The following is a 117,901-nucleotide window of genomic DNA, read 5'->3' as shown; positions in this document are numbered from 1 at the left end:
AAAGTGAAATATTCCAGATCACTCCAGGTAGCGTGGCCACGGAGAGCAGGGAATAGGTCGCAGGGCGCTGTGCTCTCCTGCTCCACCATCCTGGAGGAAAATATCCTGGCAAAGAATCCCCAGTGTACACTTTCCTTATTGCCCTTAAGAAGGTGTTCCCCTGGCCGCTGCGCTGATTACCAGGATGAAGGTGTTGCAGTGGGACCCAGTTGTGGAGGCGTGTTACTTTCTGAAGTGGTCTATGTGGCAGGGGGGAAGTGTGCACCAGTGGATGCTGGAAGAGTTCACACAGTGTGCCTGAGCGACGGCGCGATGGTGAGAGAACCAGCACCGCCGCAGCATCTGTGCCTGAGATGGAGAGAGGTGGCCAGCAAGGAGATATGGTGCAGGAGTATGGAGTCCTAAGTACTGGACAACTGTTGTTATTCACCGCCACCATAACTACATGTAAAAAAATTGTTAACCTTACTACCCTCCCCCCCCTCCCAACACCTCCACCCTCCCTGCACGTCTCTCATCCCATCTGACATCCCTCTCATCATCCATCCCTCCCTCAGCCCTATTCCCCGCAGAAATTTCTTTACACATTTAATTTTTTATGGGGACAATAAATATAATGACCACGAGCTGGAGGTCCTCTCCTGCTTCTGAAAACAATCCATAATTACCCCCCGTGAACGATCCACTTTAGCAATAAATTCCTCAAGAAGGCAAAAGACTAGAGATAGTGGGGCAGATTTATTAAGCTTGGAGAAGAGATAAACTGGAGATAAAGCGGAGAAAAGGTAAAAGGAGATAAAGCATCAGCCAATCAACTCCCAACTGTCTTTTTCAAACACAGCTGATTGGCTGGTGCTTTATCTCCTTTTACCTTTTCTCCACTTTATCTCTTCTCCAAGCTTAATAAATCTGCCCCAGTGTCACAATTGAAACATCTATTTTCTTATAGCCAAAATTAGACCATACCAGTAAACAAACAAAAAACACACAAAAAAATAGGTGACGATATTAAAACATCCAGTGTTACTCTCCCATTAAGTTATCTTTGAGATCCACAGCTCCCTGTCCTTTTTCCCTTAGCTAAGAGTTCATAGTGCATCTTGCAATCCAGCCATGTTGCGGCCTCTTTTGGCATAATAAATAACTTCATGCTGCCCTCGTGTATGACAAAGAGTTTAGCTGGAATTGCATAGTTTTTTGATGGAAAGTACAGTTACGGAAATTCAGGATTTAGGGGGAGGACTAGTTACGCAAAAAACAGAAATAGTAGAGAGCTTTAGATGGCATTATCGCCAGCTGTATAAATCCCAACAAGCGCATACCACTGATAAGATCCTCAGATTCTCTCAGAAATAAAACAGCCAAGGTTATCAATGAACACCAGGAATATGTTAGATGCCCCACTGACCCTTCAGGAAATAGAAGAGGTGAAACTGGCAGTGCCTGGGAGTAAGGCACCAGGGCTGAACAGTATCCCTTAGGAAATGTATAAAGTAAATTTGTGTTCTTTACCTCCTTCAGCATGGCCAAGCTTCTGGTATCACCTTGTTTGTTGATATATGCAACCACGGTCATGTAGTCTGAACAAACCTTCAGATGACTTCCTGTAATGTCCTCCTGAAAATGGTCCATTGCTAGCCAAACTGCCCTCATTTCTCTCACATTTGAGGAGAGATTCCTTTCCTGAGGGGACCGATACCCTATGGCAGTTCTTTTGTGACAAATGAGCCCCCCAGCTGCTCATACATGCATCTGTTTTAAGAACTTGAAAGTGTGACACCATCAATGGAGAACTTCTTATAGCAAGCTGACTGTCCCCCTACCCACAGGGACCAGAATTTTTATCCAGTGGCTCAACTGTGTTCCTCACTTGGCATACTTGAGGATATCCCACTGATGTTCCCTCATTCTCCTTCTTGCCCAAGAGATGACTCCAATGGTCAAAACCATCATACCCAATAATTTAAGAGCCACCATCAGTTGAAGTTTCTCCTTTTAATGTAGAAAGGAGGAACTTATTCTTGTATTCTGTGACACCTTTCTTCTGATAGAGTGATACTGAATGGTACTATATTTATTACAATACCCAGAAATTGAATATTTTGGGATGGAACTCTTTTTTTTTTTTTTTTTAAACAATATTTTTCTTTATTGAAGCATGACATACAATAAATTTGCAATATAGATACATTTCTATTGTGTAGGTCAGTCTGCACTCGTCATTAGTTAGAACACCAAAAATAAATAAACAAATTGTTACAGACATTTTGCAGCAGTATCTTTTGTTACAGACAATTACCACAATGTATGAGTATAAAAGTAAATAAAGAGTTACTGGATCTGCGCCTATATCCATCCTAATCCCAACTAGGGATGCACATCATTTACAGCAAGTGATATTAGGGGTCCTGAATACACATTCGTGTTTCATACCACAGGGTATTCCTGAAACACTTCCATATCTGCTCTTTCATATAATCTGACAAAGTCTCTATGTAGCTTTCCCACGTTTTGAAGAATTTCTCCGTAAAATTATAAAACAGCTTATCCAAAAACATTGACAATGGAGGGACTGTCGGTTGTATCCATAGTTGGAGGATGCATTTTTTTTTGCAGCCGCAGATACTATTATCAGTAGTTTTTTGACTCCCAATGCTATTCGAGTACGTTCCGGCATTATACCGAATATTGCCCATTCATGCGTCAGGGGTAAACAGTTTACCAGATGCTGACTGACAAATCTCCAAACCTGAAGCCAGAATCTCCTTATTATTGGACAGTCCCATAAGCAGTGGAATAGTTCTGCTCTCTGGGAGCCACATCTAGGACATGAATGATTCGCTAGCAGCCCCATAAGGTACTGTATCTACGGTGTGGTGATAGGTATGTTTTATGGAGTATATTTAAGAATAATTCTGTATAGGATGTTACTGATATTAGCTTAACCGATATGTCAAATATTCTTAATATTTTGTTGAGGGAACTCTTTTTTTTTAAAATGTATTAACCATCCATGGTCCCTGAGGAATTGAAGCACAAACTCTGCTGATATTTCTTGACTGACTAGCAATAAGGAGGTTGTCTAAGAATGCCCATATTGCAATGCATCACTTTCTGAGGCATGTGATTACAATCACTAAGATTTTCGTAGAAACCCTTTGAGATGAGGTCAGACCAAAGGGTAGGCAATTGATAGTGCATTCCATTCATGCAAAAGCTTGACATTTTCTGTCCATTTGCTTTATAGGGATATGAAAATAGGCATCCAGCAAGTCTATTGAGACCAGAAAATCTCTCTCTCAGACCCATGAGGATAGATTTTGGAAGTTTCCATCGGAAACTCTCTCTCTTATGCTCTTGTTCAAGCTTCTCGGTCCAGAATGGTCCTAAACCCTTCTAAAACTTTTGGCACAATGAATAGACAAAAATAAAACCTCTTTTCCTCTGATTTTGGAACTCGTTCTACTGCCGCAGAGCTAATTAAGTCGCTCAGACTCTTTAGTAGTGTCGATATTTTCATATATAGATTTGACAGGCTTAATTCCACAAAGTGGTCTATACTTGGCATGCTGAGAAAATTAAAATTATTTCGAAAAGGAAAATCATTTAGAAGACCCACTTGTCCTGAACATTTTTTTATCCATAGTTCCCCAAAACCTTGAGATTCTTCCAACGACTTGAGTCCCTGTCAAAGACTTAAGAAGATCATTGTGTTTGACTTCCCCTTAGATTAGATTGCCGAAAGGAAGATCTGTAAGTATTAGGGAAAAAACCTTTCCTTGTAGGGGTGACCAGCTCTATATGACCTAGCTTGCTTGAAATGTTGCCTGAAGGAATTCTCCATGTATCTAATATATCTACCATGTCTATCTTGTGGGATTCTCACTGATTTCCTCCTGGCATCCTATGGATTAAGGAATGTAATTTACTTCAAAAATGAAGTAACATGGACAGTCTCCCTTTACAATGAGAAACTGCTGCCCATGACCTGAGCAATAAGGCTATTCTAACCAGTAGAGGTTTAAGACTTGGATGAATAATCCAAAATCTCCAACGAAGTCTCACACATGTAATCAATAGCAGTTTGAAAAACTGACAGATTTTTGCTCATAGTCTCTGTAGGAACCTGCTCTTGCACATCATTTTGCAGCGAAGAACACCATAACCTAAGATCTCTAGCCACAAGGCCATCGCAACTTCTAATTTAAAGTTACTAAATTAGAGATATGCAGCTTTTTGATTTAACAGATTTTTATTGAGTTTTCAATAATAAAGACAATGTAGTGTGAGAGCTACATGGTAAGTACGGTATGTAAGACAAATAGGTACGGTATGTATAACAATGTAAACAACTGGGAGATGCTCTCATGTCCTTTCTGCGTTAAGACATCAAGGAACAACGGAAAAAGCATATATCATAAATATATAAGAAATTAACTATCACCGTGATATACAATCATAAAATAAAGAGATACCATTAAGGCACATATTAACGATATAGAGATTCATATCCACTAACAACGACATGTAATAACAATATGCACATCTATATTGGTAAAGAATAAAAAACAATGATAGAATGACGGGTGGGTGAGAAAAGACACGATTTACATTAGGAATGAGGGTCGGGGTAAAAAAAAGGGGGTGATATGGGGGTCATGTTAAGTCGGAGAAGAGACTAGATTTATCCAGTATTGTTCGAGACCATACAATGGAATTTCTCTAGAGCATGTCATCTTTGGTGAACATGTTAGGGCTGACAAATAGATGGAAATAACGTGAAAAAGTATACAGCAGTCAAACGCGTGATGAAGATCCTCGGAAATCAGTGTGTTACAAAAGAGAGAGGGCTGCTTCTTTTTGTGTTTGTCAAAGTGGAAATGTATGGTTGCCACTTTCGTAGGAATGCAGAGGATGATGGTAAATTATTAAGAAGCATAGAGCGTTTATCGAAAAGCAGCATCTGGAATAGTTTAGGGTCAATAATGGGATATATTGCGGGCATCCATTTATCAAAATTAAGACATACACAGGCCATAGGATCAGGCAAGAAGGAAGTGGAAAGCATCTTATTGATAAAATTCAATAGTTTTCGCCAACATTTTAGAATCATTGAGCAAGCCCAAAAACAATGGAAAAACCTAGTGTTACTCATGCCAAATACCTGTTGCATCAGGAGACATATGTTTACTTTGTGCTGGGGCTATGTAGAGTCTATGAATAATCTTGAAATGAACTTCCTGTAAATACGAGGACTGTAGTAACTTTAGTGAGGTCGGGTACTTTAGAGTGAGTTATGTCAGTTATGTCTGTTGACCAGGATTGAGTCAGTGACTTATATGTGGAGACAGGAGTAGGTGTTATGAGGTTGTATAGGTGCTTCATCTTAAAACTATGGTAATCTAAAAGTAGGAAAAGTGATGAAAGTGGATCATCGTTATGCATGGTGAGGAGAGGGTATCTGGGGGTTACAAAATGGCGGACTTGTAAGTACATGTAAAAGTGCGAATTGGGGATATTATAGGTATCTTTTAAATGGGAAAAGGAGAGAATAGTGCCCCCAGGATCAAATAATTTTGAGGCTAAATCTAGGCCTTTACGCTTCCAGATGTTGGAGGAGGGCAACCAAAAGAAATTAGGGACAGCGCTGATCCAAGTGATATTTCTATATTTTAATTTTAAAAATTGGTACAGTTTATTTAATATACATTAATCACCAGCCGGTAATATACAAATGAAAAAACAACTATAAAAATTCTCAGAAAGTAAAATAAAATAAAGTTGGAGGGGGGGTTAATATGACTGTCCTTTTAAGGATAATGGATGTGTTGATTAACCTAGCAAGGGTTAGTAAGCAGAAAGTTCTGTAATGGCTTATATAAGCAGGTTAGTCCAATTAGCAGCAGGTGGCTCTCACAGCCCCTAGCTGTAAGTAGATATTAGCATGCATAATCCAGTATATGGTTAGTCAACTTTACAGTCAATATTAATGCTTTAAAAGTTTGGTAACTTGCCAGGCTCCAGGTAGAGCTTTTTTGTTGTGGATCTTACACGGGTCTCAGACTGCAGATTCCTTGCAAGTGCATTGCAGCCAGGAAGACTCGTCCACGCTCCCGGGGTAGTGGCAGTCAAACAAAGGCTTGTTTGTGGCTGTATGTATGTGCCGGCACTTGTGGGTCTCCTTTACGCGTTTCCCCGCCTTTGAATTCAGCGGCTTCCTCAGAAGGACACATCCTTCTGAGGAAGCCGCTGAATTCAAAGGCGGGGAAATGCGTAAAGGTTGCATGTAAAGATCCAGTAAGGAAGATACAATGGAAATGCTTGAGGTAGTTTATTGTGTACCTTGAGATGATGTACAGATATACCTTGGGAGAGGACACAGAGGTGATGACGCAGAAGAGGAGGAGTAACATGACACAAAGTACAGATTCTTACCTGTTAATATGCTTTCCTCTACTCCACCATGGCAGCCAACTAATGGGTTAAGTCCTGTAGGGTAGTTCTCTGGAAAGGAAAAAAAAAAAAAAAAGAAGAACACTGGCCCCTATATAAGCTCCTTCTACATAGGCTTTAGTGTCTTGGTTATATAGCTTCATAATACACCGTAATCACACCACACGACAAGCATTACATGGTAGGGAGGGGATAATGCTGCCATGGTGGAGTAGAGGAAAGCATATTAACAGGTAAGAATCTGTACTTTCCTCTACCTCCCCATGGCAGCCAACTAAATGGGTAATGCCCAAGCAGTTTACTCCTCTGGGTGGGAAGTCTATACTGAAAAAGGATACAAAAGGTTACTTCACCTTATTTCTCCAAATAATATGTAATTTCATTATATATATATATATATATATATATATATATATATATATATATATATATATATATATATATTTCTTTAAACAACTGCACTCAGAACTTTCCTGCCAAATTTAGCACTGGCAGATGCAGCCACGTCCACCCTATGTTTGGTGAACGTGTGAACTGAGGACCAGCAAGCTGCTTTCCATAGTTCTTCCACAGAAGCCGCCTCTTTCTCCCCAAGAGGCTGGCATAGCTCTAGTTGAATGGGCTTTTAAGCCCATAGGGGGTTGCTGATCTCTAATCCTGTAACCTTCTAGGATACATGTTTTAATCCATCGGGATAGTGTAGCTTTACTGGCCCCTTGTCCTTTATTCTTCCCCTCAGTCAAAACAAATAGCCTCTCCTATGTGCTTTTGTTCTGTCCAAATACACTTTAATTGCCCTCACTACATCCAACTTGTGTAATCACTCCTCTTTGGAATTACCTGGGTTTGAACAAAAAGATGGAAGAACAATTTTTTGGTTGATATGAAAGGCCGAGATCACCTTTGGAAGGAACTGAGGGTTAGTTCTTATAACTACTTTCTCTTCAAAAACAGCTGTGTTGCCCATAGAGCTTGTAATTCAGACACTTGTCTGGCCAACATAATTGCTACCAGAAACACAACCTTGACAGTCAACCATTTGACCGATACCTCCTGCAGTGGCTCAAACAGAGCTACGACCAATGTATTAAGTACCAAGTTAAGGTCCCAAGGTGCTAATGGACTATGGAAGGATGGTCTAATTAATTTTGATGCTTGCACAAACCTCTGGAAGTACTTCTCTTCTGCTAATTTCCAATCCAACATAGCTGACAGGGCTGAGATCTGCACCTTAATGGAGCTTACTGATAAATTCCTATCCAGCCGATTGCAGAAACTCCAGTACTGTGGGCAGTTTCTTAGCTTGCTTCCCATTTGACTTACAGAAAGTAACGTACCTCCTCCAAATCCGATACGTTTTTGACGTCGACCCTTTCCTAGCTTATAGGAGGGTCCTTACTACTTTATTAGAAAACCTTTTTTTCTCTAACATTTGGGTTTCAGTAGCCACGCCGTCAACTTCCAGCTGGACGGTTGGGCTCGCCACAGCTTGTTCTGACCGATCAGGTTGACTTGGTCTGGTAATCTCCAGGGCTAGTCTACTGCCATCTCTATTAGCTTGGGAAACCATGCCCTCCTTGGCCAGTACAGAAGTACCGTGATCACTGTTGCCACTCTTTTTGGATTTTGGCTAACAACCTGGCTATAAAAATCGGAAAAGGCGGGAATACGTAAACCAAGTCCGCTTTCCACTCTGCGGTTAACGTGTCCAACTGCTCCGCCTGTGGTTTCCAATGTCTTGCAAAGAATCCCACTCTTCTGGCAATACCAGATGTCTGCTGAGACTGTCGGCTTGCAGGTTCTTTCTGCCTGCCACAAACACCGCGGCTAAGCTGGTCACTCGACTTTCCGCCCAGGTGAGTACTTGTGACCTGTAATCAGTTCCCGGCTTCTCGTCCGCCTTGCCTGTTTATATAGGCCATGACCGTCTGGTTGTCAGTCCTCACGACCACGTCTCTTCCTACCAGGTAGCTCTGAAGGTGACGGCAAGCCATTTGAACCGCTCTCATCTCTGAGGTTTGAGTGCTTCCGACTCATTTCTTGAAACCAGACCCCTTGAGCCATGCGGTCTCCGCACACTGCCACCCAGCCTACTTGGCTGGCATTGGTAGTTACCACTACTTGTTTGGATACCACGAACATTCTTCCCTGCTTCAGCCTTTCTTTGTGAGACCACCAAGTTAGGTCCAGTCATGCTCTTTTTGATAGCAGAATAACTTGACCTTTGTTCTTTCCATCGCCGTCCCACTGCGTCAGAAAACAATTTTGCAGAGCCTGCATGTGAATATCGGCCCCAGGGTATGGTATCCAAAGCCGCTGAGATTAGGCAGAGAACCCTCATAGTCTCCTGAGGATGCCACTCTTGTCTTGAAGGCTGACTACATCCTTCACTAATCTTTCTCTCCTTTCTCTTCCCGCAGTTTTTCTTTCGATTAGCCACCCATGCTTTTCTAGATATTGCATGACTTCTACTGTGCACTCTTCTGCCTCTAATCTTGTCTGCCATAACAATGTTGTCCAGATAAGGCCACACTGAGATGCCCTGCAGTCTTAGATTGGCGATAAGTATCACCAGTACCTTTGTAAAAGTTCTCGGCGAGGTAGCCAGGCCGAAAGTCAGGGTGACAAACGGATATGTGCCTCCTCCAAACCGATATCTGAGGAACCAGTAGAATATAATCAAGCGCAGGGCACTAGTATTGGTCACAGCTGCCGTTTATGAGGGATACTCGGCCCTCAAAATGACAAAAAAACGTATACACAAAGGTAAACGGCGCTAATGGACCACACTATTAGTATCAGAAAGTATAAATTTATTTTAGAATAAAATAAATATAAATAAATTTATACTTTCTGATACTAATAGTGTGGTCCATTAGCGCCGTCTACCTTTGTGTATACAATATCTGAGGAACTTGTGATGTCCTGGAAATATGGGCACATGCAAATAAGCATCCTGCAAATCTGAAGCCTCCGGACGCTTTCCTGACCACAAAGAATCTTGAGGCCAACTCTGTGGCTCTTGTTCTTTCGGCACCTTCACTACTACTTTCTGGTTGATCATATTGTCCAGACTGGTGAATAAAGACGATTTTTCTACTGGATCTTGAGGAATGGGGGGACTCAGTTTTCCAATATCCTGGGTATTTTACAAACTCTATCTTGTATCCAGACATCACTATTTCCAATACCCATCTGTTGTCGACAGATTGAGACCAAACCTGCCCGTATTCTAGCAGTCTGCCCCAAATGTCCTTCTGGCATCTTTGGTTGGTCTGTCTGGAGGGGTATCTTCCCGCTTTACCCCTTTGGCCACCTGCCCAGGATCTTCTGAAGTTTCTACCCTGCCTGTAAATTCTTGCCTCTTTAAAGTCGGCCGACTGATATTTGAAGGATCTGCCATAAGTGGCTTTCTTCCCTTTGTCTTGTGGAAGCCAGACCGATTTCCCCCTGGAAATCTTTTTGATGATGTCATCAAGTTTTGTTCCAAACAAATACTGTCCTTAAAATGGTAATGATAAAAGCTTTTGTTTAGACTGCATGTCAGCTGCCTAAGGCTTCAGCCACAGAGCTCTTCTAGCTACTGCTGTAGTTGCGCTTGTTCTGGCTGCGAGTTTTACTGCATCCAGTGACGCGTCGCAGAGAAATTATACTGCGATCTGAATATTCTGTATTATTTTTATAAGTTCTGCTCTCTTGATACCATCCAAAAGGTGTCCGATTCTAAATCCTGGCACCAGGATCTCAACACTGCCTTAGCCGAAGATGCTTTGATCGCTGCTCCTGACATAACATGCTGTTTCCTGAGGCTAACCTCAATCTTTCTTTCCATTGCGTCTTTAAAAATATTAGCGTCCTCCAATGGCAGTGTCGTTTTTCTGGAGATCCTTGCGATCACGGCATCTACTTTTGGAGCTTCCTCCCAATTTTTTTACCTGTTCCCCCTCAAAGGGATACATTTTTGAAACTCAAATGGGAAGGCCACTTTCTTGTCCGGGTGGCGCCACTCCTCCTCTACCAACTCCTTCAGAGTTTTAGAGAGGGGAAACGTTTTTGCTCTCTTCTTTTTATCACGGAAGAGTAAATCTTGTAGTTTCTACTCATCTTGAGTCTCCTCTATTTTCAAGGATTTATGTATAAACGCCAGCAGATTTTCTAACAGTACCGGATTAAAATCTGTTTCTGCTTTGTCCTGACTTAACTCTCCTTCCTCCAAGTCGTCTTTCTTAAAAGCTGGGCCCTCTCCAGAATCATCTGATCCACCTGAAAGATCTGCCCTGCTCCTTTTAGCAGACATTTTCTGCATGTCTTCCTTTGTGACGAATGTATCTGCTTACGCAGCTTTTTGCATGCCTACAAGCTCTGTCATTTTTGGCATTGTCCCCTGTTGAGTCACTTTACATGCTTCACAAGTAGATCCTGTACATTTATCAGACAAGACTATCACATAAACTGCATTTCGCCGGATGGTGCTTCTTATGTTTGGCTTTAGCATCTGCTTTCCCTTTGCTGGAATCAGACCTAAAAGCATACACAGCTATCACGCTATATTCTCTCTTTTTTTTTTTTTTAAATATCCATAAGTTTCCGGCTTACCCTGATTTCCTCTGCTGCCTTTTTTTCTCCTCCATTATGCGCTCTGCTTAACAGCTTTGAAGCAAAAAGCAATCATGTCTGCAGTCTTACCAGGTCTGCTGGGGTTTTCTTTAAGAGCCTAATCTGCAACAGTGCCCGGTGTAGCTCTCCACTGGAGCAATGTGCCGCCCAGTCCCGCTGACGTCAGACGCCGGCATCCCCGCTGAGCTGGCTTTTCAACCCTTCCGCTTGGGGCGCGCCCTGCTGACGCGAGCACTTGTCACTGCGCCAAGCCCCCAGCTGCGGCACGTCCTCTGACATCAGACGCCGGCCGGAAATCAGTGCCGCACTCTGCGCCCGGTATTTCCTCTTTCAACTTGCTCCACACTTCTGCCCGGCATGGTAAATGCCCAGAGCTTCCTGAACCATTTCTCTGCCTGTCCCAGTGGCAGAAGCAGACCTTCCAGCAGCCTCAGGTACCCCTTACTGCCCTCGACAGCAGGGACCATATCCATAGACCATTTGCCTCTACCCCAAATGCTCTAGGCAGCAGAGATGGCAGAGATTCACTACCCTGAAAAGGAAAAAAAAAAGACACTGAAGCCTATGTAGGAGCAGCTTATATAGGGACCAGTGTTCTTTTTTGTTTCCTTTCCAGAGAACTACCCTACAGGACTTAACCCATTAGTTGGCTGCCATGGGGAGGTAGAGGAAATATGGTAATTACATCCATAGATATCTCACAGAGGTTAATATAACAGTGGCCAGTAGATGGCAGCAAAGGATAACAAATACAGAAGAACAATAAATCAATCAATCAACATCCATACAAAATGGTGGATTCAACTTGAGAACCCTAACTAGGGCAGCACACTCTGAAAAATACCTCCTTTGAAACCAGTGATATTTTCATCCATTCCATAAGTTGTGCCAACTGAGACAAATGTACCAGGAGCTGCACTACAATCCTTAACAGTCCACACACATAGACTCTTCCACAGTTCCAGAAAACGCGTTATCCAAGCTGAACACATTTTAGAAATATTCTTCTTACATGTCCTCTTCTTAGAGCCAGAAGATACACTAGAAGAATAGAAACTCACTAGAGGACCTAACAATTAATAAAAATAAATAAAACCAGTTCTCTGTGAGGACTTACCACGGTGCGGAAATCACCAGTATTTGGGGCAAGGAATCTTCCATGTCTGTACATCCAAAAGCTGCTTAGGCAGCATTGTGGAATTTTATGCAGGACGCCAGCACCCCACTCCTGGCACCAGTGTGCAGGTCAGGAAGCTCAGACGCTGAAGCTGGAAAGGTGGAAGTGCTCATTGGAACGCATTTCTGCTGAACGGAACACACAAGTGGTTCCAACGCCTGGTATCATCCACACGTGCCTGTACACCAGCGCACACACTCACCACCAGGCATACTGAATGTGGCACCCAATGGGACTCCACAGTTATTAGAAGGAATAGATGGTGGCGTGGATAAAGACATTTTTTTTCACCGTCCTTGCTGCTGCCACCACTGCAACATGGCTTTCCCTTCTGCTCCTCGGGAGGTTTCTGTCCTCCCTGAGCTCGACTTAGGGCACCTGCAAATTTGGACACATTGGTCACGTGGCCCAAACCACATTTAGTACAGAGGAACTAGCTGCAGCCATGTAGGTGTGTGTGTGACCCCCTTATTATAGTCACTTACCTTAGTCTGGCAGCTTCAGTTTCTTCGGGATGGGAATACAGTACTCGGACACTGCAGAGAGAAGCTTTCCACCCCGTGGGTTTGGCCACAAAAAAGCACATACATTTGTATTTTTAATTTGATACAGGGGTTCCAGCAGTGTACATTTCTACTAATTTGGTCAATTGAATATGCTCATGCGTGACATATTAAAATGAGAAAATAGAATATTAATAGAAGTATGACATCCCTGATATTCACTGTTGTCAAGACAGCAGCTAAGAGGTTTGGAGGATCATTTCAAAATAAAAAATGCACTGTAATATGACAACTATAAAACAGTTACTAGCACAGGCTTTTTATATGCAGACAAGTACAGGATATATTGATCCAACTCTAGTGTAGTCTAAAATGGAAAAATGCAGCATTTTTCCCTAAACATTTATACCATCATTTCCACCAGTGTTTCACTTTCTGTGCAGAATGTGAAAATGAGATTTCCACTGCCATCCATCATCTCACATATACAGCATCGGTTGGCAATCACTGCAATAACATTTATAGTAGCAGGATTTTTATACGGCACGTAGCCTATATACCACATTATATAATACATTAGTATTATGCAAACCAAATTTTTTTAAGTTTTGCACTACTTGCTGTGTGGGCTGGTCACCATTCATGTGGTCCTGTATATCAGCTGGGTGGGCAGATCATGCAAACATTGGATCAGTTAATGGTCTAGTTTTTGTAGCTACATGCTACACATTTGGTATTGCCCATATCAGACCACTTATACAAGTTTTGGCTTAGTGAGGGCCATCAATGGACTGTACATTGATAGCTGACATCTATGATAATCATATATGGGACATAAACCATCTATGGTGAACCACTGATAGACTAAGGGGGGGGGGGGGGGGGGGGGGAAGTATTCAACCTAGGATTCCAAATGTCAGAACGTCCCGACAGTCGGAATCCCGGGCCATTTTCGGTTCTTCTGACAATAACTGGACAGCTGAAAAACCAATGTTACGGCAGTCAAGTGTCAGAAACTCCAGAGATAACAGAAAACAGGTCCGTTTTTTAAAAGATTGTCTGTGGATTCGACATTCAGCAGCCGTTTCTCGCCACAACAGGGAGGTGGATCTGTAGCAGGCTAGTCCTGTCCAGGATTGAAACTTGAGAAGTTGTATCTATCCTCAAAGAACGTTATGTGCAAGTTGATATTGCCCCAGCCAATCAACTACAATATGTAAATTGACAGTTGGTAGCTGATTGGCTGAAGCATTTTCATCTTGCACATAACGTTCTTTATGCGGATAGATAACACTTCTCCAAGCTTCATACATTTCCCTTGAATACCTTAAGTGCCTGTTTCTACTGTCAGAAATATTGGCAGATTTAATATCCCCCTATGTCACTAGATGGTTACTACAGGCAGGCAATGACCAAATGGGCTACCTCCATGCCCCTGGATTAGATAAGTAAATCAAATACCTCTCTAATATTTTGAGTTTTCTTTTGTTTTTCTAAAAAAAAAAAGTACATAAAACACAACTGAGCAAATTTTTTTTATTTTATACATTTATAGTTTACTGATCAGTTTTTTCTTTTTATTTAATCAGACAAGATTTGAAACAAGAAAGGGGAGCAGGGAGAAGGATCTGGCATTTAAAAAGTTTTTATATATTTCTATTAAGAGTGGTCGAACGCCTCACCTACAAGAACATATCTTGCAATTAAGGGGTTAAAACAATCTATCTCCCTGCCCCCCTTTGGGGAAAACTCCCCAATATATATATATATATATATATTTATATATACACAAGCAATTATAACATCTTCCATTATCAATCATAAAAATATTGTAGGAGCCTACCCTATAGAACTAGGGAGATGTCCATATTAATTATAGCTTTGTGTTAAAAATATAGGGCGGATAGCCTATGTTTCTTATTTGTAAATGATTTACACATTACACGTTCAATATTCAACCTCCTTTTGTGTTGTAAGATGTTCACCTTAATCTAAAAGGAGTTAAGACATAGAGAGGAGAAAAAAAAAAAAGGAAAACATGGGATGCAAAATTAATGGACAACTATATGTAAGATCTACAATTAATATTAACTTACTTTTCACATATTTTGATGTTGCAGTAGATGTAGCTTAGGCTGACAATAGTGGGTGTAGTTTATAAAGTTTGAGGTAAAGAGTAGAGGGGGGGAAATAAAGGCTTCACAGATTATTGATGATCGATATGAGTAAGGTACGTGGAAACAGAGTGCGCTGGCTGGCTGAAACATGCACTAAATGGCTGGTCTCTTACTAGAACATGCTCCACTCATGCCAGTGGTTAAGTTTCTGAAACTCACATCATCAGCTTGGTGTTGAAACAGCTTCATTTGATTCAATTTCTAATGTTCCATTATAGTCTTATCCAGTTAGCATCATGCACAGCCACAAAGGGAAGGTAAACAAGGCCAGATTTAGCCACCACACACACACACGGAAGTGCATAAACCTCAACCAATAATAATAAAAAAAAAAAGCTAAAACAAAAAAACAACACAAACAGACAATGTACAGAAACAGTGTTTAGGACCTGAGATTTAAAGCTTACATCCTTTGTTCTAAATCACCAGCCATTTAAATATGTTCCTGTAACACACAGAAAGCATGCGCTTGTTCATATGATATAATAATAATAAAAAAAAAAATTCTTATCATTACTCTTCTATTCCTCACAGAGTGGGGTAAAAGACAATAGATGCACAACTGTTCTCTGTAATAAATTAATGAAAGTGAAACTACCCATTGGTCTAATACCCAGCTTTTTGGATAAAATCAGATAAATATGGAGTACTGGTGTCATACTGTACAAGCCATAAGGAAAAATAGGCAGCCACCGAACAATACCATACTTCTCCCCCATTTACATGTGGACCAGGGCGGCTCTTGACAAATTTTATGGGTAGAGCAGGCAATTTACTAAGTGATATAATTACTTGGGACACTTTCCTGCAGTGCATAATCAATATGGCTATAATGATCAATGGGCTGTATGTTTTCTGTGCTGCTACAATGTGAAGAGCCTGGTAAGGTCATATCCTCTCTAAAGGACACAGGGAATGGAGTGGCATCCCCGGAAGACGGAAACCACCTCAGCTACATCTACATACAGGTACAGCAGCTATCTCTTCTGGTAGTACATAACTTATGATATATTCAGGGGAGTGTGTCTGTGCATGATCTTTATACTGTAAAGGAAACAAAAACAGAGGGAATTGTTGTGAGAACAATCTGCAGTCATACAGAGTGAAATCTTGATCCATTACAGATGATAAAACAATGATGGAAATGGAGGAGGCCAGGAGGGGGATCAGCAGTGTTCACACTTTTATTGTGCCAGTAGGACATGTGAAGGAGTCTTACTCCTGACCAAATCCCTCTGTCTCTTCTATTGCAAACAGCAGTTTTTCCTTAAGTTGCTCAAAACTTTTGTAAGGCGGGAGGTCCAGGCGGTTAAAGCTGAAAATAAAGAGGACAGTTATGCTATGTTGTTTTTCTGGAGATAAAACTGCAGAGGATCAACATGAAATTGCACTATATTTAAACCAGGATCAGTAGTGGATATATAATGTCCACTTTATTTATGGCAAATGAACAACTACATTTTAGTGCATAATGTGCTCATCTCTATTTGTACCATTACCTCTCAAAAAAACAAGCAACCCAATCACAGGATTAGGATTCCAGGTAAACCTTGGGACAGCTGTATAAAAGCACCTACATGTGTTATCAATATAATCATGGATATAGGTGTGCTTGAACGAACACGAAGGAGGAAATTTCATAGAATGAGCGTTTTAACAAGTGAAACTCTGCAAAACCAGTTTGATTTTGAAGTGTATATGATTGGTGCTTTAAAAAAACTGGGGATTTCTTACCAAAACTCTCACTTTCTGAATCTCTCATCCTATTAAATTTCACCCTAATTATTTGTTGCTATTGCTGTCACAGGATCCTCATGCTTTCAGTCAGTGAGGAAAATGTGGCCATTAATGCTGCTTTCAGACCGCAAAACTGGCTTTGACCCTGTATTTGAAAACGTTTCCAAAAACGGGTCTGCCAGGTAAAACCCCCTTCACACCGCATCTCTTAAACGGTATATTACCGTTTAAGTGCGTTTTTTTTTACACTGGCAGACCCGTTTTTGGAAACGTTCCAAATATAGGGTCAAAGCCAGTCTTCAGGGCCCCCCCCTCCATTTTAACCGTTTTACAAAATCGGCTTTTGTAAAACGGTAAAGTGGTCCTGCACCTTTCAGACCGCACAGACTACCGTTTTAAAACTGTTAAAAATCGGCACAATACCGGTTTTTAAGTGCGGTCTGAAAGGGGCATTAGTGAGAGATGAACACTGTAGACTTTCAGTCTTTGTCCTTTTCTAGTAATCCTCATTCCATCTTTCCAGAACACTCATGTGTGTCTTGTTTATGTGTTATAATGCTTGATAAAATAAGTTTGTTCTGTGGCTCTTTTTACCTTTGGGTGAGTATAAAACCACTGAGCTGGTCTAGATCCCAGAGTATATACACAATACAGCAGAGGCAAATTGATGGCAAACTAATCCCTACATTTTTTTTAGATTGAACAGATAGGTACAAACTTTGAAACGGACTATATGCATTTCTCCTGCATTAGGCACAATCATGCAAAGAAATGTTTATAATAGGCATTTACCATGTGTGACTTCTGGGCAACCAGTTTTCTTTTCCAACCTTTTCAATGCAAAATTTTTGAGGACCATTGCTCCCTATAAAATAAAGAAACATACTCTATTCAGTAATGAAGACACAGACAGATAAATTCAGAGGTTTTACTACAAGGTTTTTGCTAGATACAGGTCGAGTATCCCGTATCCGAATATCCGTTATCCGAATTATTCCAAAATACGGACATTCCAGAAAGTGAAAAAAAAATTTTTTTTTGCTAAAAACTCACTGGGGACATATGTAACAGCATCACTGGGGACATGATATGTAACTGGCACTATATATGTGCAAGACAATGATTGCTTGGCATTCAAATTCAGTGCTGAGATAGTACACACATTTTGTTTCACGTTTTGAAACCTTGTTTTTTGAACAATTAAAATATGTTTGTGTGTATTTTATGTGGTAATAAATTATATTTGTGTGTATATTATGTGTTTATACAGCATAAATGCAAGATACTTCAAAATACATCATTGAAATATTAAAATATTCCGAAATACGGAATAATCCGTTATCCAAAATTCTCCTGGTCCCGAGCATTTTGGATACGGGATACTCAACCTGTATAGGATTCCTCAGCCAGTAACTTTGAATCACTTGCTGTCTGACATATCTAGAGACATGTTTTCTCTAACTACAACCTATACATACTCTTATTATTGTATTGAAACCAGAATTTCTGGTCAAATTTTGCACATCTTGTTTTTCGTGGTTGGCCTAACATTTCTGCATATGAGCAAAGTTCAGGTTTTGCTTTGCTATGCCACAGAACACCCTTGTACACTATTTGCCAATTAGAATTCAGTGGATATAAACTGTAAATAAAATTAGGATGGGAACCTTCAGTGTATACTTCTGTATAGTCTGCAAAAGCGTCATTAATGAAACATGTGCAATGGAGTGAATACTCACAGAACAACTATGGTTACATACCCATTAAGTCAGCAAAGCCTCCAACTGGTAATCGGCAAGTCCCAGTAACAAACTGAAGTAGTCTCATGCGCTTCTCATTGTCAATATCTTTAACAAACTATCAGAAGAAAAGAATAGTAGTCGTGTTAAACTAAAATGCAAATCTAAGGAAAACGTCCATCTTAAAATATCAAAACAAATATGTACTGACAACCTTTGGTGCACACCATGGGCCTGATTCATGTGTTTGGAGGTGCTATTGATGCAGCTTACATAGGAAAAGCAGCAATAGCACTAATATGCCTCCTGCATACATTACCGATCCGAGCTGAGTCCTAGGACACAACATCGGATCAACTGTGACCCTATTGGCTGGCTGCTTGACCCATGAGGTTGCTCAAGTCAGCTAGGCAGGACTAAGCAATAGGCCAAGACATCTCCATTCTCTGACAGAGATACTGGCCCTATATCTCCCCAGCAACATGCCTTTGTTTTGAGAAAAGGAAGCAGTACCTTCCCCCCTCTGCTTGTCAATCGCTTATAGTCTGACACTGTATTATGTATGCCATTGCATACCCCTACCATACAGACCATTAGTACTTTGCTGCAAGCGATATATTGTCACATTATATAAACACACACATTACGCCAAAGCTTTGATTAATAAAATGAAGTTTTATAGAAAATAGTTTAATAGAAAATCTAGGAGCAAAAAAGGTTAAGAATGCATAAAGTAAATGTAGTTATATGCTGAGCATGTCATACAACCATTACATTTTTAACAATGTTAAAATACTGTGATTTTCATCAAATGCAGTGAACACATTCTAAATTATACAGCACAGATGTAGATCCTCCCCTCAGAAGTCTGGTTTATTTAGCAAAAGGAGCAGAAAACCTCACAGTAGTGTATACAGTGATTAACAAGCTAGAAGACCTGCAATATCTGCCACACACAATATAATGTGATTTAAAATGATATGAGCTATAGCATCAACAATCAATTTAATTAATAAATAAATAAGTTTTCCCACCTGCCAAAACCAAACAATCTGCTTGCTATTCCTTGTATAGTGTCGGTAGATTGTATTTCGCTGCCAGTCGTTAAGATCAATTTCCTGCATACCGCACAGGAGAACCTGGTCAGAGGTGTGAGGAAAAAAAAAATATATAAAATAATTGCACCATTAAGCCATAAAATCAAATCTGTTACACCTTCCTTATCATGCCTTACTTCTAGTTCTTTTGCATCAAAATATTGCAGGTACTGCTGGGGTAAAATTTCATTGAATCCCTCAAAAAATGCCTGTGTTTGTTCCTCTACTCCTCGAGAGAGTCTCCACTCTGCTACCAACCTGCAGGAAACACAAGAAAAACAGAAGACTAAATACAAACCAGGAACGTATGTGTTTCCTCCTGCAAACCAGTTCCGTTACAATACTGTTAAGCGCTGGACAAACAGTGGCTAGATAGATATTATGGAAATACATGCTGGGACCGAAAATCCCAACTGGATACGCAAAAGCGGTCTATGCGTGGACTGAACATTAGATTTCCGTAAGTCCAGTTCTCACATATTTGCAAAAGACAGAAAATCCTAAAATACGAGCTGTTGGGTATGCATGAGGATTGGATGTAAGTAGATTAAGAAACGTCAAAATTGTTTCATAAGTAATCACATTTTTGTAACATTTGCACAAATGTTCTTAAAATTACATTTACCTGATGTATTCTTCCTTATTTTCTTCAGTCACCTGGATGTTGCTCCCATTTGTTTTCAGATCATGGCTTTTGACCTCACCAAGAAGTTCCTTGTCCACTGAAAAATACATCTCCAGCCCACACTCCTCTATGTTATTCTCCCTATGGTAAAAACACAGCAATGAGGAAACTGCCAGGCTCTCCAATAACTGCACAACGAAAGTCACTAAATGCAAACGTGATTACATCATTACTTCAGCTCCAAGATATGCCAAGACAACCCTTAGCATTACCATAGTTCAGTCTCCTCTGTCCACTGTTTAAATGGCCCACCCCACTGCTCCATCCCAACCCATCTCTAAATACTCCTTTTATGCCACTAAAGTCTAGCTGTGAGAAGAACAGTTGGCGGTTTGAGGAGCAGCACATTCCCCAGCCCCCACTGTGCATGCATATAGATAGGACAGACTCTCCAGTCACATATCTATATAATAATTGCAGGTGGTCTGTAAAATCACTATTCAAATTCCCCAATAAATCCTACTTTATGGTAGTCGAGGGAGGCCTAGGAGACCAGGACCAGCCTCCATGAATGGGATAAGCATAGGATGATAGGCCTAGGGAGGCCATTTTTTTATATTTTGGTTACTGTGACAGTTAAATTTGAGGGTATTCACATCCAAATTAGAGAAAATGTTTGTGAATTCACCACCACGTTTTTCTATGGACCAAAAGTTATTTCGTGGACAGGTGTAGGCTATTCCTAAAGTATTTCTTCAGCAACTAAGCTAACAAATGGTTTGGAGATTATTCCAAGTGCTTTTGCATTTGGAAGCTGTTGCTTAGCACAAACATATGGGAACTCTAGGAGTGTCCAAATCAACAGTTTGGTACATTAAAATAAGGGATAACAGGAGTATGAAAGAATAAAGTCACACTGACAGGAACACACATTCAGTACAAGCATACACTAAGTGACAGTATTCCAGGAAAAACCCTGACACGTAAGGGAGCGTAAGCACCCAGCATCCACCATGGTTTCAGAAAAAAGGATTTTACAGACAAGACCAAAAATCACCTTTATTTCCTTTCAGCCCATGGTGAATGCTGGGACTATGCAACATCCCAAAGCAGCCACCCTTGCTGCACTTAAGACCGAAGGCAGTATTTGCTGAGGCAAAGTGTTGAAACCTATAGAATTTATTGACGGTATGCGCAGAGAAACACGTATCAGCTCTGCAAAGGTGCTCCGCAGAGACCCCCACGCATGTAGAGTACACAACCGAAAATATTTTTTTGACAGATTGCATGATAGGTTATGGCCGAAGAAGGTTTTCGTGCTGCCAGCATCGTCTGACCAGTCCTGGAAGAAAAACCTCTGAACCTTAAGATCAACCTTTCAACTGCCACCCTGTGAAATTGAGCTTGACTAGACTGACATGGCCCTTGCAACAGCAGGTCCAGTCAGAGAGGGATATGCCAGGGAGGAACGATGGACATTCTGTGAATGTCCATCTGGGCCCATATGAAACTAGAATTACGGTCACCCATTCCTGTTTAACCCCTTCAGTGACAGGTTTTTATTACCATATCACCCCTCCCAGGGCGGGTTTTTAAATGATGAGTTGATCATGAAAACTCATCTTACAAAAATGTATTTAAGAATACAGTAAGTAGTTTTCAGAATATTTTGCAAGGAAGGCAGAGTATATAAGCAAAATTATATAAACAAATTCTAATACTTGAATCTGTAGGTGATTTTAGCCTTTCAGAATAATCTTCCATAAAAGTAAAAATTGCCTCAGCATACAATTAATTTGCTTCTTCTGCCATTCTGCAATGAGCTCATTAAATATTCACTGTGCTGAATTTAGGACCCAGCTTATTGGCTGGGTCCTAAATACCGTTTCAGACCCGATTTTGATGCCAAAATACCGGGCCAGAAACGGGTAGGACCCTCCATTTTAACCGTTTTACAAAAACGGCTTTTGTAAAATGTAAAACTGGTCCTGCACCTTTCAGACCGCACAGATTACAGTTTTAAAACGGTAAAAAAAAAAATTCAGCAAAATACCGGTTTTTAAGTGCGGTCTGAAAGGGGCATAAAGGAGAGCAAATACAGATGTTCACCACAAGGTACAAACCATTCATAAGCCTCAAATATAGAAAAACCAGCTTTGAATTTGTCAAACAGTATGTATAAAAGCCAGCTTATATGTGGAACAGTATTCTTTGCACAGATTCAGCAAACTGAACCAGAATAATGGGGGGAAAAAAAAGGATGGAAATGGCTTATGGCTCAAAGCATACCACATCTCCTATAAAACACACTGTAGACTGCGTGAAGGTATGGGCATGCATGTTTTCCAATGGCATGGAGTCACTAGTGTTTATTGGTTTATTGTGGATTATTATAATTATTATAATTTTATTTTTAAAGGCGCCACAAGTGTTTTGCAGCGCCGTACAAAAGGAACAGTACAGAGAGACAAAACTGGATGTTACATGTGCAGTATTTGAATATATGGTCTGCTCAGATACAGCTGAGAATTGGACAGTGCTTCACAGTGTAGGCAGACAACATCCTAAAAACATACTGTGAAAGCAGTTTAGAAGTTTTTAAGGCAAACATGTGGAATATTCTGCAAAGGTCAAGTAAATCACCTGATCTCAAACGAATGAGCATATTTTACTTGCTCAAGACAATTCTAAAGGCAGAAAGATCCACGAAAAAAATAAAAAAAAGACATCTGCAGTAAAGGCCTGGCAAATGATAAACCAGCATTTGGTGATATCATTGCCTGCAAAAAAAATCTTAACAGTAATAAAAATTAGGATTATGTTAATTTGAGCCACTGATAAAAGGGGTCCGCTTTAAAACATTGTCACAATTTTCTTTTAATGAGATATTTTGTTCATCTTCAATTAAAGTTTAACATCTGCATTTCAATTGTTTAACTTCAAATCTATTGTGGTGAAGTAGATCCAAAATTAGGAAAAATTATGTCAATGTCTTAATATATATAGACCTAACCATCAAATAAGATAGCTGAACACCACTGGTCAAAGTTCACACACTCACTACATTAAACAAAGGGGAATTAACAATTATCTGCACTCCAACTATATAAAACTTCAGTTGGCTGGCCTGTCTCATTAATGTTTTCAGTACTAAGTCGCGGTATCCCCAGTCACTGCTGTGCAGGTTTGAATGTGTTACATCAATTCATTTGTGAAGTGCAATAAAAAATGTCTGCCCCACTTATGATTTTCACACACACAAAAAAAGTGCAGTGATTTATTTTTTGTGGTCTGAAGGTGTGTCTGGTGTCGATATTTCTGGAAGACTTAATGCACAGTATGAAGAAAGTGTTTTGTTGTGAAGAAGTGTTCATGAATGGAAAGAAAAGTTCTAAGAAGGTTGCACAAGTGTCAGCCATGAAGGAGTAGCCGTACGCCCGCTCACATCTGATGAGAAAATTGAGCATGTACGTGAACAGATTCTAGTGTACAGATGAGTGGCAGTGAATGATGTTGCAAATCAGCCATGGCTCTGATGCACGGGTAAAGACAGTAGTGCATAATTGGCTTGCAGCACAGCCCAAAACATTTTATTAAATGATAAAATAAGAAATACTAAGAAAGCAGGGAGTTTGTGTTGAAAGCTAATTAAATAACAGGATTTTTGGTCTTCCCTGTTAAATCTGTTTTTCTGAAGTCATGGTGGACCACTAAAACCATAGGTATTGTAGGTACTCTGACCGGGCACCAAGGAGTTCTGGAGCACAGCTGGGAGAGGCTGCTCTGCCCCAATACCCATCATGACCCAGGCCAGTCAGTTTATTTACTTACAAAGCGCAAGTAATAGGAATAGGTTAAGCAGACCCATACCATAATCTTGAGGAAGACAAGACAGAGATAAATACAAACTCATCAGAGAAGAGCAAAGGGTGGGTGTCCAGTGGTCCACCATGGCTTCAGAAAAACAGATGACAAGTCTAAATACTGTTTTTTTTTTAATTCCTTCAGCCAATGGTGGGCCACTGGAACCATGGGACATCCCAAAGCAGTCCCTCAAGGGTGGGAAAGCTCCCAAAACTGCACTAAGGACACCCCTGCCGAACACAGCATCGGCTGTGGCAAAGGAGTCAAAACTGTAAAAATGGATAAACGTAAGTACCAAGACCAGGTAGTGGCTTTGCAGATCTGCTCTGCAGATGCCCCCCGGCCCATCGCTCAGGACGGTCCTACCGAGCAAGTAGAATGAGCTGTAATGGAGACCGGAACCAGCTTACCAGAGAGGAGATAGGCCTGACAAATGGCCGTTTTGATCCACTGTGCAATGGTGTTAAAGCTGGCCAGTCTTTCTTAACATCGTCATATTGGACAAACAAGGATTCTGTTTTTCGTTGAGACATGATTCGTTGAACATAGAGGCGTAATGCACGCACAACATCTAAAAGTAACTAAATCCGAATCGCCGGGACAACTATCTCTTGATTTATGTGGAAACTGGAGACCACTTTAGGGAGATAATACACACGAGTACGCAGTACTGTGCAGTCATTATGGAAGACTAGAAAAGGTGCAAAGCGACGGCCAGGAGAAAATGCCACTGGGTGCTTCTTTTTACATTTAAATAACAGAATTTTGGGAGGAGGTGTGGGGTCCGAGTCTGCTCTCCCGAACGGCTATTACCAATTCCTCAACTCTAGTGAGCATCATATGCTCCTCATGAGCCTTGGCCTGCTCAGTGGCCTCCTCGTCTTCCTCCTCCTCCGCCGGTGGATCCATGTTCCTGTAAGGAACCTTTAGTGTCTGTATCGTCTGACATAGCAAAGACCCTGAGAGGTCTAGCCCAGGGTTTTTGCTTTCATACAACAGATTTCTGCAGATTTGAAGAATCATGCACCAAACCTTGTACCGATTGCGCCAACCCCTGAACCCAAGCTGGATCAGGGGCAGACTGGGGTAAAAGCATATCCGCTATGGGGGCAGACTGACTGTTTAGGGCTGCCAGTTGGGCAGTCAAATCTTGCATGGCCTGTGTTAGATTAGAAGCCCCTTCAGGCTCAGCTGGTACAGCGCGACTGTGCAGGAATTCGCGAGGCACATCCGCACAGCAAACACAAATGCCACAATGGTCTCTGGTAGTGCAAAATAAATTTTCGTTGCACATAGTACATGTGTAAGCACCCAGTGCAGTAATTCTTTTATCCTTTTGAGAAGGCCCTCTGACATCCAAATAAAAAAGGGTACAGAGACAAAATTACACACACACACAGACCTAAAAAGGACAGAGGGTAATGACAGGCACTACACTAATTGGGAGAGACACAAATATGAATCAGTGGCTCTGGTAACTGCATCTGTGAGCCTACCACAGTGGTAATAAACTGTAAGGTAACAGAGTATACTGAATAAAAGAGCAAGAACTCTACCACAGATATCCCCAAATTAGTGAGAAATTAGGGTGCATAAAGAAAAATGAACCCCTATATAGGCATCGAATCCCAACAACCAACACCATGAGGTGAGGAAGGGGAATATATGACCTGACACCAGGACATTACTCAGCACCAGAAATCTCTCTGTTTCACCCACTCCTTGCAGGCATGCAGGTTAGATAAGTAAGTTTAATTTATATAGCGCACTTTCTCCAACAGGACTCAAGGCGACAGACAACAGTACAGTGGCTGACCAACACGCTGTGTGAAATGGCCATCGCGAGGAGGAAGGAGAGAGGTGGGAGGGGTGTAACCCAGGGTGGGAAGCTGCAGGCAGAGACAATCGCTTGGGTTGGGAGGTGGAGCTAGGGCCGCTCACAAAATAACACACGCCTGGAGCCATTACCGGGGCGATATGCTCATAGGACCTAAAAAGGGTCAGCCCTGGTGGCCTAGAGGGAAGACCGAGTGATTGAAACTCCACTGCCAGGGCCACTGGAGGTGCCTCCGCTGCGAGTGGTTTGCCACCGAAGGTAAGCCGGAGCCAGGAAACGGGACTCCGCTTACCTGATAGAAGCTTTCTTGTGCTGCCATGGCTCCCCCCAATGCCTGTTGAGATGCTGGGGCTTCTGGCCATGGAGGTCAGAGACTCAGCACAGCGTGGCTGTCACTCTGCTCCGGCGGACTGTGAATACACAGCGCCTGCTGCAGAAACTTTAAAAAAAAAAATACTAAAATGCCCTGCTCCTAAAAAACGTGTCCTTTTCATGAGGCACCAAGCAAAAAACTGACTGGCCTGGGGCAGGATGGGTATTGGGGAGGAGGAGCCTCTCCCAGCTGCGCTCCAGAAGTTTAACGCCTTGGTGCCTGGTCAGAAGGCCTGCAATACCCATGGTTCCAGTGGTCCACCATAGGCTGAAGGAAAAAAAATTGTACAGTCAGAGTGCAGATCATTGTTGACTCACAATTACATATTTGAAATCATATTTTGTATTTTTACTGGACTTAAGGTAAATTGCTTACTTGATCCAGATGAGGGAGTTGTAAAACTCAGGATCCACAGATTCCAAGTCCTTCAGTCCTACCGGCTTGTTTAAAATGCGCTTGTAGAATGGCAATGAGAAACCAGTGTCTATAAATTTGCCATGGAACAGAGCCTGACAAACAAGTGTGAGAGCATAATGAGTAAAACTAGATCTCAAACTCCCAACAATAGCATGCAAAGATGAGGATACTGACAAATGTATGACTTGTAAAAAATACAACACAAGAAAAGGGCACAATATACCATATTACAAACAATATTTTATTAGTTTAATCATTTAATCATGGAGAAGCAATTGTTAAAATATCTACTCCAATGTATGTGGAGGCATGTCATCAGTAAATATCTAGAATAATCTAGGGATAGTGATGACAAACCACAAAGCTGACGTCTATGTTCATTAAGCATGTAATGTGTCATGTGATCATTATATGTAATGTAAGATTTAGTCTTTTGGGGGGTTTTCAGACCGAATAGCTGCTGTGTGAATTCGTACAGCAACAGATTATCGAAAGACTGCGCATGTACGGATCATAGAATGCATGCGCGAGGCCAAACCGTGGCAAAAATCAGCAGTTTTTCTGGGATTGTGAGAAGAAACTCAGACTTTCCCAAGCGTTTTTAGGGCCTGTGAGGTGTGACGTCAGCTCTGGCATCGACCAGCCTGTTTTTATAGCAGAGTTGTGGGAGGGTCAGGCTGTAAAAATAATTAGATGGTTGTGTATGGATTTGCAGCTAGCCACCGATCATTGAGATTTGCTTGCACAAAGCGGGATTTCATTCTGTCTGGGCGGTGGTTGTCTGATCGCAGAGCTCTGCAAAAATTGGCCATTAGCGATTAGGTCTGACTACCCCCCTTTGTTTTAAACCGTGTCTTCTAAAAAAGGGACATTAGTATTGCTTTTTTTTTTTTATTGTAAGTACTTACCATGGCTATGAACCTGCCAATGAAGCGGAAGTAACGCAAGTGGTCAGGGTTGATGTAGGAGGCAGGATTGATTTGCAAACAGTAATTATCTTTTCCAGCGTACTCAAACAGGCAGTACATGGGGTTAAGCACTTCATGGGAAAGAAGGAAAAACCACTCCCTATGCAAGAAATAGTTATGACATAAATTAGGCACACAGTCACATTTATTATAGCATAATACAGTACCGACCTGGATATTACCTTGCCACACCTCCATAATCTAACCCCTCTTCTCCAGGAATGATAATCCACAACCGCCGCCTGAGATCTTGTGGGTTAAAACTCATAATCTAAGAAGAACAGAGGTAACATTTTAAAAAATGATCAAAATATCAGTGCAGTCCTTACTAAAGGGTGTTAGATACTACAGGATAATTCCGGGTTAGGTGTAGCCTAAAATGCTTTAATGATGTTATTTTAGTGACTAATCTGAACTTGGATATGTAGAAAGGTTTGTTAATCAAACCCTAGTATTGATTTGTCCTATTTACGTACACAGATTGTGTATGGTTTTCAAAGGTCATAGAATGCAAAGGCATTTGATGTTTAGGTACTTGTGAGTTATCCGGGCGTCCGATTTTAAAATCGGGTCGGATCGGGACATCGCATCGCATCGCATGCGACCATCGGATGCGATGCGATGCGATGCGATGACCCGATTTTTCCATAGGAATCAATGTTAAAATGGACTGAGTCCATTTTAACATGGAATTCAATGGGAAAAAGGGGTCCTTTTCATACCCCTACTATCCAAGTGGGCATGGAGTTGGATATAAACCTGTGGCGAGCGTAGCGAGCCACCGAGCCCGAAGCGTGGCGAGCGTAGCGAGCCCCGCGAGGGGACACGGAATACCGTCCGCTCGCCACGCTTCGGGCTCGGTGGCTCGCTACGCTCGCCACAGGTTTATATCCAACTCCATGCCCACTTGGATAGTAGGGGTATGAAAAGGACCCCTTTTTCCCATTGAATTCCATGTTAAAATGGACTCAGTCCATTTTAACATTGATTCCTATGGAAAAATCGGGTCATCGCATCCGATGGTCGCATGCGATGCGATGCGATATCGTATCGCATCGCATCTGATTGTATGCCTTAACTTAAGGCATACAATCAAAAAATCGGACGCCCAGATAACTCACAAGTACCGATGTTTAATTAGTCTCTACTGGTCACACACCTGCTGAAAGGAATCCTCAAACAGGGTTTTCCTAGACACAGTGATCTTGATGTGCTGCTGCATGAACAGTTGCTGTAATACAATGACAGGCAATGATTTAGACAAAAAAAAAAAAAACTTGAATGAACCCTTTGAGTGCCAAGGGAATTTGTCAAAATAGGTGTGAAAATTGACAGCAAACATTTTTATTCATCATAATGACCTCCAATGCTCACCTTATTTAGGAAACATAATATTTTATTACACAACATTTATTTGAATTTATATAACAAATGTGAGCAACGCTGGCATTTTTAAGAGATATTTTGCGCATCTCTCAAAGATGTTGGCACTCAAAGGGTTAAGTGTTGCACTTTGGAATAAGTCTTCATAAATTGTATACAGAAGATAAGAGTACTTACCTGGCACCAGAACCTAAAGTATTGCACTTTGGCCTTGAAATCACGGACATAAGCAATCTGTGGGCCATTATCCCTGTACATAAAAGAGTGTGTTAGAAATAGAGCACGGATATCATAAAAAGGCAAGTAATCTGTTTGGCCATGAAGATCAAGACAATCCATAATGAACTGGTGCTTTCAGTAATAACAAAGGAATAAAAGGAAAATATGGCAGGACATAACAACTGTGTGTATAGGCAGGGCTCAGCTTAAGAGCTTGGAGTTTATAGTGATATACTAAGCTGCACTGTCTACCACTCACAAGGCAGACTTGCCGGTCCGGGGGTCGATGTAAGTGGTTGTTCTTCTATTGTGATCCACAAAGTATGCAACCCCATCCACTGTAAACCTCATCTCCCAGCCTTCTGGCAATGGCTTTTCATTTAATTGTCTGAAAGAAATAATATTCAAACAATATGCATAAACTCAGATACATCAATAGCCTGGCATGAAATTTTTTCGCCATTATCATGGAATTGTTGGACTTAATCATCTCAACATAGCTAGAATTTTAAACAATGTTTCCAGTATCTCCTTGAACCTATCCCACAGAGAATGAAAGCCATTTTGAGAAAAAAAAGCACGATTCTAGCCAGTAGTAGAAACAGATATTTGAAAGTAGCTCACTGAATCTATACACTTTATTATTATTGTTGTTACAGAAGTGCCTGCTTGAAATATCATAATTTTTATTATTAAATACATTGATTTATATAGCACTTTCTACATCAGGACTCAGTATATACAGTAGTACAAAGGATTCAGTATTACAGCAAAAAAGAAATTCACACCGAAAATAAAACAAACTATAATAGCCCTATTCACCTCATTCTTAGATTTAAAAATGAGGTGAATTCAGATTTTAAAGCACTATTCACCTCCAGCGACATCCACTTACCCCTGATTTCTTGGATCCTCCCACTGAGTTGTCCGTGTAGTGTGGTTGACAAAATATACCCTGCCATTTGCATCCGTTCGCTTTTCTACAAAAGAATGGACCAAAAACATACCATTAGCGATCCAGCTAAATTGATTTACATACACATTTCTTATTTTTCTATGAACATAAAAGAGACTATTTAAAGCAGGCATGTCCAAACTATGGCCCTCCAGCTGTTGTGAAACTACACATCCCAGCATGCCTTGCCACAGTTTTACCATTCCCTAATAGCAAAACTGTGGAAAAGCATGATGGGACTTGTAGTTTCACAACAGCTGGAGGGCCATAGTTTGGTTATGCCTGATTTAAAATCAAAGTAAGACTTATTTTTACTTACGCTAATATAAAAAAAAAAAACTGCACAAGATACTTACCCCATTCAACAGGTAAAGGGCCCAGTGGATCATACTCTTTATTTTGGGCTGCATAATCCTGGTTCTATATATAAAAAAAATAAAGAAACAAAAGTTTAAAAAGAGTAAAATTAAATACCCTGCTTCTCAGAAAAGCTGTACAGTCCCCCAAAAAAATTGCTAAAAAAGTTTTTAAAACGAAAAGATTGACCCAACACGATATAAACTTCAGCACTAAAATGTTGTTTATTTTAAAACATTTACCAGAAGCACATCTATGCGATTAGTGTATAGCGGGGGGCAAATACTTCTGGTATGATTGGCCACAACACAACAAAATTATCTGAGATCGATGTTATGAACACTTGTCAATTTTATAATTATTGTTCCTTTGATGCACTATGCCATTATTGTTGTAATGATTTTACTATCACTTGAAAATGAATAAAATATCTTTATTAAAAAAAAAAAAAAGATCTGCGGATACAGCCATTGTAACCTCCAGGAGAAAGAAACACATCAAGAGTAGGGCTGGTTTTGCACATCAATTTATCAAGTGGGTAATCAATCTATTTAATATCGATGGTAGTGCCCATCAGATCGCATGTTAAATATGGCTCTGGTTTACATACAGTAAGAACTCTATAATATCCGGCTGTGTTCCTCTAAGAAATCAATGACTGCTTGACACATGCACTTTGGAGTTTGTGTCTGGACTACTCATAAATTGAGATTACGATACCAGTATTATCTCCTTTGATTGTTTATATTGTTATTATGTTATGAATTGATTTTAACTGAAGCCCTAGGATCTGTTTAATTAGTTCTGAACAACTAACTTCTATTATTCTTTAGAATGTAATAATGTTTAATTTTATATGTTGATTAAAGAGACCAAATATTTGCTTTGATTCTCAATGCTCTGTATTTATTTTTTGGCTTTTATAGTTTAAAGATGTAGCCCCATTTTCCTATAAGTAGGCTGGTCTTTGAGTATCATATTATACAGTATATTCGACACATCAGTTCACATGGTTAAATCAATCTGACCGAGGTACTAAATAAGTTACCTTTGCTGAAAAGCATGGACAGCTTTAAAACCTATAATGTAATGCCTGAGTTATACCCAGGGCTGAGTTAACACCCCCCCCCCCTCCCCTCCATTACCCCCATTAGGCAGAGACAGGGCCAGTGGTGGGGTATTTGGCATCCCCTTGCAAACTAGAATGCTTTTCTCTGAGAATTACTGTGCAGGGCCAATTTGTAGGTTAAAATGGGTACTTGTGTATTATCTGGGCGCCAGATATATCGCATCGCATGCCACTAGTTAAGGCATGCAATTGGACCCGATTTTGAGCCTTTCCCGGGAGGAGTGTACAATTTTAATATCGCATCGCATGCCTTAACTAGTGGCATGCGATGCGACGCAATTATACCCGATATTACATTGTACAGGCACCCTGATGCCTGATTACAATGTTAAATGCACCCCCAGACCCGATTTTTAATTGTACACCCCCCCCCCCCCCGATGGGTGATTACTATGTGAAATGCCCCCCCCATTGTTAACGCCACCCCAGTATCAACGCCAACCCGAAGCGTGGCGAGCCCACGAGGGGCGGCGGTACGCGTCCTCCGACCTTTTTATACCCCCACTATCCACAGGTCCAATCGCGTTACACATTGCATGCGATGCAACTTTTTAACGTGCGATGAAAAAAAATCGGGTGCCCAGATAATACACAAGTACCTTAAAATGTTCCACCCCATTCCTCCTCACTTTGGTTATGCTTCAGATTTAGCACACCTTTTACAATGTGTTTCTTTTATTTGTGAGCAGGTTAATACATCCTTTATCAATACGCCAGTGGTTTTGGTGCTCATTCTGAACTATAAATTCTTTAAAGTGAAGGCGATGTGGCATCTAACCACTTTTAGGCTATTACTTTACTCAGACAGCAAAAATGATGATACCATCTTGCTGTTGGTGCTCACCCCATAGATGAACCTCTGGTTGAATTGTTGCATTGCTCCTTGTAATTGGTTGCACTGAAGCCGCCATTGCTCAAAGTTGCGAACAGATTCAATAGTAGGTCGCTGCCATGTGGTTGTCCGTGTTATGTGGTCTACATAGTAGATTCTTCCCATGTTGTCTACACGGCGCTCCCACCTACAAGTGAAATTTTGAAGAAATAAAAAGAAAAAAGAAGAATGAAGACAAAGTTAGAAATTAGGAGTGTAATGTGTTCTTATCTTGCTTATTCTCTCTCCCACACCTCCTGTTCAGTGGATGAAATATAAACTCACAAATATACTGATGGATACTTGAAGAACAGTCACGATTGAGCTCTGAGGGAGATGCTGTTGGAAGCACAGCATTTTAGACAGATATTGGCTGATTATTAAGCTGCTCATTTTTTAAACACAGCCTGTAACTTGACAGCTAGGAGCTGATTAGTGCGTTATTACCTTTCACTTTATCTCTTTAAAAGGCTTAATACATCTGCCCCATTGAGAGGTAAAACATTCTGTTACTTGGACTGACAGCTGGAGCTGGTTTCTTTATTAACCCCATCAGTGGTAATCCTGAGAATTTTCCGGGCTGTGCTTCAGTGCCCAGACTGGCAAATCTGGAAAATTCTCGGGATTACCACAGCTTGGAGCTGGGCAGCGCCGCTGAGCTCATGGCTGAAATCAGCTTCAGCGCTTACCGGCTCTGGCTGATTGGTGGTGCGTAATTTGGCAAACACAAAGCCTGGCAGAGCTTGCACAAATATGAAAATCACTGCAGAACACACACACACACACATATATATATATATATGAATCAATGGACCATCATCCGAACTCAGCAGGACTTTCCATGGGCACCACCACAACAAGTAAATTTACCAACATTTGTTTCTGCAAGCACTTTTCACATACAGTAGAAGTGCTTTTGGTTGGCATGTTTAAAGCAGGCATGGATCAGTCAGAATGGTGTAGTGCTATTTTGTGTAAAAGTTAAAGAAAAGGGTTAAAAACTCACTTATGCAGAGCACACACTCCTCTTTGGGAAAAATTCTCATAGAAGAGTATTTGTGAAAACCTTGCGTTTTGCGGTAGACCAAAAGGTCAAGCTTGTGCTCATTCTTAATAAGTGTTTAAGAGGAGTTATTTTAGCCATTATCTTTTTATAACCGGAAAAGGACAAACTAATTTTAAGTTCTGTTTTGTGTCAAATTTGGGTATGGTTTCCAAATTGGCTGCCTTTTCTGTCAAATACACCGAATGGATTTATTAGAACTCTTATAAGCAGTCCTGAAGTGACACACTGCGCATATAAGAAAGCAGTAAATCAATTTGAAATTGTAAAATCTATTACGTGATGTATTTTGATTCAAATGTACTTAACCTAAACCCACACAAAAACAAAACCATGCTGGTCACTAGCAGTAGACAAGATCAAAAGGGGTTGTCAATGTAAACATCAGGAATAACGGTTCGATAAACCATCTGGGTACTTACCCAGGGGGAAGAGGTTCTGGTCGGTCCCATGTTGTCCTTTTAGCCACATGATCCACAAAATAGACACGTCCATGCTGATCAATGCGCTGCTCCCAACTGTGGATGGGAACCAAGAATACATGAATTAATACAAATTATGAGCGCACACCTTACCTCCCTACTGTAAATAACATACTGTATACCAGGGGTGTCCAAACTTTTTACAACGAGGGCCAGATTTGGTGAAGTGTAAATGTGTGGGGGCTGACCATTCAGCCTGACATTCTTTGAATCATTAATCACATCAGAATGGTCCCCCACTCTGCCCCTTTCACTGTATGTCCCCCAGCCTGCCCCTCCTTCAATGTATGTCCCCCATTCACTATATGTTCCCCACTCTGCACCCATTCACTCTGTCACCCAGCCTGCGCCCCTTCTCTTAATGTCCATCAGTGCATCAATTCATTGTATGTCCCCAAGCCTGACCCTCCTTCACTGTAGGACTCCCATTCACTGTACGACCCCCATTCACTGTATGACCCCCATTCACTGTATGACCCCCATTCACTGTATGACCCCCATTCTGCCCCCATTCACTGTATGTCCCCCAGCCTGCCTGTGCTCCCCCTTCTCTGAATGGCCATCACTGCCTCCATTCACTGTATGTCCCCCAGCCTGACCCTCCTTCACTGTATGTCCCCAACTCTGCCCCCTCCCTTCTCTGTATGCTTCCCAGCCCCTTGTGTGAGCCAGAGGCAGGAGAGGCAAAGCAGGCACTGCAAGGACAGGAGATGCTTGGGCTCCCGCTGCTGCCCTCCTCCACTCTGCATGTTACGGAAGCAAGCTTCCCCCTTGCTGCCCCCCTCCACACACACTGCTGTCACTGTGATTGTGGAGTAGGGTGATATACGATTGCAGCAGCAGGGGTAGTACACCAAACACATCTGACTGTGGCGGCCGGCACCATCTGATGCTCTGCCCGCTTGCAGCTGGAGGCTGCGGGCCACTTGAAATGACAGCACGGGCCGCATTTGGCCTTCGGGCCTGACTTTGGACATGCCTGCTGTATACAAACTGATACACTTTCCTAGAAAGTCTCCCTATGCAAAAGTTTTAAAAAAACTTTCCCTATTCCACACCACTTTAATTTCTGTGCCACTGAAAATTAGTTCTTGCCCCAGGAAAAGTGAACAGATTCTGGTTGATGAGACAGAACTCCTATATGCCGCATGAACCGATTAGATTTCCAATAACTTCATAATAAAAAGCTTCAATATCAAACTAATCTTTCTCCATTCAACTTTTATTGCACTCTTTTTATGAAGTCATGCTGACGTAGAACAACTCATACAGCCTCCAGAAAAATGCAATGTATTGCTTCCCACTCATATTCATACCCAGGAGGCAGGGTTCCCTGATTGACATTTCCAATTCTCTGGTTATCCATGTTGACGGGAACGATCTGTCTGGAAACGGGAGGCGGGCAGGACGGTGTGTCGATGTCAGGTGCAGGTGAACTACCAGCTACTATTGCTGCAGTATCTGAATTGGGCAATGAGACACCGTTGGCAGGGCCTAAAAAAGGAAGAACACGATAATTATCAACTCTGGAAACCGCAACATGAGGTTCACTAGGTTTCCGTGTGACCTTGGCACAAGACTAGCAACAAATGGACAACTGAACTCTTACTCAAAAAACTCTTAGAACAAAAATGTATTTCGGAAATCAGAAAAACCTTTAGGGGGAAATTTACTAAAGGAAATTTGTAAAAAATAGGTGTATTTGTATCCAGAAATACACTTATTTTTGACATTTACTATCCCGAAAATACGGCAATTCGTATTCGTATTGATAGCACATCAATACGACTACAAATTGCCGTATTTTCGGGATAGTAAATGTCAAAAATAAGTGTATTTCTGGATACAAATACACCTATTTTTTTTACAAATTTCCTTTAGTAAATTTCCCCCTTAATGTCTATTGAGAAACAGCGATTCTTCTGAGTAACTCTACATTCAAAATGAAAATGGATATAAATGTGGTTTGCAAGACTGAAGAAAACAAAACCCCCTACAAAAGTAAAAACACATGTCTATTAAACCTGTTCTATAGTATAATTGTTATAGTCCAAAGGAGTGAAAAAAAAATCAAAACTCCCAGAACAGTTGCTGAGTCAGAAGGGAAAATTAAAAAAAAAAAAAAACCATCTAAAATTCCCAGGATTAGCCATTCCAATAATGTCATTTACTAATTATACACTACAGATAAAACATCTAAGAAAGGCATCCAATCCACTACACTCAATGGGTGCTTAACCTTACCTTACAGTCATCTCTAATGGGCCCTACACAGCTACTTCGCTCACAACGCACTGTCTCTCTAAGCACACAGTGATGCAACACGCTGTGTGCTGAGCGAGGTGCCGGGATCAGTGTTCTCCATTGAGAACACTGGCCCGACCGATTAAGAACCTGCTTGCAAGTTATTAATTGACGCCGGATTCAGGCCGGCGGGGCCACACATTTAAAGCAATGTGTGCTCTATACACACACACACACACATTTACATGCTGTTTCAGGCATTCTCTGAGCGATTTAGTAACATAGCTCAGAAAATGCCTGAATGTCGCCCTGTGTGTAGGGCCCATAAATCTCTACAAAGCAAGAGAATATCCTGCAATCTCTAGGCTACATGCAAGGACAGCACCCAACATGGATTTCTATGAGGCACCACCAATAATCTTTAGTGCATTCTCTGTATAGTTATGGGAAATTTAATCAGAGATAATGTTACACAATTAGAGATCATTTTTTGAATATTGATAATTGTACAAAATGTCAGCTGTTTCTGAACTATACATCCCAGCATGCCCTGCAACAGTTTTAGCATGGCCAAATAGCATAAATAGCAGGGCATGCTGGGATGTGTTGCCATTCCTGTGCTAGATGAATGTCATAACAGTAAAACTCTACTTTCCTACCTGAGGCGGATGCCCTCTGAGGGGTAGGTGGTGGAGGTCGAGATGGTCTGGGAGGCCTGCTGGGTTTAAACCCTCCATTGGACAGAGATGGTGAACTGGTGCCATTGGTTGCACGTTGATCACTGGGACTTGTGCCATCGGTACTATCCACACTGAAATCAATGTAGATTTCTTTTGGTTACTATTCATATATTGTAATACAGCAGAGACATTTTAGGATGCAACTGAAACATTGCAACAAGAACACTAGCAGTAGGATTCTGTCCTTGGCTTCGAAGTGCAAGTGGTCTTGAACAGTTAAGCTTGGATGTATAACTTATTTTTGTGATTAGTATCTGCTTAGCCTATTGAATACTGTAATCAAATTGTTGTGGTAGGTTTGAGAATTAAATATATGGAACTATGCAATTATAATATTAAAACCGTTAATTTTAGAAACAAATAATTCTGAAAATAGGATTTTGGTACCTATTGTTAAAACTAGTCCACACAGGCCACTGGAGTTCTTTGCAATGGCTATAGAGGTGTGGGTAGTGGGAGCTGGGCACTTCTAAATCTAAGCATGTAAGGCATTTGTACCAATGGAGGGTGTGGAAGAGCTAGGAATGTAGTTCATACACAAGATCATCTGTCACTTTATATTATCTAATTTTTGCCAATTATAAAAGTTAAACTGCATGTTGAGGGCAGCCTCATATACGAGCTTGGAGGAGTTGCAACAGTTCAACAGTGAAGTGGGCTCCATTTAAAGTAGAAAGTTTGTCATATGGAATTATATTGGGTATTATGGAAAGGGAGAGGATAGGAAAAAGGGATTTTTGTAAGAACTTACCGTTCGAATCCCTTTCTCTGATATGGTCCTGGTGACACAGCTCAACACTGGGATGTAGGAGGGTCCGAAGGAGCCAGGCACCTATCCTAAAGTTTTAGAGGGTAGGCTCCTCCCCTACTGCATCCCTGGACTCTTCAGTTCATCTTTCAAAGCCACTGGAATACATTAACTCAGTACAAACGCCTGCACATATTATATGCACATTTTATAACAGAAAACTGTTAACTTTTAACCATTTTAACATGAACATCATGAAACTTCTGGCATACTTACTGAGCGTAAGGGAGGGATCGCTGTGTCACCAGGACCATATCAGAGAAAGGGATTCGAACGGTAAGTTCTTACAAAAATCCCTTTTTCTCTTTCAATGGTCCTGGTGACACAGCTCAACACTGGGACGTTCCAGAGCCGGTCCTTTGGGAGGGTACGCTCAGGTCTGCAGCTCTCAGCACTGCTCGCCCGAATGATGCGTCCTCCGACGCGAACTCATGGAATCTATAGAATTTGGCAAATGTGTGAACAGATGACCAAGTGGCAGCTCTGCAAACCTGCTCAGCTGTGGCCCCATGTCGAACCGCCCAAGAGGTGGCAACTGACCTGGTGGTATGCGCATTTATTTTGGCCGGTACTGGTCTACCCACTTTGGTGTATGCAAAGGCTATCACAGACCGCAACCACCTAGCAATAGTCTGCTTAGATGCAGGCCAACCAATCTTGTGTACGTCATACAATACCAACAATGTGTCAGTCTTCCTGACACTCTTCACTCTGTCCACATATATGCGTAAGGCACGCACAACATCCAAAGTTCTCAACTTGTCCCTTTTCTTAGAACCCTCTGGGGGTTGAAACACAGGTAGAACTATCTCCTGATTTAAATGGAAGGTAGACACCACCTTCGGTAAAAACTGAGGCACTGTTCTTAAAACAGCCCTGTCATCATGAAAAATTAAGAAAGGAGATTTACATGACAAAGCTCCCAATTCTGAAACTCTTTTAGCAGATGCTACTGCTAACAAAAACACTAGCTTCCACGTAAGAAACTTAAAGTCAGCCGACCTTAAAGGTTCAAAAGGTGCCTTTTGAAGGCATTCCAAAACCAGTGATAGATCCCAAGGTGCTACTGGTTGCTTGTATGGAGGTTTCAACCTGGATACTCCTTGTAAAAAGGTTTGAATTTCCGGCAAAATGGCTATCTTTTTCTGGAAATAGATGGACAAGGCCGAAATCTGCACCTTCAGTGACTGAAGGCTTAGGCCCGATGAAAAACCATCTTGTAAGAATTCCATCATTCTTGATAGCTTAAAATGAGATGTATGAGCCTTTCTTCTCTCACACCATCGAATGTAAGTCTTCCAGACTCTATAATAATTTGCCGAAGATACAGCTTTTCTGGCTTTTATCATAGTCTGTACTACTGCCTCAGAAAACCCTTTTCTTTTCAAAATGGTGGTTTCAATAGCCAGGCCGTCAAAATCAATCGATCTGAATCCAGGTGATTGAAAGGGCCTTGTCTTAGAAGGTCTGGTCTCAGAGGTAGACGCCATGAGTCCACAGACAACCTCTGAAGCCTCGAGTACCAGGATCTCCTTGGCCAATCTGGGGCCACTAAGATCACTGGAACCTTCTGCCCCTGTATTTTCTTCAGAAGTCTCGGTAACATTGGTACTGGTGGGAATGCATAAAGGAGATCTCCCTGCCAGTGAATAGTCATGGCATCCACTGCCTCCGCTAGTGGATCCCTTGTTCTGGCATAGAACCTGGGCACTTGACGGTTGATCCTGGATGCCATCAGGTCCACATCCGGAGTTCCCCACATCGAAGTGATTTGGTGAAACACCTGAGGGTGTAAGCTCCATTCCCCTTCCTTGAGCTCCTCCCTGCTCAGGAAGTCGGCTTCTATATTCTCTATTCCTGGGATGAATATAGCCGATACAGCTGGAACATTCTGTTCCGCCCATAGGAAGATTCTGGATACCTCCCACATGGCCAATCTGCTGCGTGTACCTCCCTGGTGATTCAGATACGCCACAGCTGTGGCATTGTCGGTCTGAATCCTCAAAGGGAGGTTCTGTAACCTGTCTCCCGCCAAGGAAATGACTTTCCAGACAGCTCTCAGCTCCAAGATGTTGATTGGTAACGCTGATTCCTCTGCCGTCCACAGGCCCTGAAGCCTGAGATCCAGGACTATTGCCCCCCAGCCCCTGAGACTGGCGTCGGTAGTTACTATCAACCAGTCCCAGGTCTGTAATGACCGACCCCACTGAAGGGAATCTACTTCTGTCCACCATTTCAAAGATTCTCGGGTGTCCGAAGACAGCACTATCATCTCGGATTTCATGGTCAAAGTGTTTCCTGACCAAGCTGACAAGATGTTCCATTGGAACCTCCGAGAGTGGAACCTGGCAAATTGAAGCGTCTCGAATGACGCCACCATCTTCCCCAGGAGCTTGAGGCACCTCCATACTGAAATGCTCTGAGCCCTGAGAATCTCCTGGACTAGGGTGACCAGATCCCTGGCCTTTACCTCCGGGAGGAATACCCGATGAAGATGGGTGTCCAGTATGACTCCCAAGAATTGGAGCCTTTGTGACGGTACCAACTGAGATTTTTGCAAATTTAAAATCCAGCCGTGAGCCTGCAAAAAACTGATGGCCTCTGCCAAGTGACTCTGCAGCATGGCTGCTGACTCTGCTTTGAACAGGAGATCGTCCAAATAGGGTATTACTGTGATTCCCCTGAGCCTCAGCACCGCCGCCATTACTGACATTATCTTTGTGAATACCCTTGGCGCGGTTGCTAGCCCAAAGGGTAACGCCCGGAATTGTAAATGCAGGTCTCCTATGGCAAACCTCAACAAGGTCTGATGTTCCGGGTGTATAGGAACGTGCAAATATGCGTCCTGGACATCCATGGACGCCAAAAATTCTCCCTGGTCTAGACTCAGGAGTACTGACCGTAGAGACTCCATTTTGAAATGGTCTACCCATAAATGAACATTTAGAGACTTCAAATTTAGTATTGGTCTGAAAGACCCGTCTGGTTTGGGCACCAGGAACAGCGTGGAGTAAAAGCCTTTCTTCCACTCTGTCTTGGGGACTAGTGTCACCACCCCTTTTTCCAAAAGGGAGTGCGCTGCTCTCACAAGAGCTGTACGCAGCCGTGCCTCCTTTGGTAAGGATGTGGGAATGAACCTCTTCGGAGGTGGCCCTCTGAAAGGGATTTTGTAACCCTGTGTTATGATGTCTAGCACCCAGGCATCCTGGTCTAGAGAAGCCCAAGCGTCCCTGAAGAGCGTGAGACGCCCGCCCACTTTTGTCACTGTCGGGCAAAGCCCCTGACAGTCATGCAGAGGGTTTATCCTCTCCTTTATTGGCAGGCTTCTTGTGAAAAGAGCCAAATTTTGACTTTTGTGTCTTGCCTCTAGAGGGCTGAAACCTTCCCCTGAAAGACTGTCCTCGAAAGGACGCACCACCTCTAGGGGAGGGCCGAAAGGACGGCTTAAAAGCAGAAAATCTGGACGTCTGCTTTGCTGAGGAGGCCGGCAGGAATGTACTTTTGCCGCCTGTGGCCTGTTTTATAATCTCCTCTAATTCGGTACCAAAGAGTACCTTTCCTTTGAAGGCTAATGTTTCCAGAGCCTTCTTGGACTCATTGTCTGCTTCCCAGGCTTTTAGCCAAAGCACTCTCCTGGCATTAATGGAGACTGTGGACACTCTGGTTGCCATTTTAATAGCTTCCTCCTCTGCTTCAACTGCATATTCTGCTGCTGCCTTAATCTTTTCTGCCAGCAGTAATGCACCCGGGTCAGCCTGCAGCATGGTGCATAATTCACCAGCCCACTCTATCATGGCCTTAGAAACCCAGGCTGAAGCAATAAGGGGTCGTAAGGTAAACCCCACCCCTTCAAAGATAGCCTTGAGGTTTCCCTCCAGCTTCTTATCCACAGAATCTTTAAAAGCTGCACCGCCCTGTACTGGTAATACAGTAGCCTTGGACAAACGTGCCACTGAAGCGTCCACAACTGGGACCTTTTCCCAGAGCTCCGCATGAGACTCTGGCATGGGGTACAGACTAAGGAATCGCTTAGGCATCTGAAGCCTCTTATCAGGAGTTTTCCAAGCCCCTTCTAACAATTCCTGTAACCCCTCATCTGAAGGAAAAGTAACAGCCTCCTTCCGCTGTCGCTTAAAAACACCTTTAACAGGAGTCTTATCCTCCACAGTCAGCTTTAAAGCCTGCTTCACAGCTATAATGAGATCCTCTATACCAGCAGCAGAGTTCTCTTCCAAATCATCACCCTGATCCCAGGGGATGTCAGTATACTCTCCTTCCTCTTCATCTACCACAGTAGTTAAGGCATAAGACCTTCTAGGGGTCCCTGCCACATCATCCATTTTGTCCAGCATTTCACTGAACCTGTTAATCCCTTTTGCAGTATCCTGCATCACCTGGATAAGTGCAGGATCTGCCTGGGTAAGAGGCAAGGAGCCAGACGACTGCTGAGATGATGGCATAGGTCTCTGTGATTCTACCAGCCCATCACTCTGCCTGTCCAAAAGCTGCACCAAAGCGTTTACTGACCTGCCTAGGGCCCTGGCCCACGCAGGTTCCATATGCTCTGCCCTATGGGGATCACTGCCCATGGGTCTCACATCAGCGCAAGTAATACATAAGCCCCCCTTGGCCATCTGCTCAGGGACAAATTTTTGTGTGCAAACATTGCACGCGCTCAGTGCATTAAGGGCTCCCTCCCCCAAAACCACAGCCTGATGCTCAGACATGACGCAAGTGATAAATGTATATCTATCAGTATACACAGTGCAAACAATGTACAAGCGTTTATACAGAGGCAATGCACCCAATCACTTATCTGTCTGTTGGTTTCAACTGCGGGGAAGCGATGCCCAGGAAATCCAAGTCACTCTGCCAGGATCAGTAAGCCAGCTCAGCTCCGCTGCAAGCGTTCTGAAAGGCGCCAAAGTCAGAGTGAAGGAAGAGACCACAGGTCCCTGCTGCTGCGGGGTCCGTGACCTTTTGGCGCCAACCACCCCCAGCAAGCCGCTCCTTAGGTAGGATTTCCTAGTTCCAGTGTCTCCCCCTCAAATGGGGATCACTTGGAACATGCCTGTCACAACGCTGCTGTCCTCTCATCTAGGAGCTCAGCGTGTAAGCTCCGCATAAAATGGCCGCCGCCATCACGGAGCGCCTGTCCCCCATGATCCCCACCTAAGCGTGGAGCCGGTTTCAGGGTACTCCGGAGCCCAGGCAGCCTTTTAGAAAAGGCTATAAGCGCTGCACAGGGGGACCAGACAGTGTCTCCCCTGTGCACAGTGAGCTGACAGGACGCGCTTCTGTCAGCTCCTGCTGCGCAAGCAGTGTGAGGATTCACTATGAGAATCCTCACACTGTGCCTACCTAGCTAGGGTAAAAGTTAATAAAATAATAAAAATCCCCTAACTACTCTAATTCTTCGGCTGCTCCTGCAGCCCTTTAGAATAGCACCCACTCCAGTGGGCACCTAACACGAACTGAAGAGTCCAGGGATGCAGTAGGGGAGGAGCCTACCCTCTAAAACTTTAGGATAGGTGCCTGGCTCCTTCGGACCCTCCTACATCCCAGTGTTGAGCTGTGTCACCAGGACCATTGAAAGAGAAACAGACAGGAGCACATGAAGACTGTTAAACTGTTGAGTCAATATTGACAGTACGTGTACATCTTGGAACTTAGGATTTATTCACTAGTAATAATGGACTGTATAATAAGGATTATTGAGGCTAAGAACAAACTTATGACAGAAAGCAAACCTCTATGCATCGCTCACAAAATTGGCCTGTTCATAAAACGGAGAAAGATAGGATAACAGCGCAATTTCAAAAGGCAAGACAAACTACTTGCAACAAAGTACTTTGGGAACAGATGTTCATATTGAGGAGGTTAGTTAGGAGTGGTGGCAAAGAAATAATTGAATCATCTCACCCTCTAAAGAGGATTTAAAAAAAAAAAAATGCTGTGCGTACAATCACATGCAGATTATACAATATGCACCTTGAACTGATTTTAGTGATATCAAGCAACAGTTCATACTGTAACTCTCATATCATACTGCAATGACTTGATGTAGTTACACTAGATTTTTTAGGAACTTCAAACTTCGCCATCAACACAGTCGCAGTCTGGCTGCTCTGCCCGGACTATCTCACCATCTCCTATCAAGGACTTACTCATCAACCTATCTCAGACCAAACAGGTCTGTAATATTTATGCTACTCTGCGTTTACATGTCTCCCCTCATCATTTAGACAGCCTTAGAACCAAATGAGAGGGTGATCTGGCCAGATTAGAGGAAACACAGTGGGTACAAGTTCTGGGCTCAATTACATTTACCACCCCTTGCATTAGATATCAACAGGTATTCTTCTATATTCTACACTGTTAGTATCGCACACCTGTAGTACTGCATGGAGCGGGCCTTAGGTCTAATGCAGTGTCCTAGATGCGCCTCGCATGATGCGGATTTCTGGCACCTACTGTGGCACTGTCCTGGGTTATTTGCTTTCTGGAAAGCAATGTGGGCTGATATTGTGACAACGAAATCTACTCTTCCCCCTGCATCGTCTGTATGTTTTCCCTCGACATTGAGGAGAGCCACTCTCCTTCAATTTATAAATATGCCCTGTATCTTACCACCCTGGCTAAAGTTATTATAGCGTGCCATTGGTTCAGTGAGACTCCTCCTTCTATACATCAGTGGCGTGCTTTAGTGAATGATGTCTCTAGACATGAAAGGTACATACCGCTCCCGGGGTACACTTCAACGGTACCATGACAAGTGGGACCGCTGGAATAACTCATCGATGGCACTAGTAACTATGTCAGAGCACAGAACTCATTGTTACAGCGGAAGCTATGCCATTTCTTTTTTGTCAGTTATATTTATTCACCCTAACCACAATAACCACGCAGAGACTGTACCGTGCACAATATCCTCTCTTTTAATGTACATTTTTCTTTTGTTTGAAGCTCAGAGACAATTGTTACTAATACTTTTGACTACACTGTTACATTACATTGTATGTTATGTCGTGTCTGTTTCTTTTGTTTTCTTTATTGCTGTGTAAAGCTGGCCATACATCAGAAAGACCGGTCACAATCCGGATTGTGTACAAGTTCCCTTGAAATCCCCGGCAGTCCTTTGTGGTTTTTGGACACACAATCTACTCACAATCCATCATACAATCCATCTGCTGCATGATTGTATAGATTGGAGCTTCATTTAAATAGGGGTAGCAGCCTGTGGTGTATTATTATTATTTTATTATTATTGTTATCATTGTTATACAGAGGGAGCAGCCTGTGGTGTTCTGTTGTTATGATTGTATAGGGAGAGCAGCCAGGGGTGTCCTGTTATTAATTTATACAGGGGAACGGCCTGTGGTGTCCTTTTATTATACAGGGGGAGCAGGGGGTTTCCCAGCCCTCTCTCTCTCCCGGTTTTCCCTTCCCCCTTATCCTCATCTTCTTTCTGTCTCCCCTTATCTCATGCTCCCCTGTGTCACTTTACCCTCCCCTCTCTTCTATAGTTTTCTCAGTCCCATGCACTCTTTTTCCTCTTGCCCCCTCTTTCTCACTCCGCCTCCATCTCTCTGACCCTAGTCTCTTTCTCCTTATGTCTCTCCTCCCCACATTTTCCTTCTATCTTTCCTCCCTTTATCTCTCTCTACCCCCTTTCTCTTCCTGAGACCTTCTCTCCCTGGACAGAATGTAATTGGGGTGCTTGCCCAGGGGTCAGCGTGAGTATGGGGAGCAGCTCCCTCCCCGTCTGCTTTTAATGTGCAGCTCCTATTAATAGCAGCAGGCTACCTGTGACCATGGCCGAGTGGAATGGAGCAGGCAGCAGTGATTTTTCGTATCGCCACGGCCCCCCCGGTGCCCCCTCTCAGCGTGTATCCTACCCTCAGGACCGGCGTGGTGATACACAGCTTTGCAGCTGTCAGCACCAGGCTTGACACACCAAGCATCATAAAGCAGCCCAGTGACGCCAGCTGCGCAGCTGTATCACCGCACTGGACCTAAGGGGAGGATACACGCTGACATAGGAGCGGGAACACATGGGAGCCGCGGCGATACGAAAAATCACTGCTGCCTGCTCCATTCCACTCGGCCATGATCACAGGCAGCCTGCCGCTATTAATAGGACCCGCGCCACTGCCGCACATTTTAAAAAAAGTGACAGCAAGCAGGGCAGATGGCAAAGTAGTAGGAAGACTGACTGGTGAGTCAAGGGGCACGTTCGGTTCCCCCAGAGATGAGGCCGCCTGGTAGTGAGTCCGGTGACTGATCTATTCACCGGTCTGATCCGTCTTACGACCAATTGTATGTGCTTAAAAGCACATGCAATCAGGTCACAATCCCAACTGATCAGACGTGCAGTAGGTCCGATCAGTAGAACAATCCACCAACCAGCGGGAGTGTGCATTGCACGATTGTGTGCACACAATCTGCATGCACTCAAACGACCAGTTGAGATTGCATACAATCTTGTTCTGATGTATGACCGCCTTAACACAAAATTTCAATAAAAAATGTACACAATAAAAAATTTTGGTACTCTTTACCTAGCACGGCGCCCGCGATTACAATCGCGGGCGTCGGTGGTAAAAAATCGCGGGCATCGCGGGTAAATCAAAAACGGGTGCGACGCGATGCCCGCGATTTTCCCATAGGGATCAATGTTAAAAGTCAGATTGGTCGCGATTTTAGCGTTAATTGGCTCAATGCCCGCGATTTTTACATAGGAAACAATGTTAAATGGGCCACAGAGCCCTAATAGTCCCCCTGAAGTGTGAAATGGCCCCCACAATTTTTAACGCCACCCCACGATCAACGTGAACCCGAAGCGTGGCGAGCGCAGCGAGCCCGCGAGGGGCGGCGGTACGCGTCCTCCGACCTTTTCATACCCCCACTATCCACGTCGGCGTGGAGTTGAGAATAGAATAGTGTGGCGAGCGCAGCGAGCCACCGAGCCCGAAGCGTGGCGAGCCCCGCGAGGGGACGCGGATACCTTCACAGTTATACGCGTCCCCTCACGGGCTTCACAGGTGTCCGTGGCGACGCGGACACCCGTGAAGCCCGCGTTTACCTGTGAAGGTATCCGCGTGCGCTCGCCACGCTTCGGGCTCGGTGGCTCGCTGCGCTCGCCACACTATTCTATTCTCAACTCCACGCCGACGTGGATAGTGGGGGTATGAAAAGGTCGGAGGACGCGTACCGCTGCGCTCGCCACGCTTCGGGTTCACGTTGATCGTGGGGTGGCGTTAAAAATTGTGGGGGCCATTTCACACTTCAGGGGGACTATTAGGGCTCTGTGGCCCATTTAACATTGATTCCTATGTAAAAATCGCGACCAATCTGACTTTTAACACTAAAATCGCGACCAATCTGATTTTTAACATTGGTCCCTATGGGAAATCGCGGCCATCGCATCGCACCCGTTTTTTTAGTGCATGCGATGGTCGCGATGGTCGCGATGGGCGCCGTGCTAGGTAAAGAGTACCAAAATTTTTTTTAAAAAAGGATGGAAAACTGATGAATGTACAAATTGGCAGAGTTGTTTTTTTTTTTTGGTAGTTTCAAAGCGGCAGTTACGTAGTCAGCATAGTGTCCCGGCAGCCAGCGTAGTTAGCATCCCTGTCAGAATCAGCATAGTGTTCCCACGGCCCCTGCCAGAATCAGCGCAGTGTTCCCACGGCAAGCTTAGTTATCGTAGTCAGTGTCCCTGTAAGTATCAGCGTTGTGTTCCCACAGCCAGCACGTTCGCGGCAAGCCGGAGCTTACGTAGTTAGCGTTACGCATTTAGCGTAGTCAATCAGCGCTTATTACATTGTGTGGGAACCATTGACCATTTTATCCTGCCTGACATGACAGGTGTGAATGTGTTCCTGAAACACCCCCACTATCCACGTCAGCCTGAAGCGTGGTGAGCGCAGCGAGTCCCATGTTATGCATCCTCCTGACCTGTTCATACCCCCACTATCCACACCAGTGTGGACTGGATTTTATAAAGTGTGGCGAGCGCAGCGAGCCACCAAACCCAAAGCGTGGAGAGTGCAGAGATCCCCGCAGATTACTTGACTTGTATTCCGAGTCCCCACGCAGGGCTCATTTTACGCATGCGCTCGCCATACTTCGGGCTCGTGGCTCGCTACACTTTATAAAATCAATTCCACGCCGATGTGGATAGTGGGTGTCGCTCTGGCTGGCATGGATAGTGGTGGTTTGAAAAGGAGGCATTTGCCAGTATGTAACAGGGAACACTGGCAAATGCATCCTTTATTGTGCATGAGTTTCACTAGCACCACCCTTTGTGCGCGAGACGCATGTGCTACCGAACCCCTAACCCCATCTCCCTGAAGCGGACACGGGCAGGGTTGTCCTACCCTGCCGCAAGAATTAGTGAGATGCACAAACGTCTAAGACGCTCGTGCGTCTCAGGCAGATGGAGCGCCTCTCCACCGGCAACCGCATAATTGCTTCTCCGACTATCCGCCAGCGCAGGGGATCTGGCGGTTACTGGCGCTGTGTGAGAGGCGCTCACTAGGCTTGCCAGGGACAGTACGGTGACTACGCTGCCTGACGGGGACACTACGCAGGGCTGCCACAGGGACACTACGCTGACTATGCTAGGCAGCCGTTGGGCTACGCTGACAACGTAGCTTAGTCTACACTGAAAACGTAGCGTAGCCTGCCGCCGTGAAACTACACAAGTACCTCTTTTATTTATTAAATAAATGCAAATTATGGTACTCTTTACTTAGAAGGGCGCCCACGATTTTGATCGTGGGCATCGTTAGTAAAAAATCTCGGGCATCTCGGGCATTGAATGCACTAAAAAAATCGGGTGCGATCAACCGACGAGATGCCCGAGATTTCCCATAGGGAACAATGTTAAATGTCTCAATTGACCCAATTTTCCTGTTCAATGCCTCAATTGACCCGATTTTTCCATAGGAAACAATGTTAAATGGGCCACAGAGGCCAAATAGGCACCCTGAAGTGTATAATGGCCACCCGAATTGTTAACGCCACCCCACGATCAACGTCAACCCGAAGCGTGGCGAGCGCAGCGAGCCCGTGAGGGGCGGCGGTACGCGTCCTACGACCTTTTCATACCCCCACTATCCACGTCGGCGTGGAGTTGAGAATATAAAGTGTGGCGAGCGCAGCGAGCCACCGAGCCCGAAGCGTGGCGAGCGCAGCGAGTCCCGCGAGGGTACGCGGACAGCTGTGAAGCCCGCGAGGGGACGCGGATACCTGTGAAGGTATCCGCTGCGCTCGCCGTGGCTCGCTGCGCTCGCCACACTTTCTATTCTCAACTCCACGCCGACGTGGATAGTGGGGGTATGAAAAGGTCGTAGGACGCGTACCGCTGCGCTCGCCACGCTTCGGGTTGACGTTGATCGTGGGGTGGCGTTAACAATTCGGGTGGCCATTATTCACTTCAGGGTGCCTATTTGGCCTCTGTGGCCCATTTAACATTGTTTCCTATGGAAAAATTGGGTCAATTGAGGCATTGAACAGGAAAATCGGGTCAATTGAGACATTTAACATTGTTCCCTATGGGAAATCTCGGGCATCTCGTCTGTCGCATCGCACCTGATTTTTTAGTGCATTCAATGCCCGAGATGGCCGAGATGGGCGCCCTTCTAAGTAAAGAGTACCCAATTTATTGTACACAACGACCAGAACAATTGGAACGATTAGTATAGAGATAAATCACGGAAATTATGCCAAATTTTATGTATGATATATGGGAAAGTTCAAAATGATTGTGTACTCGATACCTACACCTAAATCTGTAACAATTTGTGACATTCTAAATTAATTACATAGGGGAGTATTTCATTTGTCCCATTTTTGGATGGCTGAAATTTTTTTCAATCCCTGTGTATTCAATAGTGGGAGTTTTCACCTATTTGCAAGTGCTTTTTCGCTGATGCAGTTTCACTTTTTCGGGGGTGGGGGGTTGAAAACACTAAAAAAAAATCATACGAAAATGTCTGCAATTTCGCATAAAAACACACAGATTGGTCAGTAATTTGCATTGTAATAAATATCAAAAACAACAATCGTGAATTTTTTTTTTCAAAACAATGACAGTAACTGAATAGGTCAAAAAAAAAAAAAAAAGAAGGATTCAAACTAAAAACTTAAAAAAAATTAAGATTTTTCATCTAGGCAAAAAAAAAAAAAAAATCGGCGCCAATGGATTACCCCCCTGTTTTTTTTGTGGCAATTTACACTGCAAACCCAGTTTGATTTGTAAAATGATCGTCGCTTTAAAAAATAAAAATAAAAAACCTGGAGATTTCTTACCAAATCTCTCACTTTCTGAATCTCTCATCCTATTAAATATCACCCAGTATATCTGTAGAACAGAAGTTGAGGCCTAGTGAAGATCAGTAAAGTAGGAAAAGCAGGACATCTCCCACATCCTGCTCATGTATGTTTGAAACCGTTCTAAAAATTTATTAATGGCTCAGTGAAAAGAAAGACAATTCCAGTAAGTTTTATTTGTTGGGAGACAATTAGCCTACCAGTATATTTTTGGATTGTGGGAGGAAACCCACGCAAGCACGGGGAGAATATACAAACTCAAACTAACCATTACACTGTCCGTACTGCCATAATAAAGCAGCATTGTGCATTAGTTATTGGAGAACCCATCATAGTGAAATCCTGTATTGCATTTTTATCATATTATCCATTAAATAATCGATTACTTGTTGGTAGAATAGGAGCGAGTCGAAAGGAATGATTTCACATCCCTGGCATCGTCCAGGATAATTTATGTGAGATTAAAAGTATACTGTGCATCAGTTTATTTACAGGCACGTCTGACAAACATGTCATGGGAGGATAGTGGAGCATCACGAGTCACATCACATCAAAGCCCTACTTCCTGTGATGTAATGCCAACATTTACGGCAATATGTCACAAATATATAGAAACAATTACTATTGCAGAGAAAAACTGTGATGCTCACAACTAAAAGTAAAACAGGCAACAGCTGAAGGTGGAGCACATCTCCCAATTTGGGGAGTTATGGCAATTGCCGAGATCACTTTCCATCAGACTGTTTCATGTGGATCTATACTGCTCATAACCCTCATCATTAGGTATGCATAATGCTATCTCAATCTTGCGATTTATAAAAGTAGCTTTGTGCTTAAGAGTTACCTGGCAGGTGTCAATTCCGTCTGTGTTTGGTAAATTTCTGTGGAACCTACAAGACAAAGTGTCATTTTAAAAAGCTGGTTCAGAATAAATGCACTACTAAGGAACAAGGTTAAATTTGGACTACAGGATTCTTCTTGCTAAACATATTTGGTGAACCTTGCAAACTCGCTTTCTTTTTATGTACTGTATATCTCCCCGGTGTAACACATGATGATCATTTGTCTCTTCTTGAGTACATGGAGGGGTGACTTGTGACCTTTACAACATGGTAGGGAAGGGGGAGTGGAACTGCCTCAGTACAGCTCAAACAAGTTCAGTTCTTTACCTTGCAAAATAAATTCCTTACACCTCACGGCTGTTGTAAATTTGGGGTAGGTCTAATTCTAACAGTTTTAAAGTGCCTGTTTCCTTAGGTCATTTTTTTACACTTTGAAAGGATTGGTTTAGGAGAGCCCTAGCTTCCACTAGTGTCTCCTAGGTATACTAGAAATGTGACCTCACACATCTAGCCTCAATACACCAAGCAGTGCGATTGAACGGACAAATACCATGTGACTCCGCTAGTCGGACATCCTTTTTGTTGAAAACGCATGTGAGTAGGATGCATCAAGAGAATATGCAGATTAATCTGATATGCAATACTTGTATTGAAGTGCACTTGACATGGAAAAAATCCATGGTTGCTGCATCGTAGCACTTCATATGAGATACAGAAACTCAGTCGCACCTAGATATACTGGTTCTGCATATCAAATTAATGAGACATTTTTGGCAAAACATAGTAAAAATTACGCCCAACACTAGCCGAGTTTAAAGGTGTTGGGAGCTCTTTGGCTTCTCGGCCTTTTGGCTAAGATCAAGTGTAGGATCTGTTCTTATTAGTGGGTATGGACTGACCCCTGGCAGAAGAATAGAGAAAGGCTGGACTTAGTAACTGCTCCAATGGGCGGAGGGTATGGGACCACTCATGCTCAGGGCATGGAAAAGTCTGGCTGAGTACCTTCACCCTTGCAGCTGGTGGGAGGTGTTGTTTCTGTAATTCCACTGGTAAGGGAGGGGAGAAACACTGGGCACAGTAAGTGGCTCTCTTGATGGGGTTTGTAGCCCTTGAAGGATGAGACCGTGAAAGACTCAGTTAAGTATTCATTCCCAAGGAAATGCTGGGACTGAGTAGATTGCTCCCATTCCAGAGGTTCATTGCCTCTGATGGGGAGTCAGCGAAAAGCTCAGCTTAGTACTTGGGATGCGAGAAACACTGCGACTGAGTAGATTGCTCTTCTGAGGGGGGCCTCAACCCTCAAGGGAGTCAATGAAAAAGCCCAGTGGAGTATCCATTCCAATGCAAGGGGTTGGAAAGTGCCCTACGTAGGAACAGAGAAAATCTTGGTCGGACACTGACTGGCCGGCTGAATGGAGCCCGTGGCTGCACTATGCCCCCTGGGAAAACTCAGGGGGCCTGAACTTGAAACTGGTGTACCTCACTATGTACTAGTATGGCACTTGCACTGCGCACTCTCCCTTTAGGTTAGTGCTTCACGTCCTCACCCTGGGCCTTTTGGCTGGGGTAGGACAATTTTTCACACCCCAATCCCGGCCTTCTGGCTTGGGTCTCTATATTATTTATTTCTTTGCCTTCTCACACATTTGTCACTTTTCACGTTTTCTGTTTTTTCGTTAGTGTCACATTTGTTTACGGGCTGTGTGTACGACCCTTATGGGCTACCCACTCCCCCAACGGATCAAAGCGCTCGCCTTTTGGGGAGAGCTGCGGTCCCACAGGGTGACCCTGAGCCGCAAGGCGGAGGGAAGCCTACAGAGGGTCTCTCCAAACTGCGGTGGAGAGAATCCACCCGCCCTAACCCTTCCAGGGGTTGAGGGAACAGGGTTTCTCTAAGCTTCGGCAAGGAGGACCCACGATCCCTATTTTCCCCTCTCTGGCCTTATGGCTGAGAGAGATTAGGGGTGTAATGGGGCCCTTCTCCTTTTGGAGAGTGTCCATAAGTATGTACGCCCCTATGCACAATTTAGGTCACTGCACTTGGTGTTGGGAGCACACCTAGGGCTCCCTGATAATAATAAAAAAAAAAAAAAAAAAAAAAGGGGGAGCTTTGGCATGACTGCAGGAATGATGTATGCAGCCACATCTGTGGCAGATGGTTAAGCTAGGCAATACATGCTTAATGTTACTATACCCCTATTGCATGTGTTTAGGATATACCTTGTAAACATAACCATAACACATAATACATTTGTGTATACAGGTAGGAATGCTGCATGTGATAGTGCCTGGAAACCCCATATGCTCTTATAGTCAGCGGGTCACTGCCAAGCGCCATACATTTCATTTAATGTAGTTTTGTTTCACTTCCTATTCACAAAGGCACTTACTACTCTGATCATCTCTGGCTTTTTAGATCTTGACATATTGTAGAACATAACTTGATGTGCTGCTGGTTTATGTATATAGGTGTCTACTGGCAATGTACCTCTGGTGACATCTTTGTTTTTATCCTTGCTAATGTTTTATTATTTTATCTATGGAGGCAATTCTATTAGGTGTGGATCATTCGCACTCACAAATCATCACAGCACAGGACTGAATTCGCTTAAAAGTGCTCGCATCTCCACAGGGAATTTGGCCCTTCGGCTCGAATATGATCGACCCCTATGACTATTACCTTTTGTTTAATAAAATGTAAAACTCTTCAAAACTAAACTCAATTTAAGCCCCCCCAGACACACACAAACAAACAAAAACACACACACAAACACACCATACTTGCCTACCCTCCCGGACTGGCCGGGAGGGTCCCTCAAATCGGGTCCCCCTCCCGGTCCCCCGCGAAGGGGGGCAAGCCTCCCGCATTTCCCTACAGCCCCGGCTCCCCCTCTCCCCGCGGTCTAAAAACTATGACTTTCGCGGGTCCACGGGAAGGGGGCGGGGCTAAATGACCCAATTCGCCGCATTTCGCGTCATTTTTTAGCCCCTCCCCCCACCGACCCGCAAATTGAGGCTTCAGCCCATCATGGGGGCGGGGCTTGATGACATCACCCGTGCCCCACCCCCAAAATGAAGCCTCAACCCGCCCCCTTTCACTCCTCTCCGGGCTTCTCCCGGAAAGTAGTATGCCAAAGTCGGCAAGTATGACACACACAAACACACACAAACACACACAAACACACACAAACACACACAAACAAACACACACAAACACACACAAACACACACAAACACACACAAACACACTCTGCTTGTAAAACTATAGGTTGAGAACCTACAATATTTAAATTCCAATTTTCTATTAAAAACAAAAGAAACAATGCAGTAAAATGCAGGTAAACAATTGTATCGCTTATCACACAACTTCTCTGCAGGTGCAGTGCATACAGTTTAGTCAGAATATCGCCTGTGGCAGACATCTTACCTTACAGCACACATCATTAAAGGGTTTTGGCAGGGAATGTGTACAAAAGACAAACTAGCCTACTGGCTCTGTCTGGTATATTAATGTCCACAGTACAACCTCATTCTTTGGCGTTGCAGTGTGTAATATCCTTCTCTAGACAGCTAGCAATTACTTTATTTCTGCCATTGACAGGGAGATTTCCACACTGAGTATATTATTAGGTACTTATGTAATATCTGGGCTCCCGTTTTTCTTATGAGACGGCGTCCGCTCGCCTCGCTGCGCTCGCCACACTATATAAAATCAACTCCATGCGTAGTTGGATAGTAGAGGTATGAAAAAATGGGGTGCATTTAACATGGGAGCCCAGATAATACATAAGTACCCATTATTATTATTCTTTATTTATACGGCGCCACAAGGGTTCCGTAGCACCCAGTTACAGAGTATACATAATCAAAAAGAAAAAAAAAAGTAACTTACAGTTGAAGACAATACCGGACAAATACAGGGTAAATGTTTATAGGTATATCAGCCGATTGCTGCAACATAAGTATCCAGGTGGCAGCAAACAGCATGCTTTGGTGCAGTCGAAGACTGCTGAAGTAAGAAAGGATAAGCACCTGAGGTAAGAGGTCCCTGCTCGTGAGAGCTTACATTCTAAAGAGGAGGGGCAGACAGACAGGGGTGACACCGGAGGGGTAGACAGGGCGAGGAACAGAAGGTTAGGAGGACAGTTTGCTGGGTTTTGTGTAATGTTTTGTAGCTTTAAAAAAAAAAAAAAAAACCACAGGATCTTCCATTGTGTCCGCACCATGTAAATGCTAGAAACGACAACTTCCACAGAGCATGCTGAATTTATACTTTGATAGCATGGGCTTGGAGCATGCATTTATTTCTAGGGCCCTACATTTTAACTGCTCCCTTTTTTTTCCTTTCATTATCTACAAGGTTTTTAATAATTTTTTTTTTAACTTGGCGCTAAAGTAATACTCAAAAGGCTCAGACACTCTAGAAACCACAAGATCCTTGACATGTGTCATGCTCCCCACTTAATCACTAGGTTAAGTACTTAATTCCCAAAACATAGGGAAAAGTAGACCACATACATTGTCACAATATGCTCTAAAAGCAGATATCGCCTGCTTCATAATGACATGTTAAAGAAAATGGCCTGTATTACACCAACCTTAGGGCCCCTATCAACTAGTGTGATATGGCCAGTTTTCATGCGCTTGCAACGATTTTCTGCGGATTGCATGAAAACTGGCAAATGGTAGGTGCTTTTAGTGAGATTGTGATGCCAGGCACGCTCCCGTGTGCATCGCAACCGGAGATCTAGCTGGCTGCCACAAATACTTGTCCCAGCCCGTTATGATGCCCATACACATGTGAGATATTGCATGCAATCATTTGATTTGGGCACGCCGTTGAATGGCGCGTCGATAGATATTATGTGCTGCACACAATATCGATCAAATTGCAAGAGCAATCACATGTGGTTTTTAACCACATGCGATTGCTCGAATTCAATCAGCAGTTGGTTTGGGCGGCGGGAAGGGAGTGGGGACTGGAGCGTTGGCGGCATTGGTGGAGCGGGCACTTGAGGGCTGGAGGAGAGGGGATCTGAGCGCTGGAGGCGGAGGAGCCGGTACCACAGTGCTGGGAGCTGGGGACCGGAGCGGTGGAGCCTGAAAGCCCTGTGAAGGAGCGCTTTCAGGCGGTGGGGCTCAGCAGCGACAGAATATGAATTTGAAACATTGGGCGGCCCCTCTCTCAGCCAATAAGCGGTCTAACATTCAGGCGGACACTGATTGGCTGAGAAAGCTCTCTCTCAGCCATCCCAGTGTTTCAAATTCATCTGCTGCCGCTGCTGAGCCCCGCCGCCAGCCCTGAAAGCATTCCTTCACAGGTCTTTCAGGCTCCACCGCTCTTGTCTCCCCACTCCACAGCCGCCAGTGCTCAGGTGCCCGCCCACAGCCACCCCTCTTCCAGCACCCGGTGTTTCATCACAGATGGCATGCGAAATCAGGCACTGCACTGGGCACCACTTGATGTGATCAGATGCGATGCGATGTCCATTAGCCCTGGTAGGATCGCATGAGATACACTGTATGCAAAAGGACAGCATAAAATGTATCCTATGTGATCCTGTACCCCGGGAGCCTCCAGGTAAGATCGCAAGGTACTGCATGTGATACCTCGCACTAATGGATGGGGGGACTTTACGGAGATTAATTAAGCTTGGTGAAGTAATAAAGTGGAAGCCAATCAGCTTCTAAATGCCATTTTTCAAACCCAAAAAAGACATTAAATAAGCCATCTAAAAGCGATTAAATAAGATAGTGCCCAGAAGTGGGTATACACTTCGCCTATATATATATATTTTAAAGTCAACCGGTAACCGGTGCCTTGCATTACGTATTGGCACATTCATTAGGGTTTTGTATATAGAAATCATCAGCCAATATTAAGTGCACCCCACCACGTTCGTTGTCAGGCCTAGAGACAGATCTGCTGGTCCTACAATACTATAATCAAAAAAATATACCATTGTACATGGGACTCGTATGGTAGGTCGGGAGTCAATAGATTGTCTTCATATGGTTGACATGGTCAAAACGTCAACACCAAAAAAAAAAAAAAAAAGGGTCAACATGTTTTTGGGGACTTTCTTTTTTTTTTTTTACTTTTTCATACTTTACCATCCACATGGACTACAATTGGGAAAGGTAGCATAGCAAGCCATGTGAGGGGATGCAATATGCTAATTGGGGTCCACATGCTCAGGTGTTGATGTGGATACCAAAAAAAAAAAAAAAACTCATCCCTGTCAACCTTTTGACAGTCGACCTTGTGCATGCCGCCATTTTGGAATCAACCTAATGAACCTCACCTGTTCTACATATGAACCAATGTTGTCCAACTAAAGGATAAGGATGTTTCATTGAATGTACTGTATCTTACCTGACACACAAGTTTCATCTCCATTTGTTAAGAGTTCTGGATCAACCTGCAATCCATTCAGACACACAGATAGGTCACCCACTGTCTCCCTCTCACTTTGGAGCTGTAAGTTCACAACCACTTCTTTCACTGAAATTAAGAACAATGCACTTGAATACTACAGCAAACAGTTATTCTATACAAACTTATCACTAAATGTATTTTATTTATTTATTTATTATAGTACAGTACTTCATAATAATGTGATTTATTTCAGCAATATCATTTATGCTTGAGGAATGGTACATTTACTGTAGTTTCTTAAATGACACAGTAACAGATCGTATAATAGTTCTCTATCTACAAAATGTTAACCACTAGGGCAGTGGTTCCCAAACTGTGTGCCGTGGCTCCCTGGGGTGCCTCAGGACACTTGTAGGGGTGCCCTGGGTTGGTGGTCCAGGACCAACAAAAAATATTAATGGTGCATTATTTGGTACTTGTTTCCTAGCACGGCCACAACGATCATAATCGCGGTCATCGGGGGTAAAATCGCGGGCATCGCATGCGCAAAGAAATCGGGTGCGATGGGCCAGACGCGATGCCCGCGATTTCCCCATAGAGAACAATGTTAAATGCCTCAATTTACCCGCGATGACCACGATTTCCCATAGGAAACAATGTGAAATGGCTCAATTTACCCAAATTATCATAGGAACAATGGTAAATGGGCCAAAAACACCCCTGAACATTAAAATGTCCCCCCAAAAGAAGTTTACGCCACCACGTGATCAACGTGAACCCGAAGCGTGGCGAGCGCAGCGAGCCCGCGAGGGGCGGCGGTAGGCGTCCTCCCTACTATCCACTAGGGCGTGGAGTGAGAATAGAATAGTGTGGCGAGCGCAGCAAACCACCGAGCCCGAAGCGTGGCGAGCGCCACGAGGGGACGCAGATACCTGTGAAGCCCGCGAAGGGACGCGTTTACCTGTGAAGGTATCCGCGTGCGCTCGCCATGCTTCGGGCTCGGTGGCTCGCTGCGCTCGCCACACTATTCTATTCTCACTCCACGCCCTAGTGGATAGTGGGGGTATGAAAAGGTCGGAGGACGCGTACCGCCGCCCCTCGCGGACTCGCTGCGCTCGCCACGCTTCGGGTTCACGTTCATCGCGGGGTGGCGTGAACTACTTTTGGGGGGACATTTCACTGGTCAGGGGGGTTTTTTGGGCTTTCTGGCCCATTTACCATTCTTCCCTATGATGATTTGGGTAAATTGACCCATTTAACATTGTTCCCTATGGGGAAATCGCGGCCATCGCGGGTGGACCATTTAAGCATTTTTAGGCGCACACGACGCGACCGACCTGATTTTTCACTGTTTTCAATGCATTTCAATGGAAAAATCGGGGGCATCGCGTCGGTCGCGTCGCAGGCCACTATAATTACCCCCGATGGCCAAGATTTGTGGCCGTGCTAGGAAACAAGTACCCATTATTTATTAGAAAAAACAGTGCTGGTGGCTGCCAATCATAAAATATGTACAAACAGAAGCAAACCCTGCCATTTACCACATAACTGACATGAAGAATCGCATATAAACACAATCTAATAAAATAAATTTTGGCCTAGGGGTGCCGTGAAAAAAAGGGGATTTTGATCCTACCTGTAAAATCCTTTTTTCTGAATCCATGGTGGACACTGGGACAGTGGGGTGTGGGTGGAGCTTCAGCTACAGGCACCAAGTAGAATAGAGTTATTTGAGTGCAGCCCAGGCTCCTCCTCCTCCACGCCCCTACAGGCTTCAGTTTGTTCAACAGCTTACCCGCAAGGTACAGGAAAAGGAAGAGAAAATAGGAAAGAAACCAGCAACCCGAAGGGAGAATAAGTTTTAGGAAGGTGTAAGCCGTCCCCCATTACTGTAGATCAGTGTGCGAGGGCGGGCGCCCAGTGTCCACCATGGATTCAGAAAAAAGGATTTTACAGGTAGGACCAAAATCCCCTTTTTTCATTCATGCCAATGGTGGTCACTGGGACAGTGGGACGTCCCAAAGCTGTCCCTTTTACGGGAGGGAACGCACCTGAGCTGCACTGATGACGCGTTGCCCAAAAGCAGCATCTGCCCTGGCGAACGTGTCAAAGTGGTACAATTTTAGAAAAGTGTCTGGAGAGGACCAAGTGGCCGCGCGACATAACTGTTCTGCAGAGGCTCCCTGATGAGCCGCCCAAGAGGCCGCTACCGAACGCGTGGAGTGGGCTCTAATAGAGGATGGGACTGGCTTATTGGAAGACACATAAGCCTGCTTTATAGTTAGCCGTAACCACCTGCTTCGTTGCAGGCCAGCCTCTTTTGTTTGCATCATAGAGCACGAACAGGGCCTCTGTCTTGCGAATTGATTGAGTCCTAGTAACGTAAATCTTTAAAGCTCTTGTAACATCTAAAGAGCGTAACTCCGGGGAGTCCTCCAACTGGGAAAAAGCAGGAACGACAATATCCTGGTTCATGTGAAAACTGGAAATAACTTTGGGTAGGAACTCCTTTCTAGTTCTTAAGACTGCCCTGTCCGGGTGGAACACCAGATATGGAGAGACACTTGACCAGGCTGATAGGTCCGAAACCCTTCTGGCGGAGGAAATAGCCAGCAGGAACACTGTTTTCCACGTTAGCCATCTGAGCTCTGAGGATTCTAGAGGCTCAAACGGTGATTTTTGCAGTGCTGAGAGCACCAATGTGAGGTCCCAAGGTTGGATTGGGGGAACAAAGGGAGGCTGTATGTGAAGGACCCCTTGCAAAAAGGTCTGTATAGCCATCCTCTTTGCTAACTTCCGCTGAAACAAAATAGAGAGCGCGGAAACCTGGACCTTTAAGGAGGACAACCTTAGGCCCAGGTCCAGGCCTGCCTGCAAGAAGGCCAGGATCCTGGAAAGGCGAAACTCCCTAGGCGGAAGGCTCTTCTTCGCACACCAGGTGAAAAAAGCATTCCAGATTCGATAGTATATCCGGGAAGAAGCAGGTTTCCTTGCTGCTATCATGGTCCTTATGACCGGTAATGAAAAACCCTTTTTTCTTAAAACTGCTGTTTCAAGAGCCACGCCGTCAAAGCTAGCCTGCCTAGATTCGGATGAAGGCACGGTCCTTGTACCAGCAAGTCCGGGCGAGCTGGCAGCCGCCAAGGTGGCTGCAGAGACATCTCCTGAAGGTCCGTGTACCAGGCTCTTCGGGGCCAGTTTAGAGCCAGGAGGATTGCTGTGGTCCCCTCTTGTTTGAGGCGTCTGAGGACTCTTGGTAGCAGAGCCACTGGAGGGAAGATGTAGACCAGGGAAAATGGCCATGGAGCTGACAGGGCATCCACCAGATATGCTTGTGGGTCCCTGGAGCGAGCCCCGTAACAGGGTAACTTTTTGTTTACGCTTGAGGCCATTAGGTCTATTTGCAGGAGTCCCCATCTGTTGACTAGTTCCTGGAACACGTCTTCGTGGAGCCCCCATTCGCCTGACTGCACCTCCTGGCGTCTCAGAAAGTCGGCCTCCCAGTTCTGAACCCCTGGGATGTGAACCGCCGACAAGGCTAACAGGTGATGTTCTGCCCACTGCAGGATCGATGTTACCTCCTTCATGGCTGCTAAGCTCCTGGTCCCCCCCTGGTGGTTGACGTATGCCACCGCCGTGGCATTGTCTGATTGTAATTTCACCGGCTTGGAGTGGACCAGAGGGCCCGCCGACTTGAGGGCTAGCAGGATGGCTCTTCGCTCCAGTATGTTTATTGGGAGTAGCGCCTCCTCTCTCGACCATCGGCCTTGGAAGGAGTGTTCTGCCAGAACAGCTCCCCACCCTCGGAGGCTGGCGTCCGTTGTCAACATTACCCATTGAGGGATGATGAACTGGCGCCCTTTTAGAAGGTTTAGAGGACTGAGCCACCATGTGAGCGACAGACGGGTCAGCCTGGACAGAACAAAGGTCTGCGATTTCAGGCTTGGCTGGGAACGGTTCCAGTGACGCAGCATTTCCCTCTGCAGTGGTCTGGAATGGAACTGCGCAAATTCCGCCATGTCGTAACAAGAGACCATCTTGCCTAGGACCTTCATGCATAGGTGCACAGAGACTCTGCGTTGCTTCAGGAAGAACTTCAGGAGGTCTCTGAGGGGTAACCACTTGTCCTCTGGCAGGTAAACCCTGAGGGTTTTTGTGTCCATCAAGGCTCCTAGATGCACCATCCGCTGTGATAGGGTTGTTGAGGATTTTTTCCAATTTATGAGCCAGCCGTGGGTCTGCAGAAGGGATACTGTTAGCTCCAGATGCCTCTGGAGTGTCTGGGCAGATTGTGCCAATATCAAGAGGTCGTCTAGATATGGTAGCAGACGAACACCCTGAGCCCTTAGGGCCACCGCCATGGTGGCCATAATCTTTGTGAAGATTCGTGGCGCTGTCGACAGCCCGAAGGGGAGGGCTATGAACTGGTAGTGGTTGCATTTGACTGCAAACCTGAGGTAGCACTGGCTGTCCGATCGAATTGGCACATGGAGGTAGGCATCCTGGATGTCCAGGGATGCCATGAAGTCCTCCGGTTCCAGAGCTTGCAGGATAGACCTGAGGGACTCCATCCTGAACTTGGGGACACAGAGATGTTTGTTCAGGCCCTTCAAATTGAGGATGGGTCGGTATGACCCGTCCGGCTTTGTCGCCAGGAACAGGCTTGAGTAGAAACCTGCTCCTCGCTGAGAAAGTGGGACAGGTATTATGACCCCTGCCGCTAGCAGGGTGTGAATGGAGCTGGTTAGAGCAGCCGCTCTGTCCTTCTCCCGGGGCATGCTTGTTGTGAAAAACCGGGATGGCGGACGCCCCTGAAAGGAGAGGGAATAACCCTGGGCTACTATGGTGTTTACCCACCTGTCGGTGGTAGTGGCTTGCCAAACCCCCGGCAAATGACAACAGGCGACCGCCCACCTGATGTGGTTGGTGGGCCGCCTGATCCTCATGTTGAGGGCTTGTCGGCCTGTTTTGGGGCCTGACGGCGACCCGCCCAGGACTGCTTGGTCTTGGGAGCGGATGGACGCCTTGTGGAAACCTGCGCCCTTGAGGAAGGCTGGCCTCTGGGTCTCCCCTGTGGGCGGAAGGTCCGAAAGGACTGCGATCTGGGTTTAGCCGGTGCTGAAGGCAGAAAGGCTGTTTTGGACGTTGCAATGGTGGCTACAATCTTGTCCAGCTCAGAGCCGAACAGTACGTCCCCTGAGAATGGAAGGGCCTCTAATGCTTTTTTGGAATCAGAGTCTGCGTTCCAAGTACGCAACCACAGTGCACGCCGGGCAGCAATTGAAGATGCTGATATTTTTGAGGAGAGAGCTGCGGCATCTACCGCTGCCTCTTCCAGGTATGTGGCCCCTTCCCTGATGAGGTCCACTGTTGATAATAATTCTGAGCGACGTGTACCTGAGGTAATCTGCTCTTGCAGAGAGTCAGCCCAAGTTGCAATTGCTTTTGCCACCCAGGCTGAGGCCATGGCTGGTCTTGCTGACACACCAGCATTGGAAAACACTGATTTTAGGCAGTGTTCAATTTTCCTATCAGTAGGATCCTTAAGAGAAGCCACTGTAGGAATGGGAAGGGTAGTAGCCTCAACCAGGCGGGCTACATGAGCATCAACGGGAAGAAAGAAATCATGCGTTTAGACACTAAAAACTTTTTGTTAGGGTGTTGCCACGCCTCAGATAAGACCTCTTCTAAGTCTGAGTTTGAGGGAAAAAGAGACAACTCCTTTTTCTTTTTAAAAAGAAGTGTGTCAGGTGTCGTGGTCTGGGTGTCCTGTATATTGAGAGACATCCTAACAGCCTTAACTATGGAGTCTACTCTGGACTGAGTCATCCTTTCCTCCTTATCAGGCTCGTCTATGTCGACATCATCATCTGTGTCGACCAGCCCTTGGTCGTCCAAGTCATCCCCAGTATCTGAATGGTTAGAGACTAAGGGGGCTTGTGCTTTGCGTTTAGGTGGAGCTCTCAATGCAGATTGTAGAGAAGCAGACACCTGGACTAAATCCTGAACAGAGGAGGATAAACCCTGTACCCAGGCCGGCTCTGATGCATCAGCAGCGCTGGCAATGGCTGCGCAGCAGACTCTCTGTTTGCAGCTAACTGAGTTGCTAACTCCTTCATGGCCGCTGAGAGAGTGGAAGCCCAACCGGGTTCCCCCTGCGCTGGGACTGAAAGGCCCCCCAGGGAGTCTTGTGCAGAACAGCGTTCACACAAACCAGCTTGGTCCTGTATGGAGGAATAGTTCTCCTTACAGTTAGTGCATGTATAAGCATGCAGCTTAGGTGAATCCCTTACTGGCTTTGGTCTGGGGTTTTTCTGTGACATGTTAACACAGACAGGCCCTGTGTGCACTGGTAACAATAATACAGTGAACAGTAACACCCTCTGAAACTATAAAGGTATACAGATGGATGAAGAATAAAGACACTATCCTCTCTGACGCTTCAGCTAAATACTGAGGTGCAGAGGGCTGCTGAAAAACCTGTTCCTGTAGCGTGTAGAGGAGCAGGGATTCCGGTGCACTTCTCCCACAGCGAGTCCCGCGTAATGGCGCCTTCAGTACGCTGCTGGGGCGTGGGGAAGCTAAGCCCAGGTGGGAAACAGCGTTATGCCGCTCTGAGCGTGGAGGCGGGGAGCTGTGGATCAAGGCCCCGCCTCCCCTGGAACCATCAGTGCCCTGCGCCATTAACAAAAATGGCGCTCCACAGTACGGCGCCCTGGTGGTCTAGTGGCCGCGCAGAAAGGACTGGGTGCCACTGCCAGGGTCACCCGGGCTGCACCCCGCCCGGGTGACTCGACCGCTAGCGGTGCGCGCTGTATACAGTACGCGCATCACCTCACATGGAGGCCCGCTTACCTGTGGTGGAGCGCGGCGTCCTCCGTGTCATGAGGAGAGCGGCGGGTCAGCCACAGGGGAGCAGCGTAGCGCTGTCTCCTTGTAAAAAAAATAAAAAAAAAAAATTGAAGATTTCAGACAGGGCACGGAGCCCTGTCCCTTGGTACCTGTGCCTTGAGGCACTAAGAAACAACTGAAGCCTGTAGGGGCGTGGAGGAGGAGCCTGGGCTGCACTCAAAGAACTCTATTCTACTTGGTGCCTGTAGCTGAAGCTCCACCCACACCCCACTGTCCCAGTGACCACCATTGGCATGAATGAAAAATTCTGATACTCTAGGGGTGCCTTGATTAAAAAAAGATTGGGAACCCCTGCACTAGGGGATTTGGGTGAAGATGTACATGTACTCAAGCTGTACAAAAAACACTGAGGCCTAGGTTACATAATTATGAATTACAACCCAATTTCCAAGACTGCAAACGAAGCAAAACTCTAGAGGGTATATCTGTGGCTAATACAACACTGTAATAAGGGAAACCATGGTGCCAACTCCTGGGATCTTATGTTGTTGTTATCATTTGAATGCACAAGTAGGGACTGATCATAAACTCATTAATCAAATAATATTTTCTAGCAATAACGTCGTAAATGAAAGGGTTTTATTCTCCTCAACATTAAAACCCACACACATACATGGATTGCAGCAGAAAAAAATATCACATCTACTAAAATCAAAACAAATGTTTGTTACTTTCAAAACAAAGTTTCCATTGTGAGAATTTATTAGTGTCTTATATACTGACAATTTAGGCATTCACACGCTTTTTTTTTTCCTATTGAAATTTGTAATGGTTGGTCCTCTCCCAAGAGACGTGGAATAAATAAAACAGCAGCCACAGGACTGAAAGAGGTGATGTCTGGCTCTGTGGCAGTAAATTAGATAAACCCCAGCAAGGTGTGTTAGAGGTACAAAAATATATTGAAAAACTATAATTACGCTGCTAATGTGGCACTACAGCGTCCAATGAGTAATGTTGGTTGCTGCAGTACTTGAAGGGTTGAATGAAGAAATGTTTATATATGTAAAATATTTTCTTATTAATTAAATGTAACCATTACCTTGGTAGTTCAGTGGGGGATCAATGGCTTAACTGACAATTTGGGCAATAGCACTGTCAACTATACACTGGGACAATGCGGTGCCGAAGCTTTCGCCCATATCCTTTGTCATAGAAGGCGGAGGCATTTCCTGAGTTAAGTGCTATGTAAATCCTGCTGGCAGCTGCAGTATACCAGCGGGCCTCCTGAAAGTCCAAGACTGCAATAGACCACAAGGTCCTAAAAACAACTCTAGGGAAGTTTTTTTTTTGGGTGGGCAATGTAAAAAAAAGAACTCAGCCAGCGTGAGGAGACTGGGTAGAACCAGAACGCTGCAACTCTGGATACAATGGTAAAAAAAGTTTCAACTCCTTCAGAAAATTATTTACAATAAAACTGAATCGGTAATAAAAAGAAAAAAAATGGCAAAGTGTATAAAATTTGTACTGAAAAGGTAAGTAGAGCCCCATGTAATAGTGACACTTTGTATGTTTGAATAATCACCAGTACAATAAACACTTAGCACTGCTGAGTACTCCTGCCTGACTCTTCTTGTGTCCTTTAAACTGTGATTTAAATATCCTGAGATGAACCTCTCATCCGGAGTAATGCTCAGCCTGTTATCCTGCAGTTTTAATCCAAAGTAAATGACCAGTAGGCACAATCTACAATGCTGCAGCAACTGTACTAAACACCCAGAGGTAGGTGTCCAGGTTATATTGCAGGAGCCTGGCTACTCTCTCAAACCAATGTGCAATTGCAGTTAAATATTAGGTTCATGGTGTTGAGTAACACCAGTAGAAGTGGTAGGTAACAGCAGGTTACAGACTGTAAAAGGAACTTCAGCACCAAGCAATTAAACCAGATTTCAGAACTGTGGCCTCACTAATGGAGAGAAGATGGCAGATTATCTCTTTTGCGGTGCTAAAAAACTATTCTTTTTTTTTTTCCACACCGATCTGAAAATTCATATTGCTTAATCTTATATACTAAAAACACATTTCTTGTGAGTTTGTCATTGATATTTTATGTTCTATTGAATTCTGACAACACAATCTGGATCAGTCTGTAGATTCAACATTTGTTATTAATTTATAAAAGTAATTTATAAAACTTGCCAACACACAAGGTTGAATTGGACTAAAAGGATGGATTGCATGAGGGCTTGTTAGGACACAAACACTGACAAGTACAAATTTATTTATGGTGATTGTGATATGCAAAACTAGTGCTGGTGGCTGCCAATCATAAACAAAACCACATAACTAAACCTAAAGAAGAAGATCGGTACACACAATTCATCGTTTTTTTTCTTTATTTCTCTATAACAAACTTTTGGCTCGATTTGAGAAAGTTTGTGAAACATTGTCGTAATGCGGTTCTTACCATGTATCACATACAAAGACAAATATCTTTAATTCTGGTTGCGCATACTCACACTTCATGTTATTAGAAAGTAGGGTTTCCTGCAGGTTTAGCGATGCACTGCCAAGCAACGCATCAGATTTTAGGGTCTGGTGACTCCATATTCGGAAATTTAACACACTAAATGGGGTGACAATGCTGAAAAAGAGAACATAAACCTATCACCAAACATTTGAATGTGTTTTAGTACATAAGTCATACACATTGTAATTTATTGTGCTACTGAATGACCAGTCCTAGCCTTATAAGTAAACTCCAGTCTGTTACAAAAACATAAGAGGGTATAGTCAATCTACAAAAGAAATAGGGTTAATAAATGGTGAATAACCAGCGATACCTAAGAAACAGGACGATTAAGCCAGAAAATGATCTGCAGGATGGTAACAGAGCAAGAAGGTCCACTGTGAATAAAGTATATAATAGAAGTATACTACCTCTCCAAGTTATGGCTAACTTTTCTAACAGGTAGTTTATGAATTTGGACTGGGTTAAATTGGTTTTACCCAGCACTAAAAAAAAAGAAAAAAAAAGCTTAAATTGACAACTGCATTTGTTTCCTTGAATGGCGTGAAGTATAGACAGCCTTACTGTACGGTTCATATTAGTGAGGAAGGTGGGAAGTTTGACTGGAGCGGTACACCGGTCAAACCGTAACGCAGGGTCCTAAAGGCGAGCTCAGGGAGGACAGAAACCTCCTATGGAGCAGAAGGGCAACTGTGAAATGTAGAGGGGATGGAACAGATGCAGACTGTACAGACACCGTGACAGAACATATGGAAAACACCAGGTACCAGGTGTTTTAAAACAAGACTGCCAACAATGTGGCTAACTAGTGCCACAGGTATTAAGATTTTGAATTGAAAGTGGACACTTCTGACACATAAGGAATTGGTAAACGTACCAGAATTATAAGCAGTTCTTGGAACATTAAAAAAATGTAGCCAGTCTTATCACTAGTGGCTATGGATTAATTGTTCTACAATAACTTCACCAACAGGAATATCTTATTATACCTGATAAAACATTGGGTGCAAAAAACTCCACCTTTTCACACCACTATCCTACTTGGATCACCAGATAAAAAGCATAAGCTCTCCCGTAAACATACAGGTCCAGTGAAACCTGTATGTTTGAAGCCACTGCTTTTAGGGATTTTGCTTTGGCTGCCAGAGGCAGGCTAAACAATATACCCGATAAGCCTAGACATGGGTGGCTTTTCGGGGCTAATTAGATCACCCAAGTGAGCCTATTACCCGCAATCAGCGATCGCAGTTAATAGGATATCCTCTCAAGGCTCATTATAGTGAGCCAAGACTAAACTATTTTGCAAACCAGCAAAACAAGGATCAGCTGAACAAACTTGTATTTGTAGACATCTGCATCTCTATTAGCATAAAACACAATGTAAAGTATGTATAGCATTTTGAAAAAAAAAAAACAAGCACAAGGCAAGTAGAGCAGCGCTACTAATAAACACAATACCAAGTGATTGGAATAATAGTATCAAACCTTTACTGGCATGGATAAATACCCGGGTTTTACAGTAATAAAATACAATGCATAAAACATTAAAGACAAATATGTTAAAATCATTTTTGTGAAATTATTTTTCAAGCCACTGTGGATATGTTGGTTGGTGTGGATGGGACTATGTCAGGGTTGCCGACCCTCCCGGAATTTGCGGGAGTCTCCCGAAAATCAGGTCCTTCCTCCCGGCCCCCGGAAGGGTGGGCAACCCTCCCGGAATCAGGGGGACCCCCACTGAGCCCCCCGATCGCGGCATTTATATGCCGCAATCCGCGGGTCTCAGGTGAGGGGGCGGAGCTAAAACGGCACAATTGTGACGGTTTAGCCCCGCCCCCTCCATGAATAACTGATATTTCGGCTATTTGTTGTAATGGGGGCGGGGCTTAATGACGTCACCGTTAAGCCCCACCCCCAAAATGTGTAATGCAAGAATCCTCTCCGGGCTTCTCCCGGAGAGGATTTATTGAAAGTCGGCAACCCTGGACTATGTAGGTTACCACTTTAGATAATCAGGGTAAGTGCACATTACCAAATCGTGTATCCAATTTTTTCCTCTCACATGTGTGGATAGATGATGTCCTCACGATTGAGGCAGCGCTATTAGCTGCCGCTGGAGATGAATTAGGCTTCCGCTCACTAGATGGTGGATCCTCTTATTGGGGTGATCAGCTGTGGAATTCGTCACCAAAGGGGTCCTTGGAACGGTGTCCGCCAATAGAAACAGCAATAGGCTGATGGGAGAAAGGAGGCTTCCGCACACACAGAGCAAACCACTGGCACAGGTGACAGGTGGAATGTTGAGGTCACCTGGGAGTCTGGTGTGCGGTGTCCGCCAATGAGGAAAAAAGGCTTGGGTGGTGGTAACAGGGGTGTATGTCCACATCAATTATTGATCCACAATCGAAATCCTTGGGCTGGAAACTGGCACCTAATGCGTTTCACTGCAACCTGCAGCTTTATCAAAAAATTAAAATATTACCTTTGATAAAGCTGCAGGTTGCAGTGAAACACGTTAGTGCCAGTTTCCAGCCCAAGGATTTTTAATGTTTTATGCATTGTATTTTATTACTGTAAAACCCGGGTATTTATCCATGCCAGTAAAGGTTTGATACTATTATTCCAATTACTTGGTATTGTGTTTATTAGTAGCGCTGCTCTACTTGCCTTGTGCTTGTTTTTTTCCCATGTCTATATAGTGGGGACTGACTACCCCCACATTTGAGCAGCTGCTTTTTCTTTAGAGATACAGCTCCTACCTTAGAATTCCCAGTGAATACCCTGTTGCATGTATAGCATTTTGCATGTTCTTAATTATGAGATCATATAAACGGCTTTTAGATTTATACAGGTGCAGGAATTGTAATCTTCATATATATTAAATACATTTACTTTAATCTATATGGTCTACAAAAACGCTGTGATTTCGGACCTTTTTTTTTTCTCCAGGGTAAAGCTGGCCATACATTTAAAGATTCAATCCAATCCGCCTGGTTGGAACAAAAATCTGGTGATGTCTGAATGACCATTTTTGTCTCTTTTCCAGTATTTTGAAGCAAATGGTCAACGGTCATTTTCTCATATAAATTCCAAGGTTTTTGATCAAACCAGCCAGATCGGACAATAAGGGGGGTATTCAATGTTAGGCGTGCTCCCGCAGCCATCTCCCGACGGGGGAGATGGCTGCGGGGCCCTTTTCAATGCTGTATTCCCCGACAGCATTGAACAGGGGTTTTGCGCAGAACGAGCCCGACAGCACAAGCAGTTGAATCCCGAATGCCGAGCTCCAAGCGAGCAAAACGAGAACGGCACGGCTGTCGAGCTTGCTCGACAGCCGTGCCCCTGACAATGAATACCCCCCTAAATCTGTAGGCGCATGGCCGGCTTAAATCTGCTTTTTTCTAAAATCATTAATTTTAGGAAAAATTCACAGGACTTGCTCTGACACCATGGAGGCAGCCCCTAAAGAATAATTAAGCAATTGGAGGTTTCTATTTTTCTTAATTAGCAGGTGATTTACTCACCTTCAGAAGTGTTGTCTTCTTCTCCAGTGTTGGAGCCAGGTTTTCTGCAGCAACGGTAAGTACTGTATATATGTAAAATGTGTGAGTGTTTTCAAGTGTGCGTGCCCAGCAGTCCCCTCTCCATTTAAAAGATGGGGGTCGACCACCGGGGGCTGCTGACATGACCAATTTTTTTTTATCGGATATGGTGGGTATCAGGAGCGTGCATACCCACATTAATCCATAATTAGGAGCGAGGTAAGCAAGGTTTTGTACCCTGCTAAATCTCGCTTCCAATTGCAAATGCCTACACGTGTCGGTTCCTGAACCAAGCCCAACCCTTTGAAAGTAGTGAATGTGGCCATGTCCACGAGTCCTAAGTATTGTACCCTGCACAAAGTCTGACTGAAGGAAAAGTAACCTCTGTTTCAGTGGATCATGACTTACACTGTGAGATGCTGCTTCCATTTGGGGCTGTGTGTGTTATTGCGGGTTTCCGTTTTCTTTGATTGTCCATCAACTGACACTTCCACATATGGACTTGGGCCAAACCAATTCTTTCGACTGTCTTTCAATTTAGCGGATATTACTAGGTAAAATAGACAACAAATTATTATTCTAAGATGGTGTAAAAATGTATCAACAGAAAACAAAGTGGACAATCTTAACTATGACCAATGCTTTACAGCACATATAACTAACAATTAGCCCCTTTCTAACCCTGTGCAATTCCTCTTTCCTAGTTACATCTTGGCTAGGTAGCACCTCTCATTACAGTCAGGGTGTGCAGTCTAGAGCCCCGTTTCCTATACAGTTCCTCTTTCCTACCCGGAGTGTTGCTGTCTGCTCTGGTGCTTCTAGTACAGTCTGCTTTGTATTGACATACAGACCAGACTGTACGAGAAACACCACAGCAGAGAGCAACGTTCCAGGTAGGAAAGACATGTCCTAGGGACAAGTCGGACCTGTTTTCCCCTGCAGCTCCCCTTTGTCATCCCTCAATAACCATTGCGACCAGATATCACCCACTTTCACCCCTGCCAACCTATGCCCACTACTATCCACCCTATGCCTTTCCCATGTCCCCCACTGCCTCAACCTCCTTCCTACTGCCACCCTCTGCCTCCGTATCAGCCTAATCAACCCACTACCTACCTCTGGTCGCATTAGCATTCAATTAACTTCTGTTTTGTGCCTCCACAATGCTGCTGCTGATCATGTGTGGCAACCATTCTGTAATAATTTGTTGTGTGTGATGTAGGGTCCCAAAGCAAAGTAGTTTGAGAACCCCTAATACAATACTTTTCACTAAAATAAAAATAAATCTTAATTCCACAATACATCCAGAGCCAATCATTCCAAACTAAACTAACGTACATTCTGGACTAAATGTTCCCTCATGAATCACACATCCAATGTTTTTTGTTTTTGTAATCTGTTATTAACAGGCAAACTGTGATTTTGCATTAACTTCAGGCCATGCATTTATTACATGCTCACAGATTTTATCGTTCTAATCGCATGGCTTCCCTCTAAACAGACTGAAACGTGGTGTGGAAAAGAAGTAAACGGATTAGACCAGGGTATGCTGACCAACAAAATAATAAGACAAGGGCCCTCTTAAAAAATATTTCCCCATCTTCAAGGGAAAGGCTTTAAAGGTGTCCACACACTAGAAAGATCTGCGTTCTTAGATGTGCGCATAAATAAGCCTTGAAATATTTTGTCCGTCCTGGACAAAAGATTTCAGGCAAGTGCACATCTTCACCAAAGATTTCTCTTAAGATCCCATGTGCGTTAATATGGATCTTTTGTTAAATCTTCTGATCTTTCATGCAGCACATAAGATCAGAAGATTTAACAAAAAATCTGAGGGAGCGCGCACCTGACCAATATCGGACGATTTTCGACCGATTATCGTTAAACAATTGGCCGATATGTTGGTCAATTTAACGGAAATCTGCAAAAATATAGTTTTAGTGTGTGGGCACCTTTACTTCAAGCTCTAACAACCAGTGGCGGATTCAGGGGGGGGGGGGGGGGGGGGGGGGCACCCGGGCACGTGCCCCCCCTGTCATTTAATTTTGTAGCTGAGGACCAGGGTTTTCCAACGAGCCCAGCCCTGTGTCTCTAGCCCTCCGGGAACCGGAGATATCACCAGGCAAAGCTGTAACGTTTTTTCCCCCATAGGATAATATGGGACCCGTCAATTCCGACCCCCACCCGGTTCCGACACCTGCCAGTTCCCCCCCCTGGCATCACAGAAGCTTGTGGATCTCATTCAATTCCAAATCGCTGGGCCTTCAATATGATACCAGGCTGGTCCATATCAGTCAATCGGTTCTAGAGATATTGCGAGTAAACCTATTTTTTTATTTTTGAAATGTAATTTCATGGCTGTTCATGTTCTTTGAGGGTAGATTACTCTGGAACCAAACGTTCCAGTTTCACTGGACCAAAATCATTCAAAGCCCACTCAAAAGTTCTTCAATATGATACTTGCCTCCTGTAAATGGGTCAGTTGGTTCCGAAGATATAGCCGGTTAAATGAGACAACTGGTTAAAGGGGGGAGGGGTGGTTTTCTCTCACCCTCACACCAGAAAATGCACGGACTAGGCTGGTGCAAAAGGAGCCAACCCGGGAATGCATTTTCTGGTGTGAAAGGGGTATTATTTCATATAGCCGGGACCTGCAGTGCTCTGAATACAGCCAGGCTCTGCCACTGTCAGTGGTTATCACTTCTGCCTGGCGGCGGCTGTCCCCCATTTACCGTGAGCATGTATTCCCCCTTGGCAATGAGCATGTAATCCCACATGGCCCCGAGCATGGAACCTCTGGCAATGAGCATGGAACCCTTGGCAATGAGCATGTAGATAAGCAGCACTTATGTAGCATAATTTTTAATAGGCATTATCGTGTTTGGCATAATACATAATGGACATAATGGCATGTAACTTAACGTGTAATGGACATTATGTTGTAAATGTTTAATGCATGCCTTTGGTGGACAATGTCCCTGTTTATGAAGCGTATTGTTTAATTTTGGCTTAATCTGTGTGGCATTATGTGAATTCTTGCTCAATCCGTGTGGCATTATGTGAATTTTGGCTCAATCCGTGTGGCATTATGTAAATTTTGTCTCAATCCATCTGACATTTTATGAATTTGGCTCAATCCGTGTGACATTATGTGAATTTTGACAAAATCCATGTGGCATTATGTGAATTTTGGCTCAATCCGTGTGGCATTATGTGCATTTTGGCTCAATCCGTGTTTTATTATGTGAATTTTGGCTCAATCAGTGTGGCATTATGTGATTTTTGGCTCATTCCATTTGGCATCATGTGTAAAGGGCAAGTATAATGGAGTCTAGTATTTTGTTGCATAATGTGTAGAAGTTGTATATGGTGTTGTACACTACACTCAAGGACACGCCCCCTGTTGAGTGGCCACAACCCCTTTTCTGGAGCGCACCTTCGGCGTGTGCACAACTACATCCTGCACTTTTGTCGCCATGGTGGCCCTGCATACTTTAAATGCCAGGGCCTGTTTTTAATCCCATTCCCATCCTCTCTCTGCCACTCTCTTAGCATGTACACTGGCACCACTAACATCGCCCCTCCCCCACCCAAACCCTCTTTTATCATGGTGCCCCCCCTGTCATTTTATCCTGGATCCGCCCCTGCTAACAACCAATGCCTTCTTTATTTTAGGACAAAATTACTAGTAAGCTACCCATTCATAAAGTCTGACAGAATGCCACACTCGCCTAAGCCCCGTACACACTAGGCCACAAGCTGTACAATATTGTGCATACACACTGACTGATTTAGCCAGTGGCATCACCTGTCCCCTGCCTTGTTAAAGATATAGTCAACGTTGCACATGCAGCACAGACTGAGGGGGTGTGGAGGGGGGGGGGGGGGGGTTGTTGACAATTACACATCTAACAATCCTCACTTAAACAGTAAATAGTTTACCCCTCTGTAATGACGTGGGCATGGCAGATTTCAGAGCCAAAAGCACACATTAAAATGATCATAATTTTAATCTATTGTAAAAAAAATTATAAAAAGTACAGGAAATAAAGAAAGAAACAGGTGTACCTACCCGTAACCTGTAGCTGTGATTTCATAGTGATGCCATTTACGGTTGCTGGTTTTGGTGCACCAACATCCATTTCCCTTCTTCAAAATTTTGTGTCTGCAGGGAAAACCAAGGTTTTTAATAAAGTGAATTATTTCAGATAAGAAAAGAAGAAGAAGAACACAACATATTGAGTTCCACCAAACCATTAAATAAGAACAGATATTTAGGGCAAACATATGCATGCTACAGATGGCTTTTTTTTTGTTATTTACCTGCTTGATGACAAGAGATTCCACTAAGACAAATATATATATATATATATATATATATATATATATATATATATATATATATATATATATATATATATATATATTACCCACCATAATATATTTATGGCGTAAACAGCCATGTCTACTTGTGGTTATACATACCAGTCTTGTGATAAAAAGACAATAAATAATAACCTGTCCTACTTGGCAACCAGAAACACTTCTAAATTAACTATTGTCACAGACGTTTTACGATCATTAATTGTATTTGCCCAGCAAACTTCAGATGCAGACATGCAAAAAGTGGATACTAAAAACACTATGGAAAACACATTAAAAAAATACAGAATTATGTGTTGCTCGGTTTATATCACAGGTTAACCAAGTCAATTAAACGACAACAAAAGGGCACCATTCAGATGCTAAGCAACAATCTGTTACATTAAGAAAATGAAGGTTTCATGTAACAGCTTCAGAAGTTTAAAACACAAGCTGCCTTTTATTGGCTAAATAGTTGATTCTGGGAAATTAATTAGAGGGACAAACTTAATTATAACTGAAGGCCAAAGAGTGAACAAATGGGTATATAGAGAATAGAGCATTGTGCAATTTATGTTTATGTAAAACATATTAATTGTTCCAAACCAGTTTGTCTTAACTTCTTGATTATGGTCTATATAGATACCAGCATCTACCTATAGACAGGACCGGTGACTACAGTAGACAATCTTTAGAACTGGGAAAGTGTGTGCTTGCTCTACTAGTCTCTCCGCTCATTAGAACAATGTATGTTGCCCAATCATAGAACACAGTGACAAGGCGGTTATACCAATTGAAAGACTATTCAATGGCTCGACACTGTGAGATTATTATTATAATAATTTTAATTCCAGGGCGCCACAAGTGTTTCGCAGCACCATATAATGTAACAGTACAGGGAGACAAAATAGTATTACATTGAATAAATAACAAAAATAGAGTACAGGGAAAGAGCGCCACAGTTCAATACACATTACAGCTTAAATATACCATATATACTCGAGTATACCCCCCCCCCCCCCTTGGCTTATACTCGAGTGAGGGTCCCACTTGAGTCAATGAGTTTTCCCAGTTTTTTTGTTGTATAATTAGGTGCCTCGGCTTATATTCGGGTCGACTTATACTCGAGTATATACGGTAAGTAGTGAGGACTAGATCAATGTACTACTAAAGGCTTGTGGCCAATGATGGAGATGAGTATGCGGACAAAGATGGTTACCAAGATCAATGTGTGCTTTATTCAGTTGTCTCTCACATAACATTAGTACTCTAAACCAGCGGTTCTCAACCTCGGTCCTCAAGTACCACCAACCTTGCATGTTTTCCATGTCTCAACACTGAATCACAAATGACATAATTAGCTCCACCTGTGATCTTTTAAAATGGATCAGTGAGTAATAAGTGCACCTGCTAAGTGACCTGGAAAACATGAACTGTTGGGGATACTTTTGGACCAAGGTTGAGAACCACTGCTCTAAACAATTAAAAGACACACCAACAAGAAGGGGTTTCATTTGTGAGATTGTCACAAACAAAACAGATCATAAAACAGGTTGGCATCCCCACATACAGATACACCAATGATCAACTTAATTTAATAAAATGTAAATGGTATTATATATTATATTTCTTGGGATGAGTATAAATCAGTCAACATTCCACAGATCAACATTTACAGGGCCGTATTCAATTGTTTATTTTCACACTGTTCGCGCACGTAAAAGTCGGGTTTAGCCGACCTTATGAGTATATGAGCAGGGAAAGCTTGTGTATAGTACAGATAAGCTGAACACTGGAAAGTATTCCTAAATACAGCTAAAATAAAAAAAAAGTTAAGTAGCACAAAAAAAAACCTCCAATAAAATGGATTACTTTTCTTTTGAAAACAAATATCTAGAAGTGACAAATCAATTACTGTAAATATCTGGGTATAAAATGATTAATAATAGATACTGAAATAAATCTGATGTAGTGATCATCACAATGGCAACTACATTAACTGGGAATGAACAACACAGAACTTGTTGTTTGTACTTTCATAGCTGCCTATAACCTTTCAAGTAAGTACGTCCGTCCTGGCAGTGTGATGAATCTAGTAAACCGGTCAAATGACATTTTTACCTGGTGAATGAGATAGGCTCTTTGGAGAGCTAATCGGATAGGAATGTCTGCATGTTAAAATGTTAATGTTATTCAGGCTTGTGTGAAAGTGTAACGGAAAGTATGCAACATTAAATTTATATTGATACTAGTAAAGTGCTGACAAAACACAACAATACATGCACAGAATCAGTTGGGGGAATACGATCACTAGTTTGACTCCATTAAGGTAGACATACATCGGATCGACCACTGAAGGTCGACACCTGAAATATGTCGACATGGTTAATGTCAAAAGGGTTGGAAAGTTAAATGGTAAAAAGTTCGGCATACGTTTTTCATGCTTTTTGTTTGAGCCGACAGGCTGTATTTCATATCCTACCATCCACTATGGCATTGTGGGAGAATCTAATAATGTGCCGAACACATCGAGGTACCGTGTCCAAAGCATGGCGAGAACACGTGGTACACCATGTCCACTTTCAGGCTAAAAATAAATGTTTCAAAACTCTTTTGGACCTTCCCATTGTTGACCTAATACTTGCATCAACCTTCCAACCCTGTCAACTTTAGCCATGCCAACCTATTTCTGGTATCGACCTAAGCCCTGTTTCAGTGATCGACTCAGTGTAAAATCGACCTTCATTGAGTCAGCCCTTTGACCCATACCCTCAATTGGACACATTTTACAGGGACCAAAAATACTGTGCTGGTAGCATTTCTGAAGACTATATCAAGGGAAGTTCGTTTTACAAATCATTATACACTGTTTCAACACAATTACAGAAATAGTGTAGCACTAGATCATGCTTGGAGTTGGCTTATTGATGTATCTAGAATTCAGGGGCCCAACCCCTCCCCACCCCTCCCTTAACCATCTGTGTTTACTGATCACAGAAAGAGGAAGGTCACAACAATGAGGAAGGCACCTGATTCTCTAGCTAGACTGATTTCAGCACACGCTTTGTGTTAATTCTACCAACATATTACGTCATCATTAAGCTACAACCAACATAATTCACTCCAATGACTTAAAATATTCCTCTAATAATTTACATATACATATGTATACACATTTACACACATCTCTATATAATTAATTACACAAGGCACCCTTGAGTGTTGCGGTTTACAAAGTAAATATGAGTTATTGTATTGGTTACTTAAAAAAAAAAAAAATTATATTTGATTAACATACCACAAAATTTCTATATTACTAAAATTATACAATTATATTGTCAGTTTGAAGGCATCAAGGAACAAAACAAAAAAGTTTATTAGAAAATGTTTCATAGGTGACCTAGATAGTATTTCTAAAATAATTTGCATATGTTTTGCTATACTTCTTTACAGTTTTATGTTTTAACAAGGGATGCATTGGTGTAATCCAGCTCCAAATTACTTTAACCATTTAAGGTTGATTCACAGGTACTTGTGAGTTATCCGGGCGCCCGATTTTTGGTCGTATACGCATCGCGTCGCATCGCATGGCATCGTATGTTAACCAAATGGCATGCGATGCGACGCGACGAGATGACCACCCGAACCCGATTTTACATCGGGTACCATGTAAAGTGATCACGTCGCATCGCATGTTAACCACATGGCATGCGATGCGATACCACCCGATTTTAGCAGTGTAAAACCCCCAAGAAAGTGTCCCAAAAAGTGACACAATGTCAGTCCCATCCCCATTGTTAACGCCACTCCACTATCAACGTGAACCCGAAGCGTGGCGAGCGCAGCGAGCCCACGAGGGGCGGCGGTACGCGTCCTCCGACCTTTTCATGCCCTACTATCCACTAGGGCGTGGAGTGAGAATATAATAGTGTGGCGAGCGCAGCGAGCCACCGAGCCCGAAGCGTGGCGAGCCCCGCGAGGGGACACGGATACCTTCACAGGTAAGCGCGTCCCTTCGCGGGCTTCCCAGGTGTCCACGTCGCCATGGACACCTGGGAAGCCCGCGAAGGGACGCGCTTACCTGTGAAGGTATCCGTGTCCCCTCGCGGGGCTCGCTGCGCTCGCCACGCTTCGGGCTCGGTGGCTCGCTGCGCTCGCCACACTATTATATTCTCACTCCACGCCCTAGTGGATAGTAGGGCATGAAAAGGTCGGAGGACGCGTACCGCTGCGCTCGCCACGCTTCGGGTTCACGTTGATAGTGGAGTGGCTGTGAGCATCCAATATCATTCATCAATATCATGCATATCTGACACATTAAGGACAACTGAATTAAAGGGAATAACTGTGTAATTAACATATTAATGAAATAAATTAGAATAACAAACAATCACAAAGCACACAATAATCAATCAACATCATTATTTATCAAGTAACGTGAGCGCATGCAGAATGCGCTCAAATGCGCTGTCTCCCGCCAGGCACTTTCGCCACACGAACTCCTGCATGTAGGAATCAAGATGATGGCGGGCTGTGCCCCGCTGGCGTTTGTTGCGCCATTTTGCACAACCCCACAGTCTCTCAATGTTCTGGGTGTGTGCACCAGTCTCTGGGTCTACAAAATTAAACCGATGATTGACCCGCAAGTGGCTGTAACCAGCCCGCTCCAGTTCAGTAGTTTGGTAGGCGCGCCAGCAATCACTGACGATGGTGCTGCCAGGTGCCACGTGCTCCACAATTGCACCGAGGAGAGTGGGTGCATCTCGCTTGGCAACTGCGACCATGAAACAGTCCCCTGTCTCCCGGCACACTCCTCCGAACACCCACTGCTGTGGGAGTACTCTGCCAACATTGGCTTTGCGCTTCACAAACAGTGTTTCGTCAACCTCCACCATTTGCCCTGGGCCTCCAATCTGCCGTTGAGGCTGTGCCATCAAGTCACATTGGCATGCCTCCCGCATCAAGGCGTTATAAAAAATGGTGCTTTTGTTGCATAGCTTTAAATTCTTAGCACAGAACTCTATTGACGTCAGTTCATCGCACCAGCAATAGATGAAGCGCAGGATAGTCATGAATGGGAGCCTGCACCCAGGATAGAATAGGGAGGCCCGCAGACTCTGTTTTTTGCTGCAACTTTTAATGTAGCAGCGCCATTTGCGCTCTTTCAGGGACAGGCGCATAGGGTGGCCATTTGGGCATGTGGCAGTCAATGGGAGCAGCCCTTTCTCCTGCAGGAATACGACTGTTTCTTCCTCAGTTTTTGGGAGGCTGAAGATGCCATCAACCAAAGCCATTTTGGGAATAATGGTGTAAGGGCCAAAATGGGGCAGGTGTAAGGGGCCAAATGGGGCAATATTGGGGCAAATGTCCAAAAATTCACCTCCCAAATATACACCAACGCTGTAAAACACTATCTCTCTCTGTAAATCACTTGCTCTCTCCTCTGGAAACTACCTCACACTGTTTTTCTGCCAGATGTGCCAGAGGGCGGGTTTAAAAATGGGCGGGAAGTGTTAACATCGCGTCGCATCTCATACCATACAATAAGGCATACGATGCGACGGCAAAACGCGTCGCATCGCATCGTATGCCTTATTATAATGGCATGCGATGACCACATCGGGCGCCCGGATAACTCACAAGTACCGATTCACATCTCACATGTGAATCAGCCTCTCTCCCTATACTAAATAAGAGGGGGAATGGAATTGTGTCATGCTGCTGTAACTGGCATCTAAAGTGACAGGAGCTATTAAATTATTTGCGCTGCTGGGCGAGAGTTCTACCAGAGCCTGTTCTTTCTGCACACATCCTCCAGGAGGTGGAGAGCAGAAATCCATACAATGTTGAACTTTTGGGCACTTAAAGTACTGTTTAAGCAGCACGACCAGAACTTAGCACAGGTGTAATTGCTTTACATGGATAATCAAGATTCAATTGGGAGCAAAATGTGTTATAAGCACCCATGGCACAAACTAGTAGGCCATAGGCATCTTGGGAGGAATAGAGCAAGATCTTCAAGAAAAGTTATGTTTATTACCGCAAGTGGTGTTAAAAGAGATATATATATATATATATATATATATATATATATATATATATATATATATATATATATATATATATAGATAGATAGATAGATAGATAGATAGATAGATAGATAGATAGATAGATAGATAGATAGATAGATAGATAGATAGATAGATAGATAGATAGATAGATAGATATAGATATATATATATAGATAGATAGATAGATACATATATATATAGAAAATGCAGAACGGTCAGGCACTCCAAACAACATAAAGAGACAGAGGGGTGCGGCACTCACGACTTCTTCTTATCAAAGGAAAATGCAAGGAGCCAATTGTAAACAATTGGCTCCTTGCATGCTTTGATAAGAAGAAGTCGTGAGTGCCGCACCTCTCTCTCTCTCATATATATATATATATATATATATATATATATATAGCTAGCAATTGCATGCGGCACTCTCGGAATTTTTATGGAAGAAATAACACTATGTACAAGTGCTGAATTTCTAAGTTTCATCAGGAATACAAGTAGTATAGACTGTTACTGCTTAAATAGCCAAATGAACAATTGAAGAAAACACCCTTTGTGAACCTCGTGTACAGGATGACATCATCAGACCAGAACCCTCCCATTGTCGGCGCATCATCAATTAATTAAACAATTAGTGACAATTTAGATTAAAAAAAAAGCACCTTCACCTTGTATGTAAATATATATATATGGCCAAAGTCCTTATCTTAGATAGGACGACAATTCTTGAACGCACAGGCAGCAAAAAAATGCTTGATAAAATTGTGTGGACTCAAAAGTACACCAATATCAGTGATCCCATCATGCGTGCCGCAAGGAGAATGTGGCCACTCGTAACCAGTGACACGGCCTTACCAGCCATCAAGTCTTCCAACATCCTTCCCTCCTACAGAAGAGGCAATAACATCAAGGACCTTGTTGTCCACAATGATATTTCCAATCATTTACCACCTAGCCAGACGCATTTCCTCACGCGCAAAAAAAGGCAACTTTAAATGCCTTGGTTGTACCACTTGCGCCAATCTAGAAATTGGAGATCACTTCTTCCACCCTCGCACAGGTGAGAAGATACCCATTAAACATGCCCTCACCTGTACCAGTAAATACGTGGTTTATTACATCAAGTGCCCGTGCGGTTTATTGTATATAGGTAAGACTATCCGCCAATTCAAAGAGCGGATAGCAATGCACCGTTGCAGTATCAGAGCAGCATTAGAAGGCAAAGGCTCTGATCAGCCGGTAGCCCGGCATTTCAAAGCCCACCAACACCCGCTCCCCACCATACGCTATAAAATGATTGATTGCATCCCCCCCAACAGGAGAGGTGGTGACAGGGGACGTGCCCTGTTACAGTTAGAAGCAAGATGGATTCACAGACTCCAGACAGTCAGTCCGCTTGGTCTCAATGAACAACTCACATACACTAGCTTCTTATAAATATTTCATTCCATATCTGATCCTAATTGGTCATCTTTGCTTAGCTACATGATATACATTCATTGTTGTACTTCCCATGATCTGCTAGTCCAGCAGCTTCCATATGCCGGCTGCCTCTACTTGATTTGTCATTCTCCGTTTTACGTAAGCTTCAACACTTTTGTTGCCTTTTGAATTGAATATTATATATTGCATACTTCTCTCTGCATATTCTGTTGCAGTGTGGCACACTTATTTATGTGTTGCCCTATTGTAAAATTTACCATGCCATGCAGTACCGTAACTGTTGTTTTTATATTTTTTTTTCCCACAGTTGTTTATGTATCACCATGGTGATGGCTTCACTTAACTGCTTTTGTGCACACGCTCCCGTAAGGCTTGATACTGTCGGCGCCCCGGCGCTCCTATGACGTCACTCGGCCACCGGGTAAGCAACGTGCGGGGGATGGGGTGCCACGTAGGTGATTGATCACTTCTATATATGTAAGTGTTTTGTATTGTGTTCATTATGTCTTGATAAAGGACTTCAAGGTCCGAAACGTCGATATCTTAACCTGTGGTTACGTTTTCCTTTATATAAATGCTGCAATTGAGCCTGAGTGCTGGTCAACATTGTAACTATATTTCTCCCGGTTGGGATCTCTAGCACCAGACGCGCTGTTACTTCAGCTTTAGAGTGCGGGACATTACCTTCCTAATATATATATATATATATATATATATATATATATATATATATATATATATATATATATATATATATATATATATATATATATATATATATATATATATATATTTATTTGTAGAACCGGCACACACAAACTTCAAATATCAGCAGCTGGGGTGCCAACATAGGCTTGTAGTCCCAGGGGTACAGCCAAATAGAGAGTCCAATATAAAGAGCACTCACCAGTCTTCCAACTTCAATGCCAATAAAAATTTAATACATCACCAGGTTTTCAAAGCAGAATGTCGACGTTTCGAGCCACTGCGGGCCCTTTGTCAAGACAAGTGATGAATGGGTCACAGCCCCAGAAGTACTTCTGGGGCTGTGACCCATTCATCACTTGTCTTGACAAAGGGCCCGCAGTGGCTCGAAACGTCGACATTCTGCTTTGAAAACCTGGTGATGTATTAAATTTTTATTGGCATTGAAGTTGGAAGACTGGTGAGTGCTCTTTATATTGGACATTATATATATATATATATATATATATATATATATACATATACATATACATATACATATATACATATATATATATATATATATATATATATATATATATATATATATATATATATATATATATTTTTTTTTTTATTATTATTATTTTTTTATAATATTTTTTATAATATTTTTTTTTATTTTTAATATAATTGCCCCTTATATCCATTTCAAATTCCTGTTGCCTCTATCAAACATATCCGGAATACACCTATATCTCATGCAAGACACTGCAAAAAGTATTCACTGTAGATGCACAGTGCTGTGGATGTGATAAACCACTACAGCTACTGGAACACATCACATCTAAAATGGTGCCATCCAAAATTAAAATATGGATGGCCAAACCGATCCTTGAGATCTACCAACAGCTCGTGTTTTCCAGGCTAGCTGTGATTCTGTAGAGTGTACCCGTTAGGAATGAATGCAGCACATGTTTAAAAATGTGAGTTAGTAATGACTACACCTGTGCACCAGCTAGGTGGTCGGAAAAACATGAATGGTTGGTAGAGCTCGAAGACTAGTTTGTCCAGCCCAGACCTAGAGTAAGCACTATTATTGCATCTATCCATCCTGGTCTTTCCCTAAACAGCAATTCATCCATATTAACAATTTTGAGTGCGGTAGCTAGACTAACCGCAAAACTCTTTTATTAATGTATTTATTTATTAACAGTTTCTTATATAGCGCACACATATTCCGCAGCGCTTTACAGAGAATATTTGAACATTCACATCAGTCCCTGCCCCAGTGGAGCTTACAATTTATATTCCCTACCACATGTACACACACACACAGACAGACATTCTAGGGTAATTTTGTTGGGAGCCAATTAGCTTACAGTATATTTTTGAATTGTGGTAGGAAACCGGAGTACCCGGATTGTGTCCATTATTCACTACTGTGTGCGGCATGGCATTTGGCCGTGCGGGGTTTCGCTGCCCGTCAGGAGCCAGAGCGTGTGAAACAGCCAAGAGACATCACCAGATGCTGGGTTTCATCCCTGGTGATGCTCTGCCAGGCCTCTACTGCAAATGTCTTCATCAAGTGAAATGCATGCTTAATTTGAATTAAGATCAGGTGATTGACTTGGCCATTGCATAACATTCCACTTATTTGCCTTAAAAATTTGCCTTTTTGGTTGCTTTTGCAGTATGCTCCGGGTCATTGTCCATCTGCACTGTGAAGAACCGTCCAATGAGTTCTGAAGCATTTGACTGAACATGAGCAGATAATATTGCCTACGCCATGACACTACCACCACCATGCTTCACTGATTAGGTGATATGTTTTGGATCACGAGAAGTTCCTTTCCTTTTTCATATTCTTCTCTTCCCAACACTCTGGTACAAGTTTATCTTTGTCTCATCTGTCCATAGGATGTTGCTCCAGAACTGTAAAGGCTTTTTTAGAGGTTGTTTGGCAAACTCTAATAGTGTTCCTTATAGGAACACTGGCGAGCAGGGCACCGCTGCATGGGGGCAGCGTCAAGGGGGTGGACCAGGCCCACCTACATCACTGTTCAGGTCGGTCCTGGGCTGCAGATGTCACAAAAGAGGCGTGCCCGGGCTGCACCGTGATGAAAAGGGGTGGGCCCGGCCACCGCCGTCACTGAAGGGGGCGGGTCCGGCCGCCCTGAAGGCTCTGCACTGCCGGGGAAGCGCTGGGCATTGCTATCTACTGTGGCGCCGGGCTTCCCCGGTAGCACCAGAGGAGTAGGAGGCAGGCTGTTTTAGCGGGGCGAATGTAAAAAAATCGGGCAGGGCGCAGTGCCCCGCAAAAACAGCCTAGCGGGAACACTATCTAATTTTGTCTTCCTGTTTTTGAGGCTCACTGTTTATTTACATTTTGTGGTAAACCCTCTATATTCACTCTAGTGAAGTCTTCTCTTTATAGTTGACACATACACCAACCACCTGGAGAGTGTTCTTGATCGGACCAACTGTGGTGAAGGGGTTTTTCTTCACCAGGTAAGTAATTATTTTCTCATGCACCACAGTTGTTTTCTGTGGTCTTTCGGGTATTTTGGTGTTGCTGAGCTCACTGATGCATTCTTTCTTTTTAAGAATGTTCGGTACTTGTGTGTTTTCACGGGGGCACTTCCCAGCGGAACGCATCAAATCGTATGCAAATCACATGCGATATTTGCTTATGATTGGATCTGCGATGGGATTTAGCACACCCCCACTACCCACGTCAGCCTGAAGCGTGGTGAGCACAGTACACGTCCTCCTGACCTGTTCATACCCCCACTAACCACCCACTAAAATCAGCTCTACGCTGACGTAGATAGTGGGGGTATAAACAGGTCGCGAGGACGCGTATCGCGTCCGCTCGCCGCGCTTCGGGCTGACGTGGATAGTGGGGGTGTGCTAAATAGCATCGCGTATCGAATCGTATGCAAATCGGATGTGATATTTGCATATGATGCGATGTGCAGGGAAGTGCCGCCGTGAAGCTACACAAGTACCGAATGTTCCTAACAGTTGACTTGGCCACACCTAATTTTTAGTTATCTCTCTTTCAGTCTAATATTAGTGACAGCTCTTTGGATCTCATATTAAGAGTCGACACCAACAGATTCCAAATGCAAATGTCACACCTGGAATAAACTCCAGACCTTTGACCTGCTTAATTAAGGATGATGTAACAAGGGAATAGCCCATACCACGAAACAGCTTTTGAATTCAAGGTCCCATTACTTTTGGTCCCTTAAAAAGTGTGAGGCACCAATAGAAACCGTTGTAATTCCTACACCGTTTATCTGATTTGGATGTAAATACCCTCAAATTAAAGATGAAAGTCTACAGTTAAATCACATCTTTTCAAACCCATTGTGGTGGTTTATAGAGCCCAAAATATGAGAATTGTGTTTATGTCCAAATATTTATGGACCTGACTGTGTAGCCCACTGCACCCAGGGTAATATTGCAGATTACTGTTATAATGCTATAAAGTACAATGGGTTATGGTAGCTCTACAAGTAAATGTTATGGTCTTAATACCCAAATTGGCTTGCTAAATGGTTTCCAACAAGTCACAAGGGGTAAGCAAATGGGAGTTATATTTTGATGAAGACAAATCATTTACTCAGCGACACCATATAGTTAAAGAAGAACTACCAATCCATTTTTTTTCCCCATTACCCACTTAAGCATTCAGATGACTGTACCAGCTTTGATAAATTGGGTCAATTTAACTATAAAGTTTCCCTAAGGAAACAGAAATGACTCAAATTTGTAATCTCTAAATTTATTACATTATTCATATGACACTTTGTATATGCATAACTAGCAGTATCAGATATAAACTAAATAACCTTCTACACTGAGCCTTTCAAATTAGGACTAAATTTAACTTGAAAATGGGCAAGGAGATTCTGCTTCTGTCCTCAACCACACAACAGAGGGTCCAAAATTTGGAGCTATATACACAACTGACCGTATTCTGTGACTAACAAACACCTGCATACTGTATGTCTACACAGTTTATGTGTATATGTCTACACAGTTTATGTGTATAGAGTATGAATAATATCCAGTATTAGCCTCCCCTTACACAGGAAGTCTCTCAGGTAGGTGAAACAAAATCCTCGATTAGCTTCAACTTTTCGGAATTTCAGGAACGCAAAATTGAACCTGAGTGTTTTAGCGAGAATGGATTTTTTTTTCCAACTGACCCAATAAGTTACACATTGGGAGCTACCAAGTGCAAGTGAGTCAACTGGTATATCCAACTCTGCTAGGAACAGGTGTTTTTTTTTTTCTTTTGCTGAAAATGCATCAAATCTGCAATGTGATGAGACAACGGACCAGCAGACTCTTGATTAATTTGTATATCCGCGTGCAACAGTCTGTATCAGAAACAAAAGAACTTCGAAAAAAAGCCATGGATTTTGCATTGTAGCATTCTATGTGCAGATTCAGAGAGGCCAGTCATGTGGGTGGATCAATAAGTACCAGTGCCAAGAATGATGAAAATATTTCACTTTTTTTTTTTTTTTTTTTTTTTTTAACAATTTTTCAAAAATAGGATTTGTCAAACTCCTTGAAATAGGCTTCTGTCTTGACCTCCTCGTTGAGCTGAAGTTTTTTCCCACCAGCCACATTTTCATGTTTTAGCCTAGGGAACAGAAAGAAGTCACAGGGTGCCAAGTTGGGAGAGTACGGTGGATGTGGCAACAATTCATAGTTCTTGCAATTTGGACACAATTCCGGATGAGCGAGCTGGCGCATTGTCCTGGTGGAACAGCACTTTTTGCTCTATGAATCAATCTTAAATTTGGTATGGTGTTGTTTGAAAGATGGTAAAACACAATAGTGATACCAACTTTCCTCAGCAACGCCACCGGTCTTCAAACACAGGTACTTATTGATCCACCCTCGTATATACCAGTATCACATATCAGAATTAATCAGCAGTGTCTCCTGGCTAGGCATGGCTACACAGCCATTTTGCATTGAAAAAAAAAAATGCAAAAGACGCCCATCACTAGCAAAGTCTCACAGAACCTGGTGCACAGAGAGAGCTGTTTGCACTGACCGCCGCAATAAATGTATGAGGACTCATTTATGAACAAGATACTCATTAACAAGTCACATATGGTCTTACAAATTAACACCAATGCTATGGACATTTCAGATCAGAAATATCAGACCAATAACATTTTCTGTACTAATAAATGCACCAAAGGCACACTGCACTGTCTATAGATCTACATTTTAACTAGTTATTTCATCCCATTTTTGTGTGGAAGAAGGTGGTACAAAATGCTTCACATTGCACCTACTTACAAACAATCTGTATACATCATAAATTAAGTAACAAGTTCACTGGTTGTTGAAGTACATAAGGCACAACAAACATGAAGAGAAACATGTTTTGTTAAATTATAGTTCACAGTCATGTGGAGTGGTATCACAGATAAAACAAGTAAGACCGGAGAAACAAGTGTGGCGTTGCAGGAATTTTTTGTAAATTCTATATAATGTAAAGAACATCTTTCAAACAAAATGATAAAGGAGATGTGGCACATTTACAACAGTATCAGAATCTATGCTAAGGACATATAAACGTGGTCTTTCTTGAATTAATATAATTTTCACTAATGTTACAAAAACTCACCAAGTAAGATGGTTTATACTCATGTAGATTTACATCAATGTATGGAATATCTGTACAGTCGCACAAGGCTGATTTCATGAGCAAATGAAGGTGCCCATACACTAGGCGATATACATGCAATATGGCCTTTTATTACATGAATGAGACAATCAATCCCATAATAGTGACAAGTTTGCATGTATTTCACAGCAGGTCCAATTTTTTGCCTGAAAACTTAAAATATATAATGTAAATCAAGTAATCTCAAATGTTAAGAGAGTTCACTTATAGGTTAATTATTTTGGCTGTAAATTTATATATTTTACATTTATATATGCACAACTCAATGTTTTATTCTATACAAAACGTGTTTAATCTGAGGTCCAGAATAATGGAGATAAATTCCTGAGAATAATAATAGTATGTAATAAAAGCTTTTGTATAATAGGGAGAGTAATTCTGCACTGGAAAACTTACGTCATTATTTCAGATCAAATTGATAGAAATGCCATAGTATAGATTTATTGTGAAATTAAAATGCTGGTTGAAAACATCAATATTTAAAAAAAAAAAAAAAAAAAAAAAAAACACACATAAGAAAACATGAGTATTTTGAAAAGTTTACTTTTGCTTATTCCCCTCTGCAGCACCTCAGAGGCGGAGAGTAAATCAGTCACTGGCCAGTGATCTGCATTCACAATGCAGTAATCATCTCAAGGGACCATCAGACAGCATTAATATTAGCACCACCTATATCTGTGTGGGTGCCTTCCAACATGGCAAGGTGGTAATCATTGTCAACAACCAGGGTAACTCTACCACACCAACCTATTACCCCTTTTACACCGCCGAAAAATCCGGGTCAGACCCGGATCTTCGGCGGTGTAAATCCCTAACGCCGTGTCCCTTTACACGGGACTTCTACCCAGGTCCTGACGGGGACGGGTACGGCGGCATCGATCGGCGCTTGAAGATGACATCGCGCTGTCATCTTCAAGCACGCGGGAGGGGGGTGCGGGCGTTTAAGCCCGTCCGGTGTAAATGCCCCTAAACGCCGGGTCGCACCCGGCTTCAACCAGGGTCCAAAAAGCCAGGTGCGACCCGACGTTTTGGTCTAAAAGGGGTATAAGTGGCATTTGCAGACACCAAAGGGCTTGTAGGAGATACTGCCAAAATACAAGTTGTCATGAACCCAAATAAACAATTTTGATGCCAAACATCAAACATGATATTTAAGAATACCACTTTATAGTCAGACATGAAGCACTTGCCGCTCCTTCACCTTTATAATACCCCTTTTACACCAAAAACCCTGGTCGGACCCTGGTCTTTGAACACTGGAGTTTCCAGGAGCTGACCCTGCTTTATACCCCATTTACACAGCACTTTGACCAGGGTCGGACCTGGGTCTGCATCATTTACACTGGACCTGGGTCAGCCCTGCTTTTTCTTGTGGATGTCATAAAAAATGTCAGCTGGTGCCTGCGGCGGGGTCAGCAGTGACTGACCAAAGCGTCGGGGTTGCCGTCATGTAAGGTGACGTCAGCGGGGGTAACCCTTGCCACTTTGTATCTGAGTTTCAAAATTGATCACAACGTTACATTTACTCCCTTCATTAACAAAATATCCAGCTCATCCAGACCAATTTATGTCTATATGTTACATTATCAGCAACAAGTGTCTCTGCTTATTGGACATACAGCTTCACTTTAACATCAGCAGACACTGGTATTCTCATTTTCTCCAAGTCCCGATAGTCGCACAGTGCAAACCACTTGCATACACAGCACCTGCCCGTACTGCACAGACCGGAGCTTCTACTGCGTTCACTTAACATTAGATAGCCGCTCACATACATAGAGTTACAGGGGATACCCCCGCTGACGTCACCTTACATGACGGCAACTCCGCACGGCGCGGCTGTCAGATACCGCTGACCCCGCCATAGGCACCAGCTGACAGCGTCAATGAAGGAGGAACTGGCGCCCTTTCTTAAGGTATTTATATGGAGGGGATGCTGGCTGCGGCTGTTGCTGTAACTCCCCGCTACAGCCGCGGGGTCCCTGAGTCGAATGGGCTGTCACTGGCAGAGTCCCTGCGGCGGATGGAAACTACTAGTTTCCATCCGCCTTAGGGACCCCCGCCACTGACATCCCATTCGCCGCAGGGACCTTGTGGCTGCAGGGGGGAGTTAAGCGTTACAGCAGCTGCCGCCAGCACCCCCTCCGTCTCCCCCCTCAGCAGCCTGACAGCTTCTTCCCCCCTCAGCAGCCTTACCGCTTCTCCCCCCCTCAGCAGCAGTAGACATCCCCCTCCTCCTGCAGCAGAGGGGACAGCGCTGCACGCCGTGGAAGGACCCGCTGCGGGTGCTTCAACCCACAGCGACCATTTACACCGGTCTCTACACGGGTCCATACCGTGTTCTACCCAGGTCAGGACCTGGGTAGAGGACCCGTGTAAATGGACACGGCTTCACCCCATTTACACCGCCGCAGATCCGGGTCTGACCCGCCGCTGACCCAGATTTTTCGGCGGTGTAAAAGGGGTATAAATGATGTCAGAAGACCCACGGTCCAAGTAGACTACAAAAGGAGATATCATGTGTTTCTTTCCCAAATAGATCTCTTCAACGTTCCAGGTAAAGACAAAGGAGATTGTGGACGCTTATCTTGGAAAGACTGATAAATGCCATGATCACTGTACCTGCCTACTTCAACAAGTCAGGCCAAGAATGATGCAGACACAATTTCTGGCCTCAATGTTTTGATTATAGTCAATGAGCTGCCTGCTGAAGCTATTGTCTAGGAGTTGGACAAAAAGGGTGTCGCATAGAAAAATGTGTTGATCTTTGTGTTACTTTTTATGCGATGCAGTTATAATCCTGGCAGCAGTCGGGATTCCAGCACTGGAACACCAGCATCTCGAACAAAATTGATCCGGGGCAGGTTAGGGTTAGGCTGGAGGGATAGGATGCAAGCTGGGAGGGTTAGGTGTTCAGGAAGACAGGGTTAAAGCAGAACACAGATCCTCCATATTGGGATGCCCTAGTCTTCATTTGACCGCTGGTATCTCCACCACCAGGATTGAGTATGTAACCCCTTTTGATGTATCCATTCTGAACATTGAAGAGGGGATCTTCAAATTGAAGTCAACAGCCAGTGACACGCATTTTGTTGGGATGGCTTTGACTACTTTGTAGCTGGGTTCAAGAGGAAGCATGAGAAAGAAATAATTGGCAATAAGAGCTCTATACCAGTTCCATATAGCTTGTAAGTGTGCACTGTAATCCAAAGGGATACCGTCATTAGGTGTACAGTAACTAGGTCAACAAGCATTGGGTCGACACCACTAGGTCGACATGCAGCAAGGTCGGCATGGATATAGGTTGACATTCGGTCAAAAAATGTGAAAAACCCCATGTTAACCTTTTGACTGTCAATCTAACACTAGTGTCGACCTAGACCAGCCATGTCAAACTGGCGGCCCTGGCCGCCTACTTTTGTGGCCCGCAGGATCAAGGGCAAAATCCCTTTCTGAACGCTGAAGCCAGGAGAGGCTTCAGAAGAAAAGGTGCGGTAATACTGCACATTTTCTTCTGAAGCCTCTCCTTGCTTCAGCGTTCCCAGTAGTGCATTGCGCGGGTGCACGTGTGATGTCACCGCGCACCCGCACAGTGCAGGGCTGAGGCCTTGGCGGCGGAGACGGGAAGGCAGGGTAGTGGAGGGCGGCTGCAGTGAGAGGGCAGAGCGGCCTGCAGTTACCCTCTGCCAGAGGCAGCATCAGGAAGCAGAGCAGTGCTTCCCCGTCAGCACTGGGATGAAGTAACCCTCCATGTGCCTGCCAGCGGTAAGATGCCTTTTTTGTGTGTGTTATCTTATGGGGGCATGTGTGTTATCCGGCACTATGGGTGCATATGTGTTATCAGGCACCGTGGGGCCAATGTGAATCTTGGCTTATTCTCTGTGTCAGAATGTGAATCTTGGCTTATTCTCTGTGTCAGAATGTGAATCTTGGCTTATTCTCTGTGTCAGAATGTGAATCTTGGCTTATTCTCTGTGTCAGAATGTGAATCTTGGCTTATTCTCTGTGTCAGAATGTGAATCTTGGCTTATTCTCTGTGTCAGAATGTGAATCTTGGCTTATTCTCTGTGTCAGAATGTGAATCTTGGCTTATGCTCTGTGTCAGAATGTGAATCTTGGCTTATTCTCAGTGTCAGAATGTGATTTTCGGCTTATTCTCTGTGTCAGAATGTGATTTTCGGCTTATTCTGTTTCAGAATGTAAATTTGAACGCTAAATAGACACTGATATATAATATAATACAGAGGAGGCGACTGTAAAGTGCTGACAATGGGTATTTAGGACTTTTTTTTTTTTGCGGCCCACACAAGACTTAAGGGCCCCACACACGGACAATTCACAGGCATTTTCTGAGTGATTTTACTTAATCGCTCAGAAAATGCATGAAGCCGCATGTAAATCGCTGTGTGTGTAGTCAACACAGCGATTTACATGCGCGCCCCCGCTGCTCAGAATCTGCACAAGATTCAGAATGGACCGGTCAGTAAATTCAGAGCAGTCAATGAGATGCTCATCTCCCGCATGTGTGGCGTGGGGATGAGCAGGGCCATCTGAGCGACTGTCACAGAAGACGCCGCCAACACGAATACCCGCTGTCACTCACCACCCCGCTGCCGCCCAGAAGCCTCCACGACCCACCATGCCTGCCCGCTGCAGTCAGATGGAAGCTGCAGTCAGATGGAAGCTGCAGTGACAGGACACAACGCTGGAAGACTCCGGAGTTAGTGAGTATTTTTATTTAATTACACTATGCCACCAATGGGGAAAGAGGGATGCCACGCTATACCACCAACGATGGTACGGGGGACACTACCACCAATTATTAAATGTTTAGGGCAGGGGTCCTCAAACTACGGCCCGCGGGCCAGATGCGGCCCGCAGAGGACTTTCATGTGGCCCGCCTGCTTGCCGCTGCCCAGGCAATCAATCTGACTTGCCTCACTAGCCGGGACCGGGAGGATGGACGGGCAGGCTGGCTGGCGAATGGACGGACGGGCGGGGGCGTGGCCTGTGACATCGGGTGGAAGCAGGGGGGGGGGTCGTCATCGGGAGAGAGGGGGGAGGTTATCCTGCTTACTCTCTCTGCTGAGCCCCAGGGCCGGCGCTACCCACTAAAGCAGTGGATGCAAAGCAGGGAGGCGCTGGCCAGGAGAGGCGCACTGCCCACTTTGCATCTCTCTGCTGTCCTGCTTTTACTGCCGGCCCGGCTGCTGCACTGTCAGTGTTTACTGTGTCTATGACAGGCAGCTCCGGAAGCATGACCTGACCTTCAACCTCTGTCCCTCCCAATAACGCCTCCTCCCATGTCCGTCCCGGCGTCGTCCGCACAGGCTGGCAGTAGAAGTTTCAGCAGTCTCCCTGCTGCTTTATGTTCCTGCTATTAAGCACGGAACTCTTCCCCCTTACACTCCAGTTACTAGCCCTCCCCCTCTGCATTCTACATGCTGCTGCTGCACCAGCCAAGAGTGACTGAAAACAGCTTTAACCCTTTCACAGCTGACTTTTATACAGTAAGCTACAAGTGTGTGTGTGTGTGTTTAATTTTTACAGAGCTAGTGTGTGTATTTATATTTTCTCTCTCTCTCTCAAACACACACACACACACACACACACACACACACACACTGTATATATTGTATATTTTAACTACTTGTTGCACCCAAACTTCCCAATCTCCCATCACTGTCACCCCCTGTGGTCTCTACTTCTCTCCCACCCAACAGCTGCTGTCGCCCCCCCCACAACCCCTCACCCCCTGTGGTCTCTACCTCTCTCATAAATGGTCACTCCTGTGGTCTATACCTCTCTCCCACCACTGACCACTGTTGCCCCCGTGGTCTCTACCTCTCTCCCACCTAGTTTTTGTTTTTACTATTGTCCGGCCCTCCAATGGTCTGAGGTACAGTGAACTGGCCCCCGATTTAAAAAGTTTGAGGACCCCTGGTTTAGGGGAAGGGGGGGGGGGTCACTGTACCACCAATGACTAAACCTAAATGTTGGGGGGGGGTGCTGAATCTCTGACACAAATCTCTCTGTATGTGGCTCATTATCTGAAAGAGTGAAATCTCTTGTGCTGAATTTCCCGTTATGTATCTCTGGCACACATCTCTGCGTATTTAGGGCCCTTTAGACCTTGATTATTCGGCCAAGTTGGGATTTTGAGTTTCACATGCCTGACCTAGACCCATGTCGACCTAGACCAGGGCTTGACAAATTTATTTAAAATCTAGGAGCAAGGATGAAAATATAGGAGCCAGATAAACTAATAATAGGGACAGTTCCCCCCCCCCTAAAAACTGCCATTACATATACCATGGGCCGTAATGACCATTACACCAAACATCGTAATGCTAATATATATATATATATATATATTTTTTTTTTTATTATTATTTATTTATTTATTAACAGTTTCTTATATAGCGCAGCATATTCCGTTGCGCTTTACAATAGCAGACAGTGATACAACAAACAGGGTATTTACAGACAGTCAAAATGTAGGAGGGCCCTGCTCGCAAGCTTACAATCTATAGGGAAATAGGCATTGATACATAAGGATAGATACTGTATTCTTCATTGCATCGATTCCACCAGAACGCAAGGTTCTATGACTGGTTCTGGAATTTGATAAGCTTGCCTGAAGCGATGAGTTTTTAGGGAACGCTTATAGGAGATATATATATATATATATAACCACATGCCATAATTACATATTATGCCACATAAGTTCCGCTTATACCTACATGCTCATTGCTGTGGGTTTCAGGTTTGACGCCTGGGGTTAACATACTAATTTCCAATGGGGATAAAATGCTCTGCCAGGGGTCAATATGCTTGTTGCTATGGGGTTACCATGGTCTGCCAGGGGTTAACATGCTTGTTGCTTTGGGGTTACCATGGTCTACCAGGGGTTTACCTTCTCATTGCCAAGGGGTTAACATGCTGTGCCAGGGGTTAACATGCTTGTTGCTATGGGGTTACCATGTTCTGCCAGGGGTTAACCTGCTCGTTGCCAAGGGGTTAAACTGCTTGTTGCCATGCCATAGTCTGACAGCAGCTGGGGGTTAGTAGCAGCGGCGATGGCACACTTTGATATGGAAGGATTACACAGAAAAATAAAGGTAGTGATAGAAGAACCGCAACCTTTTTTTAAATGGGTGTATTGTGTAAATTCCCTAGTAAGCTGCTTTAAAGTTTAACTCTTAATACTTGAAATCACTCCATCAGATAGAACACAGATGACATTACCTGTTCTGTAACAAGCATATGTTCTGGAATAAATCAATTGACAGTTGACCTACAGCAGAGTGAGCAATGTGTGTCGACTTCCTTCTGCGACACACCCCGAGTAGCTACATCTTAGATAGCTTGAGGTTTGTAACAATTAAGCAATATGAATTAGAGGTTGTTTACAATGAGATAGAGTAAGAACTGTGGTCAAAAGGTCTTCAACTCGGATAGTCAAAATTGACAATTAGTCTAAACCTCAGTGTGCGCACACCATTATTTTTGGATCTGGTCAAGATCCCACAGATTTCTTGGCACATTTTTGTCTGATCATTTGATTTAGAGATGTTGAACTATAAACATACCGATTTAGGTCACCCTGAAGCTCTCCTTTACCACCTTGCTCAAAGTAGAATACCTATTATGATTTAGAGCATTCCAAAGAGAAAGACACCATTTCTTTCCAGGACAACTTGCTGCAAATGAAGTTGATCAACTAGATGCTGAATTATAAGATATTTGACAGACCTATGGGAAGTACTGACTATGTTAATCCTTTGAATGGTATGGAAGTCGAATTACACACACGCCATTTTAGGATAGTATGGCCGCCATTTTGGTTCGCAGAGTTGCGCAAATAAAGTTTCCATACCCGAGTATGCGTGACAAAGTGGACCAGAAGAGTAGCCATACTATCACACATAAATTCATAAATACATACTGACACTAAGTAAAATGTAGTTAAAGGTTTAGAACGCCACACATAGCTTAGTTAGCCCTGCATACATCTGTCTGTATCATGTTTAGTACCGTTCCGTTTCTTATGCGTAGTATTCCGGTCATTGCGAATATTTCGCAATATACACAGCTCGATAGTTATGGACATAATCCATATTCCAGGGACAGTTTCTGTTGAAAGTATGTAACAAAGGAATCCAGATGAAACCAGTTCTTATCACTGCTGACGCCGAAACCACCAAACAAAGGACTCTTAAAGTTCACTCCCCTGGACCTAGCCAAACCAGGAGTATCATCTTACCCCCCAATCACAGCTGACCTGACATACGACCTCTGACCAATGAGAACGGCCTTTGACCTCCCCTTTCTGACCCTATAAGATAGGGGACCCAGAGCAGCCAAGTCTCTTCGGCACATCTACCTTTCCCTGACTTACCACCGGGCTATAGTTCATTCCTGAACGATAGCGAGCTCTGACCGGACTGCGCTTCGCATATTTGATGAGAACGGTAACTGTTGCATTAACGGTATTTATTCTTATTGTATTGATTGGCTGATTGTGTCTTGTATCTGTTTTCTTTCCCCCTAGCTGAGCCTGTTTAGTATTCATTGTTAGTATATTGTATCACTTGTTATACCTGTTTATTCTTATTTCTGTAACCCCCTTTTGTCCATTAGGGACTTAAATACAACCTTTTTACGGAGTTCTTATCTCCTTATTTCTATATCAGTGGTCGTGTCTGTTTATTCGCATAATAGCGACAAGGTATATTACGGACACTGTCCGATAAGGTATATTCACAGATTAGAGACAAAGTACTGCGAAGGAATCTCTGATTAAGGTATTGGTTCTTGGTGTACATAATACAATAAAAGGTACGCTACGCTGCGCTACGCTTTGTTCGCACGTAGTTAGGTATAAAGGGTACGTTGGTTGCGGACTTATTACGTAACCAGCACTTTTCACTTATTGTCACTCAGGTCATATTTAATCGCCATTAACAATGGCAAGTGAATTTATCAAAATAGGTGTGAAAATTGGAAAGCAAACATTTTTATTCATCATAATGACCTGTAAGGTTTACCTTTTTTTTTATGGATTTTTTAATTTGAATTTATATCACAAATGTGAGCAACGCTGACATTTTTAGCAGATACTTTGCACATCTCAGATGTTGGCACTCAAAGGGTTAAGAAACAAGCTCTCAAAAGTGCGCAATCTTTCAATCATTGTATTTATTTACAGTAATTACAGACCCATGATCAACCTGCGATCAGCCTTAAGGTTTCTGTTCACAGGACAGAATTATCAAAGCTATATGTCAACCTATCAGACTAGCGTCACCTCAGAACAAGTCCACACTGTATTTCAGCTTGCCAATGTGCACCTTAAATGCCCAAACAGGGCAGATTATTTTAAAGTGTTTACCTCTATGATTTCTGCACACCAATGGGTACACTACTGGTGAGGTAAATAAAAAAAACTTACTGTATGTGTTAAGCAATTTAGTTTGTAAGCTCTAATGGGGCAGGGACTATTCTGTGCACTACACTGTGCCATTATTAATAAAATCAAGCATTAAGATACAAGTCTCCATTGAAGAGACCATTTACCATTTTAAATGTATCCTTTCATTAGAATGTTACTAATGACAATCCGGTCACTTCATAGCACTGTCATAATCCTTACACTCTTCTATTTTCCTGAAATTACATTGTAGAGATCCAGATGAAAAATGAAGGCCCTCTCCCCCCCCCCAGGTACATGTAGCAAATGACAACTGCACATATTCAAAAATCAATTCTCTATCTACAAAGATAATTGCATAATAACGCTCAACAGGAATTGTGACTTTTGGTCTTTGGTTCACATGACAGCTATTTAAAGAAAAAAAAAATGCACAAATGCTGCTCCAGAATGTGCCGACACGGTCAGCACACCATTAAAAGCAACAGATGTCCTTTATACAAAAACTTATGAAAAAGAAACAATGTAAAATGAATGCAGTAGCAGAAATATAATTATATTACACATACTATATCCTAGAACAGTGATAGCCAACTCCAGTCCTCGAGCGCTACCAACAGTTCCCATTTCCCAGACAACCTAGCTGCTGCACTCATTACTCACTAACACATTTTAAAAGATCCACAGGTGACAACTAATTACTTCACTTGTGATTCTGTGATGCGGGCTGTCCGATGTGTGCTTTGAGGTGCGCGCTCCCAAGGCACCTCATCGCACAGTACAAAAAGTATGTGCCTGCACATACTTTTTGTACTTTGTTTTCATCACATTGCATCGCATTGCATGCACAACACACGCACAGGCAATGCAATGCGATCCGTGCTTGTTAAGCACGGAACGCACGCACGTATGTATCGCACCGTGTATGGCCAGCATAACTGTTGATAGCTTTCGAGGACTGGAGTTGGCTACCCCAGCCCTAGAATGTAGTGGTTCCCAAACTGTATTCAGTGGCACCCTGGGCGACTTTCTGGGGTGATGTGGTTCGGTAGTCATTGACCAATTGAAATTATTTATTAACAAGTAATAAGCAAATTGTGGCCAAACAGAAGTGATTCCTGTCCATTACCACATAACTGACCTTTAAGCCCCCCATACACGGTCCGTTCATCGGATCCATTCTGTGCTTAAACAGCACACATCGTATCGGATCGCATCCCTTGTGCATGCACTGCGATCCGATAAGATGTTTACCTAGTACAAAAAGTATGTGCAGCACATACTTTTTGTACCGTACTATGTGATGCGCGGGAGCAGGCATCGCATAGTACAGAACGGAGCCGGTCCACAACGGACCGTGTATGGGCTCCTTAAGGATTAGATAAACACAATTTACTTTATTTAATACTTTTCCAGATATAATCAATTAATGAGAACACAAATTCTCATACTCATGTGTGCCGTGATTCAAAACGTTTGGGAATCACTGTTCTAAGGAAATGTATATTTCTATCATTACATAAGAAATTGCACAGATCAACATTAGATACACTTATTCAGAACACAAAATTTCTAAGTTGGAAACGTCAAAATGTTTAAATACTTTCAGAACAGACAATGACATGTATGTAACCTTGATGAGGAATGACAGGGATGTAAGAAAATATAGCTGAAATTATTATATATGAATTATAAGATGTTAAAAAAAACAGTAGTGTGCTTTTAGAAGTACACTGTATTACCCACAAGAGGAGGGAGAGCCTAGATGACAGAAGTGAAACTTTGCTGTCTAGTGTACAATGGCCCAAGTCCAGATCTCATGAGGTAAACAGAATAGAACACACCCCTGACAAAGGAGTGGAAAGGTGCTCTTCCCCCATTCAGACAAGCTTATGCCTGTTCAATCAAATATGTGAATCATAACTACTATTTTAAGTTAAAAAGTAAACTTTCCTTTGAACAAACATAAAACTGCCAAATCAAATATTTGGGATGTTCAACTGTAAACAGTAGATTTATACAGTAACTTAACAATTCTGTTTTTATAATAAAAAGTTACATTAAGGTTGATATTGTGCAGTGGAAACACACCCAGTTGAAATTCTCCTGATCGAGCAACCCAGCATTTCAATTCAGGCAGTGAGCAGGGTTGAACACGGAATTACCCAGCTTGCGTCACAGTGTAAACAGTTAACCCGAGTTGATGTCACCTGGGACCCAGTCCTAGCAATGAAACAGCTGGTGCTGGGAGAAGTTCTTATCTACCTGCACCGGCTCAGGACTAAACTCGAGAGACGTCACCTACCGGTATGAGTGTCATGTGTGATTAAACATGTATGTGTGATTAAAAGTGTGACATGTGTGTCAGTATAGACACACATGTTGTATGTAGGAGTTTGCCATGAGAGCAGACTGGCAGCTCTGGTTTGTAGAATAGCATTGCAGACCAGACTTAAATTAGACTAAATTAAAATTGTGAGGATGCAGCTACCAGCACTATTAAATGGACTATTAAATGGACTATATTGCATATAGCACTTAAAGTCAGGAGACGTAGTGACTAATGCCCAGGGCTTAGTTTGTGGTAAACTGCATTTTCCTACATGTGTGTTTCACATTGGGCTACAAAGCAGCTAAAAAGAGTCTTACAGGACCCATAGAATAAATGTATTAAATTAACCATTTCACTTAGGTATATCTTAAATATCAAACGGTTGTTCAATATTTAAATAACTTAGGAAAAAAAAATATATATATATATATATATACATACACACACGTCCAATAAACCGCAGCACTCCAGCCTTTTGAAAAAATGCAAAAACTTTTTAATTATAGCATAGCAACGTTTCAATACAATGTATGTATTTTCCTCAGTGCTTATATAAGGTATGTGTGTGTGTTATGTGTTTGATACTCTGCTTGAAAACTATGCCTGCGTAGCATCGAAACGTTGCAGCAAATAAAAGTTATTTCCTTACCCACCGTCATCGTGTATATTTGGAGTGCCGCACCAACACTGGGACTCTACATGCATCTACAGTGCGGGCACCCAGGACGTTTATACTAAGGAGGCTGTGCCGGGCATTTGGACATATATATTGGACACTGCGGTCTTTGGCGACCACGGTTTCCAGCCACGGGCACACCCACTTTTCTACACATCTGGTGTTTCACCAACACAGGATTTCATCGACATCTGACGACATCCCGTCGACCCACAGCTTGAAGCCGCATTTGGCTGATTTGTGGCTTTTAATCAATCTGACAGACATCTGCAGCAATATGGATCCACTATCGCAGGATGAACCCTCTGGCAGTGGATTCTCCTGTCCCGTCTACACGCTGGGGAATGTCCACACTTATGAAGATGAAGCACAACAGATTTTATGTGGTGGTTAGATAGACGATCTGGCAGAGGCTACCCCACTCGAGGAACTGTACAGAGACTTACTTAAAATCAAGAAGCGTGAAGTCGATTATTTTTACCATGCTATGTCGCTGAGCGACTATTACCGCGCTAGAAAAATACCCAGGGGCCTTAGGGTAAAGAATAGCCCTACGATAGGCAAACGTGATGTGGCATTCTGCCAAAAATGGGTGGCTATAGCCAACAAATGCGCCTTCGACTTCATGCTCCTGATTATAGAATTCTCTAACAAAGAGGTCAATCTATGTAAAGAGAAGGTAACTGCCTTTGAAACCTTACACAAGACCAATCTTGAAAATGACACAGGTACCAAGTGGTACGAAAAGCTAAATTCACAACTGCAAGCCTATAAGCGCGAATTAATAAAATTCAAAAAGGACAAGCGAACTAAAGTCGACATCGACTATGAGACGCATTGTGTATATCAATGGACTGTACCTGGTCGGGAGGGTGGCCCAAAACGCCCTTTCTTTATGCGCAATCGAGGCAACCCCTACCGAGCTAATGAGTCATCAACCGACTAACTCGTCCAGCAGTGAATCAAACAGTGGTAGACCGAGAAACCCTAAACAGCTGGCCCCTTTAGGTGTGGCGACGCGGGCACATACAGGAGGCCATGCAGATACACCAGAAGAGGTGGTCAGAACAAGAGGAAGGGGTTCGAAAAAACTACCCAGAGGGAAGTAAATTTGGTTATCAATCTTTCCACATACCAACTCACTAATGCTGAGACTGCTGTCCTGTCAAAGGGACTCTCCTTCGTGCCTTCAGTGTCTTTCAATGAATTGGACTGGACCATTGAACACCACCGATTGGCCAGGCAATTACGACTAAAAGAATATTTTAACAAACCTCCTGAGCCATGTCCCAAATCCTCTACCACCACTCCAGAAGAAATTCTGCCGAAACAATGGACAAAAATTCTTCCAAGATCATCCTATGACCCTCAGTCGTTTAATGCATCCATCAGAACTTTTTCCAGAGTCCTTAATGAGGATGTACAAAAATCTGCTAGGGAATTTGTATCCCCATACAATAATCTAAGTAAACATGAACGCTTAGCCCTTAAAGATCTGGCAGCCAATAACACACTTGTGTTTCACCCCGCTGATAAAGGCGGGGCACTTGTCATTATGGATATGGAGAAATACCACCAGCAAGTGATGTGCCATCTTAACGACACGACCACCTATCGGAAGCTTCACAGTGATCCATCATGCATCTTTCAGAGGGAATTACAATCACTACTGCAAGCATCAGTGGACAACAACATTATCACCAAAAAATTGATGTCGGCGCTGATACCTGCCCATCCGCTAGTCCCGTTGTTTTATTGCACACCCAAGGTGCATAAAGCACTGGTTGACCCCCCTGATGCAACTTCTGTCCATCTATCTAGATTCCCTATTACAGCCCTGTATTAGGAACCACCCCCGATACCTGATGGATACAACTGCGTTACTTCGAACCCTGCAGACTTTACCTGTGCTTGATGAGGACATGTATATGTTCACAATAGACATATGCTCGTTATATACGTCGATACCCCACGATATGGGTCTCCAAGCATTACGACACTTTCTTACGGACAATGCCTCATACTCTGGTCCTGATGTGGAGCTAACCATTGAGCTCATGAATATGATCTTAACCAAGAATTTTTTCTTATACAACAATGCAGCTGATGGGCGTGGCTATGGGGGCAGCGGTGGCCCCCTCATATGCCAACGTCTTTATGAATGAATTTGAAGAACATTTTCTGTTTGCTAATCCATGTATAGCCACACATATCATACAGTACCATCGATATATCGATGACCTCCAGATCTTTTGGAGGGGGTCCCCTACGATATTGTGTGAATACATTGATGCCCACAATTCTACAACCCACCCCATTAAGTTTACATATACTCATGATAAGACCCAGATACACTTCCTTGATGTGCAGATTACTGTTTTCAATGGACAGGTGGACACGGGTGTCTACACAAAACTGACCGATAGAAACAACGCTTTATTGTATTCCAGCTGCCATCCCCGGGCGTCTGTTAGGAGCCTTCCATACTCCCAGATGCTGCGAATGAGACGCATCGTGTCTGATACAGCCGTTGCCAGCACCCAGATGGATGAAATGATCCAGCGATTCATCAATAGAGGGTATCCCCTTGATGAACTCCTGGCTACCAAAGATAGGGTGATGCGATTAGAACGCAATGAGCTCCTGTTACCGCGCATACAGTCTTCAGATTCTTCTGAACTGTTACCCTGGGTTACGACTTACAATCTCATGAGCCCTAACATAAAACAGAACACTAAAGCACACTGGCCCCTAGTACAAACTGACCCGGATGTAGGCGTGCAGAATTCCAGGCTCTTGACGAGCTATAAACGTTCTAGAAATTTAAATGACATCCTGGTGAAATCTAATGCTGCACCTGCCAAAATGTCCCGTACCACACGCAAAATGGGCTGTGTACGTTGCCCATGTGTAACCTGTCAATATTTGGTACCAGGTTCCACATTTTGCCATCCCAGGACGGGACAAAAATTGCACATCCGCCATACCCTATCGTGCAATACTACCCATACTGTCTATCAGATCATCTGCCCCTGTGGGCTGTCATATCGGTAAAACAGAACGCCCCTTCAAGGAGCGGATGGCAGCCCACAGATCCGCCATCAAAAAGGCTTTATCAGTGGGTTCCAGCGACCAGCCCGTCGCACGCCATTTTGCCTTGTACAAACATAGTGTCATTTCAATCAGATATAGAATGATTGCCCATGTACCTCAAACCTTGAGGGGAAGCAATAGGGGAGCAGCCTTCCTGAGGTGTGAGGCTAGGTGGATCATCAGGCTTGGCACTGTTGCCCCCCACGGTCTTAATGAGTATACGGGCATCTCTACGTTATTATAGCCAGCTCTAATATGATCGTTCCTTCCTGCTATATGTATACTGCTTTTATTGTGCTATCTAGCCTGGTTACATTGTTATACATTATGTATTATGTACATGATCCTTGCTGCCCTTGTTGCCTGTCAGCATACGCTAGTTGCTTGTTTTGTTATTATTGTCATGGTGACGGGTGCACCACCTATCAGAGGCCTGATCGTCAGAACGGCGGATGCCGCTGACGTCACAGACCTGCGCCGCATACACGGCGCCTCCTGGCCCGGCCGGCGCTGAAACACAGGGTGCTTATATAAGGTATGTGTGTGTGTTATGTGTTAGATACTCTGCTTGAAAATGATGCCTGCGAAGCATCGAAACGTTGCAGCAAATAAAATATATTTCCTTACCCACCGTCATCGTGTATATGTGCCGTGCCGCACCAACACTGGGACATATATATATATATATACACATACATACACACACACGCAAATTATAATGGTCAGTAAAGCAAAATATTATTAAAATAAGGAATAAGTGTAAAACTGCTGTGTACTGTCCATATTCCAGGTATTATTACACTAATGGTGTGTACACACGTTAGATGTGCCTTAAGATCCTATCCACGATCTGATCAGATAGGATCTTAAGGCACATCTGATTTGCATCCTATCTTGACTATATAGTGCAGATCTGCACTATATAGACAAGGCAGCAAAGACTTTCTGGCTTCCGATACGTGAACGCGCATCGGGATCGCAAGGGTTAAAACCCTTGCGATCTGCATCCGATGCCGATCCGATGTTGACTATATCATCAACATCGGAAAGGAAATCGGACCGTGTGTACACAGCATTTGGGTGTGTCCAATTACCCACTGTAATTTACTGCAGACAATGATATCATCAGGGTCTGTACCACTGAACCTGAAAAGCTGATGGGAAGCAGGCTGGCATAACAGAAACCACAAGTTTAACGGATTCTGTGTGATCGTGCAAAAATCTACTTTTAAATAAGACCTTACATAGAATTTGACGGCAGATAAGAACCATTTGGCCCATCTAGTCTGCCCCTTTTTTTACCCTTCAGGTAAACTCAACCCTTTTTAATCCTTATTTCTTTGTAAGGATATTCATATGCCTATCCCAAGCATGTTTAAATTGTTCTACTGTCTTAGCCTCTACCACCTCTGATGGGAGGCTATTCCACTTATCCACTACCCTTACTGGATTCCCTGTAAATAAAAATATAGGCAAAAATGTGAGAATTTTTTTTTTTGCAACCGATGCATTTTTTGCTATTAACTGGATACCCCCAAGTCTATGAGGATGATCAAATTGCCCTCAAGTGCAAGTTGGTGTGGCAACAGCCTATGCAGGAAACTGGATATAGCTCCACAGGGCTGCAAGCAGTGTTGTGCAAATTCGTGCAGCTGCTGCCGATGTATTCACATTGCAGTAATTGCAATTCGCACCCTTGTGGGTAAACGGATTGACTTCCATTTGTTTGGAAAATGTAAACAGTTAACACAAAGTAGCAATTGGTACAAATAAAAAATAAGATTGTTGCCACTATAATTCATACATTTAAGTTTAAGGGGGTATTTATCAAAGCTTGGTTGGAGATATAATTTTGAGATAAATCAGCAAGTAATTAATTTTGAACTCATTTTTTCCATATTATATGCAGTGTTCGCTGTAGGATTTTTTTAGGGCAGGAAGGATACTTTTTTAATTGGGAGGGCATATTTTATATTAGAAACAAAACATATATAAAAAAATTGGTACTTGGTACCCTATAGATTGTAAGCTTGCGAGCAGGGCCCTCCTACATTTATACACTATATAAAGTCAAATCCACGCCGACGTGGATTGTGGGGGTATGAAAAGGTCGGAGGACGCGTACCGCCGCCGCTCGCCATGCTTCGGGTTGGCGTTGATAGCACGGGTGGCGTGGGGGTGCTTTTTACATTGTAAGCACCTATTACCATGCTTTTACAATTATTTATCTTATAGGGGGCACATTTAACATTGAAAACACCCATTAGGGTGCTTATACAATTTCAAATCTTAGAACATTGTATATGCCATACAATGGCATACAATTCGATGGTATAAATTTGCAGTTGTATAACATCTGCTAACATTGTATCGCATCGCGTACCATCATATGCCTTATGATATGAGATGCGATGGGCGCCGTGATAATACACAAGTACCAAAAAATTTAACACTGCACTAGGATTATGCCCATTAAACATGGTCATACTCTGCTATGCTCATGACATATTCTGTCGTAATGACAATTACACATTATGGCACACACTGTAATGCAGTGGTCAGGGAACAGGGGTAACTTACCCCAAATGGGGTAAAAATGAAATTCCTGGGGGTAATGGACAGACGTGCTGCCGAGACACATGCCAGGCTGTGTCTCTCGGCAGCGCGACTGTCCATTACCCCAGGAATTTCATTTAATTGCATATATAATCTATATATAGATTCTATAAGCATGCATGTGTGTGTTACAGTAATGGAGTGTACAAGGATCTAACGCAGTGCAATTGTTTATAACACGCTTCTATGGCAGGTATTCAATGCTGTTTGCGAGTGGTGACAGCGAGCAGGGCTTCCTGCTCGCTGTCACCAGTCACCCTGACAGTATTCAACACACCCTCCGCATATGCCAATTCCCCCTCGCTCCGTTTTTTTGAGCGAGGGGGAATTGGCGGATGCGGCTCCAGAAGCAGCGAGACTCGCTGCTAAAAACAGTGAGTTTTCTGCAGAAGCCGTGGGTCTCGCTGTTTTGGGGAATTCTCGCCGTCCTGTGACGGCGAGGATTTCCCCAGAACGTTGAATAGAGCGAGCGGCCGGGGTATCTCCAGGTAAGCTGGCTCTCAGATGTTGTAAGCCATTATCATGTGGCCTTACACTGGGCTATTAGGCCCATAAATTTGTTATTGTGCATGGGATGGGTTTGGGAGTGTGATTCCCCCTTTGTTGGTATGGCTGGTCTGCTCCAGGGTAGCACACCCTAACACTTTATTAACATTTATGTTTTTTCCCTATTGTATGTATTATTTTAATCACACCTTCACCTCCCTACATAGCACTTATGTGCTTCTTATTTAACACTTACTAATTTTCATTTGTGTGCTGCCCTGGAGTAGTCAGCCTGTGTCGGCATGTTGGGGGCCCACACCCCAGACCCATACCCAGTGTTAGGGACCCCCAGTGACAGAGACGCCTTGACGTACGGCCTGGGGGCTTAACCCTATATCTGCAGATATATGCAACCAAGATCTCTGTATTGTCTGATTATTATATGTATATTTCTCATTCAGTGTGCAATAGGGATACAAACTGTTTTTCTTTCCTAACCAGATTTACCCCTCCCTGTTGGCACCTGAATGACAGACCTCTGATTGAGCAGCTTACCAATAAAAATGTTGTGCAGTTGAGAGGCATAGATGGGTCAGCAATAGGAGGGATTGCTGACACCTGAGTGCCATTGGAGAAGCCAGGGGTATCTCCAGGTAAGCTGGCTCTCAGATGTTGTAAGCCATTATCATGTGGCCTTACACTGGGCTATTAGGCCCATAAATTTGTTATTGTGCATGGGATGGGTTTGGGAGTGTGATTCCCCCTTTGTTGGTATGGCTGGTCTGCTCCAGGGTAGCACACCCTAACACTTTATTAACATTTATGTTTTTTCCCTATTGTATGTATTATTTTAATCACACCTTCACCTCCCTACATAGCACTTATGTGCTTCTTATTTAACACTTACTAATTTTCATTTGTGTGCTGCCCTGGAGTAGTCAGCCTGTGTCGGCATGTTGGGGGCCCACACCCCAGACCCATACCCAGTGTTAGGGACCCCCAGTGACAGAGACGCCTTGACGTACGGCCTGGGGGCTTAACCCTATATCTGCAGATATATGCAACCAAGATCTCTGTATTGTCTGATTATTATATGTATATTTCTCATTCAGTGTGCAATAGGGATACAAACTGTTTTTCTTTCCTAACCAGATTTACCCCTCCCTGTTGGCACCTGAATGACAGACCTCTGATTGAGCAGCTTACCAATAAAAATGTTGTGCAGTTGAGAGGCATAGATGGGTCAGCAATAGGAGGGATTGCTGACACCTGAGTGCCATTGGAGAAGCCAGGGGTATCTCCAGGTAAGCTGGCTCTCAGATGTTGTAAGCCATTATCATGTGGCCTTACACTGGGCTATTAGGCCCATAAATTTGTTATTGTGCATGGGATGGGTTTGGGAGTGTGATTCCCCCTTTGTTGGTATGGCTGGTCTGCTCCAGGGTAGCACACCCTAACACTTTATTAACATTTATGTTTTTTCCCTATTGTATGTATTATTTTAATCACACCTTCACCTCCCTACATAGCACTTATGTGCTTCTTATTTAACACTTACTAATTTTCATTTGTGTGCTGCCCTGGAGTAGTCAGCCTGTGTCGGCATGTTGGGGGCCCACACCCCAGACCCATACCCAGTGTTAGGGACCCCCAGTGACAGAGACGCCTTGACGTACGGCCTGGGGGCTTAACCCTATATCTGCAGATATATGCAACCAAGATCTCTGTATTGTCTGATTATTATATGTATATTTCTCATTCAGTGTGCAATAGGGATACAAACTGTTTTTCTTTCCTAACCAGATTTACCCCTCCCTGTTGGCACCTGAATGACAGACCTCTGATTGAGCAGCTTACCAATAAAAATGTTGTGCAGTATTCAACACACCCTCCGCATATGCCAATTCCCCCTCGCTCCGTTTTTTTGAGCGAGGGGGAATTGGCGGATGCGGCTCCAGAAGCAGCGAGACTCGCTGCTAAAAACAGTGAGTTTTCTGCAGAAGCCGTGGGTCTCGCTGTTTTGGGGAATTCTCGCCGTCCTGTGACGGCGAGGATTTCCCCAGAACGTTGAATAGAGCGAGCGGCCGGCGCGGGGGTTAAACAGCGAGGATTGCTGGTTTTCTGCAATCCTCGCTGTTTAACCCCCTCGCCGGCCGCTCGCTGCAGCATTGAATACCCCATTTTGAGTGATGCCATGGGCCCAGCCTCAGCCCTCTTCTTCAGTAGAGTCAACTAGTTGCTGCACCATCTCTGTAGCGTGCATTCTGTACTGCGCTGCAGCTTGAGTTTCTTTGCCTGGTTATAGGCACCTGTCAAGGTATACCATCTCTAATCTAGGGAAACAATTTGCACAGGATGTCACTAGATCATCTTAAAATTCTGACACCAATAGTTACCTGGACGTCACATTATCAATGGCTATACCACACACAGCCTGGCAGCCATTGATGATGATTATGAGGATGACCACACACAGCAATACATGGTCATCATCATCAATGGCTGCCAGGCTGTGTACCGTACTAGCAGGATAGACCATCAATTTCATACATCAATATACACACTTATATTTTAGAGATTAGATTTTTTGGTACTTATGTATTATCTGGGCTCCCATGTTAAATGCACTCCATTTTTTCATACCCCCTACTATCCAACTATGAATGGAGTTGATTTTATATAGTGTGGCGAGCGTAGCGAGCCACCGTGCCCGAAGCGTGGCGAGCGCAGCGAGCCCCGCGAGGGGACGCAGTCTCATAAGAAAAACGGGAGCCCAGATATTACATAAGTACCGATTTTTTTATCAAAATAGCATCAATTGTAGTTAAGAGATGGCATTTATCAGGGATTATGCTTTGGGTGCCTCAGACACCTGAAGCATAATCCCCAATATGCATCCCTTCAGAGATGCGGTCACAGAACGTATCCCTGATCTTATGTGTTATTGCCCACAAATAGGAATTTGACACCTTAAAAAAAAGAAGACGGTGGGCTATAAGATAGCCCAATACTTACCATTGGGATAAAATTGTGGAGAAAATACATCATCGTGGCAGAAAAATAGACAGGGCTTGTAAAATTACCCGTCCACCCCTTTGAAGTAAATGCAGAACACTGAATGCATTCATAGAAAAAAAAAAAAAACACAACACCACCATAAACTTTTAAAATGTGTAAAAGGAGTGTCTGCTGGTGCACAAGTACTCTGAATGGTTGACATTTAATATCACACGAAGGTATGTCAAACCCAAAAACCATGCTTCAGAATATTTAATGTTTAGTATTCTAATTTAAGACTGCTCTAGAGGGCGTTTCCTAAAAGTTACAAGCTTACCTATTTGACAATTAATAAGTCACCTACAATTGCCAACGGAATTACTTATAGAACTACAGTCTTTTTAATAAGAGGCTTACAGGATCTTAAACTAGTGTAATGACATATGTCACAATGAGTACTTTTGTATAGTTTTCATTTGCATGAAAAATAAAAAAAATGCAAAAGTAATGAAAAATCAACACTATTTAACGAAAAATCGTTGAGTACTGAGAAAAAATGACAGCTGTCCAATGCAGATATGTCCTTGCCCAGTGTATATTAGACTAGTTGTGCTGCCCGTTTATAAAGCAATTCTATAGTAAATTATGGATTGCAAGAACAAGCAAAAAAATATATCCTTTATATTGCAACTCATGAGTTCTCAGATGTGACAAATAAAAGAATACAATGGATATCGAGCTTTGGGCACACATACAATGCTAACTAAAGACCATAAAATTACCCAAAGAAACATGAGATAAAAATACATTGTTAAGAAAATGCGATGATGATACAATATCACAAAACGACACCAACAAAAAAAACAATCCTCAGCTACTGTCTACTTCTATATCCTGTTGTCAATTTTAGCCCTTTGTACATGGCTACAGAACCTTGTGCCGCCTTATAAATACTACATGAATAATAATAATAATCAGCAAAAGTACAAAGCACAATGGTGACACCGACACAACATCGTCCGTGGTTTATCCTACAACTCCACATTAAAAAAACACAAAAAGCCATTAAGACTACATTAATAAAACAGACTACACAGGGGAGACACTGGTGTAAATAAACAGCATATCATAAGTAAACTGAAGACCTAGTATTGTTTATTTTATTATGAGCTTCAGGTGGTCAATGGTAAACACCCCAATAAAGAGACACCCATGCCAAACACGCACTATGAGCAACAATCGTATGACAAGATATGAGCCACACGTCGCTAAACAAACACACCATATAACACAAAACCACATGACTACAAGGTGTAACAGGGCAACGCAGCGGCCAGTATGACTTACCGAGCCAGGGAACAGCCTGACACAACTCAGCCTGGGCCTGGAAGCGCTGTCAAGACGACACTCGGTCCTTCGGCTCTTCCGCCCCGGTGAAGATGGCAGCGGCCGGTATGAGCAGCCAGGAAACGACAATCTAAGGGCTGTGCACTGAGCATGCGCAGTGCGCGATAGTTCGAAGGATGTCCGGGAGCAATAAAGCTTTAGTTGAGAGGTGCTTGGACGCAGGGCGCATGCGCAATGTGCACGAACGTAAAGCGCACTCTACGTGGAAGTGTGTTACATTTTATCAATAAAGTTTCATCCACATAGAACTGGGACAACGAATGGTATATGCTAAATCCTTATGAGCTAAAGGACCTTTCACGCCCAGGGGGAGGAGCAAGGCTGGGGTCTTGCTCCTTCATTATCAACGCCACCACTGGTTGCCTTTAGTAACCAGGTGGCGATCGATACTATACACTCGAATGGAGTGTATAATATTTATCTTTGTTTACTTGGCATAGTAACTGCAGTGTATTATTTCACCACACGTTATTTTAATTCCAAACACATCACAGCTATGCAAAATGTATATTACAATTCAATACATTACAAAACAATTCAAAAAGGGAACTTGGAGGCAAGGGGGCAGAGGCAATGTGGTAGTTAGATTGAGTTTAAAGAGTGGATCAGTGTGTGATCACACATATCACAGCCAATACACACACCATTATATTACATTATGCGGGTGCCGGACGGCTCCCCGACAGTCGGGATTCCGACAGTCATTACTCCGAATCGGAATCCTGACTGCTCCCTCGTGGGGGTCCACGACCCCCATAGAGGGAGAATAAAATAGGTGGCGAGCACAGCTCGCCACCGCGCTCGCAGCGAGCCCGCAAGGGGCTACATTGCGCTCCCCCCGCTGTGCAGTCAGGATTCCGACGTCTGAGTAATGACTGTCGGAATCCCGACTGTCGGGCAAATATACCACACCCACATTACATACCCTCCAACATTTGAAGGGCAGAAATAGGTACACATTCAGAAAGGGGGCGTGGCCATGTGGAAGGGGGCGTGTCACAACACAAAAGGGGCGTGACATTACGCAACACATCGTAATGCCCGTTACACATTTTAGTAAACGCCGTAATGCCAATTACACATAAGGCCACACACCGTAATGCCTATTACACATTGTACAACACATCGTGATGCCCATTACATACTAAATAACAAACCATAATGCCCATTACATATTTGATGCATAAATGCTGCTTACCTACATGCTCATTGCTAGAGGGTTCTTTCTTGATGCCAGGGCTTCATGTTTGATGTCAAGGAGGATTTGGCTTCATGCTTGTTGCTAAGAGGGAGTGCATGGCATGTTGCCAAGGGGGAATATAATGCTATAATGCCGATTGCAAAGGGTGGGGGACTTGCTCGTTGCCAAGGGGGGGGGGGGGGGGGAGAAAATGCTGTTGTCAAGGGGAGGAATTGCTCGTTGTCAAGGGGGGGAGAAAATGCTCTTGTCAAGGGGGGGGGATTGCTCGTTGTCAAGGGGGAGCCGCCGGACACACACAATTGATTAAATTGATAGCCGGGCAGAGAGAGCAGGCTGTGCGCGCTGCCCGGCTGTATAGTGTAAGCAGCGGCAGCATCCTCGTCCCTGACCCTCACTATTTTCAATTCTCCCGCTGGGCGCCGCGGCCGCGAGCCAATAGGAGGTCGCGGTCAGACAGCCAATCATGAGCGGCTGCTAGACCGCGACCTCCTATTGGCTCGCGGCTGTCCACTGACTCCAGCCTGAGCCTAGGGAGAAAGAGCCTGCCCTGGGCTGGGCCTTGAATTACGCGGCAGAGACTATGCTGCTGCTGCCGCCGCTTTAGGTAAGCAGACGGCAGAAACTAAATCCAGCCGGGCAGCGCACAGACAGCTCACTGCTGTCTGTGCGCTGCCCGGCTCTTGAATTCGGTACATTCGGTACATGTTTAATTTGCCGGTACAGACCGTAAAAAAACGGTACTGTACCGGCAAATTCGGTACTGTTGGAGGGTATGACATTATGCACATCCCCCCATATTACAGCCAATACACACACCATTATATTACATTATGCACATTCCCCTATATTACAGCCAGTACACACACTATTATATTATGCACCCCCCCCCCCTCATATTACAGCCAATACACACCATTATATTACCTTATGCACATTCCCCTATATTACAGCCAGTACACACACTATTATATTATTTACCCCCCCCCCCCATATTACAGGCAATACACACACCATTATATTACATTATGCACATTCCCCTATATTACAGCCAGTACACACACCATTATATTATGCACCCCCTCATATTACAGCCAATACACACACCATTATATTACTCACATACCCCCACATATTACAGCCAGTACACATACACACCACTGTATCACATACACACAGACACACAATATCTACAGCCCCCTCTCCTCCAGTATGCACAACACTCACCGACCTGGCTGTGTTCTCCTTCCTGGGGCTCGGCTTGGTGCCGGGACCTGGCAGTGTGGTGAGGGAGGCAGCTCACAGCAGGCATAGGAGCAGTAAGAGCTGGCCTGCTGCACGGAGCTCTCTGGGAGTGGTGGGTGGGGCCAGCTTCAGGGAAGTACAATAGCAGAGCCCTGGTTGCCCAACTATCTGCTCCTCTCCATGCACAGAGTGACTTCTGGACTACAAGCACAGCAGCCGGCCACCGCTACCCAAAACCCACATGGCCAGCTGGAGATGCGCAGTGTGGAACTCTGGATTTTAATTGAGGAGTCCCACAAACCGGGAGGACAGAGGGGGTTTGCGGGGCAGCGGGAGGCTCCTCTAAAAATCAGGAGGGTAGGCAAGCCTGCACTAACTGCACCAAAGATTGGATAGTAGGAAGTCAGAATGGTCATTTTACTTAAGATCCTGGGCCAGATGTACCCAGCTTGAAAAGTGATATAATGGAGAGTGATAAACAACCAATCAGCTCCTAGCTGCCATGTCACAGGCTGTGTTTGAAAAAAAATTATAGAGCTGATTGGAAGTTTAACAGTGATAAACTTCCAACCAAACAGCTTCTAACTGTCATTTTTCAAACACAGCCTATGACATCACAGCCAGGATCTGATTGCGGGTAGATGAGGATACAAACAAGAGTTCAGTGTAGTAAAGTGATACCAGAGGTGAGAGTACTTTGAGAAGCTAAAGGTTTTGAAAAAAAATATTGTTTGGAAAAGGAAAGGCCCAAATTATAGGAGGATAGCAATAACTCCTTCAATGGTGAGTTTTTTGGGGGGAGCGCTCCCTAAAAAATCCCACCATACTGAGCACTATATCAGTCGCTTCTCGGGCCTGCCCCCGGCAACCCGGCTGTGTGCGGCGTGACATTGCAAGCAGTGGCGTAACTATAGCTCCGCAGCCCCCGCGGTGGCGGGAGGGCGCAGAGAAATTGGGGGCGCCGCCGGGGGGGCTGCAGGGCTATAGTTACCCGCGGTCTGCGTCTCGCCCGGCTCTCTGTCGGGACCTTTCTGAGGTCACGGTCCCGGCCGGCTCCTGCTGCAATGAAAACTGACAATTAGAAAATGGCTGCCCCCATACTGCAGACAGTTTTCTGTCTGCAGTATGGGGGCAGCCATTTTCTAAGAGTCCGTTTTCATTGTAGCAGCAGGAGCCGGCCGGGACCGTGACGTCAGGAAGGTCCCGACAGAGAGCCGGGCGAGACGCAGACCGCGGGTAAGAAGGGGGGGCAGGTTAGGTGTGTGTGTGTGGGGGGGGGGGCGCCGAATAAACGTGCGGCGGGGGGGCGCTAAATAGTTAGTTACGCCCCTGATTGCAAGGTCACGTCGCACACGGCCGAGGGAGGAGGCAGGGGCGTGCAGCCAGAGCCGGGAAGCGTCTGAAGCTGAGTTCAGCAATCAGCTCAGCGGTGCTGCCTGGCGCTAAACAGCGGAGACAGCATTAATCCCGAGAATTTTCCGGGTTTGACAGACTAGGCACTGAAGCATAGCCTGGAAAATTCTCAGGATTGCCAGGGAAGGGGTTAATATAGAATGGTTTAATTCAGCATGGCAAAGCTATTTCTTCCAGTGAAAATTAACTGTATGTGAACACTTTGAAATGTTCTAGATACAGTGGCAGAAGCACCAGAGACAACGGAGTCAGTCGCCGCCGGGCGTTTGACCTTAAGGGGGCACATGACCGTCTCCTTTGCCTCTGGTGCCCCAGCCACTTACATCAAGAAGCACTGCTCAGCGACACCAGGATGCGGAGCAGAGATAGCTGCTAGACTAAAGACAGAGAGTGGAAGTCTTCTTGAGGGGGACAATGTAATAGCTGATCTGATGATCATATTAATAATTAATTCTGCTCAGTATTCACTGCTGAAAGAGAGAGGAAGGGACCAACATTAAGTTGCAAGTATAGTCAGAAAAATAAAAGAGAAACAAGTACATTTACAGAGTCAGAACTCTCAAAACTGAAAGTGGATAAATCAATGGGGCCAGATCGGATACATCCAAGGATACTAAAAGAGCTTAAAGGGGAGCTTATAAATCCATGAATAGAATTATTCAACCTGTCACTAGCTACTGAAGTAATCCCAGAGGACTGGAAAACAGCAAATGTAGTTCCACTGCACAAAAGTTGATGTAAGGAAGAGGTAAGCAACTATCGACCAGTGAGCCTTACATCAGTAGTAAGGAAATTGATGGAAACACTCTTAAAAAAAAAGAGTTGTAGAATATCTCAAAACAAAACTTAAAGGATCCGAAACAGCATGGGTTTACTGTGGGAAGATCATGTCAAACAAATCTTATTGACTTTTTTGACTGGGTGACTAAAGTAATAGATGAAGGTAGGGCTGTAGATGTAGCTTATCAAAACGTTAGTAAGGCTTTTGACACTGTCCAATATCGCAGACTGTTAAACTTGAAAGCTTGGGATTGGATCCTAAAATGGTTGAATGGATAAGATCTTGGTTGCAGGACAGAAAACAGAGAGTTGTAGTAAACGGAGTACAGTCAAAGGAGGGAAAGGTTACAAGTGGAGTACCCCAGGGATCTGTACTTGGACTAGTGCTTTTTTTTTTATATAAATTTTTATTCAGTATTTCGACATACATATAAAAATAGACATAGAGGAACAAATAAAAATGCATAGATAAATGAGTAAGTAAATAGCATATTTCTGCAGGTATCAATTAGGTTGGAGGGGTCTTTCTTGCTATAGCTCTTGCTTTAGTCTTCCTAATACTCTCCTTCCTACTTTAAACTCTTAACGGGGGAGGGTTTACGCTATCTCCTCTTAATTTTGTAGGCAACCTACAATTTTTACCTGCCAACATCTACCCATATATCGACTCATGATCATAACTCATATGTCTATATTTTAACCACATAAAAGACAAGCATCACAATACAGACACACTTAGGGAGGGGGGTTAGGTAAACTACAAATATAGTGTGAATGGGGAGATTTCCTCATTCTCTTTCAAATAAATGAGACTTTTTTCCTTTAATCTATTATTAGGATGTTCTACTTAGTTTTCTACTTCTCATGTCCTATAGCGGTGTTCTCCTTTGATACCATCTTGTTTCTTCAAAGAGGAGTAGGATTTGGTGTTGCAATTGCCTGTCTAGAGTTTCAATATAGACACCCCAGGTCCTATAAAACCTCCAGCCTCCCTCTTCCACCTCGGCCAGTGCTTTATATTTTTCAAAATACATAGTTTTCATAAGAGTGTTTTTTAACCTAGGGGTGCTTTTAGTTGTTCATTTCTTCAAGATTATTTTTTTTGCTACCGTCACTATTATTGTTAGAATTGGTACTAAGATCCTATTATTCTGGCTTACTCTCCACTCAGTAAAATCTGCCCATAAAAGAGCCTTAGGCTCAAGTTTTATCTGTATTCCAAACAGGGGCGGATCCAGGATAAAATGACAGGGGGGGCACCATGATAAAAGAGGGTTTAGGTGGGGGAGGGGAGTTGTTAGTGGTGCCAGTGTACATGCTAAGAGAGCGGCAGAGAGAGAGTGGGAATGGGATTAAAAATAGGCCCTGGCATTTAAAGTGCGCAGGCCCACCATGGCAACAACAGTGAAGGATGTAGTTGTGTGCGCGCCGAAGGCGCGCTCCGGAAAAGGGGTGTGGCCACTCAACAGGGGGCGTGTCCTTGAGTGTAGTGTACAACAACTTCTACACATTATGCAACAAAATACTAGACCCCATTATACTTGCCCCTTACACATGATGCCAAATGGAATGAGCCAAAATTCATATAATGCCACTCGGATTGAGCCAAAATTCACATAATGCCAAA

General features: G+C 43.6%; 1 protein-coding gene and 1 pseudogene across 1 annotated transcript; one reads left to right on the top strand and one right to left on the bottom strand.

The window, feature by feature from the left end:
* Positions 1-14,269: 14,269 nt before the first annotated feature.
* Positions 14,270-111,895, bottom strand: ITCH (itchy E3 ubiquitin protein ligase). Its single transcript, XM_083147695.1, has 24 exons — positions 111,579-111,895; positions 74,389-74,481; positions 70,725-70,866; positions 66,764-66,888; positions 57,393-57,521; positions 51,019-51,064; positions 36,947-37,098; positions 35,360-35,537; positions 33,984-34,079; positions 32,472-32,646; positions 30,498-30,561; positions 30,082-30,166; positions 29,446-29,574; positions 29,145-29,217; positions 28,744-28,815; positions 27,767-27,855; positions 27,525-27,684; positions 26,575-26,708; positions 20,126-20,266; positions 19,638-19,758; positions 19,438-19,542; positions 18,425-18,521; positions 17,457-17,529; positions 14,270-16,242 (listed from the first exon to the last, which is right to left on the bottom strand). Exons 2-24 carry the CDS (start codon positions 74,456-74,458, stop codon positions 16,143-16,145), a joined length of 2,556 nt encoding a protein of 851 aa, XP_083003821.1. The 5' UTR covers positions 74,459-74,481; positions 111,579-111,895; the 3' UTR covers positions 14,270-16,142.
* LOC146012776 (U2 spliceosomal RNA) lies at positions 51,849-51,985 on the top strand (annotated as a pseudogene).
* Positions 111,896-117,901: the final 6,006 nt, after the last annotated feature.

This window comes from Crinia signifera, chromosome 6 (genome assembly GCF_055691185.1).
Source record: "Crinia signifera chromosome 6, ASM5569118v1, whole genome shotgun sequence".
Classification (NCBI taxonomy): Eukaryota; Metazoa; Chordata; class Amphibia; order Anura; family Myobatrachidae; genus Crinia; species Crinia signifera.
The sequence above is the reverse complement of the archived record's forward strand: the minus strand, read 5'-3'. Positions and strand labels throughout refer to the sequence as shown.

Coding starts and splice junctions, on each gene's coding strand:
- ITCH (XM_083147695.1), bottom strand. CDS start 74,458: ATGGATGTTGGTGCACCAAAACCAGCAACCGTAAATGGCATCACTATG. Junction 27,685..27,766: donor GATTATGGAGGTGTGGCAAG/GTAATATCCAGG, acceptor TTTCTTGCATAG/GGAGTGGTTTTTCCTTCTTT. Junction 19,759..20,125: donor AATAAGGAAGAATACATCAG/GTAAATGTAATT, acceptor TGTTTCCTGCAG/GTTGGTAGCAGAGTGGAGAC.